The sequence below is a fragment of the Globicephala melas genome, chromosome 14, assembly GCF_963455315.2.
Source record: "Globicephala melas chromosome 14, mGloMel1.2, whole genome shotgun sequence".
In the NCBI taxonomy this organism is placed as follows: domain Eukaryota; kingdom Metazoa; phylum Chordata; class Mammalia; order Artiodactyla; family Delphinidae; genus Globicephala; species Globicephala melas.
Genome location: NC_083327.1, coordinates 25,071,280 through 25,215,458, shown reverse-complemented (window position 1 = coordinate 25,215,458; position 144,179 = coordinate 25,071,280). Strand labels below are relative to the sequence as shown.

General features: G+C 36.3%; 1 long non-coding RNA gene and 1 pseudogene across 1 annotated transcript; both read left to right on the top strand.

The window, feature by feature from the left end:
* The first annotated feature begins 41,396 nt into the window (after positions 1 to 41,396).
* LOC115854716 (lymphocyte antigen 6E pseudogene) lies at positions 41,397 to 114,119 on the top strand (annotated as a pseudogene).
* A 755-nt stretch (positions 114,120 to 114,874) lies between these two features.
* LOC132593360 (uncharacterized) lies at positions 114,875 to 117,821 on the top strand. Its single transcript, XR_009558741.1, has 3 exons — positions 114,875 to 114,962; positions 117,250 to 117,286; positions 117,733 to 117,821. It is a non-coding gene; the product is annotated as an uncharacterized lncRNA (long non-coding RNA).
* Positions 117,822 to 144,179: the final 26,358 nt, after the last annotated feature.

Below are 144,179 nucleotides of genomic sequence, written 5' to 3'. Positions count from 1 at the left end.
TAAATAAATCTGCCAATGATAATAAGCTCTAAATACTAAACTAAAATAAACATAAAAGTAGAAACAAATTAGATGCAGAAAGCAACCCCAGTCTACAGTTGCTCCCAAATTCCACTGCCTCAATTTTGGGGTGATTTGTTGTCTATTCAGATATTCCACAGATGCAGTCTACATCAAGTTGATTGTGGAGATTTAATCCACTGCTCCTGAGGCTGCTGGGAGTAATTTCCCTTTCTCTTCTTTGTTCGCTCGGCTCCTGGGGTTCAGCTTTGGATTTGGACCCGCCTCTGCAGGTAGGTCACCTAAGGGTGTCTGTTCTTCGCCCAAGACGGGTTTAAAATAGCAGCTGATTAGGGGGCTCTGGCTCACTCAGGTCCGAGGGAGGGAGAGGTATGGAATGCGGGGCGAACCTGCAGAGGCAGAGGCTGGCGTGATGTTGCAACAGCCTGAGGCGTGCCTGTGTTCTCCTGGGGAAGTTGTCCCTGGATCACAGGACCCTGGCAGTGGCGGGCTGCACAGGCTCCCAGGAGGAGAGATGTGGATAGTGACCTGTGCTTGCACATAGGCTTCTTGGTGGCTGCAGCAGCAGCCTTAACGTCTCATGCCCGTCTCTGGTGTCTGTGCTGATAGCTGCAGTGCGCCCATCTCTGGAGCTCGTTTAGGCGGTGCTCTGAATCCCCTCTCCTCGCACACCCCGAAACAGTGGTCTCTTGCCTCTTAGGAAGTTCCAGACTTTTTCCTGGACTCCTTCCCCGCTAACTGTGGCACACTCACTCTGTTCAGGCTGTGTTCATGCAGCCAACCCCAGTCCTCTCCCTGGGATCTGACCTCCAAAGCCTGAGCCTCAGCTCCCAGCCCCAATCTGCCCCTGGCGGGCGAGCAGACAAGCCTCTTGGGCTGGTGAGTGCTGGTCAGCACTGATCCTCTGTGCGGGAATCTTTCCACTTTGCTCTCTGCACCCCTGTTACTGAGCTCTCATCCATGACTCCGAAGCTTCCCCCACCCCACCCGCCATCTCCGCCAGTGAAGGGGCTTCGTAGTGTGTGGAAATTTTCCTCCTTCACAGCTCCCTCCCACTGGTGCAGGTCCCGTCCCTATTCTTTTTTCTCTGTTTTTCCTTTTTTCTTTTGCCCTACCCAGGTACGTGGGTAGTTTCTTGCCTTTTGGGAAATCTGAGGTCTTCTGCCAGCATTCAGTAGGTGTTCTGTAGGAGTTGTTCCACATGTAGATGTATTTTTTTTTTAACATCTTTATTGGCGTATAATTGCTTTACAATGGTGTGTTAGTTTCTGCTGTATAAAAAAGTGAATCAGTTTGTAGATGTATTTTTGATGTATTTGTGGGGAGGAAGGTGAGCTCCACGTCTTAATCCTCCACCATCTTGAGGGTCTCCCCTGGTGGAATTTTAAAACTGATTTCTGTTATCATACAAATGGCCACCAGAGAAAAAATATATAAATACTTTCTACATTGGTTAGTCCTGCTATATTCAACACTAAGAATTTTCTATCCATTATTTCATTGTAAAAACTTAAGGGACTTTGCTTTTTCTGATCATTAGTTGCTATGTAAACATAGATATATATTTTTAATTAAGTAATTATTTTTCTCTAAATTTTTCACTGAGCATTATTTCTGTGGATTGCATAAAGAAATTTCTCTAAATAAACTGAAATGACTCTAAAGGATGCCTGCGGCGTGTGTAATCTGCAAACAAAACCAACAGTTATAATGCAAGCATACGGTAGCTATATTGCTTCTCAAATTATGATGTAATTTCATTACTTTCACACCAATTAGAGTGGCACTAAGCAAGTTCAGTGTAAAATGACTATCAAAGACTCACCCATTTACTGACAAGCATGCCTGGAGAAGTACAAAACAATACTGAATACTAGTTTTATGTGCTACTGATATTTATTTATGGAAAGTGGCAGCTATAATTAATGTAGTCAGAGTTCATAACATGTAAATGGGCTGTTAAAACAGTGAAACTAGATATATTTCAAATACTGCTGGCAACTTGCCTCATAGAGGCTGAGCTGTATTGTGCATTCAACTCTAAAATGGCACTCCACGGAGGTTTCAGACTCCTTTTGGAATTACCATTGTTCCTTTGCATTTTCAGGATTGGCAAACTGGAATCCAGAGGTAGTGACACTACTTGCTCTGCCAATAGGTTCAGCCACCATTTAATAGCAAGTGAACTCTAACTTGATTTCTGCAATAAATGTGGATCCAGGTTTCCTAGAGTCTGTTCCCTATACAAGTGAACCAACCTATTTATTTAAAGGACTGTTACCACGCCCTATAGGAGAAGCAGAGGATCGTGGAGTCATTAGAGAATCCACTAAAAATACTAAATAATTCACCAGTTATTTACTGAGATCTCCTTATGTGTGAACCTGAAGAACTTAGAGTGGATTCTATTATGGAAGTTAGAGATTGTGGAAGGTTACACAGAAGCTAGTCTCTGCAGCCAGACAGACTAGGATTCAAATCTTGACTTGTCCATTTGTGAGATGTATAGATGTATACAGCTAAGTCTTTTAGCCTTCCAGATCCCAAGCTTGCTTCTCTGCCCAAAGGACATATCCCTAACAGCAAGATTTTTGCCTGGATTGTATAAGATAATATTTGTAAAGTACATAGCACAGTTCTTGCTATAGAGTGGGTGCTCAAAAAGTGCTGCTTTTGGTGTTGTTACTATTATCCATGCTATTATTATAATCTAATGAGATAAATACTCATGAAGCACATGAACACAATACCAGAAGAAGTGTAAAGGGGGCTCAACCACAAAGAATGAAAAGGATTTTATGCTATGGAAAAGGGTAAAATTGGGAGAGGAGACGGGAATAGGTCAACTAGAATAAGCATAGTCATGAAAACGTGTGATTTTGCACATATTCTGGCTTCCCTACCTAGTTGTGGTTATACAATGTGCTTCGCTGATAGAATGGGAACATAAATTATATGTATCACTTCAGAATAGATGCATGCAAGAGCCAGTTCAAAATGTTCTAAGTTCACCATTCCCCGCTGTTTCCTGCAGGTGTGGTCAGCCTGCATTCCTGAGTGAGGAGGACATGAAGCAGTCCTCTGTCAACTTGTGATAACTGTGAAATAAACCTTTGTTGTTTAAAGTCACTGAGATTAAGGAATTATTTGTTCAGCTCCTACAATTCAACAACAACAAAAAGCAAACAACCCAACTGAAAAATGGGCAGAAGATCTGAACATACGTTTCTCCAAAGAAGTCATACATATGGCCAATAGGCACATAAAAAGATGCTCAACATAGCTAATTATTAGAAAAATACAAATCAAAACTACAATAAGGTACCGCCTCACACCAGTCAGAACAGCCATCATTAAAAAGTTTGCAAATAACAAATGCTGGAGAGGGCATGGAGAAAAGGGAGCCTTCCTACATTGGTGATGGGAATGCAAATTGGTGCAGTCACTATGAAGAACAGTATGGAGGTTCCTTAAAAACTAAAAATAGAGTTACCATATAATCCAGCAATACCACTCCTGGGCATATATCTGGAGAAAAACGTGGTTCGAAAGGATACATGCACTCCAGTGTTCACTGCATCACTGTTTATAATAGCCAAGACATGGAAGCAACCTAAATGTCCATAGACAGATGAATGGATAAGGAAGATGTGGTAAATACATACAGTGGAATACTACTCAGCCATAAAAAAGAATGAAATAGGGCTTCCCTGGTGGCACAATGGTTGAGAATCTGCCTGCCAATGCAGGGGACACGCGTTCAAGCCCTGGGCAGGGAAGATCCCACGTGCTGTGGAGCAACTAAGCCCGTGTACCACAACTACTAAGCTTGCACTCTAGAGCCCATGAGCCACAACCACTGAAGCCCACGCGCCTAGAGCCCATGTGCCTAGAGCCCGTGCTCTGCAACAAGAGAGCCACCACAATGAGAAGCCCACACACTGCAACGAAGAGTAGCCCCCACTTGCCGCAACTAGAGAAAAAGCCCGTGTGCAGCAATGAAGACCCAACAAAGTCAAAAATAAATAAAAAAATAAATTAGTTAATTAATTTAAAAAAAAGAATGAAATAATGCAATTAGCAGCAAAATTAATGGAACTAGAGATTACCAAACTAAGTGAAGTCAGAAAGAGAAAGACAAATACCATATGATATCACTTATATATGAAATCTGAAATGATACAATCTAAATCTATGAAACAGTAACAGACTCACAGACATAGAGAACAGACTTGTGGTTGCCAAGGGGAAGGGGGAGTGGGGGAGGGATGGACTGGGAGTTTGGGATTAGCAGATGCAAACTATTGTATATAGAATGGATAAACAACAAGGTCCTACTGTACAGTACAAGAAACTATATTTAATATCCTGAGATAAACCATAATGGAAAAGAATATAAAAAAGAATGTATATATATGTATAACTGAATCACTTTGCTGTACAGTAGAAATTAACACAACATTGTAAATTAACTATACTTAAATTATAAAAGAAAAAAAAGGGACTAGTTTGTTACTATAGCATATCCTATTTAATCCTGACTGATTGGCCTGATGTAGTAGTATTTGAGGAGTAGGTGTGGTTAGAATATGAGGTAAAGAGATTAGAAAAAATCTGGGAATGAGACTGTCATCAACTATAAAGAACCTAGAACATCATTATGAAGAGTATGGAATGTTTTCTTATAGGCAACATGAAAACTTCAGATGTACTCTGCACTTTTTTCTTTTTTTGGCCTCACTGCCTGGCATGTGGGATCTTAGTTCCCTGACCAGGGATCAAATATGAGCCCCCTGCATTGGTAGCTCGAAGTCTTAACCACTTGACCGCCAGGGAAATCCCATACTCTATGCATTTTTAATAGAGATGCTGACATAATAGATTTATAAGGATGGTATGCGGCAGGTAAAAACTGGAGTCAGGAAGAAGCTTTTGTGGTAGACAGTAATGCAGAAATAGGAACGTAAAGGGAAATAGGATGAGAAGAATTTGGAAGATTTCAAAGTATTGGTGGAATACGTTGGTTAAATTTATAGAAAACAGGAGATCTGAGAAACAAACTAACAAAAAATGTCTATAACTTCTTCCTCTGTTGACCGGGTAGGTGTTAATGACATTAACTGAACGAGGTAACACAGAGGAAAATCATTAACCAAATGCATATGATTTTAAAAGCTTAATCTTTGGAAATTTAGGGATAATTACAAATCATCTTGCATATAGATAATAGGACACCTTTAGGGAAATTATTGGACCTAGTTTAAGAAGTGCATAAACCTCATAAGTATCATAAATTGTCATTCAAAAACTCTGAGTTGTCGATCATTTATGAACTATTTGTATTGAAATAAACAGGAAAGAGAGACCCAAATAGTAGTGAAAGTAATTAAGTATGAAGATTTCGATCATGGGTTCTGTGCCTAATGATTCCTATAATTTCATTTAGAAGCTATTTGCAGTGAGATATTAAATCAAAATTTGTTATATGTATACAGAGCATTGATTTTCTAAAATAATCAAGTGGAAAATAATTTCTCTTCTGGAATATATGTGTTATCATTAGAATGCTTGCATAAACAATTTAAGTAACAATGCATTCTTTATTATAATACTAGTTGGATGGTAACAAAAATATATTTAATCAGAAAAAAATGAAATGTACTTTATGTCTTTAATCGTTAAAGTGTATTGGTTGAATGTATACTGGTCTCTCTTATTAGGTCTTGAACTCACTGATTTCAGGAGCTCTACGGTTGTCCTTCCCTGAAATTTCATCTCATAGTAAGTACTCAATGCTTGTTGGTCACAGGAACTGACTCAGTGATACCTTTTGATGCAAAAGTCCAAAGATGTTTTCATATGCATAGCATAAATCTCCTGAGAAACAATTTCATGGTAATTCAGAGAACATGAAAAGAATGGTAAATAATGAATGCTTCTAGATGCTTCTAGAAATGCTTCTAGAAATGCTTCTAGAAAATGCTTCTAGAAATGCTTCTAGAAATATCCATAGCATCAAACTGTAATTATGCTCCAAAACACTAGTGTAAATACTGTAGCAAAGAGTTTCAAATTGTTGAACTATTGATATGGAGCAATTTTAGTTTTCCTAATAATTGCCACTAAGTGCTTGTGGCTGCCCCCTCTCACTCTGAGTAACAGACTTCATCAATAATAAATATATCAGTCAGACTCTCTAACTTTGCATTCTTTTCTTCTTTGTTTACTAGATCAGTATAATTCCACTTTTATGACTTAGCCCTTAGTCCTTTAAGATCATCAATCTAATACCTGAATCACACTAGAGTTATAGTTTCAACAGCTTGGGTCTGGGGTAGGGCTTCTCCTTTCCTGAGACATATCTTCTTCCCTGTGTTGGCATTATCTGGAATCACTGTCTACTTGTTTGATTTTTTTTTTTTTACTCCAATGTATGTCTCTTGACAAAGGGCTCTCTCCACCACTGGTGGTCCTGTGACTATATTTATGGACTGAAACTCACCTGCGAATATCATACCTGAGGGCTTCACGGGACTGAGATTCCAGGCAAGACTGGAGCCTCCAATCTTACCTGCCTTCCATAGTACCAAAATTCACGTGCAATGGGCACAGTAAAATTTATCTTCCGTATCACTTGGAAACTAAAAAATTAAGGGGGTGGCTCTGTACCTCCTTTTGGTCAACCTCCCCTTCCCCCATCTCATCATCTGTTCTCGAGTCTCCCTTGATCTTTTCTTTTTTTTTGGCGGTACACGGGCCTCTCACCGCTGTGGCCTCTCCCGCTGCGGAGCACAGGCTCCAGACGCACAGGCTCCGCGGCATGTGGGATCTTCCCGGACCGGGGCACGAACCCGTGTCCCCTGCATCGTCAGGCGGACTCCTAACCACTGCGCCACCAGGGAAGACCCTCCCTTGATCTTTGTATTAATCTGTTTTGACTGTCATAACAAAGACTGTAAACTGTGTGCTTTAAACAACAGAAATTTTCTCACAGTTGTGGAGGCTGATGGCCAAGATTTGGGTGCTAGCATGGTTGGGTTCTGGTGAGAACTCTCATCTTGGCTTGCTGAAGGTCACCACCTTTTCTCTGTGTCCTCACATGGCAGAGAGAGAGAAACAGAAAGAGAGAGAGAGAACCATCTTTGGTGTCTCTTCTTAGAAAGGTACTAATTCCATCACGAAGGCCCCACCCGCATGACCTCATGTAAACCTAATTACCTCCCAAAGGCCTGACCTCTAAATCTCATCACACTGGGTGTTAGGACCACAACATATGAATTTGGGAGGACACAAGTCCACAGCACACGGCCAGCCGCAATTTGGGTGCCTTCGCAACATCCACTCAGGCAACAAAGTCAACAGCTTTCGCCATAATTATTTCCTAATTTTAGGAGCAATTCATTTTTCTTAGGGGCTCTGTACCTGACTCTGTTATGGGGAGAAGATGCACCACTTTTCCCTTCTTCAGCAGGGATGTGAGAGGAGAGAACATTCTCTTTTCAAAAACACTACGTTTACTTAAAATGTGATTTTGCTCTCCAGTCTTCTCCTCAGTCCTGTCCTGCACTGCCCAGGGAGAATGGTGAGCTGGGGGCCAGTACTAGTCCCTTGATGGGCCTGGGCTCTCAGCAAAGGCTGGTCACTCTTGGATCCTGGATTCTGGTGTTCCTGCTGCTGCCTGTTCTCAGCTATGATCTCTGAGCAGGATTCTTGAAGAGGGGATCCCATTTAGAATTAAACATGATTCATCTTAAATTTGAACCACACGCAAGTGCTAATATTGGACTTATACAAGTAGCAACGCCATACAGTGTAACCCAATCCATTGGTGCCTATCAGGATTTGTAATCTGCTCATGTTTTGAACTGTGTGGGGACCAGGTAGAGAGAGGAGGTATTCTTAGAACATTTTCTTGTTTGGTGATTGGAATCCATGAAGTACAACATTGTTGCTGTTCATGATAATATGCAGATCACCTCCCTAGACCCTGGTCCCTAACGAAGTGGGGCGCATCAATTTGCCATAGTTTGACTGTAGCAGATGTGCTTGCTACATGTGACAAATGACAAACATACTGGAAACTCTCTATTAGAACAATGCTGCCTCTGTGCTCTGAATTTACATCCTAAGACCATGTCATCATCAATAGGAAGTGGTATAATAACAAAACAACTGCATTCTATCTGTCCATTTAAATTGTCTCAACTTTAACTCAGTTTGAATTAAAGCCTTCTCCATACCAAGAGCACAGCTTACTTTCTAAGCTATTTCCAGATGCCACTTTTAATTTCAAAACAAGTGAATCAAACACTTGCCAGTTTCCATTTGGAGTGTGCTGCTCTCATGCTCTTGGAATGCATCTTCAGGCTGTCTCCCTCACAAGGGGGATAGCAGGCCAGCTTGACTGTTAAAGTAGTTTCCAACTAAAGAATCACTGGGATTCTCTCTCTCTCTAATCATTCATTAATAAATGGATTATTTTTATTTCCAATTTTATTGTAAAAACCTGATCATTTTATTATTTTATATTTCAAGAAAATCATATTTCTGGAACTAGGTTTAAAATATAATAATTTGCTTCTAAAAGAAATCATATTTGGTGGAACATATGAAATAAACCCCATCACACAGTTGCTCTAGATGATGGAGAATTATGAACTCTTGGTAACCATTGAAACAATGACATGACTAATGCTTTCTTTTAACCTTTATTATTCTATTTCTCACTGGCTAAATCATATTCACATTTGGCCCAATTTCATAAAAACTTACAAGTGTGAAAAAAGGGAGAAAATTCTCAGATAGTTTAAAAGTTGTAGTTAAAGCTGCTCTTTGCTATTGTAAAACAAATTATTTTCTTATTTGTGTACAAACACATGCCAAATTTAATAACCACTGAAACTAAAATGCCTGTATTGGTCTTATGCTCTGGACCTCTCTTTCCTCTGACTTTGTAATATAATTTTTTTCTTTACAGATATCTTTAATGAATGTTTTCCATTCTGAGATGATTTCTAAATCATTGTGATATATCTGTTCTGGACCATTCATTTCAGGAACCACACCAACCAATGCTGGTATAATAACAATGCAAAATAATAGCATGATTCTAAACCAGAAAGATAGTTTTCAAAAGTTTAGCCAAAATAAGCCGCAAGAGAGTTCTTGTAAGTCAGCATGAAATGTTAATAGAAATATAAGTAAATGAATGAGTTTAAAACCAGACTTCTGGTGTCTCTCTTCAATAATACTCTGTTAACTGAAGTTTGTAAGATAAGAATAGAAGTAGTTCATTTCTTTCTTATAGAGACAGATAATTCTAGGTATAATAGTTTTCCTCCATTATTGCACATAATATATCAGTATTTTTATGATTATTTTATGTAATAAATTATCTTTAGTTCTAGAACTATTAATATTTATAACATATTAAAATTGAAACTAAGTATTTAAGTGTCCAGGTAAGCAAAGGTTTTTGTCATATTTCAATATACAAGCTTATATAAGCCCAATGTCTATTTTGCTATTCCTTACCTAATTTTTTTCTTATGACCTTTTACTAATGGTTTGGCCCTGTATGATAGGGAATAATTGGTTTTTTAAGGAATAATTAGTTTTATTAAGACTCAATAAAAAGTGTATTGTGATTTACTTGGAGGTCATTGGCAAGAAAATTAAATTATAAAACCTGAAAAATGAAGCATATCTACCTGCATTATGTGAAAAAAAATAAATAACCAGAATTGAATTGATAATCCATAACTGCGTTGAATTTTGAGACAGTAACAGAAATTGCCAAAACTTTTCCAGCTTGTTTCTCCATTCAGCTAGCTGAAGAAACAGATCTGTATCCAGAAATGTATCCAAGAATCAAATATGAGTATGGGATTTGGATTCAGACTCTTGACATTATTGAATATGATTAACTGTAAAATTGCAAGAATTCACTTTATGTTTTCCTCATATAATTGATAATTCTGGAGGTATTCTGAAGTCACAAAATTCTGCCTAATAAATAGACATTCGTCACAAATTGTGCATTTTGACACTGTGCAATTCATTTTAAAGAAAGTAATCTAAAATTTTTCACAGTAGCAAATGACACACTGTTTTTCCACATATATTCACTATATTTGGCCACTGGAAGGTTTCATAACACATGAAAACTCAGAAGCAAATATTCCATGGAAAAAAATTAAAAGAAAAATGTAAAAATGTTATAACTCTTTAAAATATTCTACTCTTTGTTATTCAGGATTAATGTCAATACTGAAGATACATTTGAAATAAACACATTTCAATAAGGTTTAAATACAAAATAATCTAGTCAGTTTCTTTCTAGTCTGACACAAAATTATCACTATTACAAATCTAAAAATAAGAAAAAGGAATGTGGCTATCCCATTCAAAAGTTGGTTTTCCCTTAGATGTTGACAGATATTGGAGGGAAATTTCAATCAATGAAAACAGAGCAATGTAGCCAAACTGTCCCTAATTAGAGACTATCTGGGAACACCTTCTGGAAAAACAGTTCTGCATAAGATTTCTAAAATAAGATATTGTTTCTATTTGCCTTCTAAGTATATTCTTTCCCTACATCAGCTCAGGCCATGATACTTTTATAAATGCAAATATAAAATATGTCTATGAGATTGCCCTGAATAAAGAAGAAAAGATATCATTACCTTGTTTTATCATGGAAAATCCACTAGAAGCCTGAATGATGCTAAACCCTGACATGATCTCAAGTGAGTCAATATGACCTCCTACCCAGGTTTTGGTTTTTGGGTAGTTTGAATGTTAAAAATCTTAATGACGTAACTCTAATTGAAACAAAATGCAGAGTCCTCAGTGTGTAATATCCAGACAGACCAATATTCAAGGAAGACTATATTGTCATATGGAATTACAAGGGCTAGCTTGCTTATGAACATTTGTAAAGGTATATAATTAAATAATTTCTTAAAGATTATGCACACTACTGAACTTTTAAAAATTCATCATATTATATAGGTGAACAAATTTTTAAAATTTCTTGCTTAAACTTATTTTAAAAGCTCTAGGATCTTTCAGTGAAGAACTTCAAATAGTTTCATTCTCTTATAAATTTGCTTATACCTATAAATTATAAATCTTCAAAGGAAGTAAATCTAAGTAGACAAATATCTCATCAGTTTATAAATTACACTTGTAGTTTTTTTTTTTTTTTTTTCGGTACGCGGGCCTCTCACTGTTTTGGCCTCTCCCGTTGCGGAGCACAGGCTCCGGACGCACAGGCTCCGGACGCACAGGCTCAGCAGCCATGGCTCACGGGCGCAGCCGCTCCGCGGCATGTGGGATCTTCCCGGACCGGGGCATGAACCCGCGTCCCCTGCATCGGCAGGCAGACTCTCAACCACTGCGCCACCAGGGAAGCCCCTGTAGTTTTTATTTATAAAATTTATGTGTAGTAAACTTTTACAGTTGTCAATTTAAAAATTACATTTTAGCTACTCAGATGTTATTAGTGTGGAATGTTGTCTTTCCAATGTTTGAAAACTGGCTGGTAAGAAATATAGTTACCATTTGCAATGCAAAGCACAATTTTATTACTATACTTACAGGATAGATATTGAGTTCTTTATTGCAAGTATTTCACACAGTTTTCCTTTCACCCTTCATGATATTCATCTTTGAATAAAAGCTACAATATTTTATTCTTACAATTTCCTAGGGAATAAAAAATGTAGTCAATGTGGTAACCTCTGAATTAAATCAGAGATGCCAAATATATCTTCTAATTTAGGGAACCTGTTGGTATTTGCGATGGGTTATGGCACCTTTAGTTTGTGTGTTGTTCTTTTTTTGCGGTACGCGGGCCTCTCACTGCCGTGGCCTCTCCCGTTGCGGAGCACAGGCTCCGGACCCGCAGCCTCAGTGGCCATGGCTCACGGGCCCAGCCGATCCGCGGCATGTGGGATCTTCCCGGACCGGGGCACGAAGCCCCGTCCCCTGCATCGGCAGGCGGACTCTCAACCACAGCGCCACCAGGGAAGCCCGAAAATAAGTTTTTGTCATTTGAAGGAAATAGTTTATTGTGACTAGTGTTTGTAGCTTATTAAACTTCAATACATGGAATCTGAAGTAAAAAAAAAAAAACAACTGTTGCATTAATTCATCTTGAATAAATCATAAAAATACAGAAAATGGAAATGGGAAAAATGCTGCAACTTATCTAGTCTATCCCCTGAGGCTATAATAAAATTGTCCCACGAAATATATCCACTAGTGTTTTATCTTTCCCATATTAAGCCATTTAATGGCCCCTGTTCAATATATATTCTGAGTAACTGCAACACTCGACAGCACAAAACGCACACACGACAGAGTTGTAATCTTTAGAGCCACTTTTCAGGTGGTTGGTTTATCACATATACAAATACTACAACCAACAAATACCCTTAAACGGGAATTTGCTTTTCAAGAGGTAATTTAAGCATTATGTAGAGCAGGGGTTGGTCAACTATGGCCAGCTGGCCAAATCTGGTCCCCGCTGCCTATTTTTGTAAACAAACCAGTGGTTAAAAGAGGGGCAAGAGAAGAGGGTAGGGGCAAATTAGGGGTACAGGATTAAGAGATACAAACTACTATATATAAAATAGATAAGCAACAAGGATATATTGTACAGCACAGGGAATTATAGCCATTATTTTGTAATAACTTTTAATGGAGTATAAATACTGAATCACTATGCTGTACTGAATCACCTGAAACTAATATAATATTGCAAATAGACTATAATAAAATCAACTTCATTAAAAAAAGAGAAGGATTAAAAAAGGTTTAAAAAAAAGGTTTAATTGAAACAGAGGTACATTCATTTATGTTTACATATTGTCTATGACTGCCTTTGCATTGCAAAGGTAATACTGAGTAGTTGTGACAGAAACTGAATGACCCACAAAGTCAAAAATATATACAGTCTGGTCCTTTACAGAGAAATTCGTTGACTCTTGCTGAAGTGGTCCTAACTGAAGAGAGTCAAGATTGGTTTCCTTCTCTCATCCAAAATATCTCATCTTTGTGTACGTATTGCATCATTTCATCCTCTTTGTTCAAAATATGTGGCCTTATGATACTACTGGTTCCTTTTATTTCACTATATTGACTGGGGTACATTTAGTATGGTGGATTTATTGTTATTTATTGCTTGTAAGTTTAATTAAAATAATTCATGCTCGTCTTTCTCGCTGATTAGGTGATATTCATGTGGAGAACAGCAATGGCCTTAAGCTTTGTCACACTCCCTCCAGTGCCTAACCTTGTGTTTTTGTTTTTTCTTGCGGTACTCGGGCCTCTCACTGTTGTGGCCTCTCCCGTTGCGGAGCACAGGCTCCGACGAGCAGGCTCAGCGGCCATGGCTCATGGGCCCAGCCACTCCGCGGCATGTGGGATCTTCCCGGACTGGGGCACGAACCCGTGTCCCCTGCATCGGCAGGCAGACTCTCAAACACTGCGCCACCAGGGAAGCCCTATCCCTGTGTTTTATACATAACAGGAACTCCATTCATATGTACTGAAGTTATATCATTTACATTTCAAATTGATTTCTCTAATAGATAAAATTCTGGCATATTTTGAAAACGAATGGCTTTATTTCTGTAATTTCATTAGACTTCCATAAACTATCTAGTATTTAAATGACTATTTTAAATGCAAATATCCAACTGAATAAATCCAAGTGGTGAGATAAGAATGTGCTTCTCTAATAAAAACTTTTGGAGGTAATAGGGTAGAGAAGTTCTGTTTTGACCTAGTCTGCAACCCACTATTCATTAATTCTCACAATCCCCTTAGATCACTTAGATCAAGAATACTTAAAAGTAGTCTTTCAAGTACTGCTGAATCCCCAGAGGTTTTACCTATACTGTGATGTTTTATTTTTTTTTTTAAAGAACAACTTTTCCTTTCACTTTCCAGCAAAGTTTAATTCTTTTATTAAAAACACAAGAAAGCCCTCACTGTGGATATTACATGCATATAGACTTTCTAACATTATAAGGTATGAAAGTTCATGCATGATGCTCGCAGTGGGAGAAGTTTGCATCCAGAATTGGAAAAGGAGAGGTCGCTGCTCTAACCCTAGAACATTTTCTATAGGAGTCCCTTTGACATGAAGTTACATCATTTTTACTTCTCATGTGACCATGTAAGCAATTTGGAGAGGTTAGATACAATGTCTAAATGCTAATAGTTTAATCTGTGAGTATTAATACAATTCTGGTGATTTCAAATCAATGATGCAGATGTATTTTTAACTATGCAACTTAAATTTTGCTTATTAAATTACTGTGATTACCTGGACACATATTTTACATTTTCTGCTTATTTGAACAACAGAAGAAACTTGTCCTAGGCAAATGCAATTATTGCCAGTTTCTGATTTTCTCAACGCAGGCTAGAAGACATTTCCTATTACCAGAAGTGTGAAGTTCACGGGGACATCACAAAGCTTCCAGCAATCTAGCTGCCTGAGAGGATTAGATTAGGGGTCTGGGCTTGCTACAGTCTCAACCTACCCAGTTGATGAGAAAGTGTACGTAGTATGTGATCACATTTTCACAAAGCTGAATGGATTATCTATGACGTGGATCGTTTCCCCAGATGTCAGTCCTCAGAAACCACTAACTTTCCAGGTTCCCTCTCCCACCATTAAACAGAGGCAGAAACAGACGCCATCACTCATTTGTATGTTCAATTTTCAGTTTAAAAAATGTGGTTAAAATCTGAAGAATGCTCCTCCAAGTAGTAATTATAGGGACACTTTTATTTTTTAATGAAAAAGACTGACAAAATGTCTAGTAGTAAAGCATAATTGTGGTGGATATCATAGAATAGTGTGCCGTAAGTTCTCAGAACTTCCCCATTTTATTGCCCAATTAGAATATTAAAAACAGGTTTAGGGGGCTTCCCTGGTGGCGCAGTGGTTGAGAGTCCGCCTGCCGATGCAGGGGACACGGGTTCGTGCCCCGGTCTGGGAAGATCCCACGTGCCGCGGAGCGGCTGGGCCCCCGTGGGCCATGGCCGCTGAGCCTGCGCGTCCGGAGCCTGTGCTCCGCAACGGGAGAGGCCACAACAGTGAGAGGCCCGAGTACTGAAAAAAAAAAAAAAAAGATTTAGGAAAGAATTTAAAAAATAAATGGGGGAAAAGTCCAGTCTAAGTTACACTGTTTTTTTTTCAGATTTAATACCCAGGTTTGTTACATTTTGTCCTAAACTCCCAAATTCAAGTACCATCAGAGGAATGAGAAACTAGTTAAGTTTGATGCTAAGTTAAGAGGAGAATGTATTTGCCTTGTCATGCTTTCCTCTCGCTTACTTCAGAGAATGGCCTGACATTCATATTCCAACGATTTATCTTTTCCAAAAAGCTCCCTAAATCTGCGTATAAACGATTCCTGAAGAAAATGACTTTCGGGGGTATTTTCTATCTTATAGCTCTTTTGGGGAATAAAAGAACACATTTAAGGCATTTTTCTCAAATCAGAGGCAGTTATTTGTTGTGAATGATACTTTTAGAATTGCACACTGGATTGCTTAGTATTACAGGACATAGGACATATACAGCATTGGAGCCAAAAGCAACAAAAATAATGAAAAAGAAGCAGAACTGCACGGCCATGCTGAATAGTACTGATACATTTTGGAACCCTGGCAGACTCTGCAGGTAAAGCCATGGAAACAGAATTATTTCCAGAAATGCACAGGCTCTTTAGGAGGCAACAACTGGAAGGTGTTCTGAAAGCAAACACCTTCCTCTTTTAAAGACAATGTTTGTGTGTCAACTTCAGAATGACTCACTAAAGAGAATAGTAACCCCTGACCACAAATTTACAAAATTAAGCATTGTTTTAACAAATTTCATTCACAATTCTCCACAACAGACAAAATATGTTTGCTCACTCTTAAGATTTTTGACTTAGAGACATCGAGCAAAGCAGTGTTTTAAAGCCATGGGTTTCGAACTTTAATATACCTTCAAATGGGGATCTTGATAACATACCAGAGTGATTTTCACTCAGTAGGTCTGAGGGTGGGGCTGAGATCCTGAATTTTTATAAGCACCCAGGTGATGCTAGAGCTGCTGTCTGAGGAATACATTTTTAGTAGCAAGATTTAAAAGGCTTTCTGAAGTCTCAGTGGTTAAAATTAGTTGCTGGTCAACGGGTATAAAGTTTCAGTTAATGCAAGAGGAAAAATTTCCAGAGATCAGCTGTGTGACAATATGCTTATAGTTAACAATACTGTACTGAACGCTTAAAATTTGTTGAAGGTAGATCTCATGTGTGTGTGTTGGTTTGTTTGTTTTAACCACAAGAAAAAAAAATAGTGCCCTGAAGGTCATTTCTCCGTAGCTACAAATACAAATGTCTTGTCTGTTCTTGTAACTCACCTAAGACTGGCAAAGTGAGCTACATCAATTTCTAGAACAAGTCTATGTCCTGTTGACTATTTTCTGGTAGAGTCTGAAAAATCTTCAGGCATAAACAAAAGAAGTCATAAGATATGATAATTTAATCTAAGAAACATTATTGCCCTCCTCTTATCTTGTTTTTTTTTAAGTCACCAGTGTCCCCTGAGGTACACAAACCCTGAACGAGTTGGTCTGTGTGTGTATAGGATATACAGACCATTTGTTGATACAGCTCAGTGTATGTTCACTATTGGGTGTGTAGTACATTTACAGTACCATTTTGTTAGATTGTTTGTTTTAAAGGAAGATTTCCTAGATTTGGCAAAATCTTCCCAAACTACACAGAAAAATGATTCAATCTATCCCCTGCTCTTTATATACTCTTATAATGATACTGATATGTATAGAGTTAATCAGAAAGATTTTTTTGGTTTTGTTTATTTGATTGTTTTTCATTTTTCATGATTTTTATTTAAATGATCTTTAGCTATATGGAGTATTGAATTTACTTTAAAGCTTTTATGCCTGAAACCAAATTCCACTATTCAAATTGTTTTCTCCTATATGTACCCCATTTTCCAGCTTAAACTACAATCAGGAAGTTACTCTTCTTACCAAAATATAGTTTAAAACCCAACTCAATATATTCTGTTATGGTACAAATATTCATCCTGAAAAACCAGCAGGACATAGAACAACAACAAAAAATAGCTACATGTAATCCTTATTTAAAATTAGTTTTAATAAAATAAAGTTTTAAATACCCATATATTCTAAAATAACCATATAATTAATTCATATTGATAATAAAGGAATACGTATCTAGAGGGGAGTTTTATTTTGATGAAGCCAGGTGAAGATTAAAAAAAAGAAAGAAATTCAAATGCTGAATATGCTCAACAAGTAATAAAACATAAAACTTTTATTGTGTAAAATGGTCATCTCTTTTATGAGAGAAAAAGGGCAAAGCTACTTTCAGAGAAAGCAATTGAAAGTTATAAAATTTCACTAAAACTTTGAATAATCACTCAAATATATACTACAAAAGCTGGTTTAAAAAGGAAACACAAAACATGAATATGTATACATGGAGGTTCTAAACAATGTATATTTAGAGGCAGCACTGTATATGTGTCGCACATGATGCTGAGTGGAAAATCATTAAAAAAGAGTTTCATCCAGAATTGTTGTGGCCAAAAGTCTGTTTAATGTTATCACTCAAGTTCCATAGAACTTTAAATGGTTTCCATGATTCTGGCCAATGGGGAAAATCAGTTTTCAATTTGGATGTCAATCACGAAGTCAGTTGCTTCTCAAAATATTATAAAACATAGATCCGGGGCTTCCCTGGTGGTGCAGTGGTTGGGAGTCCGCCTGCCGATGCAGGGGACACGGGTTTGTGCCCCGGTCCGGGAGGATCCCACATGCCGCGGAGCGGCTGGGCCCGTGAGCCATGGCCGCTGAGCCTGCGCGTCTGGAGCCTATGCTCCGCAACGGGAGAGGCCACAACAGTGAGAGGCCCGCGTACCGCAATACAAACAAACAAACAAACAACAACAACAAAAACATAGATCCCTTCTCTGTAGTCTGATCAGAATTGTAGAATAGGAGACATTGCAGGGAAATAGATAGGCAGGAAGCCAATATTCCTCATAAACAGAAACAGAAAAGCACAAACCAGCAGAGATGAAAGCAGTGTGAGACACAGAGAGAAGACAGCAGAACTTGGAAGAAGTGGAGGATTATTCATGGACTATGAATGGAAAGAATATTCCTAGCAATAGTGGCTTACTCTAGTTTTTTAGTGAGTGACTAGGAAACAGATATTGATATTAGGACTTAATTATTTAACAGTTAAATTTTGTTAGGTATATTTATGCTTAAATTAATTGTATTACAACTGGGACAGTCCTTGGGCAAACTGGCAAACTGAAAAATAGGTCTGAGTACTTTGAAACCCTGGGGCCTATTTTTCTAACATAATTTAGCAAGTATGTTATTTTTCCTAATTCTGAGCTATTATTTCATTTGGACCAAAGGAAAAAAGTGGGGCAGCTAATTATTTACTTTGAAGAGATGATGAGAAGGAAGAGAAATATTTAAAACTCCCATCAGAGTGACTCGTTCAGTTTTTGTGTCTCGTGCTGCTGTTTTTGTCGACTATGTTAACTGGTTTGGTTCTGTCAGAACTCAAATCACTACACTTGTTTGTAAGGTTTAATTATCTTTTATCAAAAAGAAGCCCTGCTGTTAGGGCATCTGGCCAGTCTCTCATCTTTATAAAATGAAGGGAATACAGGATTCCAGCCACACGTCTTGGGCCTCGTTGGTTCAGTTATGTGATGTTGCCATTCTGTGTAGCAACTCTGTTGCTTTGTAATTAAAACTCTGGTGAGTTAAGTCGGCTGGGCTCAGTAACTTGGAGATCATGAAAGCAAAAAAAATCAAGAGAAATTTACTTCACCACATGAGTCAAATAGCTAAGAAAGAAAGAGAACAAAGATGTAACCCTGAAAGCACATTTACCTTTCAGTGTTGTTTCTTAGAGTCACATTGATTTATTTGAGCTTGCCAGGATGTTCCTTTTTTAAAAGACCTAATTTACTAACAGTGTGGGATTTTCCAAGTTATTCACTCCCCTCAGATTGCATTTTCATTTGCTCTAGCAATAAAGACCTCTAATATAGAGACATCACAATTGAACTCAGTGTGGGAGTCTCTTCAAGGCGGAGGAACTCCCATATATCTTGTTGTCTTGTATGGAACATTTTCAGAGTCTTTGGGTCCTAAAAATGGAAAGCAATTTGGCACTTGTTGCAATTTATTACTGGTATTTACCTCCTTTGCTATTTTTGTTCAGTTGAGGGAAGTTGTGTCCAACCAATTTTATTTTTTAATAGACCAGGTTAAATAACCATAATAACTCATCAGAAAAAACAAACAAACAAACAAAACCTGTAGCTGGACTTCTGCCTCTGTTTGACTCTAGTCTAGTTCTTAAAAGGGGTGAATTTCATTTCTTTATTTTGAACTTGGGGAACCCTGATGTTTTTATACTGGGTGTGAAAAGATTCAAGCATGGTGGCCCCAACCAAGAGTACGGGTACTATATAATTTGTTATCTAAACCTGGCACTTTTCAGAGGGAAAGGGAGTGTTGTTAATAATTATGCCTGGACACCTGGTGCAAACCAACTCCACCCCAGGCAAACCAGGACTTGTGGTCACACTTAAGAGCCTCTAGAAGTATAACAGTGCTCAGTTCCAAACTGGATTAAAGGGTACCAAGAAAAGATAAGGTCAAGGAATTACTATTCACACTACTTATCAACCTGCTCTTATAGGTCAAAGGGACACTGGGAATTCTATTTCAAAACACTCACAAAAAGAAAAAACAGGGCTTCCCTCGTGGCGCAGTGGTTGATAGTCCGCCTGCTGATGCAGGAGATACGGGTTCGTTCCCCGGTCCGGGAAGATCCCACATGCTGCGGAGCGGCTGCGCCCGTGAGCCATGGCCGCTGAGCCTGCGCGTCCGGAGCCTGTGTTCCGCAACGGGAGAGGCCACAACAGTGAGAGGCCCGCGTGCCACAAAAAAAAGAAAGAAAAAACACATTCATTTAACAAACATTTGTCAGTTACTTATCATGTGCTAGGTATGGGACTAGGTTCTCGAAATATAATGGTGAGCCAAAATACAGATGGTCCTTGATTTACCATGGTTTGACTTATAATTTTTCGCCTTTACATGGTGCTAAAGGAATAAACTTTCAGTAGAAACTGTACTTCAAAATTTGAATTTTGATCTTTACAGGGATGATACTCTCTCATGATGCTGGGCAGTGTCAGTTAAGCCACAGCTCCCAGTCAGCCACAAAAAACTGATACACTTACAACCATTCTGCATCTATGCAACCATTCTGCTTTTCATGTTCAGTACAGTATTCAATAAATTACATGAGATATTCAACAGTTTGTTATAAGTATAGCAAAGTATAACAAAATATAACACTTTGTTAGGCTTTGTGTTAGATGATTTTGCCCAACTGTGGGCTAATGTAAGTGTTCTGAGCATGTTTAAGGTAGGCTAGGTTAAGCTATGATGTTTAGAAGGTTAGGTGTATCAAATGCATTTTTGACTTACAATATATTCAATTTATGATAGGTTTATCGGGACAGAACACCATCGTAAGACACGGAATATCTGTAGAGTCCTTGCCTTCAGAGAGATGATAATTTTGTCAGTAAGCCATGAATTAATGAAATAATCACAAATATAAATGTATGCTTATAAAATGAGATTTAAAAATGTAAATGGGGGGCTTCCCCGGTGGTGCAGTGGTTGAGAGTCCGCCTGCCGATGCAAGGGACACGGGTTTGTGCCCCAGTCCGGGAAGATCCCACATGCAGCAGAGTGGCTGGGCCCGTGAGCCATGGCCGCTGAGCCTGCGTGTCCAGAGCCTGTGCTACGCAACGGGAGAGGCTGCAACAGTGAGAGGCCCGCGGACCGCAGGAAAAAAAAAAATATATATATATATATATATATATATATATATATGGCAGTACACAGTCTTGTGAGAACAATATGGGAAAGCCCAGACCTAAATCTGGTGGTCTCGGAGAGGCTCTTCTGAATTGGAGTTGCATGGTTTGGGGGGTAGGGGTGGGCAGCATAGGCCTTCCTGGCCAGGCTTGGGTTCCTAATTGCTCACTGGGAGTAGCTCCCCTATCAATTGTTCCTCATGGCTCTGGGGTCTGCTCACTAGAAGTTCCTTGGTTTTCAATTTGCCTTCGTGGTTAAATCTGAAGGGAAATTAGAAAAATACGTCTTCCTTGGGGGCTGAGCAGATTTCTCAGCCTGCTTTCAGCCAGTACAGATTGGGATTGCAAAAGTGAGTTAAGTTTCTAGGTCTTTTAGTCTGTTGGTTCTTTTGACATGCAGTTCTCTTAAGAACCTGAGTCAGCTTTTTATCTATTTGGTTACAATCAGCTCTGCTTGTAAATCGCCAAAATCCACATGGTTAATAAAACAAGTCTTTCTCTCTCAATGTATTTTGCAATGATTTGAGTCTATCAATTTTCTTAAGATAGCAATACGTTCAGTTTCTTACTTGAGTCATTTTAACCATTTGAAAGGATTCACTGGGTGCCTAGATTCTCATGAATTCTTTTCTTCCTCTTTCTTTCGCTCTTTTTTTCTTTCTTTCTTTCAGGGAGTTACAAGTATGCCTTGATTTGCTGCATATTTCTAGGGAGACTGAGTTTTAATCAGCCATTGTTTTTCAAAGGCCTTCTTAGTTTATATTTTTTCTTGTTGGATATGATAACCAGTTACATCTCCTACCCTATACTTCCTGGAATTTCAGGACTTTCTCAATCATCTTCCAAATGAATTTGCAATCTGTTCAAGTCTTGTTTGAACTCATTTCATTTTGTCCTGTCAAATGCAAACAACTCAAGCTCTTAATATCCTAATTTCTCGCTTCTGCAACCAAAGCCAAGATGTACATTAGGTACCTTATCTGCTTTCTAAGATATAGCAGAGAATAGTTTTACTGATTGTTTTGCCACTGCAAACATATTTCACCATCTTTCCTGCCTTCATTAATAATTTCCTCACCATCTACTATGTGGCACTTCAAAGACAATGGTTTGCATTTTTCTTTCGTTATAGCAGCATTTCACTTTTGGGTATCATTTTCTGTGCAATCACCTTAGATTACTTAGGCTGTAGCAATAAATGACATCCCAAATCTCAGTGGCTCAACAACAACCATTTATTCCTCACGCATGCTGCTTGTTGATCATGGGTCAGTTTAGCTCTTTACTCCAGAGCCCAAAGTAATGGAGCATCCCTCATCTTGGATACAGGTAAATAGAAGAATGGATTAACCAGTGGTTCTTCAGGTTTCTGCAGAGAAGTATCAGATGCCACATCCAATAGAATGGGATGATTATTTCCTCATCAGGAAGGAGCTTCAAAAAAGAGAAACTTCAACTTTTAGGGAAATGGGGCTATAATGTCACTAACTGTTCTTCCCCACCAGTCCCCTGACCACCATTTCATTCCCTGCTTCCCCTTTGAGAACTGTCCCATTCTCTTTTCTTTGTTCAACAAGGCAGGTTCAAGATATTATAGACAGGTTATAAATTAGTATATTTAATACAAAAAATTCACCCATGTCTGTTTACCAGTAGTTCAATTTCCTGTTAGATGATAAAGGGCTAGAAATGTAAATAAACATAATTAAATGTAAATAAAATTTATATTGAATTTTAATCTTTTTCATAAACTTTATAGACTAAGAGATTAGGTAGATTTATATTTTCAATATATGTTTAGAAAAGGACTAATATGATTCATGCATTTTGATAAGCAAAATGTAAATAAAGGGAGAAAAAGAATATAGTTAAATATAATATGAACCAATATTTCATCAAACTGAGTGAAAATTTATAATTTTATATGTATATTTGTATCAAAACTGTTTAAAATATTTCATCAAACTGAGTGAAAATTTATAATTTTATATGTATATTTGTATCAAAACTGTTTAAAATACTCTTCTGTTTTAGCACTACACTATTTTTCATCAGTCTGACCCTCAGTTTCTCACTATAAAAATTAGGAGTGACAATATTTACTTTATATTTTTAAATTTAGGATAAATAATATATGGAAAGCACACAGTTCCTATATGGTTCATTTTGATTGCTCAATAATTGCTGAAAAGTATTATTTCAGTAAAGTTTCAGTTGTAGGGTACATATGTATAAAAATAAAAGAAATTACAAATATTCAGAGATGGTTAGAAATGCAATAATGCCAGGCCACAGAATGTGTAGGACCCATGAAAGATTCAAACACTGCTATCCTTATGACTCACACACCCTTTATAAAGTTCCCTGATTCTCTACTCTTCCTATTGTTATTGGATACCTTGCTCTCTTTCTTAATTCTGTACAACTTGTGTCTATCTCTGAGCCCCTTCTTACTTAGAACTTCTACATCTTTTTTCATATATGCCCTTATTCCTCATAATTTTGTCATTAAAAGATGCTGGAGAGTCATGGAATAGTTTTCATGCCATCATCAAGCTCACAGATTTTCTATCATTGCTTTGACTTTTGGCATAGTCACTTAAAACTGCTGCATTGACTTCCCAGGTAATATCTTCACCTCAGAGTTCTTTACTCCTCTGCACTGGTAGTGGCCATGACGTATTTTGGGCACATCGAATGTAGCTACAAGATCAAAGCACAGTATCTGGAACATTTTAATGCAACTTTCAGGTGTACAGCATTATAATTTGACATTGGTATACACTACAAAGTTATCACCACCACAAGTCTAGTCACCATCCATCATCATACAGTGAAACTCCTTTACCTATTTCATCCATCCTTCCAGCACCCTTCCTTTCTGTAAGCACTGATCTGATCTCTGTCTATGAGTTCATTTTTATTTTATTTTGTTTGTTCATTTTTTTCGATTCTATATATAAATAAAATTGTACAACATTTGTCTTTCTTCCTCTGACTTATTTCACTTAGTATAATATCTTCAAGTCCATCCACATTGTTACAAATGGCAGGATATCATTCATTTTTTTTATGGCTGAATAGCATTCCATTCTGTATATGTTCCATATCTTCTTTATCGATTCATCCATCAATGGACACTTAGGTTGTTTCCATATTTTTGGCTATTGTAAATAATGCTGCAATGACCATTGGGGTGCATACATCTTTTTGAATTAGTGTTTGCATGTTCTTTGGACAAATATCCTAGAGTGGAATAACTGGGTCACATGATACTTCAGTTCTTAATTTATTTGAGGAATCTATACTGTTTTCCATAGTGGCTGCACCAGTTTACATCCCACCAACAGTGCATGAGGGTTCCCTTTCTCCATACCTTTGTCAACACTTATTTGTTGTCTTTTTGACAATAGTCATTCTGACAGGTGTAAGGTGATATTTTATTGTGGTTTTGATCTTCATCTCCCTATTCAGTCTCTTTACTAGTATTCAGTCTGTTCAGATTTTCTGTTTCTTCATGATTCAGTCTTGGAAAATTGTATGTTTTTAGAAATGTATCCATTTCTTCTAGGTTATTCAATTTGTTGATGTATAATTTTTGTAGTATTCTTATAATCCTTTATGTTTCTATGGTATCAGTTGTAATTTCTCCTTTTCCATTTTCAATTTTGAGTTTCCTCTTTTTTTCTTGGTTAATCTAACTAAAGTTTTGTCAATTTTGTTTACCTTTTCAAAGAGCCAGCTCTTAGCTTTGTTGATATTTTCTATTGTTTCTTTCTTTAGTCTCTGTTTAATTTATTTCCACTCTGATCTTTATTATTTTCTTTCTTCTACTAATTTTGGGCTTCATTTTGTACTCCTTTGTCTAGTTCCTTTAGGTATAGAGTCAGATTTTTTTATTTGGGCTTTTTCTTGTTTCTTGAGGTAGACCTGTATTGCTACAAACTTCCCTCTTAGAACTGCTTTTGTTGCAACCCATAGATTTTGGTATGTCATGTTTCTGTTTTTATTTGTCTCTAGGTATTTTTAATTTCTATTTTGATTTGATGACCTATTTGTTGTTCAGTAGCCTGTTGTTTAATCTCCACTTTTTTGTGATTGATTTCTAGTATAGTATAGTATCTGTTGAATGAAAGACACTTTGGGGGAAAGTTTTCTTTCTTCATGGACAAAAGAAGGAGAGGATGGAGTGAAAAGTGTAAAAAAAAAAAAAAAACCTAAAAATCTCTATCTGGGCTTTACTTACTTCAAACAAGGAAGGATCTGTATAACTGGGCAACATAAGAAAAAAGGGACATTAGAAGACTTCTTTTGGAATTCTAGGGACAGAAGGCTGCAGGAAATAAAGTTTCCAAGTCCTCCAGAGCATGGTCCACAATGCAGAAGCAGGGATTTAGGAATGTGACAAACAAGGAATCCATCAATGTATGCCTCAAAACTTCTGGTGCCAAAACAAAGATGGAAAAAGTTTGACCCAAAGGGATTCCTGGTAAGCATACAGCTGGTCTTTGGTAATGAGGAGAAAGCAAATCAGGGATTTATAGGTTGGGTAACAGCCAGGCTGTGAGTTGTCACTGGGAAAACTGACACTCAAGGAGACTTTTTGTATGTAGTGATGTAAAAATGCCTTCCACTTCTTTTGTGAGAGATGTACCCAGTGGGATAGACAAGTTGGAAACCACACATACAAGATGGAATGGTTCCAGACTTGGCATATTACAGCATCTCTTCTACTCTTTCCCACCATATTCCCTAGAGTAACTCTATATCACAGGAAGGTAAGGCAAATAGGGGAAGCAAAATACAACTTGAACCCTGTGTGGACTGATGAGGGACCTTGTAAATAAAAGCATAAAGTTGCTCAGCAGCCTAATTTTATTTTGTGGAGCTTCAAGTTTGTTTTGAACTCATAAAAGAAAGGATCCTAGGCCATCCTTGACATTGATATTTTTGTTTTCCTAATTTTGTACATGTGAAATGGCTCAATATAGAATTTTGCCAGGAGCTTTAATCAAGCACTTTTTGGCAATTTCCAGAGCACATATGAATGTTTCCAGTCTTCTAGAGTGTCTCCATTCCATAAGCAGTTTATTCACAGATTCTTTAAAGTCCCTGGAAAATAATTTGGGTACAACTGGCACCAAAAAAATATTTAAAGTGTTCAAATCACACCTTTATGGTCTCATTACCTATTTTGTCTTTATATTTTTTCTTTTATGTTGCTCTAATGTCTAGATTATACCTGTATAAACTCATGTCATCTTGTAGTTTCTACATTGACCATTCAGTTAAGAAATCATGTTCAGTTTTCTAAATAAAGCATTCTTTTCTTTTATATAAAATAAATAAATATAGTATATACTATTAATATTTTCACAATTATAAAATAAATAAATATAGTATATACTATTAATACTTTTCACAATTCTCTATGGTCTTCTAAATACGATTTCTCTGCCTATGCCAATCCGTTTAGGTATAATTCATTTCCTATCAGAGAAGAACTTGCTTTGAAGTCATAACACATTGTGCAGTAATGACTGAATTACAAAAAGATGATTAGGTATTTTTTTATTCTTGGGATTATCCTAGACTTTACTCTTCTTCCTTGTGTTAGAATTCTTTCTTATTTTTAGAGGCTAGCTTGTACAAATTAGATCCTTGATGGGTTGGCAAACTCTGAGAACAGTTAGAATTTCCTTTCTAACAATACTTTCTGAACAATATGGGTATCCTGAAGTGGGGAGAGAGTGAACTGGTATGAGGGGGAGGTGATAATTTGTCAAAGAGCAGTTTTCCCTGGAGCTTACATGCTGTTTCCCATCAGTGCTTAAAACCAGCAGGTTGTTAGAACTAGTTACAGTATTACAGATGTTTCAAGCCATTAACATATTGTTTAAATACCATTGTGGTAGGATTTGCTACAGATATATTTTTGTCTTGCAAACTGGAAGTTAAATGTCTTTTCATTAATCTACCAATGTAATATTTATTTGTCCCCAGAAAAACCAAAGATTTAGTTTGCTACACTTTTTTCTCAAACACAAGAGCGGGGACAAGGTTTGACATGTGTCAGTCCTTTCCACACCAAGTATGTGAGAAGATTCCCTAGGAAATTGTTAGCTGGGTACTACATCTATTTGTGAAGTGGGTGATAAACTATTGTTCCTCTCATTTCATGACCACTAGGGAGATGAATGCAATTTGCACAGTGCAGTGGTAATAACTAATGTGACATTTTCAAAGGAATCTAATCATGGATTCTAAATATTCATACCCAGGGCCTCTGCTGAGAGATTTTTTTTCCTTTTAAAAGTGTTCTTTGAGTAGACAAACACATTGCATGCCTTTAGATAGGTAAATATTACACTTTTAAACATATGGTTTGTAGAGCACTATTCCTGCAAGTTGCTTTAGAACATTTACTGCTAGTCATCAAAGCCTTATAATTAGGTGACCACACAATTTATCATGCAACCTTCTGAGAGTAGAAGGCACCATTAATAATTATACAAAAATAAGAATCTCAAACTGATACTGTTCTGGGCAAACCAGGAGATACATTCAGTCAACACGTAATGAAGTTTTAAAATTGCTAACATTTTAAACTAATTATTTAGGGAGGAAATTAAAAAATCACATATTACCAGAAAGCCAAAAATTCATCGTGATCTGATAAACAGAGGTAAAATCTTAATTCTGCAGTTATGGAAATCCCATTAGGACAGGAATCTTTATAATGTAAATATCTGCCTGTGTGCACTAAAGAATTTCATTGATATTTCAGGCTGAAGTTTATATGTTAAGGACCACTGATAGGGTGAGACCTTTCTGCTGTCCTCACCGTCCTTGGTGACTGGTTATCAGTTTGAAAATTTGTGAGAAAATTCTGTCTCAAGGCATTTTATTTCCAGAGACCCGTATGCTAGATTATTCCAAGAAAAGAATTTCAGGAACTAGTTTTGACATGAAGGAAAAGATGATTTCCAACTACTTCTTTCATTATATGTTTCTTTTTTCAATTTATGTTAATATGGGAGATTTTAAATTTTTAATGTGACTTAACCCTAAGAAACGCTGCCTGGGAAATAGCCAGAGGGTGTGTGCTATTATTACAAGTCCTTTAGTATCAAGAAGGGCAGTATGTATATCCTGACCTAGCTCTATTAATTTGCCTTAAGGCCAACCAAGAGAGTGTGCACTTGAAGGAGATAAAACTCTCCTTCCCCAGAGTCATTTTAGATTAAGATAATGTCCAGTTTGGATGATACTAAAGAAATTGTACTATAATCAAGGTACAGAGCAGCTATTGGGTTTGCTAATGCTTAAGAGGAAGAAGAACATGGAAATGTGATGGGAAGACATAGTGGGATAGTGATGATCTACAAATGGGGGAATAGGAGTCCCTGATAATCAAGTATGGAAGTCAGAACCATCAACTGGTTTGATGTAATAGAAGTTAAGAGAATAAGAATGGAGAGAAGCTGGAATAAGCTAAATAAGATGAAACGCTTAGTTCAGGAAAGTGGAGCATGTTGCTAAGAGCCCAAAACAAGAAAGTTAGTTTACAGAGTTCCTTTTGGAACATTTGATAAGATGCTAGTAATTTACAATGCAAGTAGCTACAAGGACGGAAGTTTTGACTTGCAGAGGATAGCTCTGCAATCCAGACAGCAAAGGACTTTTTACTTCTAAGGACAAAAATCATACTAAGGAAATTTGCTAAACTTCAAAATAGAAATTGTCCTTATAATTATTCTTTCATCTTATCTCCAAAGAAAAATGTATTATTTCTAGTCTTCAAAGATAACAGTTATTCAATCTTCGAAGAGGTATTGAGTTAATACAGTATGCCGGGCATTGTGCTTCCCTTCTGTGGTTCATCCATTCCTTCCTCCTGTGTTCCCTGTCTCAGCCTTCTTTATCATCATCTCCTTCTAATGTAATCTTTTTGTCTTTCTTCTAACTTGTGTATATTTTTCACATATTGTGTGATCCTTCAGATGTCCTACTGATTTTTTAAGCAACTTTTATTTCATTTAGCAAATCTCATGTTCATTTAACGAATACTTACTCAGTATATATTGACACTTTGTTCCAGGTACTGGGGATACAGTGGTGAGCAAATAAATGCTGTTTCTGCCCTCATGGAGTTTACAGTGTAATTGGACAACCAGATTAATTAAATAATTACATAAATCAATGCAATACTATAATGGTGCTCATTTCAATCAAGGATTTGTATACTGTGAGCACCTATAAAATGGGAAATAAAAGTTGAGATGAGAGCTGATGGAAGACATGACCTCAATGACTGAAGAAAAGATAAAAGAGATCTATCAGAAAGAACTCTTCAACATATGGACAAATGTGGGCAAGTGTGGAGAATGTAAAGAATGGATAGAAAGCAGATGAGGCTGAAACAGAGAGAGATCACAAAGGCAAGAAGGGATCAGTTCAGTTAAAACATTTTACATTTTTTTTTTTTGGTTAAAATTTTAACATCAGGTTGAAGGAAGCGATTGAAATATTATATGTAGATAAGTGAGTAGATTTGTACTTTGACAAAAAATTCACTGTGATTACAATGGGAAGAATAGATTGGAGTGTGTGGCAGATAGATAAGGCAGAACAATTGGGAGATTCTATGCAACAGTCTAGGTTGAGAGAGGATATTAGCTTGAACCTAGATGGATTTGATAAAGTTGGAGTGAAATGGAAGTAATAGAGAGATATTTAGGAGGCAAAACCCAAAGGGCTTGAGAATGGATTTACATGGGTGGTTATAGCGAGAGAGTTGACAGGGATGCATTCAAGTTTTTGTCTTAATTGCATGATGATGACTATGCTATTTGTTGGGATAAGAACCTCTGGAAGAAAAACACTTTGTGTTGAAGTAAAGCTCAAATTTTAATTATGTTTTTGAAGTTCCTTTATATAATTCCAAAAGAGATATCAAATAAAGAGTTGATATATCTGGAGCTTAGTGTAAAGTTTTGCACCATAGACTTTAGGAAGTTAAATTTAACGGATTAGAAGAGTAGGTTGGACATGTGAAAGAAACAGAAAAATGATCAAAGGAAGAAAAATAAGAGAGTGTTTACCTTGAAAACCAAGAAAAGAGGTTGTATCAAGAAGTCAGTGTTCAAAAGTTGGTAAGATGCTGAAAGGTTGAGATAAACATGGACAAATACATTGGATTAGTGATGTGGAAGTCATTGGATGCTATAGCAAAAGCTTGGTACAGAGGGTTGGTTGTGCAAAAGGCCTTATTGAAGGATCAAGAATGAGATGCAGGGAAAAGGAGAGTAAGTATAGAAAATCTTCTTTTTTATTTTTCTAAATTGATTAATTCATAAAATATTGCTGAGAATATGCTATATGCCAGGAAATGGCTAGGAACTAAGAATTCATAGTGAATAAGACAGTATCTGTTCCCAAGCAACTTATAACCCGGTCAGATGTCATAAGTGAATGAAACTTACTACTACATTCACTTCTTCATTAATTAACTCTCAGATTTCTAGAATCTGACTTCAACTTTCAACAAATCGGTAAAACTCTTTTCTGGTTTCCAAAGACCTTCTAGTTATCATATTCAATGAGATTTCCTCAATGTTCATCTTCATTATCATCTGGGAGTATAATACTGATCACTACATATTCCTAGAAAAGCTCTCTAAGCTATTATATTTTCATTCTTGTCCTCCTCTGTTTCTGTCAATAACTTGTTTGTTTCTTCCTAGCCTCCATCCTTCCCCTTACCACAGGTGTTCCACCACATTTAGTCCTTGATCCTTTGCTGATGTCTCAATCAATACTCTTTCTCAGGGAACACACCGATTTTTACAGTTTTAGTTATGATAGTGGGGAGGTAGGGGAAAGCACAAATGCCTATCAATGGTAAATCTTCTTATTCTTTTTTGATCTTACATCTCTACCAGATGTATAGTTTCTTTTTTGAAGTGTCAGTGCAATCAGTGGGAGTAAAAGAGTGGCTCTTTTATACGTTAATTTTCATTTCCTCGTGATGTTGTACATAATTTTTTATAGGTTCACTGGCTACTCTGTCTTCTATGAATGAATTATTGTGTCCTTTGTAATTTTTATTTCATTAGACCAACAAAAAGAATATCCTAAAGATGACTTTTGCCTCTGGAATAGAAATACATCACTGGCACATGCTAGACTACATGGGAGAGCTCATCTGATAATATATCTCTCATTTGTAATGGAAAATCCTTAGCAATTATATCTTCAAATATTACTACCTGCAATTTGATGTGTGTTGGATTTTTATATCTTTATTTTGCATCCTACTTTCTCTTTCATAACTTTAACTTTTTAAGTTAAAAAGCTTAAAAGCTCAATGAGCTCATAAGCTCATTAACTTTTTGTGCTCCCTTTAACCATAAAGTCTTTAGTCACATTTTTCCAATTCACTGATTCTCTCTGCAGCTTTGTTGAGTTTAGAATTTATTCTATATCTTTGATATTCGGATAATTCTAATGATTAAATTTCTGTTGCTTTTTTCAGGTATAGTAATTCTAACTGGTTCTTTTTTAGGTCCATCCTCCTAATACATATCTATCTGTCTTTAACTACTTTACTTTTTTCTTCTTAATTTTCTAATGAATAATGATCTCATATATTTTCAAACTTATTTTGAGATTATTTTATTGTCTACATTTTATCAGAATTGAATTTATGTTTTGATTGTTAAATTTGAGTGATGTGCTTCCTAATAAAATATTCGTTCTAGTGCTTTGACATATTTGTTCTCACATATTTGTGAGATCATTTGTGGTGACTATTTCTTTCTCCATCAATTTCTTCTTCTTTGGTAATAGTTTTGCTTATCTGCACCTGGCCCCAGGAATCCTGAGGGCAGAATTAGAGGATGGTTTTTCCTAGGTCCTGTCCAAGATGGTTTCTTTACTTCCTTCCCTACAGTAGCATTCAGGGAGATTTTTGGCTTTGTTTTCTTTCTTTTTTTTTTTTTTTTTGCAGTATGCAGGCCTCTCACTGTTGCGGCCTCTCCCATTGCACAGCACAGGCTCTGGACGCGCAGGCCCAGCGGCCATGGCTCACGGGCCCAGCCACTCCGAGGCATGTGGGATCTTCCTGGACCGGGGCACGAACCCGCGTCCCCTGCATCGGCAGGCGGACTCTCAACCACTGCGCCACCAGGGAAGCTCTTTGGCTTTGTTTTACAGGCTCAGTAGGCCCATCTCAGTCCCAGGTTCATGCAGTAAACCTGTCTCTCCTTTCCCTACACACATAAAGTCAAACTTCCAGTTACTTCAATAATGATTCCAGAGTCCTTCATGTTCTTGGCTTGGGCCTCCATAAAATACAGTGTGTGTTTTTATTCTATTCTAGAAATGTTAGCCTCCCTCTTTGAATAAGGTTATATATTATTAATGTTCTAACAATGTTATCCATTATTGGTATGTTTAAAGGTGAGGGAGAAATTCAAAGCCATCCTGACATAAAGTCCTTTGGTATTTCCTTTCTTTTTTTTTTTTTTTTGTGGTGTGCGGGCCTCTCACTGTTGTGGCCTCTCCCATTGCACAGCACAGGCTCCAGACGCGCAGGCTCAGCGGCCATGGCTCATGGGCCCAGCCGCTCCGCGGCATGCGGGATCCTCCTGGACCGGGGGACGAACCCATGTCCCCTGCATCGGCAGGCGGACTCCCAACCACTGCGCCACCAGGGAAGCCCTGGTATTTCTTGAAAAGCAGAATATTTACATTTCTTTTATGATTGTTACTATTATTTGGGAATGACCTTTCATACAATGAAATTTTAATTCTTTAATCTGTGTTGACTATATCTTTTTGCCTTTATGTTGTTAAAAATTTGGTTATATTTTTCCAAAAGCCTCATATATCTGAACACTTAAATCAATATGTATCTCATTAATTAATTAGAAAAATTGCATTAAAAATTCTAAGTAAATATAAGTACTATTCCACTGATCTGCCTAATTATTAGTACATCAGTACCACACTGTTAAATAGTGTTTCTTTACAATTTTTTGCTTGTTTGTTTGTGTGTTGGTAAAAATAATTCCCAGTTTCTTCTCCTTCACAGTCTTTTTTTCAGATATTTATTGGCTTCTCTCACCTGTCCTTCTAAGAAAGAGGAAGAATAATTTCCAAATTCTAAACACATTAGATTGAAATTACATTTAATTGATTACATGAGTTAAATTTTGAAAAGTTAACTTTCTTTTTACCATTAAACTTTCCCAACTGATAAAATGATATACTTCTTTCTGTTTTGTCCTACAGTAAAATTCTGATTTTTAAAAATAAATTTTTTTTCATAACACTAGCAATTTTATATCATTCTTTCTTTGTGACCAAATATTTTTGGTTATATTATCCTAAAGGCATTGTTTTTATGAAGTGACCAATGTTTAGTATTAAAAATTAAGCAGTGCAGGAAAGTGTTAAAAAGTAAAGACAGACACTACTACCTTACCACAAATAATAACCACTCCTAATATTTAGTAAAGCAACATTTCAGCCACTTTCCTCCACAACTTACACACTGAAGTATAGACAGGCAGACATGAAAACCAAATTAATAGCATAAAAATGGGAGTATGTTCTAATGGATTTTAATGAAAATATTATACTTAATTTAATTTGCATTTAAAAGAAAAATACACAGATGTGAAACTGAAAGAACTTAGATGGTGTTTTACCAAGAAAATCTATTGCTGTCTAAAATATTTATCTTAGGGTAAGTGAAAAAAAATATTAAGAACATAAACAGTTTGAGATATTTCTGGTTTTCTTTTCACTGCATGTACCCTTTTTAGCTTTCATTGACCTGTTCACAAACACTGATCTCTAGTTCTCAGATACGTTTTCCCTCTCTCCTTCCTCATTCCAGGTATACATGATTTTTCAAAATGTATCACATCTAGATTTTGTTTTGCAAACACAACATCTGTTGTTTTATTTAAGTTCTATTTTAAAATGGATCTTGGTTTCACACTCAGCTTTTATACCATGGTTTCTTCTTTCCTGAGTCATACACTTTGATTCATCTAATTAACTGACTTATTCTTGCCAAGTGGTTTTTCAGTAGGGACACCTGGGTGGTATTTCCCTGAGTTATTTCATCTTAGAATGTCTGTCTGTTGATTTATACCCTGAGTGACAATTTGACTAAGTGTAATACTCATGGATCAAATTGTCTTCCTCTCAAAACTGGGAGACATTGTTTGATTTTTTTGGCATAGAGTGTTGCTGTGCCAAAGAATAAAGCGTCCTTTATTTTTCCCTTCTTGTAGCTGATCTTTTTTCTTTCTGCTTAGACCTCTAGGTAATTTTCTTTATTCTTGAATCTGAAACAGATACAGGTTATGTCTCCTTATTAATTGTTTTGTATTTTTTTCTTTTCTGTTTGAATGCAAGTTATTCATTATACATTCAAATTTGGCACATTTCCTTCTTTCTCTGTTTAAGAGAAGTGTCACCCTATTATGCCTCTAAACATATTTTCTGTTCAAAATGCTGTTTCCTGTTGATTTTATCATTATATCTCTGTCTCTTTCTCTCCACACTCACATATTTATATATATGCAAATGTTCTTACATATGCACATGAACAATATATATATGAATAGGTGTCAACAATCCTCTGTAAATATTTAAATATTAATATTTTTCTATGATCATTGTGATTATCTCAAGCCTTTTGCCTACCAATATAATTTGATTTTTAACTGTATCTATTCTAGTCCTTGCTGTCTCCAATTATTCATTAGTTTTGTAGTCACAGTGTTGTATTCTAATTTTTCATGTAAATTAGTTGCTTTGTAATCTCCCTGTTATATTGAATTTATATTTTTATTAGACTCTTCTTAGCATGAAGTTTATATAGGCTTACTTTTCTGTTATTTGTATTATACTTCTAAAGATTTTTTTCTTTTTATATACCATATGATATGTTTATAAAACTGCAATATTATGTTTTTCCAAACCCTTATTTTGCTTAATAAGCAGATATGCTAATAGCTTAATTTTTCACAGAAATATTTGTGGATTTTCTTTGACCTACATCACCTAAGAGCAGTATTAAAGTATTGTTTGGGAAAGAACAAAGGTATAAGTATAAATTCACATTCTGTTGCCTTGTAGGGCAAGGTGAAGAGGGGAAGGGACAATGAAAGTTTGCTGGGATTTTCCTTCACCCCATCATTTGTGCATCTCACACCAAGGCCTGCTCCTCTCCACCAAAATTTGACTACAAGGATTTTGTTTTCTTACTTGTGTTTTCACGTTTTGAAGTTGGCATACAGTTGTATCCTTTTTCTTTGTTTTTGTTTGTTTTTTTGCTATTGTGGTGAGTTTTTACCACTTAAGTTAAAATGATTTTATATGTATTAGGGATTCAATGATCTAACTTCTTTCTACTAACACAGTGGATCATTTTTCTAGATTTCCCTATTTATCTTTAATAATTTGTTAAGTTTTCTGTTTTACCATTTCTTTACTACTTCATTTTACTTTGTGATTAAAACAAGAGTACAGATAACCCTTATAAGCAGTGGAAAAAGAATTATGACAGTAAATCTTACATACATTAAAGAGATCATAAAAAGTTATTATAAAGAACTCAATGCTGATGAATTGAAAATATAGATTATATGGTTAAGTAGCTACAATAGTACAACTTACCAAAACTGACATAAGGAAAATAGAAAGTATGACTGGTGTTTTATATACATATACATATATATATATTTATATAATATACAGATTGTATCAATTGCACCTTGTATTAAAATCTTCCCAAAAGTGGAAAAAATAGACCCAGATGGCTCAGAGATGCATTATTATTCAAGATTAGTTTAACATTTAAAACATTAGTCTCATTTTGTACATTAATAGAATAAAGGAGAGAAATCATATGATCATCAGCATAGATGCATTAAAAACATTTGATAAATCTAAAATCCATTAAGGATAAAAACTCTTTGCAAACTAGAAATAGAAGGGATTTTCCTTCAGTCTTATAAATATTATCTACATAAACTTCATGCAAATGTCTTATTTAATGATGAAAATTGAAATCTTTTTTTTCTGAGCTTGGGAATAAAACAGGGACTTCTGCTCTTTCCAACTTCATTTCAACATTTCATAGAGGTTCACACCCAGAGTTTTGCAACTTTAGCACTATTCTGGGGCAGATAATTCTTTGTTGTAGGGGGGGTGTCCCATACATTGTAGGATGTTTAGCAGCACCCCTTGCCTCTACCCAATGGATGCCAATATCATCCTGCCCTTGCCCAGTTTTTACAACCGAAAAAGGTTCCTAGGCATTGCTGGGGCTAGGGGAAAATCACTCCCAGTTGAGAAACACTGCTCTACTCATGCAGTTAAATAAGAAAAAGATGTATGAATTTAAAAAGAAATAATAAAATATCCATTATCTCTTGATGGTATGTGTGTGTATGTAGCAAATCCAAAAGAATCTATAGATAAATTATAGGAATTAATAAGTAAGTCTAAGAAGGTAGCTAGATATGTGGTCAATATATCAATATACAAAAATTTATTGTACTCCACTATAAGAAAGAAAGTAAAATTTTAAATGTTGCCATTTTTAATAATATCAAAAGATTTAAATTTAGGAATAAATCAAAAAAATGGCATGCTCATCCTCTGAGGAGAATGATGAACTATTAAGAGTACTGTTCAAAGACCCAGATAAGTGGGAAGATATATCACGTTCCTGGAATGGAAGACTCAATATTTCAATTCTCTCATATTAGATCTATAGATTCAATGAAATTCCAGTAGAAATGCCAGCAGTTGTGTGTGTGTATAACTTGACATTCTGAATGTAAAATTAATATAAAAATATAAATGAGTTAAGAAGAAAGACCTTTGTAAAAGAAGGACAGGAGAGGGGGAGGATTTGAACAACCAAATATCAAGACATTTATAAAGTTATAATAACTAGAGATGGTATTGGTATAAGAAGAGAGACATTTTTCAGTGGAACAGAAGACAGCTTAGAAATAGATTCACACTAATGTGGACACTTGATTTATGACAATGGTTGTATTGTACATCAATGAGGGAAGAGCAGTCTTTCCAATAAATGGTAGTAGATCTCTTGAATATCCATAATGAGAAAAAATGAAACTCGTCCTCTACCTTATATTATATACAAAAATCAATTTCTGGTGTATTATCAGTCTAAATCTAAAAACAAAACAATAAAATTCCTAGAAGAATATACAGGACAATATTTTTATGACCTTGGGATAGATGTAAATTGTAACATAGAATACAGAAAGACTATTCTTAAAGGAAATGATTGTTGAGTTGTACTACATTAAAATTAAGAACATCTCTTCATGAAAAGTTAAGAGAGTAAAAAGGCAACCTGTGGAACAAGAGAAGATGTTTGTAATGTGTACAAGTGAGGGCTTGTGTACAAATTATATAAAGAATTCCAAAAATCGGTAAGAAAAAGATGGACATTTCACAGAAAAATGGATACAAGGTAGAAACAAGCACTTGATAAAATAAGTATATGAAAGGTATTCAGTCTCATTAGTTGTGAAAGAGCTACAAATGTGAAAAATTAAATGAGATGTATTATGCACCTACAAAGTTAAAAATAAATGAGATGGTATTTTGTTCCTATCAGGCTCAAATAAAAAGACTGACAATATTAAGTGCTGACAAGGATGCGAGCAATGGAGAGATTATACTTTAAAATTTATGAACATTTCAATTGGTACATCCACTTATAAAAAAGTTTGACAGTATTTACTAGAGTTGTATGTATACATGTGGTATAACCCAGCAGTTTCATCTAAGGGTATATATCCTACAGAAATGGGTGGATGTATGTACTCAGAAGCAAGTAAAATAATATCCTAGCAACATTAATAATAATGGCCAAAAATAATGAAATAGTCCATAAACAGTAAAATAAAAATATAAATTTTTATTTATTCATATGGTTTAACCTATATAGAAATACAAAGAATAAACAACAGCTATGAATGTGAATGAATAACTGTTTTATGCAACATGTATACTTCTCATTATATAATGTGTCCCTAAAGAAGCTAGACAAATAAAGAATAGCTAATATATAATTCCATTAACTTAAGTTGAAAAACAAGTAAAATAAATCAATAGTATTAGAAGTCATCATAATAGTTCTCCTTGGGGAGGAAAGGGAAGTAATGACGACAGGGCATCATGAAATGTGCTTCAGGGGTACTGAGAAGCTTCTACTTTTCAGCCTGGCACTGGTGCCATGGATGTCCACTGTGGGATAAGCCACTGAGTTTTACATTCTTTTTGTGAATTTATGAGTTTATACTTCAATTTAAAAATGCTGTGCATATTTTAAATAAGTACTTTTTAAATTTAGGAGCAAAGATTTTATTTTGTAACTATTAAAAATGTCTAATAATGTTATTTTCCAAATCCTGCACATCTTTGATTACTTTTACCACCTTCACCTGCTTAAGACTGAGTTTATTAAAACCCTCTACACTTATTCTACTTCTAATCTTTATTCCATGTTTTCTCCCTCCTGAGAGCTTTTCCTTTATGTCTTCCAGTGCAGTGTTGTTATTTGATACATTCAAGTTGTTTATGATTTTTCCAGTTTGGGTACACATTAGACTTTTTTTCTTGCCTGCTTAATAGTATTTTGTTCAGTAGTAAGTCCTGATTTCTTTTAGTTTGCATTTTCCTAGTGTATTTCTTTTTTTTTTTTTTTGTGGTATGCGGGCCTCTCACTGTTGTGGCCTCTCCCGTTGCGGAGCACAGGCTCCGGACGCGCAGGCTCAGCGGCCATGGCTCACGGGCCCAGCCGCTCCACGGCACGTGGGATCCTCCCGGACTGGGGCACAAACCCGTGTCCCCTGCATCGGCAGGCAGACTCTCAACCACTGTGCCACCAGGGAAGCCCTTTAGTGTAGTTTTTTAATTTTAGCTTTGTATTTTTGATTTCTATTATTTAGTTTTATCTTTTTTTCCTTAATTACTCCTTCTCTTTTTCACTTTTATACTTTCTACTGTTTTGGAAATTCTGGGTCTTATTTTAAATTCTATAAGTGGTTACTTTTATATTTTTCAAATATATTCCATAATTTTCATTTTTTAATTTTTGGAATACATTTTGAAGTAGTATCTTTTCCATCCTTTTTCTTTTCTTTTTTTACATGCTCTTCTAATCTGATTCCTATTCAGTATTAAAATGTAAAACTTGGTTTCAGTGCTCACCATCAGTGAACATATGTTCCTCATTCTTGAACTATTAATTTTACTTTATGTCTTGTTAGCTTAGCTTCTATTTTCAAGAAATTGTTTTCAAGAAGTGTATATGAATAATCTATTTTCTGTGGCCTTAGTTACATGTTATTTTTCCTTTTATGTTTGTTAATATTTGCTTCACTTTATTTTTTCTGTTTATAAATTCTTAGGTGAATAATTTCTGTGTAGGCTTGATACGTGAATCAGGTATGGTATACAATGTATACTTGTCTGGTTTGTTGACTTGGGTGGTTATAAAATATTTTTGGATTAAGAGCTGGAATAGAGTGTGATGTGCACAGCTCTTGGTCTACTCCCAGAGTGCACTGCATTCAAGGCAGCTCCATCCTACTATAAGCCTGCTCTGCTTCCTTTACTGTTGGTCTCCATGAGGTGCATCCTCAGAGGATGTGGTGTGGGACTCCCAGTCAGTATTCCCTCCATCTAACCCTTGGCTGCCTCATACTTCCAGAGACTCTGAGATGATGAGTAAACGTGGGTTTAGATAAAGTTCTACACTTGTTCCAGATTCTGGCATTAGATTTTTCATCCATCTCTTCAGAACATAAATGTTAACATAGTATAAAAGGTATGGATTTTAGCTTTCTTTCTGAGTTCTCAGGGGTTTTTTGTTTTGGGTTTTTTTTTTTTTTTTCATGGAAAATTAGGAGATGCTGTGTTGTACCCTCCTATAAAGATACTATTTAAATATAAGAATACAAGTCTACTTTAAAAGGAAATTCATATTTAATCTTAGAAAAATAGATGTATCCGACCGTAAGAATCCAGAGAAGAGAGAGAGCAGGTGGGGGAGAAATGTCAATGTGGGGGAAGGAATGTTGCAGCTGCTTTTTGGCATTTAGCAGAAAGTAGATAATGCTTGTGACAATAACAGCAACACACACTGGAAATGACAGGGCCATATTTCAAGAATTGTACCTGAAAAAATCTTTAGATAGGAAAAATAAAGTAAATAATTACTAAAAAGAGAAATGAGAGGTAATTAATGAACTGGAAAATAATTATTCATAGGCTTTTGCCTCTGTTTTTTACATACTTGCTCATATTAATTGACTACAATATGCTAAGTACTTATAAGCAATATTTCATTTCCACAATAATATTATGAAATGGCTGTAACTTCTCTGTTCTATAGGTGAGGAACATACAGTTAAAATAATTTGCTTAAGGTCACAGAGCTGCCTTCATTTCCTGTCTATGATCTGAAGCAACGGACTGTGTCCTCTTCCATAGTCAGACTGACTCTTTCCACCTGGTAAAGTTAATTTTGAAAATATTGTTTATTAAATATAAAATGAAGTTATAAAGCATATATTTTATTTAAGTGTAAATGTAAAATGTGTGTTTGACAGGATTATGTTGTATATTTACACTCTTCTCACTCATGTAACCAAAGTAAATATAATTGTCAGGTCCTTCCTGATTATTCTAGAACAAATAATCACCTGTTGCCAGCCCTCCTAGGTGAAGATATACTTGCCTGAGAAACTGAAGAATATCTCTTGGACTTTCTTAGAAACTAGACTAACACTAGATTATTTCACAGCTAGAGGAAGGGTAGAAATATTATTAAGGTAGATATTAACTTTGTAAGGGCAGTAGGTACTAAGTTGTAGTTCAATTGCTACAACAATTGTAGTTGTCAATTGCTCTGATTACTCATATTAGTTTAACATGAGTTTGGCAGCTCTACTTAATTATTAACCTTAATGTGGAGGAGTTGATGATACTACTTTAAGAGTTTTGGCTGGAAAATGACCTTGGCATGCATCAAGAACTCCTTGGCCTGCCAAGAAGTGCAATGTTAACACCCATATAATGAATTATAATAAGCTGGTTATGTGCAACATGCCCATATTTGTCCTTGAAACTCTCTAAACCAAACATAAAATCAAGGCCATTAGGAATACATTGAACATCTTTGGGAGAGTGAAAATCAAACTCTTTTTGTAGTGTAATTTCCACTTCCATACATATGGAATACAATGTGGGACTTCTGGAGCGGGCTGCCGCGGGCTCGGTCTCAGGGGCAGGCTTGACTGCACGGCCGGGGACCTGCGTCCGTCGGCGGGCTAACTTCTTTGGCTTCGTGAGACCCCAGCCAGGACGCCAGTCCCCTCCAGAATGAAGGTCTTCCTGCCGGTGCTGCTGGCTGCCCTCCTGGGTGTGGAGCGAGCCCACTCCCTGGTGTGCTTCTCTTGCGTGAATAAGAACAGCAACTGGTACTGCCTGAAGCCCACCGTCTGCTCCGATACAGACAACTACTGTGTGAGCATCTCTGCATCCGCTGTTATCGGGAACGTGGTGGACTTTGGCTACACCCTGAACAAGGGCTACTCCCCATTCTGCCCCATCCCGAGCGTCAATCTCCGTGTGGCGTCCGTGGACACCCGCTGCTGCCAGAGCTTCCTGTGCAACATCAGTGCGGCCGACCGTGGGCTGCGGGCCAGCGCCGCTGTGCTGGGCCTCGGGCTCCTGCTCAGCCTGCTGTCGGCCCTGCTACGATTTGGCCCCTAACCCCCGGGACCCTCTGCCCGGCCCAGACTCCCAAAGCTCAGGAAAGAAGGAAAGCCCAGCTCCTCCCAGACCCAAGAGGATCTCGAAGCCTCCTCCCCTAGACTCCTCCCCCTGCAGAGCCCACTGTCTAGACCCTGGGTCCCCACAGGCAGGCCTGCCCTCTCCACCCACACACCTGCCGGCTACCCTTACTTCCCGGTCAGCCTTCCAGGGGAACCTGGGAACGGAGCCTGAGGGCCCCAGAGTCAGAACCACGTCCCAGGGACATGCTGGGAGGGGCACCTGATCCCAGGCCTGCCCCCGTCCACACCCTGTCCGCCCGCAGGTGCGGAAGACGTGCTGTGTGGAGAGGCGCTGGTCCGTGTGTCCTGCTAGGCACGGGTGAGTGTGTGGCCAGGTCTCGGCCTGTGTCGGGGGGCGGGGATGGGAGTAAGCGTCAGGATCCCGGCATCCGCAGCCCCTAGAGCCCCAAGCGCCGGCACAGAACCCCTTTCCCCTGGCATCTCTGCACACCTCATTTCACTCACTTCGAGGGCAGCCTTTAGGAAGACATGCCTTCCACTGTCCCCAGGTCTAGGCTGCTGACCCAGGAATCTGCTCCCAGCCCGAAATCCAGCTGCTTTCGGGCCCCCTCCCTCCACCGCCACACTGGAGCCCTCCTGCTGCTTTGCTGCCTCAAATAAACACAGATGTTCCCACCACCCCCCCAAAAAAATGTGGGACTTCTAGCAAATGTGCCCTGTCCGTAACTGGCCAAGTATTATTCAACACTGAGCACCTCTAGGTGTCAGATGACATAAGGGACGCAGTCTTACCATTGGGGTAAGGTTCCTATACCTGAGCAGCAGTGAATCCATTGATAGGGATGGAGCTTTGAATCAGGGATGCAGATTTTAAATTTGTTTTGCTTTCCTCTGTGTTTGATATAGAGGCTCTACCTTCCTAATAGTCTTAAGCGGGAAGGGAGCTCTAGTTATCAGGCTAAGGGCAAAACATTTTTTCTTGAAATTTCTACAGAAAGATATTTCTCTACACACTTTTCTTCCTGTCACCTCTTTCCATGTGAACACCCTGGAAAATAATACAAAGATGATACAAAGAATGATTCAGAGATGCCTTGCTTTTCCTTAACCTTAGTTTAGAAAATATGTTCTGAAGTCTAATGGTCAAACTGGGAAGCCAAATATTAGGCAAAGTGTGCTCTCTTACACAGGTGGTTGTACTTCCCTATCTCATCACATTGACCCTGGATTTAATGAGGAGTGGAGATGGAAAGGAAGAAAGGAAAGAAATCAATGCATTTTCCACACTAGCAGCTGGTGTGCATATTACCTGGACTCATGTCCAAGGATGAGTAAGGTTTTATTTTTTTTAAAATCAGTTCACAAAGGAAGGAAACAGTAGGGAATTAGAAACAGGGAACTATGGAGGGAACCTGGGCACAGGTGAAGTTAATTATAGATCTCTTGCTGCTGTTGTGTTTTGGTAGCAGAGCTTAGGTAGCTGCAAACAAGAGCAATTTATGTTCAGTTCTCCCAGCAGGACCTACCCCGAGACAGACTGTCTGGTCAGCACTCCATTCCAAGAAGAAAAAAGAAAAAACACAGAAAGGAATAGGTAAGACGCCATTTGCTTTCCTGATGTATTATTTTCTCTAAGTTTCTTAGCAGTAAACCTTTAGAATGAAAGCCCAATGGACAAACTAACTTTACCTCATGATGTGACTAATTTAAGAGAAGCTCAAAGCCTTGATCACTGTCATCTATTTCTGGCTCTCTGATTTAGCAGACAGATGAAGTGCACTTATAGCTGACAGATGTGGAAATCCATATATAGCCAGACAAATCTCTAGTGGCTACTGATGCAAAATAATATGAGTTGTTTCCACAAAGGTCAGTTGAAATTTGCATTTGAATTTTTCTTCCTGGGGTGCTTTTAATGATAGGATCAGGTCCTTAGGCTCTTGTAGTAAAATGTGCCCTCCAAATTTGTCAATTATGTTAAGGTAAAATCTGGGTTGAGGAAATGCTGAAGAAAAAAAATGTGCTCTGAATATTTACCACATACATAGAGAGTGGCTGTGAGATAACTGAATGAGAATTGTGACATTAATCTACCCTTGCAATTACTCTGTTAATTGGCTACTCGATTATCAAAATTAGAGTTCATTAAAGGTAAAATGTTTCTTCTGTAAATTTCATCTCCTGTACAAGATAATACAAAATATTATGCTCAGTGGGGAGGCTATTTTATCCCTTTGGTTCTTTTTATGGCTTACATTTCTAAATACTAAATTGTGATTATTTGTTTGATTCATTCTTTTTAAAGAACTCATCATCGCTATTGTGTTTATTTATATAAAGTTAGATTGCTTTCATAAACTATCTAATCCCAGCTCTCTGCACTGTACAGTGTGTGAGTACACTTAATTTAATTCACATATTTCACTTTTTATTGCTCAAGAAAATAAAAAAAAATCCAAGGTTATTAAAAGTCAATTTAGATCTATATACCATTCCATTACTGACCCAATTTAATAATATTTTAATTAGTCATTTCAATAGCTTGACTCTAGAGTTAAAGAAGTGTTGATTGTATAAAAACAAAGGAGTATAATCGATATTATAACTTAGCTTGAGTCAATTTGTTTTGCTTGTAGGGGTACTCATTGTGAAACATCCTGAGATTTTGTACAATAAAGGGTATATGGGGTTTTTTTCTCTTATTTCCATATTTAGGACTGTTTGTTCGAATGCCATAATTTAGAAAACAACAACAAGGAAAAAAGACAAGCTACTTTAATAAACTTCATCTCTCGGTCACTGCCAGAGGTGATACATAAAGAGTATCTCAGGGCAGTAAGTTTGGTTGATAATCTTTTCCTAAAATATAGTGTAGATTACCTTTGTACCTCCAGCAACCATCTCAATGTATAGCATAAAACTCACATTCAATGAATATTTTATGAATGCATTAGTAAACATGTAAAGCAAATTCTGTACTTCCAAGAAATAACTGTAATGATGCTTTGAAAAGCTTGATAGGTAGTTATGGATGGATATCTATAGATGTCTATGCACATACAGTTAAGTTCTTCCTGTAAAGTATGGTACTATTTGTTCAAGCTTATGAATTACGGTTATTAAAAAATACACATTTAGAATCAGAATCAGAACTTAATTCAAATGGAAAATCTGAATTCCTCTTTCTGCTTTGGGGAAGCACTGTACTGTAGTCTGCATTGTCCTCAGAAATTTCTGGGAAAAGGGATTCTCTCTTCTTGCCAAAAAAGCATATTTCAGTTAGAGTTGAAACGTCATTCTAATTTTTTAATCGGAATTTCATCTGCTGCTCTCTTAACCTGCTTCTCCTTGTCTTGTCAGTGCAATCATAATAGTCTTCACTCATAATTGCTCATGACTATGATGACTTCAGATAATTCCTGCATTGTCCTCAGATAGACCATATCAAACTCTGAACAACTGTTATGGTTAATGAAAGTCTTTTTCTCACTTTGTTAAAGAGATTTTAGTGAAGGCTGACATTTTTTTAGAGATATGATTTGTAAAATCTGATATAACAATAAAGGGTAAAATTTTTAATATGTAAAATTTAGACACGCTTGCCATTAATTGTATTGGGACAGTGATCATATTTATTTTTTGGAAAATAAAATCATGCTATAAGGCTATAGAGTCAGTTCCCTGTTTTTCTCAACTCTGAGACTGCTGAATATGAGGGGAAAACTAAACTTTTCTTAAAATTTTTTCTGTATGCTTTATTTAAGTTTGGTGTTTCGGATCAAGCACTACTCTTAGCTATTTTATGTGAGGTGTATCATAGAACACTTTTTTTTATTGAAGTATAGTTGATTTACAATATTATATTAGTTTCAGGTATACAACATAGTCATTCAATATTTTTATAGATTATATTCCATTAAATGTTATTATAAAATAATAGCTATATTCCATGTGCTGTACAATATATCCTTGTTACTTATTTTATAAATAGTAGTTTGTGTCTCAGTATCTTACTGCTGTCTTGACCCCTCCCCCACTTCCCTCTCCCCACTGGTAACCACTAGTTTGTTCTCTATATCTGAGTCTATTTCTGTTTTGTTATAGTCATTCATTTGTTTTATTTTTTAGATTCCACATATAAGTGATAACATATAGTATTTGTCTTTCTTTGTCTAACTTATTTCACTAAGCATAATACCCTTTAGGTCCACCCGTGTTGTTGCAAATGGCAGAATTTCATTCTTTTTATATGAGTAATATTCCATTGTACATATATACCACATCTTCTTTAGTCATTCATCAATTGATGAACACTTAGGTTGCTTCCATATCTTGGCTATTGTAAATAATACTGCTATGAACATTGGTGTGCATGTATCTTTTCTAATTAGTGTTTTTGTTTTCTTTGGATATATACCCAGGAGTGGAATTGCTGGGTCATCCGGTAGCCCTATTTTTAGTTTTTTGAGAAACCTCCATATTGTTTTCCAGAGTGGTTGCACCAATTTACACTCCTACCAACAGTGTAAAGGGTTCCCTTTTCTCCACATTATCTCTAATGTTTGTCATTTCTAGACTTTTTTGATAATAGCCATTCTGACAGGTGTGAGGTGATATCTCACTGTGGTTTTGATTTGCATTTCTCTGATGATTAGCAATGTTGAGCTTCTTTTCATGTGCTTGTTGGCCATCTGTATATCTTCTTGAAAAAATGTCTATTCAGGTCTTCTTCCCATTTTTTAATGGAGTTCTTTGATTTTTTTTTTTTTGATATTGAGTTGTATGAGCTGTTTATATATTTTGGATATTAACTCCTTGTTGGTCATATCATTTGCAAATATTTTCTATCAGTAGGTTGTCTTTCTATTTTGTCAATGGTTTTCTTTGCTGTGCAAAAACATTTAAGTTTAATTAGTTCCCATCTGTTTATTTTTGCTTTTGGTTCTTTTGCCCTATGAGACAGATCCAAAAAAATAATGTTACAATTTATGTCAAAGAGTATTCCGCCTATGTTCTCTTATAGGAGTTTTATGGTTTCAGGTCTTAAATTTAGGTCTTTAATTAATTTTGAATTTATTTTTGTATATGGTGTGAGAAAATGTTCTAATTTCATTCTTTTACATGTAGCTATGCAGCTTTCCCAGCATCACTTATTGAAGAAATTGTCTTTTTTCCATTTTATATTCTTACCTCCTTTGTTATAGATTAATTGACCATAAGTGTGTGGGTTTATTTCTGGGCTCTCTGTTCTGTTCCATTGATTGATGTGTCTGTTTTTGGTGCCAGTACCATGCTGTTTTGATTACAGTAGCTTTGTAGTATAGTCTGAAGTGAGGGAAGCATGGTATTTCCAGCTTTGTTCTTTTTTCTTAAGATTGCTGTGGCAATTTGGGGTAATTTGTTGTTCCATATAAATTTTAGGATTATTTGTTCTAGTTCTGTGAAAAATGTCATGGGTATTTTGAGAGATTTCATTGACTGTAGATTGCTTTGAGTAGTATGGACATTTTAACAATATTAATTCTTCCAGTCCATAAACACGGGATATCTTTCCACTTCTTTGTATCATCTTCACCTTCTTTCATCAGTTTATTAGAGTTTTCGGCATATATGTCTTTCATGTCCTTGGTTAAGTTTATTCCTAGGTATTTTATTGTTTTTCATGTGATTTTAAACAGGACTTTTTTCTTGCTTTTTATTTTGATAGTTCATTAATAGTGTATAGAAAAACAACAGATTTTCTGTATTTTAATCTGGTATCCTGCAACTTTACTGAATTCATTTATTAGTTCTAATAGTTTTTGGTGGAAACTTTAGGATTTTTCATATATAGTATCATATCATCTGCAAATAGTGACAGTTTTACATCTTCCTTTCCAGTTTGGACACCTTTTATTTCTTTTTCTTGTCTGATTGCTGTAGCTAAGGCTTCCAGTAATATGTTATATAGAAGTGGTGAGAATGGGAATCCTTGTCTTGTTCCTGATTTTAGAGGAAAGGTTTTCACCTTTGAGTATGATGTTAGTTGTGGATTGGTCATAAATAGCTTTTATTATCACTACTATGGATTGGTCTGTTTAGATTGTATATTTCTTCCTGATTCAGTCTTGGACAGTTATATGTTTCTAGTAATTTGTCCATTCTTGTAGGTTATCCAGTTTGTTGGCATATGACTGTTCATGGTATTCTCTTATGATTTTTTATATCTCTGTGATATCAGTTGTTAGTTCTGCTCTTTCATTTACTATTTTGTTTATTGGATCCTCTTTATTTTTACCTTGATGAGCCTGGCTAAAGGATTATCAATTTTGTTTATCTTTTCAAAGAAAAAAAGAACAGCTTTTGGCTTTATTGCTCTTTTCTTTTGTCCTTTCTTTTTTTCTTTTGGTCTCTATTTTATTTACTTCTTGACCTTTATTATTTCCCTCCTTCTGCTGACTTTGGGTTTTGTTTGCTCTTCTGTTTTTTAAAATACTTTAGATGGTAGGTTAGGTTGTTTATATGAGATTTTTCTTGTTTCTTGAGGTATGCCTGTATCACTACTAACTTCCCTCTTAGAACTCTTTTGTTGCATCCCATAGATTTTGGAAAGTTGTGTTTACATTTTCACTTGTCTCAAGGTATTTTCTGATTTCCTCTTTGATTTCTTCATTGACCCACTGGTTTATTAGTAGCATGTGTTTTAGTCTCTACTAACATAGGACTCTCAATCAACTGAATATAATACAGGAAAAGTAAGGACTTCTTACTGTGTTTACCTTTCCTTTTTCAAGTGTCTTATCATTTGTTTAATGTTAATTAAGGTCACAATTATTTCTATAAGGCTTTTTTTTTCCTCTATTAGGTGACAAACTCCTAGAGAATGGAACTTGTATACAATTAATTTATATATATTTATATTCCATATCATCAACCACAATGCATTGTACATTCCAGGTGATGAAAAAGTACTTATGGAATAAAACCAGAGCAAATATTTTTATTTGGCTTCTATTTGGCTTCTATTTCTTTATAGGGAAAAGAAACTCACTGAAGATAGTTTAAGTTGGTGGTAATTTATTATAAAGATAAATGTGACAGTAAGAGAGAAGCTAATTAAAATCTTAGATTGCAAAATATATTAGTATGTGGTCTTAGAGATACTGTAAGTAGATGAAAGTTCTAGATCTATGACAGTTCTAGCAATTTCAGCATAGGAATTCATGAATTTTTACTCTAGTCCTTCATTATTTCTGCTTCCCAACAACTTGCCAATGTGTCTGTCTTTTTCACTTTCTATTCTGAATCTCTAGCAAGATATTGTCAAGCTTTTTCCAGCCATGCCCTGAGAATCTTCTTTCACAGACAGTATACCTACACTTCTGCCCATTGAAAACCACTTTTATAATGTATATTCTTTCAATATTTCATTGTTCTAGTTGCCACAGAGTTTCTTTTTATTGATTTTTGACTCATCTTGCCTCTCTGAATGCAGTCTTTGCATTTTAGATTTTATAGCTAGCTACTTGATTCTCTTTGGATTTCTATGTGCAAGAATACAGATTAATTGGCTCAGCTAACTTAGATCAGAACTCTCAAACCAGACCATTTCATAGATAATTAGCCAACAAATGATTAGGCTGTTCTTGGGTCACATGATCTCTGTCCAGGAGTAGGGAGGGGCATTCATATAATCCACATGTGATGCTGCCTCAGCTAACGTTGTGGGTGGAGAACTCTCTCCTAGAAGTGACGTTAAGTATGGCCTTATATCTTAATGGTATGTCAAATACACTTCCTGTGAAATATTACTTAAAGATAAAAAGATCTCAGACAACTTATTTATCTTATATCTGAGTTTCCAATCATAGAATATTTATTTTTAAAACTATAAGCTAGAGTTTAAATTACTCTCTGTGAGGAAGTTGGCTCTCTTAAATGGTTCCACTAATTCTCAAATGCTATATTCTTTATTATTTTTCCAGTATTGGCTCTTATTTTCCAGAAGTATATAAATAAATAATTAGGGTCCAATTTATTACTTCATTTAACCATTTAATATCTAAGGAGATCGAATGTAATATTAAAGGAGTATGTGAGCAAAACCAAAATGAATATTGTGATATAAAGAACAATTGTATATATATGTAGGGAGGGAGAGTTAGAGAGTAATAGCCCAAGATAGAAGACTAGACTATGGTGAAGATACTGTAATTGTATCATGTGAACTGAATTAATTTAAAATATGTCCTTTCTACAAGGATAAATGTATGTATACACATGCATGCACACACACACACACACACACACAGAGTTTGAAGACTTCCCATCAGAGAAGTGGAATGTGAACCAAGGAAGAATATATTTCATCAATAAGGCTTGCAGGAGAGTTAATAGGCTGCAGAAAGTTAATAAGGAAAAAAGGAGCCTGAGATAAGGAAAGTGAAAAAGCATTGAGGAGAAAAGATGAGGTTTTACAATCATATCAGTAAAAAAAGAGATAGAAAATAGGCTCACTAATAAATTAGGGGAGGTATGAAATTAAAGAAATCAGTGATAACCTCAAATGACTGAGGTGCTAAACTACTTTAACAAGAAAAATGGAGAAAAGTAATATGCATAATTAGAACACAATAGAAATCTTGCAAACATAGAAATTTACAAAAGCAGGAAATGCACACTTGAGAAACTTGGCTAAGTTGGGTAAAGCACATTGACATAATCTATTTTGCATCAGTTTCAGGAGAGTAACATAGACTTCACATATGTTAACCTCAGAGTGCTTAAAATACTCCTTTGATTGGATTGAAATATTATCCCTTAATTGCCAATGGAGAATAAAGATGAAATTCCAACTGCTGAAATATCCTTGACAGGAAAGACAATTCTGAGTCCTTAGTCACTAGTACAATTTTATAAAGTTTCCAAATAGGTCCTGTTGTCATAGCTCTGATAAATAAAGGAGGCCGGATATATAATGCAGGAATCAGATAGTATAAAAATTCTGCTGTGGTGATACATATTCCTAATCAAGAAAAGAATAAAGGGAAGAGCAAAGTATGAGCCACTGAGAACTATTTAAATGTTAGTCCTAAAGAGGTTTTATTTAAAACTGAATAAAGCATAACTTTTTTTTTTCTATTCCATAAGCTTGTTTAGTAAACCTGGTTATGGTCACATATGCAGCTTATGTAGACATTATTTAGACATTATTTGACATTATTTGGCTAACTAAACTTGGAAAAACCAAATATTCGATCTTTAGTTTCTTCATCTGAAAACTGGGTTACTGAAGAACAAATATTAAATGATACATACATGATAGTCTTTATTATTAAGAATTTTGGCATTTAATTAATATTTTCCCAATCAAGTAGCAATCCCTGCCTTAAATTCTCTTTATTTTTTCCATACATTTTTGGACTTCTCATTATTTTTCATTACTAATAACATTTTAACAATGTTCTACATAGTTTCTTTTGTCCTTGGTTAAGTTTTTATTGTTGCTGTTTTTAACTATCATTTTAAACCCTGAATTGAATGCAGTCCTCCCTGTAGTCACATGGAGTCACATAGCATATGTTCCACAGATCTTTCAGTGTACAGCCAGAATCATTTTGAATACGACAAAAGCTAGGTATTGAAAAATGAAGTCAAATATTCAAGGTCATTTAAATTACTTCCATAGTCGGTGCTATTAGTGGCAGTTGAAGTTTAGACATGATATCTCTGCGGATACAGTCAATTTGAAATAACTAATATCTTTTGTTAGATCGTTTCACCGGGACTAACAATACTTAATGTACCTTTGCTAGATAATGTTAAAATACTGAACACTTAGTGTTATGTACTTTTGAATTAGACAGAAAAACCATTCATAATGATTTAGCATTTTGATTTCTTAAACTGTTGTTATGATCATTGAATCTTCCATTATAAACTGAATTTATTCTACATTCAATCTAAAATCCTGGAGCTGTGGTAGAACATATAAACTTAGGAAATATATTGATTCTCACAAACACAAGTTACCTATGGCATATGGGCAAATCAGGTGAACCAAGTTTGGAGACTGATGCAGGAAGGGAGGATGATGTTTAAGAAGAACTGTAAACCTAAACAATCCTCTGCAGAATCTTCTGTTCTTAATTTTAAAAGCAGGAGCTCAAGGTAAATGTAAGGCTTTCCAGTATAGCAGTGGTTCACAAAGGATAGTCCTTAGATGGGCAGTATCAACATCACCTGGAAACTGGATAGAAATGCAAATTCTCAGGCGCTGCCCTGGACCTACAGACAGGGCCCAGTAATCTGTGTTTTACAGATTACTGTAATAAGCCCTCCAGGTGATTCTAATGCAGGTTAACATTTGAGAACTACTGTATGACTTTTTAAAAGTGTAACATTTAGGCAGAATTATTACATTTTAAGTTGGACAGAATCTGGGCTGTCATTTGTGTGTGTGTATATATATATATATATATATATATGAGATTTGTTTAATTTTGAAAAAGACATACATGTTTAAACTGAGTACTGATAGTTTATAATAGCATAATTGTTAACACCTGTTTATATGTCTGGCCTTTTGAGTTATTATATTTCTTTTTCACAAGAAGTCACACTCTATGTACATATCAATTTTAGGTTACTTCAAAAAGTATTTTTCTTAACTTTGCGTAGAGGTAGAATAAATTTTAAGTATTCAGAATTTAAATTCTTAGGTAGAAAATTTCCTTGTGATTTAAATAAAAACAAGAAAAATCTCTTAGTACACTGATGTCTTATAACAGATTCATTCACTTATTCATTCATTTCCTCCACAATTCTGTGAGAATCTGTTATGTGTTAGGCCATATTTTCAGTGCTGGGAATAAAATCATACAAAATAAACTTCTCCATAATAATTTATAGTAATATATATTCTTAATTCACCATTTGGAATTAAAATTTACCACATATTAGTTGATCACACTGCTCTCATTTTTCATCTCCTCGATAACATTTTAGTTCTAATTTACTTTCTAGCAAGTTCCCCTTATATTAGCGTTCGGGATGGTTAGGAAAAATCATCCCTAAAGAGCTATATTTGGGTGCCAAATGCACCTCAATATACTAACTGGATGACCTTCAAAAAGTCAGCATTCTGAACCTCATCAATTTCATTTGCATAATGGTAGCGATAACAGCTCTGAACTTAACCCACAAACTATCTGAAGAGCAAACTAGATAATGAACATGTAAATTTACTGTGACTGCTATACAGTTTTACATGTGTTGTGTGTTTTTTAAAATTGTCTATAACAAGCCACCATTTATAAATTAATCAATTTCATACATTTAAATTCTGGCTCTGATACTTACCTGCTCTTTGACCTTGGGTAAATTACTCCATGTCTTTGTACTAGAATTTCCTCAAATTAAAATGGTGGTAACATTATGGGACTCACACAAATTTTTAAAAAACAAATGGTATAACCGGTGTGCTTAGACTACTATTTATTACATTGCTTAGATATATTTAACACTTACTATCCTTGTTATTAAACTATTTTAAAAAAACCTTATCACTAAAACAGTATTCAGGCTAAACTTAAAATACTTAGGACTCTGTATTCCCTTATCTCCTTAAACATGAACATTAAACCTCTTATTGCAAGTTAGGAGTTTCATTTAAACCTCTTTGACATATTTTAGAATATGTTTGTTTTGAAGGAAAAGAATAATGATTTTAGCTACTTCCTTGGCTCTTTCTGATGAAGCAATGTCTAAAAGAAGATGAAGTTATTTGAACTTTTTGGTCTTTTGGATTTCAGAGGAACTTAAAATTTCATTTACTGATATAACTCTAGTGTACTCCAAATTAAACAAAACCCAACTTTTAGCTATTGGAATTAACTAAAACCTTTTCCATAGAGGTCAGTTTGTTTGCTATTTACTTATTTTGCCTATATGTCTCAGTGATATGGATAATGAGGTAGTCATGGTTTCTTACAAGACTGGATCACATACCAAGGCAAGAATATATAGCAGAAAAACTGAAAGGCAAGTGAAAGTATTACTGTTGGAATTAGATTTTTGACCCAATAATATAAACTTAACTAAATGATGGTATTGTTCCCTAGCTGCAGGTAGCCCGCTAAACCAGTTGGACAAAAATTGAGGCTCTTGTGGAGCTGTGAGAAGCTAGTGTGTGTGTGTGTGTGTGTGTGTGTGTGTGTGTGTGTGTGTGTGTGTGTGTGTGTGTGTGTGTGTGTGTGTGTGTGTGTGTGTGTGTGTGTGTGTGTGTGTGTGTGTGTGTGTATGGGTTGGGGATGAGAAGCCGGGATTGAACAGCTATAGCCAGACAGAGAATCATCTCTCCTTTGCAGCTGCCTTCCAAGGCTCATGACCTGGTGAGCTCATGGACCAACTGAGGTGTGCTTTGCTTAGTGAGGAGAATTTTAGATCCAGCCTCTGATGGGGCCCAAATCGCTCCACTAGCCTGACTACCAGCCTTCCCTGGGTAACCTAGGAAACGACTACTCCCTGTCTCATAGAGGCAACTTATCTACCAGGGTAAATAGGGTAGCTCTTTGATGGATAACACATCTGGAAGGGAAGCAGCAGGAACCACACACACCCGGAAACCTGCAGTTTAAATCTCAGAAGGTATACCATGTTTTCTTTTTTATAGTCAATATTTCAGCATCTATGTGAATAGAGTTTTTACCCCCCTTGAAAAGTTTAAGATTTTTGTTTGCATCAAACAAAAATCAAAAATTTAAGATTTTTGTTTCATAGTTCTCCACTAAACCCAGCCTTTGTTTATTTGTTTATTTTACTCAGACATTCCTACAAAGTTCCACATCCTTTTTGGTCACTTTCCATAATGTGCTATCTCATTAGAACGCAGTGAAAATGGCTGCAGGCTGGCTGACGTCAAGCTGAATGGATCCAGCAGAGCACTGATTTTTTTCCTGGCCATCAGCAGATTTCAGCATACTTAGGTGAATTACCTTTGCTCTGAATGAAGTTTTAAATTGATCATGTGCACTCGGTAAACTGGTTGTTTCGAATACACAAAGTGAACATGCAATCTTCTAAAAGTTGAGGTTGTTCTCAAGTATCACAGAAAGGCATCTCTACAATAATCAGCATGTTTTCAAACCTAAATATGGTGAAAGCAGACATGTGCATCTCCATGCAAGCTGGTCAGCAGCAGGCAAAAGCAGCCCCCAAATTCAGGAAAAAATAAACCAAATGGGTACTAATTTTAGTATCACAATTTGGAACTTGCTATTAAAAGTTTAAAAGTAAAAATTTTCTATGCAGCAGTTATACTTGTAGCCCTTTTTTCCTTCAGATGAACACAAGTTTCAGGGGGAAAAAAAGCCTATGTTAATATTAATTGCAGTAATGTTTGTATTGGGGGAAAAATGTAAACCACCCCACTGCCTAACAATAAAAATATGTTAAATAAAGTAATATTAATAATACAGTTTTTGAAAAGAATGAGAAATGCATTCCTGTATTGGTATGGAAAACTGTCTAAGACAGTCTTAGAGAAGAGTATCTTACGGGATGACAGTTGTGAAATTTACCTGTCTATCGATTCATCTACCTACTTACCTCTTCATCTTTCTATATAACCATTCACAAAGATACATAAAATATCAGGAAATATGAACAACAACAAAATATTAACAATGACACTTTCTGAGAAATGAGGTTAGGAGAATTTGTGTGGGGAGAATTTTACCTGTTGTTTTATGCTTTTCTATATGTGCTAGTGGTCCACTGCTGTCTAACAAAGCACCCCAAAGCTTGGTGACTTCATATAACAACCATTTATTTGTTTACAAATCTGTGGCTGGCAGTTTAGACAAGGTTCAACTGGGATAGCTTGTGTTTTTCCTCTGTCATGTCAAGGTTCATTCCTGTGTCTACAGTGAGTTGGTCGGTTAGTTAGGGACTGCTAATCCCTAACGACCTACTCCCATGGCTGGGGCCTGTGCTGGAATGGCTGAGACAGCTAGGCTTCTCTCTCCGTGTGATCTCTTTCTAAGTTTGTTCACAGGCAGTAGTCTTCCAAGAGAACAAACAAACAAACAAACAAACAAAAACCGCAAGCCCTCTTGAAGCCAAGGCTTGGTAGTTACCTAGCTTCACTTTTGCTGTTTTCTATTGGTCAAAGCAAGACCAGCCCAGATTCAAAGACAGGGAAAATCAACTGTGTTTCTTTTTTTCCTTTATTTTTTATGTAGTCAACCCCTTTATTAAACTTTTTTGGTAATATCTGCCACTGACTTGTCCTGTAGAAATCTACCTTAAGATATTTGATTAATAGCTACTTTATTTTTCCTTGTATATTAGTATTTTAAAAGTGAGAAAAATGTTCATGAAATATAAAAGGGAAGGGGAGTATATTAGAACAGAAACATTTCTGATACTTAGCTGCAAACCGCTATTTCTTGATGAGAGGAACAGTAACAAATTTGTGGCCATATTTAATCCAACACATTCTACTACTTGAATGTTTTACAATAAGCATTAATTTTTTTAATAAGAAAAATAAAAACCATTAATATCATGAAGTACTGGTTTGTCTATCTGCCATCTCTGCCTTTGAACTACACAAGAGCCTATTTCTATTTTATCAATAATAACAAAATGTGATTACTGGTTAGTTAGGAATGATTGATCCTGTAACTTATACAAAAAAAAGGTTTGGGTAAGTTTCAGTCTCTGCAAAGAGATCCATTCCAGATGTGAAATTCGAACATGCATGTGAAATGCACATATACTTTTATTTACTAGTAGGCACTAATAACTTGCCCAATCAGTAAATAGCCTTATATGAAATTGCATTATCTTTTGTTGTGTCTGTGGGTAGTTTTAATAGAATTAAAAATCTTTCTTCCTAACAAACATTTATCATTCAGCATTTTAATGACACAATGCTCTCTATGTTATGCAGTAATGTCCTCCTAAAAGGAAATGTAAATAGAAAAGTTATGAATTTATTTTCAATGGTCATTGTAATTATTCCTTAGTTTTCTGCCTAAATGAACCCAGTGATTAATGGTCTTATTAAAGGTAAGCAAGCCCTAATGTTTTAGTATCAACCATAGAAAAGGGTTATCCTTTCCTGCTGCATTGTTAGAATTTACTTGTTCCCTCACAACTCCTGTACTTTTCCCTCTCCTCTGCCTCAAGTTTGAGTTTCCTCAGTTACAGAAATCCTTAGCAATGTAATATGAATTAATTTTGTCATGACAATTGTATCTCTAGCACTTGTCTTGTTTACTCTGTATCTACCTTCGCCTCTTCCCTCTCACTGGCACTCCAGAGCCAGTTTCCTCTCCCAGTCCTTGGCAAAGCAGAAACAAAGAGGCAGAAGCAAAATTTCAAAGGAACCACTAGCCAGTGAGCCGGATGACAAGTCTCAAAGAAACGCTTGCTTGAAGAGCCTAGTTTTTTGTTTGGTTTGCTTGTTTTGTCTCTGAAATTAGATATGATCTGCCGTGGAAAAGAGAAAAGACAAATGGCCCAGTGGTGAAGCTAATGTAAGTGTAAGAGAGGACAAAAGGGTGAGACGTTCTCAAAGCTGAAGCTGAAATTTTCTGTTTCTCAGCAGAAAACAGAACACTCAAATTAGGATAATGTAGGAGGATGATGATAAAATCACTATGTTCAAAGGTAGGGTCTTCCTGTGTAGAGAAGACCCAGGGCTAGTGCAGTACTCTGGGGCTGTTACCACACTAGGCAAAAAGGGGTAAACGAGGAGACTTTGTGATTCATAGGTTAGGGGGCTTGGCCATCTAGAGACGACCAGCGAAGTAAGGATGTGGGGCAATAAATACTCTGAGCTCAGTCGGCTCCCCTCTTTCCACTCCTGGGATGGTTCCCCACTGGCCAGGCCCAAATGAAAGCTAGAGGGCAGGGAAGTCTTTTGATAGAGTCCATTCAGGATCAGTCTCTTGATCCAAGAACAGGGCAGAGAAGAGGATAGATGGGTTCCTAAAAGGCAAAGAGAAGATAGATGGTCCAGAAAGCAAAAAGAGGTACGGTGGGAGTGAGACAAAGAAAGGGAGGGTGTAAGAGCAAGAGAGGTAGGAGTAGCAGAAGGAGAGAATGAATGCCTGAGGCTGTAGCTATTTGTCAAAATTTTTTTTTTTTTTTTTTTTTTTGCTGTACACAGGCCTCTCACTGTTGTGGCCTCTCCCGTTGCGGAGCACAGGCTCCGGACGCGCAGGCTCAGCGGCCGTGGCTCACGGGCCCAGCCGCTCCGCGGCATGTGGGGTCTTCCCGGACCGGGGCACGAACCCGTGTCCCCTGCATCGGCAGGCGGACTCTCAACCACTGCGCCACCAGGGAAGCCCATATCAAGTTTTTAGTTAGGAGCCCTAACAATGGTTTTCAGACAAGAAGTGTGAAAACTGATTTTCATTTGCTATTTATCAACCTTGTAAATGTTTACATACTAGTTCCCTTCCTTGGTTAGATTGTAAGCTACCTGAGGGCAAAGATCCTGCTGATTTATTTACTAAAGTATCCTCATTAAATATTTGTTGAATCACAGTGACTGATAAGTGCTTTTTACTGATTTAAGTGTTTTGAAATATCAAGAATAACTTACATGAAGACTTCTGCAGCTATGTCACTTGGTTCCAGTGATACCACCTTACAATGCACAAGAATGTTAACGTCCCATCAGCTGTCAACATTGTGATTATTAATCTACCACAACTTTTGCTGACAGCAGAGAATCTCTGCTCCTACAACTACAATATTCGTTGGTTTGCCAGAGAAGTTTACCAACAGCTTGAAACTTTCATGATGAAATGACGGGTCAAGTTAGTGTTGATAGTATTTGGCCAGAGCCATCCATCACTAATCCTGGGAAGCAGGACTATCTAATGGTTCCAGTTTTATTCAATCTATTTTATGCAGCCATGCTTGACTATGCAACAAGAGACCTCAGGGTTGATATTAGGATATATTTTGACCTCCTAAAAGGCTTTTCCACTTCAATAACTTGCAATCCTCCTCAAAAGTCCTTGAGGCAATCGCTCATGAACTACTGCTTCCTGATGACAACATACCCAACATGACCTAAAATGGATTACAGAAAACTTTGTAGGCTTTGTGTGAGGAGTTGTCTATAAGCTGGGGCTGCCCAATACATGCTAGATTTCACTAACAAAATCCTAAAACAGTTCAACAACACTAATTCTTTTGAAAAACTGTTGACCATTTTTCCTTTGTCGTTTTACTAATAATCATCAGGAAGATAAGTAAATTCAGGGTGAATACAGTAGATTTGCGGTTACCAGAATCATCAATAATTATCACTTTCTATAATCAGATAAAATAAATTTTGCCTTCCTGAGTGCATAAATTGGGAAGCATTTTTTGATTGACTATACTATACTGAATCTTAGAATTCCCTCCCTGATAGCTGTATAACTGCCAGAAAGTGAAATTAAAATGGGAAGATTCTCTACTCACACAGTATTCAAGCAGGAAGAGATCCAAGAGTTTATTAACCCAAGTCTCTCATCTTGCATATGAAAGGTAATTGACTTGGTCAATATCATACTATTGACTAATTTCAGAAGCTGGATTATGCTCCAAGTACCTTGGCCACCTCAAAGTTATTTTCATTATTCTAATTTGAATGTTGTGGTAGCAAGTTTCCAAAAGGGTCCTCAATGATCCCTACCACCTGGTACTCATCATGCCCTTATGAAATCTCCTACCACACTGTATCACAGTTGGTGTCCGTGACAAATAGATTACAACAGATTACGGCACTTCTGAGCTAGGTCATGAAAGGTACTGTGGCTTCCTCTTCACCCTGATCTTGTTTCTCTTGGGGGGGACCAGCTGTAAAGTCTGGGCAGCCCTATAAAGAGGCCCATGTGATAAGAAACTGAGGACCACAGCCAATAGCCAGCAAGGAACTGAGAGCTCTCGCCATCAGCCATGTAAGTGAAAGCAGATATTCCTGACCCAGTCAAACCTCAGGATGAGTGCAGCATCAGACAATATCTTGCCTCAACCTCATGAGACCCTGAACCAGAATCACTGAGCTCAGCCACTCTAAGACTCCTTACCCTTAGAAATGATGAGAGATATTACATTTTGGTGTTTTTAGCTGCTGACTTTTGGAATAGTTAAGGTTTATGCAGCAATATAACTAGTACAATGTGTTAGTAAAAAACTCCCTCCGTATGTCAGGCAGCTATGAAATGAGGAATCGCGGTAGTTAAATAGGTCTGGAAAGACCATCCAGGCAGTGGTTGTAATCTGTGATCCATGAATTCCTGGGCCCATGAATAGACATTAGGGATACGTGAACCCCCCAAATGACATGTGGAATTATATGGCTATCTGTGCAAATGTGTGCTTTTTTCTCCTAAAAAGGGTCTCATAGTTTTTGTTTGATTTTCAAATATATATATATATGATTTCCTGCGCAGTGAGTCACTGGTCTACGGCCCTACTATAATTATGTCCTGAGCGCACTGAGTACAGTCAATCACCTTCTTTATTGTAACTTTAGAAACTTTCCATAGTGCCTTACATAGTGAGACCTCAAGAGATGGATGTTGGTTGAGGGACTGAGTAGGTTCATATACTTGTGTGCACATATACCTGCTATGGTTGGCGAACTCCATAGCCATACACTCTCAGCTTTTTTTGCAACTCTGATGCATCCCTCATCTCTTGTCACAATTATTAGATATATAAGGGTGTTTAATTCATGACTTTGGAACAATCTGAAGATAAGTGGCTCAACCTGAGATTGCTTCTTTTGTCTTCTTAGCATGGTGCATTCAAAAGCTGGAGAGTGAAGTAGCCATTGAGTATGCATAAAAGAAATTTCTGGACATATTTTTTAACCTTTTTTTCTACGCTTCACACACAAAGAGTTTGCTGTAACAAATGCTGACTTTCTCTTAATGTTTTTCTTTGACTTTCAGCAGTGCAGGAAAACCATTACCTCCTCAATTAAAAAAAAAAAATGTCGTAGAGTCATTTGCTATTTTGACTGCTTATTGCTTCTGTCACAGCTTTAGAGTTGAACCTACCACATTTACTAACATCCTGCCTGTCTTTCGGTAAGTAGTTAATTATAATCTCAGGCAATCTTTCTGGAAACCTATATGCATTAACAAAATTGGTTTTCTTTCAATTGTGCCTATGCATTGATGGATCCCAGTTTCACCTATGTTTTTACTAAGGGGAATGCTGCTCAGGCCCATACAATGGACCCAAGTGTGTTTATTTTAAGAACTTTGTGGAATTATACCCACTTCCATCTTCAAAGTAATGTTTGAAGTTCCTGCTGCAATCTTGATGAGCGCTGTACTCATTCACTACTTACCATTGTGCTGGTATTTCGCAGGCCCCTGGTAACACATTCCTCTTTAATTCAACAAAAATTAGCTTCCATCTGAAAGTTACCTTTATGAACTTTCCCTTTGAAAACCACTATTTTCTCAGTTCTATTGTTTTCAACATATTTACTTACATCTGGGAATGCTTCCAAAAGGAGCTTTAAGAAATTATTGTACACTCACTGGGGGCAGGGGAAATACTTCTATTGGAAGTTCTGAATGCTGCCACATGGAGAACAAATGAGGGCAATTAATCCTGGAAATTTTCAAAGTGAAAATACTTTATAACATGAAAAATATAGATTTAACAAATTGACTTTTCCAGTTGAGATATGTTTTCTCCGTTATCTTGAGGAAATACACATAATTGTATTTTTTGTCAAGATGCTAGTTAATACTTAGGAAATACTTAGGAAAAAAAGAGAGAGGATGAAAGCAGATACATATGTTTAAGCCATATAAATAATTTATAGCCTCACAATAATGCATTATAATATAGGCCAGACTCAGCATGGTAATTGAACTGCTCATTAAGTATCTGTTAATGCACACCCTCATATCTCTAAGTCTTCTAGGCCATTCACACTTCTGCTCGTTAGGCCCAGGGTGAATTACCCACTCTCGAATCCCTTTGGCTCCATTAATTCCTCAAGTTATGCATGTACATAGTCAAAAGATGTTTGTGTTGCCTACTGTATGCTATTTGCTCTGTGCTGGGCTGGAGAAATACAGAAGTAGGGAAAGAGAAAATAATACGAACTTGAAGACTGACCTAAACTCAAACTTTGGTCCAGTTTCTATTTTGTATTAAACATAGAAAAATGGTCCAAAATATATCCAGGAAATTTCTTCTGTGCATTTTGAACGGTTCCTTCACTCTCTATGTAGCACTGCCAGGAACATTTCCCTGCACCATGATAGAAGAATTAACTCAAGTTTTCCAAGTAGCATGTTCTAGAACTTGCATCCATATCCAGTACCTTTGTTCTTAATCATTGAGGTTCAGAGAAGTGAGATGGGTTCCTCTGAGACCCTCTTCATGCGGTGCTTATATTAGCCAAAAATTCATCCCTAAATTATTTGATAGACCACACTGGCTCCTTCTGTTTATAATGCTGTAATTTAATTTGAGGACTATTTACATCACCTACATTTTTAGAATGTTTATGCATTGTGCTGACTTTTAGACATATAAATTTGATAGAATGTGGATAGGGGAGATGGATGAAAGGCATCTGTTTTCTAGATGGTATAAATGGGTAAGCAGTGGTGATCACTGATTTTGATGGTTGCTTAGAAGTTTTGAAGTTGAGCCATATACTATATAGTTTGTTTTCTAAGAATATATTTTAGAGTAATTTTAACCAAGCTAAAATCAAGGTAATCAGTTTCTGAAATCTGAAGCTATAATGAAAGAAACAGAAGTGGGAAGGTGAATAAACATAAGACAGAATCAGGAAGAAGAGAAAACCAATCATTGCCTAGAGAACATCATTACAGCACTCTTGGAAAGAGAAAAGATTGATAAAGCGATCAACTGAGAAGGCATGATTTAGATGTAGAATGCTAAATCTATAGAAGAAGCCCAATCACTGGTTCTGAAATGTTCAGATTCTTAAAAATGAGAAATATAAGCAAGCTGCTTAAAAATCTTCAGTGTTTACATACTTTAAACTGAGTTTGTACCCTTTCACTCACCCTTGAGGAGACTGTACATTTGTATTCGTTTTACTTTTAATTGAACTATGTAATACTTGTAGAAAATCTGAAGTCTACAGCTCATTGAATTTTCAGAAGCTAAAGGCAATTGTTTAACTGCCACCGAGATCAAAAAGCGTTATCAGCACCCCAGGAGCCCCCTTTATGTTCTCTCTAGTCACTAACCCATCCCAAGGGTAACCCTCTCCTGGCTTCTAACAGTATGTGTGGTTTTGCCCATTTTCAGACTTTACATAGAAGTTCTTTACAGTCCAAACTCTTGGCTCAGGCTTCTGTTTTCTGACTGTGAGATTCATCCATATTTTAAAATGTATTTGTAGTTCATTCATTCTCATTGCTACATAGTCTACTATTCTGTGAATATGCCACCTGTGTAATTATCTATTCTACCGCCGATGCACAAAAATGAAGAGCATTTTGGAAGCTACCAGTTTGGGCCTCTTGAGCTCTGTGCTGCTATGTACATTTTCTGGGCCATAAGGCAAGTACATGCTCAGATTTAGTGGCTACTGCCAAAGAGTTTTAAAAAGTGGTTGTAAAGCTTGGGTTTTAAATACAAAGAAGTCAGCACTGCTTGGTAGAAGTCTAATGGCTGAATTTGCAGACTACAGATGAAATTGTGTGAGGGAATTAATGAAACATCAGCCTGTGAATGATTCTTCCCCTTGTAGTCCTATCATATTTTCTCTCCAGAAGCACATCTCTTGAGGAAGAATGTATAGACAACAGCCATTACTTTCCTCACATCCACTTGGCACCAGCACCTCGGAAAGAGGCTCACTGAAAAAGTCAAAATGTTTGCAAGTGCCTCTATGTCAAAATATGCCTGAGGTTGAAGTGTAAGGGGAAAAAAACGTGCACTTCTTTGTAACCTATACCAAGTGGGTAAATTAGTAGAAATATTTTTCAGCAAACAATAAAGTTAGCTGCACACATATTATCTTTAGAGTTGAAATGGGGCAATTGTGAGATGGAATAGGTACACAGGAGATATTTTCAAATGAAAAATAACAACTATCTGGAATTTTAAAAATAGTTATATCTGACCATTATATTACACATTTTCTTAATAAGTTTTAAGTGATGGCTCCCTCACTTAGCTATGGGGTTTGCATTTATGGGAAAAGAGTTTACAATATATAATCCTAGTTACACACTCTGTTGTGCTACGCTAGAAAATAATTTAATGTTTATTTACTTAGTTCTTACAGACATCTCTTGAAGTCGTATTAGGATGAATAAAAGATGCAATGAAATAATTTGGGAGTGTGGTTATCATTTGGGCATCCGGGCTGAAGGTGGGTACTAGAGGACTTTCGTCAAAGCTGAGTCTAGCATCTTAGCCCTGGAATGTATTAGAGGTTTTCTTTCTTCATCCAATACTCTAAATAAAGTTGTTTAGAATCTGACAATACACACAAATAGATCAAATTTCATAAGCACTAATAGTTGCTTCAAAAGAATGATAACAATTAAAAGTAACTTAAAACACACACATTTGCAAGCATGCATACATGAATGATCTTCACATGGTGACTACTCAAACTCGAAAAAACTATCATGGAAATTTTATTGTCTCCAAATGGCAGGAGTCGGGGGAGGAATCACTTAACTAAAACACATAGAGTAAAACTGCTTTTGAAACACTCAAGTAATTTTGAAGTAAAAGTCTCCCTTTGCGGTGGTTGGGAGTCAGCCTGCCTACGCGAGGGACGCAGGTTCGTGCCCCGGTCTGGGAAGATCCCACATGCCGCGGAGTGGCTGGGCCCATGAGCCATGGCCGCTGGGCCTGCACGTCCGGAGCCTGTGCTCCGCAATGGGAGAGGCCACAACAGTGAGAGGCCCGCGTACCGCAAAAAAAAAAAGTCTCCCTTATCCTACTTTAGCTTTGTTAGGTTAGGTTATGTAACCCTTTTTGGTTTGTTTATGCTATGGACTGAACTGTGTCCCCCCATATTTATGCATTGATGTCCTAAGCCCCAGTGTGGCTGTATTGGGACATAGGGTCTTTAGGAGGTAATTAAGATTAAATGAGGTCCCAAGGGTGGGGCCCTGATCTGATATCCTTATAAGATGAGACCCCAGAGTGCTCTCTCTCTCTCCTCCCTCCTTCTGCTGCTGCCATGTGAAGACACAGCAAGAAGGCAGCCATCTATAAGCCAGGAAGCCAGGAAGAGAGCTCCCACCAGGAACTGATACCGCCAGACGATAATCTAGGACTTCTAGCCTCCAGAACTGTGAGAAAATTAATTTCCATGGTTTAAGTCTTATAGTCTGTGGTATTTTGTTATGGCAGTCCAAGCACACTAAGGCAGTTCATTAAAAAGTTGAACTTTTTTTCCCCTTAGTTCACAAGAAAATCCTTACTTTTAGAGAAGTGAGTTCATACTGCATATACCTAAAGAAAATAAGTAAAGTAGCACTTGAAATGTAGTATTAGCCTTTCCCATTTAGCCTCCCAGAGGTCTTAGGAAATGGCCTATACAGATCAGAAATAGAATCTCCTCACTGCGTAGACTGTGTGTTATTTTTCAACTGATCTGCACACATCTAGCACTTTGGTCTCTGAGCACTTCCTTTGGGGGGACTAACTCCTCTGACAGTGACATACAAACATTTGATTTAAATTTTATGCTCTGTAAAACCCACACTATTCATGGTAATAATGCATCTACAGCCTTTATACTCACAAAACTCTTTTTATTCCCTTGACTGTATTCCAACTAAGCATGAACCAGTGCTGTACAAACTGACTTCTTTCCATTCCCATCTGCCGTCCTTCTTCTATCTAGGAATATATCTCATTACAGAAATTCCAGCTTCTGTCTCAGAAGTCCTGATGTTTCAGTCTTTATTTAGCTTGGCTTTTATGCAAAGATATTTTGAAATGGTAATATCACTTGTAAAGAGTCCTTCCTTCTGCTGGGACTAGTAATCGTGTTTTGTATTGTTTCTGAAGTGTAACATGGGAAAGAAGTAATATATCTTTCAAGCTGAATGCTTTCATTGTCACTGGTTTTCATTTTTCACACAGAAGTTGACATATTTCAGTATTGTTGGTGGTGATGCTGTGAAAAGCTAGGAGCCTGGTTCATCAACATCCCTGGCTTCCCCCCCCCCGCTTTCTTTTCATATAAAAATTGTAAAACTTAAGGGATGATGACTAGCTTAACAGTGTCATTCTTTTTCAATTCTTCATGAACCTTGTACTTTGGCTGGTATTGATTTCCTTTGCCATTGTCACTACAGCGTATTGAATCGTTGGTGTGCATTATCCTTCAGAGATCAATATGTAATATTTTCTATACATTTTGGGATAGAATCTAATGATCCAAGATGTGTATGTGAAATTACACCAAAATAGTTATTTGGTGAATGTTTAATAAGTTTAAGAAAAACTATGAAGATAAACATGAAATAGCTTTATAATCTTGTATATCAAAAGGTAGGTTTCTATTTTGACAAACCTAAAAATTTTATACCTGTAAGCATAGTGAAATTTTACATGCAAAGAGTACAATTATCATCTAAGTTTTCGTCTTACCTTAAGAGCAGCTCTCATTTAAAAATGATAAAAAAAACTTTATATCAATGAATGGACAGAATGAAGGAATTATTGTAGCATTATGTGAAACTTTAATAATAGACAATAATCATCATTCTATAATTGCTTTAATTTTAAACAACAAATGTAGAACCCTCTATTGACACTTAATTTTACTATTTCTATTTTTATACTGATTTTTCAAAGGTATTTACAAAAATTAGAGTGATTTTATATTTCATTATTCACATCTTTCATTAGGAAGATTATAGTCTAAGTCTTTAATTTTATATTTATTTTTATAAGTACTTATACATTTTACCTAGGAACATCAGATCTATAATTTTTTTCAGTGGCAAAAGTCAATCCATGTATAATAGCCCATCAAACAATCACAAACAGAAGTGCGAAGTTCTTTTTATATAATCAAATGAGTGGCCTACAATCCAATAAAAGCATATTGCCAGATTATTTGTATTTTCTTGTTATTACCTATGGATGTGGCATGCTTAGGGTTTCTTTAGCCCACATCAGTTTTGTCATGTAAAATATTGTCTTACTTCATGTTTACTTCTGTCACATTGCCCCATTCTATAACTCATGTTGGTTGCTCGGTTCATTTCTTCATTGTTACAAGAAAATGGCAGTTATAATTCTTTAGGTTCGTGATTACTCGAAATGCGAATCTCATAAACAGAATATTTAAAAGATTTGAGCCCAACAAAAAAATTCTCTTAGGCATTCTATTGTAAAAACATATGTTTAATAGCAATTCAGATACACTTTATGTTGATGGTCTGCTTGAAATCAGGGAATATGGGTTTATTTTGAAATTTCAAGTTACTTTCTTTCCAGTATAGGAAATTTGTTCTCTCATAAAGTGATACCTTTTTAAAACTGATGTAAGTTTGTTTTAGTGATAAAAAGAAAGTTCTACCTGTAATTTTAGTTCTGCTATGTCCATTTGAAGAGTCATTAAAAATGCTTTCCACAAATATCTCATTTAGAAGGATGGACATTGAAAAAATGCTCTTCCACAAAAATATCATTTAGAGATTTACGTTTTGACATAAATGCATTGCTGTTCTTTTTTTCTATTGTCAAAGACAGACAGTTCCAACTTAGGATGATTTGACTTAGGATTTTTTGTTTGTTTTTTTTTCTGGCTGCGTTGGGTCTTCGTCGCTGTGCACAGGCTCTCTCTAGTGGCGAGCGGGTACTACTCTTGATTGCGGTGCGTGGGCTTCTCATTGTAGTGGCTTCTCTTGTTGCGGAGCATGGGCTCTAGGTGCACGGGCTTCAGTAGTTGCAGCATGCGGGCTCAGTACTTGTGGCACATGGGCTTAGTTGCTCTGCGGCATGTGGGATCTTCCTGGACCAGGGATCAAACCCGTGTCCCCTGAATTGGCAGGCAGATTCTTAACCTCTGCACCACCAGGGAAGTCCCTGACTTAGGACTTTTTGACTCCATGGTGGTGTGAAAGCCATATACATTCAGTGGAAACTGTAGTTGGCGATTTGAATTTTGATCTTTTCCCACGTTAGTGACATGTGGTACATACTCTCCTGATGCTGGGCAGAGGCAGCAAGCCACAGCTCCCATTCAGCCCTGTGATCAACAGGGTAAACATCTGATACTCTTAAAACCATTCCGTACCCATACAGCCATTCTGTTTTTCACTTTCAGTACGGTATTCAATAAAATGTCTGAGGTAGTCAACACTTTATTATAAAATAGGCTTTGTGTTGGATGACTTTACCCAGCTGTAGGCTAATGTAAATGTTCTGAACTTGTTTAGGATAGGCTATACTAAGCTATGATGTTTGGTAGGCTAGGTGTATTAAATGCACTCTCAACTTATGATATTTTCAACTTGCAATGGGTTTATCCAGACTTAACCCCATTGTAAGTCAAGGAAGATCTGTAAAATAATGGTAATAATGTATGGCTCTTAAATCTATAGAACTGATTACATGGCATGGTATTATAGGACATAGAACTTTAATTTCTTAATTACACAGGTAAGACATCTCCAGATATACTTGGGGAATAGGTGTGTATATATACACACAAATATGGAAATATTTGTATGTATATCCACATATATTTAAAGTATTTGTGTGTGTGTTTGTGTGAGTGTATGTGTGTATATATACTTTTAAACAAAGTTAGGGCAATTATAATTTCAGTTATTACCTTTTGGACAATTTTTTGCATTGTCAAAAATTTTCAAGGACATAATTTTCATGACTTCATAGTATTTTAGCTTATGCATGTACCTTAATTTATTTGTGTACTTTCGATTGTTGGGCATTTATGCAGTTTGGGTTTTTTTCAATACTGTAAATAATGAAATTTTGTCTATTTGTGAAATCCAAATTTGAGATTTATACATTCATAAATCATTTATTCATCCATTGGATGCCTTTGATTTGTCAGGCAATCTTCTAGGGGGTGTGTACACAAGTGTGGAAATAAATTAAAAAATACATAGTAATGTTTTGAAAATAATTTGAGTAAGGATCAAGAAGTTACATGCCACCTCTTTTTAACTGCTATATTTTCTGTATTGTGGAATACCAGAATATTATGATCAACATAGCTCAGAAGCTCAAATAGAAAACAAGCAATATCATGAAACCTTACATGAAGATATTTTCTCCTTCCCATTCAGCAAATCCAATAAAAAGCATATGTCCTTCTTTCCTTACTATGTATGCATTTTATCTACAAATAAAACTCTGAATTTGTTGAGCCCTGGACTCCATGGGTCCCCAAACCAAACAGATTTGTGTTTTACAGTTGTTACTAGTCAGTGGCCCTTTATGTTATACACATGATCCTATAGCCACCACAGTAATTTCCCCTTAGTTTCTTAGAGTCTAATATTTGCCTCTTTAAAGTACCTACGCCTATAGCCCAAGAGTAATAGGTAACCAACTTAAACATAATACAAATTAGTATGATATATATACTTATGGGGAAAAAGACAAATTACATTTATATTCCTTAAGAATTTAGTGCATTGTACATAATCTAATTTCCAGAAAGCCATAGTATATTAATCCACCAAGAAATAACTCTACCCTTTCTTTCTATGAATCTCATTTATTCTTTCAAACCCTATCAAGGAATTCAACCTCAATTTTAAAATGTTAGCTCCTGAAAATCAGGCCTTCTTTTAGCTGTGTTTATTATAGTATCTAATACACTCTGATCTATCAATAAAATGAAAATTTCAAATTCACATCAAATAGTTGAGAAAGCCTTTGGCAAAAAGAGATCGAAGGTCACAAATAGGGCTTTTGCTATTGACATTGCCTCAATTCTTTAGTGTTCAATAGCCAATATATCTTTATTGAACACCTATTATGTTCTAGGTTATGGAGATGTAGAAATCTGTAATTCAAAGTTTATAAACTTAAAACTCAAAGAGTTTAGGTAGTTTAAAGGATGCTCAAACAATCATGTGGGAAAATGCTTACAATCCAATGAGATGAATTTCCTCGGAGAATTAATGCAAAATACTTCTGGAGTACACCAATGTTCATAGTAGCATCATTCACAATAGTCAAAATGTGGAAACAACCCAAATGTCCATCAATGAATGAATGGATAAATACAATGTGATAGACACATTCAATGAAATATTATTCAGCCTTAAAAGAATGAAATTCTGATACATGTTGCCACATGGATTCACTGGGAAAAAATTATGCTAAGTGATATAAGCCAGACACAGAAGTAAAACTATCTTATGATTCCACTTACATGAGGTACCTAGAATAGTCAAACTCATAGAGACATAAAGTAGAATAGTGGTTACCAGGGGCTGAGGGGAGGGGAGCATTGGGAATTATTGTTTAATGGGTACAGAGTTTGGGATGATGAAAAAATTCTGGAGCTGACTGGTGGTGAAAGTTGCACAACAATGTGAATATACTTAATGCCACTGAATTGTACAGTTGCACATTTAGTAGTTAAAATGGTAAATTTAATGCTATGTATATTATATACCATAATAAATTTTAAAAATACGAAAAGAAAATCAAACCTCTGAGCCTTAGGGGAACACTCAGTCTTTGAAAATTCAGGGCAGGCTTATGTAGGACAGCTGATTGCTAAAGCTGAATAGGATTTTGCTGGGTAGACACAAAGAAAAAGGACAATTCATGCAGAACCAACAATTCAATGGCAAGGAGATATGCAAATGCATAACAATATCTTAGAATCTTAAGTAGCTCTCTGTGATAGAAGATACATGGCTGTATATGAAAAATGGAAGGAATTAAACCTGGAAAACGTTCACTGGGGTCAGGTCCTGAACAATATCTGTGGCTGATAGTATTTTTTAAAGACAATAACACTATTTCCTGTCTCACATACTCTTATAGACCCTTATCACTCCTCCACCCAGAAAGGAACTCTAATTCCTTTCCCTTTGAATCTAGGAAGATTTGTGACCTGCTTGTAAATACTGTAATGTGGCAAAAGTAACATGCAGCATATCTACAGGATTAAGCCTTAAAAGGTGAATCAACTTCCACACAGTCCCCCAGAATGATTCCCATAGGAGCCTTCAGCTATACTGTAAGCCATCTGACTGCCCAGTGGCACCATTCTGTGAGGAAGCCCAAACTAACTCATACAGAGTGACCACGTGGAGAAGACCTGACACTAATAAGGAGGGCAGATGTTCAGCCAGCCCTCAGCTTCTCCAGCTCCCCACTTTTCCAGCTCCAGCTACTGCAACTTCATGAGAGACTATGAGCCTATACTGTCAAGCCAAGACCTTCCCCAATTCCTGATCCACAGAAACCATCAAAGACAATAAAATGATTGCTGTTCTACCTACTGTGTACTTTGCTACATAGTACACAGCAATAGCTAACCTAAACAAAGTCAGACGCCAGGCTTCGGAGTTGAACTTGACTACTTACTATTTTATATGCATCCCTTGCTTTTTACCTTTGTTCATGCTCCTTTCTTCACCTGAAATGCTTCCCACTGAGATTTCTGCCTATTAAAAGTCTTCATATACTTTAAGGCTCAGGCACAAATTATGCTTTGATGACCCCTAGCTCTTCTAACTGAAAACCATCGTGTCCTCTTTTGACTAATAGTTTGTTTGTTTTGTTTTTTGTTTTTTACTGTGCAGGTGGCATTTATTGCATCCTACACCATTTCTGGATTATTTATGTTGCAGTTTAACATAATGTGGGAGACTTGAGGCCAGGTGTTGTACTTTACATGTCTTCCTGATCTTTGCAATGTCTGGTACTGTGCTTTAGTTTGAAAATTGTTTGAAAATAGTTACTGAAGGTATAGAAAATACACAGAACACTGAAGAAGTTTTAATTTGTGGAAAGCTATTTTCATTTACCTAGATAATACTACTGACTGTCGTGAATTTATCTTTGTTCCTCATTCACATTTAAACATGTATATATTTTCATGATGTATATTAGATAAAGCAAACTTTCAGAAAAACCAAGGTTATTTTATTTGACTTTTATGTAAGATGGCTAATTTGAACAAGTGGCCAGAATGTACAGAAAGGTCACAGAATTCTTGAGAATTCTTGTCCTAAATGTATAATCAGAACTTTTATGTCTATGTAAACCAGACAGACTTTACTCTTTTTTTTTTGTTTTCAGACTTTACTCTTAATAACAACTCATCTGAATTTTGGAAACAGTTCAGGAAAATACAGGCTGTCCCAACAGCCAAATTTCCCACCAGTTTTCTGGCAGCAGTGAATGCTGAGAAATGAATGCAGGAATTGCTTTTATATTCTAAAGCTTCATGATCCTTTATGCTAAACAAATGACAATCAAGCATGCTTCCAGCAAATACACTTTCCTTGTACTGACCTCCACAAAATCATTCATGAGGCAGCAACAGTACTTTTCTTTTGATTAAAAAGTTCTGCTAGACTTGAGATAAGTAGTAGACTAATAGAGATATCTAGCAATGCAGCCATAAAATAATAAATGTGTCAAAGATCATCGGATTTAAGAAATGCTGATCTGAGTTCTACTAGGAGTTGGGATGTCATGCTTTCAGAGGAATTCTAAGACTTGTTCAGTGCCAGCGCTGGATGAGGGAAGTTTGAGAATTCCCTCCTTTTTTGGACAAAAGGAGGAAAGCAAAGAGAAATGCAAAATCTGGAATTCCTATACCTTTCACTCGCTGCTTTCAAGTTTTATTGCAAGGTCTCAGCTACTAGTCTGTTGTGTCTAGAATTAATCTGTAAGGAGTCTGCTTAGAAAGGTGAGACTTGAGATGAAATCAGTTTAATTTATAATGCAGGCTGGAAGGGAAATGGGAGAAGTACATGGAAGGCCAGTTACATCAGCAACATTTACAGAGGTGAAGCGTGGCTCTTGAGGGAAAACAGCCAATGTCAGACCTTTGCCGTTCAGCCATGACATTACTGTAATGGTAAAACAACCGAGGGACGGGCACAATATTTGGCCTTGCTTTTAATAGACTTCAATTCCTCAGAAGTTTAAAAAGGTAAAAGATGGTAAAACTATTGCAAGGGGGTGACGTTTACTGTCTCAATAAAATATTTCTTTTATATTTTCCCCTTGTCCTCACCTATTTCTCCTACAAGCTAATTTTTTTAAAAATTGTGATATAAAAGTGATCTGATATTAATAATTCTTTGTCAGGAAGATGAACAGTGCCCACCCCGTTCCCCTCCCCGCCCCCCAACTCAAATATGCTTACTCTGTCTACCTATACTGGTTACACATGGTTATATGAGGTTATTTCCCTCTTCCTTGTTCTCTACCTCCCTAAACGTAACACAAATGAAGAAAATTTAAAGAGAGAATTGAATAAAGAACATAAAGTATAAGAGAGGCTCTTCGTGAGAACCTTGGGATGTCATCAATTCAAATTCCATGTGTTCTTTAAAGCAGGTTTGGATAACAAATTTCTGTATCGGTGGCTCCACGTGCCTACTTAGTACTTCTTTAAGAGTTATTCAGTATCTACCTTATAAAAGTATATATAAAGGCAGATTAATAATATGGGGATTATGATGAATGTGCAAAAATATGAAGAAATGCTTACTGAAATGCACTTGAAAACTGAACTGTATTATAGAAGACAGCATTGGAGGTATTAAATTTTAACATTATTAATTATCTTTAAAGACATTGCCTTTTCTACTAAGGCACATTAGAAAATCCTAATGATTATATTTTAAATCCTCTGGGTATGTGTGAATGATTTATTGACTTAACATTTCTAAATAGCACTGTTAATTATTTGACTAAAGATATAATTTAAGGTCTCATTTTTGTTAGATGATTATTAACCGTTTAAAACTAGAAGGAAACAAAGATTATCAGCAGAGATATTCAGAGGCTGGGACAGAAAAGCTGGAGATCAAGTTGGTTGCTCCAATCCCCTTGCCCTTCTTAAATCAGGCTTTGGTGGTGATGTTGCAAACTTGTGTTTTATGAAGAAACTCAAGATTAAATAACTTGGAGAAGGAAAATGAGTTTACTTCTTTTATCTTAGATTCTGTTATGCTTTGTCTCAGTATCTATACCACTGATTATTGTTAAAAGTACATAAAGAGACCTAGCAAGAATGTTCTCAGATCAAATACTGATGTTTATTGTAAAGAAAAAAAAAGTCTGGAAGTGAGTTTTATTCCAGATTTTATTGGTACTCAAAGCAGACACAAAAACTCTCTAATTCTGAAGAGACTTTTTAGAAAGATAAAGTCATTTAAATAACTTTAAACCTATAATGAACCTTCCAATTATGATTCAGGAGGAGGTTTCTCTTGGCCTGGATCTCAGTGTCCTTATTCCCAGGGCATGATTCACTCTGTTCTCTGTCAGTGCTACCTCTGGAGATTAGCAAGATGGCTGGTGGAACTTAGGAGACAGAAATATCCTTATCTTCAAATATCGACATCATTTGGAATTACTGACAATTGCCTTTGTACTTACACAATGGAATTACTGTAAGAAATGTTATCTTGGGAATTTTAATAGAAAGGATTATAACTTTAAGATCTGCATGAAAGTTATTATGCATTATTATGAAATTACTTCTGAATTATCTAGGGAAATTTGAAATTATTTCTGAATTACCCAGGGAAATTTGAAATAGGGCCTATGGGAATTCTCATGTAAATCAGTTTTACTCTTCAGAGGAGGATGGGCTGGGACTGGGGTGGAGAAGAAGAGTTAAAACGGTGATCGAATAAATCATTCCCATGTAAGAAGTAGGTCACTTAACAGTAGTTATCTTTTTAAAAACTAAAAGACGTCTATTGCCATGACAAAATGTTCTATGAATAAAACTCGTATTGGAAAATCACTATGTCTTGATTGCATTCATTTACTCATCAGGGATTTATAACAGATATAAATATTTCATTGAATTTTTAATAAAACCTTAATGTGCATGATATACAGAGAGTACACTACTACTTGAAAGCCCTAATATATGGAAACTCCAGCAGTTTTGAGGTGGATCAATACATTTCATGACTTTGTGTTATGAGGGTTTAGTAACATCTTGTCATTTACCACCCATTTCTCAAAAGAAAATAACTACAATTAGAGTCCTGGACTGTGTTCTTGGTAAGAAACCAAATATCTCTCAGACACATCACTGAGGCTGTCTGGAATATCCAATATGTCTGTTGCCTGACAATTTATTTATTTATTTTTTAATTTCAGTTTTGCTCGGATTAAAATCAGGACAGCGGAATACAGCAAACCCCTTTGGTATGTCATAAAGCAAGACAGTAAGTAGAGCCAGAAAATTACTCTATGAGGAGCTAAAATTTCTGGAGTACATCCAATATGACGCAATGGGTCGGATTTTATGATATCAAGTGGCAAGATCCTACGAACTGCAAACTCCCTTATTAATGGCACATGGGAAGTAAAATCGTAATGCTTCTAATGGTTTCTGTTGGAGAGTTGTCTAAGGCTGAATTTATTCATTTGTAAAATGAGTCTTGAACTGGATTATTTCTAAGTTCTTTTCTTGTTCCAGAATGCATTTCCCCCCTTTTTGTGCATAAGAGGAATGCATGAAATTTAAACTTCAGTAGGCTCTAGTGGAGAGATTTCAAATCCCTTGAAAAAGTCTATTTCATTTTTCACTCTTAGTAGAAAGGCCCTGTAAACAGTAAAAACTCATGGGCCAAGAGAAGAAAGCAAGCTGATATATTACTAAAGCTTTCCTTATAACACTAATGTCTATTTTTTCATTGTCTAAAATTGGAGAGATTTTCTAGAAGTCAGAATCTGGCTGATCTATCAGTAGATTTTTATGTTTTAATGAGATTCCAAACATTTATGTGTGATGCTCTGTGCTCTGTAAATTGGATAACATTGCAAAGTACTTCACTGGAAAATATGAATTATTCATGTACTTCATTTATTTTGACCTAAATTACTCAATGGACTTCGTGTGTTTGCATGGATATTTATTTTCTTTTTTTTGGTAAAATGTCATGTGCTGAAGGGTAGCTAAACACCTAGACTTTCAGTCACATTTTTTGTCCTTTGCATAATAGGTATTAATTCTATAAGGTCATCTTGAATTATATAATACAAAAAAAAAAAAAAACTGCCTTCAGTATGTTGTGAGAAACTCAGTTGGTTTACACACGCTATTGACATCATCTGGAGATTAACCAAAGTTTGACATTGAATTTTGTGTATTTTCTGGGAGCTTAAATGTTGGACTGGCTCTTACTCAGTTTTTTAAAGTGTGTTTCTTAAGACACTTAAAAATTTCTTTCGAATAAGTTTACTTTTGTATCATAAAATCTGGAGAATGAGTGATAGTTGAAGAAGGTACACTGTTCAGTGAAGATTCAAGCAATCACCAGATTTAAATATTTTGATACTATCAATCTTAATCTTAGAGTACTCATTGCATTATATAAAAAAGTCAATATAAACTTTCCTTACTTGGAACTCTATTTCATCTTGATTCCTCCTAATTCTTTGTAAACCTATTTAATGTATGTCAGGAGGTGTTTTTCAGTGCTTTTAGAAAGGAAAGAATAATCTTTTACTTGGAAAATTTCATTTCTAACTTAATATTAATTATTCTCTTGAAGTAAGCTTGAAGTCTCTTTTTAAATGTGTCATATTCAGTTTTCCTTTGGACTTCTTTAAAGTTTAAGTTTCTTTTATGTGTATTGAGACTGTGCTCTCTGGGGCAAGAGAATATGATAGCAAATTTAGGATTGACTGGATAGCCCCAATCAAATGGGGGAACATGATTTTTTAAAATGTCTTCTCAGGCCTCGCACATGGATTGGCCCTTCATAGGTACTCAGAGGTGTTAGGCTATTGAATGAGTGGTTTTCCTCAAGGAGTTTGACTCTCATGGTTCAGGCATGTGGCCCTGTGTTATTATCTGTTTTTATTTTCCTGACCATACTTTGTGAATATCTGACTATAAAGATGGAGCACACATAGACAGTGTTAAAAACTGACTCTTCGACATTAAACATTAACATGGATATGGCTAAAATTTGGAGCTTTCAAATAGTAATTCTCAAAGCTGTATCACAATCATTCCCCATCTTAACGCTGCAATAGCTAAACCAGTATAACTGACGATTGTTTTTGTTATCCTCAGTAATACTTGGAAGGGAAGGAGAGTAAGTATCATTGTTGCAATTTTTCGTCACTGGGAAACAAAGAAATAGACTGTTAGACTAATTAGGAGGTGAGGTAAGGGTAAATGATACCATCCAATAAGAGAAGCAGTAAAGATGACCAAGCCAGGGGAGACGGCTGTATCCAGAAGCACTGAAACTGGCAGTTAGGAAAAGGTTTAATTTTCAGAGTAATGTATGTCAATCATTCTAAATGAATAGGAGTTTAGTTGAGGATGGGAAGAGAAAGGTTCTTTCAGAACTTGAAGGAAGAGACATGGAGGGAAGAGAGATGGAAGAGGAGGTTGGAAAAAGTAACGTAGGCTGAAAGGATGGTAAGTGCTTGGAGGCGAATGCTTATGATCTCGGATGGCCTCGGCCTGCAGCAGCTTGAAGCAGGGTTTCGGTTCCCGGCCAGAAATTAAGGTCGGGCAGTATCAGTGAGAGCACTGAATTCTAGCCATTAGACCAGTGGTCAGTGACAAGGCCCTGGCCCGTCAGCTGTGTAGAAATGAATTTCCACATAGAGACGGAAAGTAGTGAAGCAAGTAAAGTGTTTATTAGGAGGAAAAAGAGTATAGTACGTGTGGCTAGACACACAGGCAGGCTCAGAGAGAGAGAGAGAGAGAGTCAGGCCCTCAAGGCAGTTTGAATCGCTTTTATGGGGCATTTCTTCCGGGTTTCCGTTGACCAATCACCGTGCTTTGCCTTGTTCTGAGTCCATATTTGGTGTATCTCAGGGTCCTCCCCTGTGTGCGTGTGCGTCTCTTAGCCAAGATGGCTTCTAGTGAAGAGGCCTATGGGTAGTGGGCATCACTTACTATGGGGTGGTGCCCCCTCCATTTTTGACCTCCAAGGAGCTTTTCTGCGCCTGTGTGTAGTCAGGAAGGTCTCCTTGACTTCGAGAATGAGGAATACGTGGTCTTCTATCTCTTATCTGAGCAGGGCCCAGCCTCCTCCATCATCCTGCTTTTATGGAGTTTCTGTCCACAGGGGAGAAACAGTTCATTCTGGGGCCCATCTATGTTCTGCCTCAGTTATTTAACTCGTCATTTGGCCTTCACTCCACAACTCCCTTACCTGTCCTGGAGGAGAGAGATGAAGCCATGGGAAGGGACAAACTAAAATGTAAGCACTTGGTGAGGTTACTTTTTATTTCTTTTCTCTACTCTTTTGTCCCATGTTTGCATCTCAAGACTCTCAAGGGCCCAGGCCCTTCTGCCCCAGCTACCAGCCCCTCCTCCTTCTCAAGTCCTCTAATAGGCAGAATCCTAACTTCTTTCTTATTTTTGCAATCAGTTAGGATGTTTAGGGAAATTTCCTCACATTAACTACAGAGAATCAGTTTTCAGAAACTGCTAAGGTAAAGCATTTCAAAACTTATTAAAAAATAAAATAAAAATAAATTCTGACATTAGAAATGAAAGGTGTTCTTCATATAAAGTAAACTACCATTGACCTTGTATTGTCTAGTTATCACCAGCTGTCACCTCTCTTCTTTTTGTTCAACTTGCTTCATTGACCTAAAAATTTCAGGGAGAGTTTCCTATTTTGAGATTAGTTTTAATTTTATTTTTGTTTTACTAAATATTTTTTCAGACATTGTAAATTGACCAGTGTAGGGGACTGTCTGTTTCTTCACCAGCATACACACATGCCCAAGCTAGTGTGGTAAGCGGTAGAGCATGACATTTAAGGTTGCAGGTGCCGGAGCCAGACATGCTGGGTAGACTCTGGCTCTGCCATCTTGTAACCTTGGGTGTCTAATTCACCTCTCTCTGTCTCAGTACAATAAGATACTGAGCATCCCATTAATACTCTAGTACCAAATAGGGATAATAATAGTTCCTACCAGGTAAGGTTGTTGTGAGAGTTAAAGAATTTAAACTTGCAAAGTCCTTAGAAACCTCCCTGGCATGCACTACCTTCATTTTTACTGTTATTATTATTATTGATGGTGGTAAGGGTAGCACTTAATAACTATTTAAGGAAAAGGGGAAAGATCAGGGTTTTCATAGACTTGTAAGAATTGAATAAAATAACACATAACAAAAGGAAAAAAATGTTCATAACTGCCACTGACAGGGATATTCATATTCAGAATTACTGTCAAGAAACTTTGCCCTTCTCTGTTCCTCATAGCGCTGGCAGAAGTATGTGGCTTTGCACACACTTTGCCCTTCTCCTCTAACACATCTAAATATTTCTTCCTGACACATTCTCAAAAATGCCTCAAGAACCATGTCAAAAATCCTTTTCCTAAGACTTCACCCAAGGCATTTCTTCTGCTCCCAATGTGTTGTCCTTATCATGTTATGTTACAGCTTTTATCATGGTAATATGTGGAATGTTCATGTCAGATATTAATAGTGTTTCATTTTTTTAAATTTTCCATTTGTGAATCTGGCAGACGGGACTTGACTCCTGAAATTGCAGGACTTCTTGGAGTCTCCCTAATACTTTAATGTATTTGGAGATTTTTTTTAAAATTAAAATAACAGTAGACATATTTCCCTAATTTACTGCAGCCTGTAACCCTTTCTTATTCTTGAGAGCATCCTTTACTACCTCTTGAAGTAGTGCAAAATGTAAATTATTCCAATAATTTTATTACATGACTTCTGCTCTCCTTATAGGAAAGTAACCTGGTTTGTACATTTTTTTGCCTCTGTTGCCCAACTAATGTATGAATCTCTATGGACACTTTATTCAATAATGATTGAGTGATAACTATATGCTAGACCAAATTCAAGGCTCTGGGAATACAAAGATAAACAAGGTATGACCCACACCCAATTAAACTTATTTTCTAAAACAGTACTTCTCATAAAATCTTTATAAAAATATGTATTGTTGTAATCCTGATTCCTAAAACTACTTCTGAGAGACTTATTCAGTGGCTTGGCAGAAAGCTGCTTGTTCTGGGGTGTTTCTGGTCCACTTCATGAGAATGACACTGATGTATTAATTGGGACATTTTTTGTTACAAGTAAAAAAAAAAAAAACAAAACCTATTCAACTTGCCTTAAGCAAAAACATAACATTTTACCCAACAAGATGGTGAAGTCTAGGCACGGCTAGATCAGGGTCCTAAAATAATATTATAAGGAAATCATCTCTCTCCCTCTGTTGGCTATTTATTTCCTCTTTGTTGGCTTAATTCTCAGGCAGGTTCTTCCATTCTAGAAGCCCTAAACAGCTTTAGGTGTACATTCTCACAGTTGAGCAAAAGGAAAGCAATGGGAACGTTCCTTTAATGAGTGTTTCAATACAAGTCCTGAAATTAACTTTCTCTGACCTGGCTTTGGGCACATGCCTAACTGTGAAGCTATTTGGTAGCATCAACCACATAGATGTAGGATGAAGGAGTGGTGAATTTACAACAAGAATTAGAATGCTAATTTCCAATCCCCCAACTCAAAAGAACAAAAAAAAAAAAGAAAAGAAGAGGCATGAATAAACGCCAAGGTGGCAAATACTACTCAAGACAATATCAGTTGATGATTTAGATAGCCTAACAATTAAACCTAGATATGATAATAAATATTCTTATAGGATTATTTTGTATGTGTATGAGAGAAGAGATAATTTAACCATGTTTTTCAAATAGAGATCTTTTTCATTCCTTATACAATTTCTGTGTTAACGTCAAGACAGTAATGTATAGTTGCTTAAATTTTTGTTTTGTTTACTTCATAAAATATTTCTTTGTGAATTAAAGCATTATAATTTATGACCAAATTTCACAGCTGAATATTTTTTAAGAGAAGAGAAGCTGAGTGACCTAATAAATACTAGTGGTGGCTTGTATTTCTACAATACTTATTCGCCTCTAGGAAAATGGTTATAGACCACTGAGGAAATTATCATTTTTACCTCTCCTGAGAATGATATCAGAAAATAAAGTGGTTCAAATATACATTCCTACATGGGTAGCACATATGGACCGCTAGGCCCTGATCCAACAAATTAAATAAAATCATTCTCTATCCCTTGCTTCATTTGGTTCTGACAACTATCTACTTGTTCATGTGGGGAATGGAAGAGCTTGATGGATTCTGGTTTTTTGAATATCACGTATCTATGGAAGTAGACTTAATGCTATGTTTCTGTGATGTTTAGCCAGCACACATGCCTATGGGAAGACCTGATTCAGGAAACCCACAGTTATTAAAATTTGATTATAATGTTGGGTGAAGAGGAAAATCTAGCTTTAGTTCATGTTTACAATTATAAACTGCTGTCTCTACCAAATTATTACTCACCTACTTCTGAAAGAAAACAACAGCACACAAAATAGTTAAACAGAAGTCTTTCTTCCAGAACTACTGCCAAATTGTGTCCCATTTCTTTCATAAACTTTGCTTGGAAAATGCTACAAATGCCAAGTGCTGAATGTACAGAAAATACTTCTGTTGCTGCTTTCACTGTATTAGTTTACAATTTATATCCCAAAGGGATTTGTTGCTTGAGGGAGGAGTGATTATCAGTACTGGGAAATAATATTAGAAATCAAATGCTTGCACTTAGACATGGAAAGGCATCTGGAAACAAAATTTCCATTTTCAAAATGAAACATTAGTATAGAGTAAGTTGAAATTTGCAAAGGAAATCAAGAGTTATAGTATATTAGGTGGTTGGGGAAAAATAAATCAATCTATCTTTGTAGCTGATACTATTTTGAAAATTCTACCAAATTAAGAAGTATTAATGAACAGAGAAACAGAAAGACAGAGAGAAATGGGAGGGAGAGGGAAGGCTTATAGTGAAATACGCTTTACATTGCAAATAAAAGGATCTCTTCAAGGTCTGGCTGAGATTGCTCCAGCATTTTCCCTATGTTTCAACAACTAATCCCCAGTCTTGCTGGCTTGGGATCTTGTCAAAACCCTAGAGTAGCTGTATTCAGACTGAGTTATAATTAACACATACACACAATTCTGCCAGTACCACAAAATAACAAAAAAAAAACCCCGGAAAGATAGTTTAATAACTTCGATTTAAATATACATATCATACCTGAATATTAAATATCCATCTCTCATCATTCATCCTATGATTCCATGCCTCAACATATAACTGTTTCCTCTTTGATTATTGACGTCCCATTAAAAGCTCTTTCTGACACAATCTCTTCTCTCCTTTCCACTGAGCTAACACTTTACTCATTCATCAGATTACAGTTTAGATGTCATATCATTGAAGGAAATCCCTCACTGCCCAATCTGGTTTATCATCTCTGATTTGTGCTCCTATGATCCCCCTGTTCTTCCATCACAATGATACTTGTTGCACTGAATTACAATTGCCTCTTTAATTATCTCATTCCCATGCTAAATTGGAAGCTCTTTGAGAGCAAGAACTTTGTCCATTATATTCACCATTGTATCTCCAGCAGCTGATGTGGCAACTACAACAAATAATTGTTAAAGGAAGTAGTAAATGCATATAATTAAAGAAAATTCCCAAATGCAGAATGGGCTATTAACTGATTCCGTTAAATTAGAGGTAAAACTAAATGTTTTCTGGACTGTTATAACAACCTGAAATTTGGGTTTGTTCTGTATACTACATACAGATCGATAAGAAACATCATGACCTGCCCATCAATCCTAGTTTTTCAGCAAAGAGAAATATAAGGATTCTAGAATTCTTCAGGAAGCTTTTTCATTAGCATGCTCTTCTCTTTCTCTCCTTTTGATTTCCTGATTTCTTAATAAGGATTTTCCCCAACTCATGATTATTTAAAGGTATCATACCTTGGGTATCTATTTTTCTCAACTCCCTAATTTGAACTCCTACTCTCAGAGAGCAACTGCAATCGGCTCTACACCCTAGCCAGGGCAGGCCTGGAAGAACCAGTCTCCTTAATTTGGGGAAAAAGTTTAGCTCCTTTTATTATTGTAAAGGTAGGTATTTTACCTCGATTACTTTTTTTTTTTTAAGTTTTATTGGAGTATAGTTGTTTTACAATGTTGTGTTAGTTTCTACTGCACAGCAAAGTGAATCAGCTATACGTATACATATATCCCCTCTTTTCTGGATTTCCTTCCCATTTAGGTCACCACAGAGCATTGAGTAGAGTCCCCTGTGCTATACAGTAGGTTCTCATTAGCTATCTATTTTATACATAGTATCAATAGTGTATATATGTCAATCCCAATCTCCCAATTCATCCCACCCCCCCTTTTACCCTTGGTACCCATACGTTCGTTCTCAATGTCTGTGTTTCTATTTCTGCTTTGTAAATAAGATCGTCTATACCAATTTTTTCAGATTCCACATATATGCATTAATATATGATATTTACTTTTCTCTTTCTGACTTACTTCACTCTGTATGACAGTCTCTAGGTCCATCCACGTCTCTACAAATGACCTAATTTCGTTCCGTGTTATGGCTGAGTAATATTCCATTGTATATATATACCACATCTTCCTTATCCATTCTTCTCTTGATGGACATTTAGATTGTTTCCATATACTGGCTATTGTAAACAGTGCTGCAGTGAACATTGGAGTGCATGTGTTTTTGAATTATGGTTTTCTCTGGGTATATGCCCAGTAGTGGGATTGCTGGATCACATGGTAGTTCTATTTTTAGTTTTCTAAGGAACCTCCATACTGTTCTCCATAGTGGCTGTATCAATTTACATTCCCACCAACAGTGTAGGAGGGTTCCCTTTTCTTCACACCCTCTCCAGCATTTATTGTTTGTAGATTTTGTGACAACGGCCAATATAGATCAGTGGAACAGGATAGAAAGCCCAGAGATAAACCCATGAACCTGTGGTCACCTAATCTATGACAAAGGAACCCAGAATATACAATGGAGCAAAGACAGTCTCTTCAATAAGTGGTGCTGGGAAAACTGGACAGTTACATACAAAAGAATGAAATTAGAACACTCTCTAACACCATCTACAAAAATAAACTCAAAATGGATTAAAGACCTAAATGTAAGGCCAGACACTATAAACTCTTAGAAGAAAACATAGGCAGAACACTCTTTGACAAATCTCAGCAAGATCTTTTTTGACCCACCTCCTAGAGTAATGAGAATAAAAACAAAAATAAACAAACAGGACCTAATTAAACTTAAAAGCTTTTGTGCAGCAAAGGAAATCATAAACAAGACAAAAAGACAAGCCTCATAATGGGAGAAAATATTTGCAAAAGAAGCAAGTGACAAAGGATTAATCTCCAAAATATACAAACAGCTCATGCAGCTCAATATCAAAAAAACAAACAACCCAGTCCAAAAATGGGCAGAAGACATAAATAGACATTTCTCCAAAGGAATCATATACATGGCCAACGAACACATGAAAAAATGCTCAACATCACTAATTATTAGAGAAATGCAAATTAAAGCTACACTGAGATATCACCTCACACCAGTTGATTACTTTTAATCCTGCTTTCAAACTGAATCCACAATTTTCAGCATTCACCTGATAGGACAAGACATGGGTATCTTTAAGAAAGAACACCTGTGATTGTGTTTCTGTTTCTATGATTTGAAATGAGGCTCAAGAATTGACAGTTTCACTTTGCATTCTCATTCTTAAGAACAGGAAGTTCGTCCTTTCTCCATTTCATATTTTTCTGAGAAAAAAATACTCCTTCAACATAGACAAGCAGAGTTGATACTTACATTGTAATGCATTGCCTTATTTGCTGCTGGTAAATGAGACACAGCTGTTGAGGAGGCTTGAATTTTGCCCTAAATGTAGAAGAGAAATAAATAAATAAATTAAGTAACATGGATTTTAATTTGTAGATGGGGGGTGTCCCTCTGTCTATGCAGATCATAAAAACATAAGAAGTGGTACAACAGTGATAGCACTTCATAGCCTTTCACCTGTCAAATTTGCATCCTGGCTTGTTAAGAATAGATGTGAAAGAAGGAAACACATTTGATGATTAAAATCACATTGTTTTTAGCTTTTAGAGATCACTTGTGGAATAATAAGTGTGACCTGTAAGGAAGAGCACTCAGATTGTTTGGTTTCTTTAGCAAGTGTGTGTGTACCGGGGAGGAGGTGATGCGGGACTAAAGGCATTAACTCTCTCAGACCACTAGGTTTCCATTTGTTTTAATAAAGGAGGCAATTTAGCAAATGGACACTAGCAGCTCATACAAGATAATGTGCTATCACAGTGAAGAATGACTTTAGTTTTAAAATCAGCTTGATCAAGCCCGTTAAATGATTTGTTGCAGTCAAATTGCTGTCACCTTCTTTTTCCACTGCAAGAGCCTAAAAATTCTATAATTGTTTGAGGTGGAGCAGGGGACAACCAAAGACATGGAAGAGAAAATGATGAAAATTTAACAAGACAACAATACAAGCCTAAAGTTTTCATGTTTAAAAGGGTCAAATTAAATGTAAGTTTCCTCATTTGTTCTAGTTTTCCATCTGGGATATAGCACTGATAATGCTCTACTGGCTTCATGCATTATTAACTAATTAATTAGTTCCTACACTGTGAAAATCTTCGAAATTAAACCTGCCTATGTAAAAGAGCTAAATTTGCAGTTTAAAAGGATAAACCTCTCAGAGCCATTCTTGCATTTGCTTTCATTTTGCTATAATTATAACTTTGACATATTTAATTTTGAAGGCACTTGCACAAGTGCTGCTATGAGAAATGTAAATGGACATTTTAATATGTCCTATTGGGGGAGATATTTTTAAATGAGTAGACTTTAAGTTCTGATATTTTAAACCAGGTCAAGTGGGAAGAATGGAAGTCATATATAGTAAATTACAGCATTTATATGTAGATACATTTACTATACATATTAAATAAGCTGAAGGTGAAAAGAGAACAAATCTTATTTTGATTAGCCATTTAGGGGCAGGTTATAACAAAACAAGGGCAAACCAATGTTGAATGTTGTCATTAAATATACCTTGATCTTTGCATATGAATATATGCAAGTAAATACATATACACCTACAAGCATATCCTCTGGAAATCATTTGAAAACATAACATTAGCGTTTCCTATTTTATGTCTAGACTTGACTAAAGATAAAGTTCTTTCATCCCTCCTACTAGAATTGTAGGACACTATTACCAAGAATTTAATTATCAGGTACAGTTTTTTGTTTGTTTTTTTTGCGGTACGCGGGCCTCTCACTGTTGTGGCCTCTCCCGTTGCGGAGCACAGGCTCCGGACACGCAGGCTCAGCGGCCATGGCTCACGGGACCAGCCGCTCCGCGGCATGTGGGATCCTCCCGGACCGGGGCACAAACCCGTGTCCCCTGCATCGGCAGGCGGACTCTCAACCACTGCGCCACCAGGGAAGCCCAGTTTGTTTTTTCTTTTCAAACAAGTTTCTTTTCTTTTCTTTCCTTTCTAATTTTAATTAATTAATTAATTTATTTTTGGCTGTGTCGCGTCTTCGTTTCTGTGCGAGGGCTTTCTCTAGTTGTGGCAAGCGGGGCCACTCTTCATCGCGGTGCGTGGGGCCTTTCACTGCCGCGGCCTCTCTTGTTTCGGATCACAGGCTGCAGACGCGCAGGCTCAGTAACTGTGGCTCACGGGCCTAGTTGCTCCGCGGCATGTGGGACCTTCCCAAACCAGGGCTCAAACCCGTGTCCCCTGCATTGGCAGGCAGATTCTCAACCACTGCGCCACCAGGGAAGCCCTCATGTACAGTTTTGACTTTAAAAACAAGAGCAATAAATCCTTGCCTTTAGAGTTATGGGAAATATTTTGTTCAGAAAGCCTGTTGTTTATATAAACTGTTCTTCCTAATTAACTAAATAACCACAAGCCACATTAATAAAACCGCAGCAATGCAGTAAAGAAAATCTGTGTTTCCAAGTGCCCTCAGGGTCATCTTCTAGACTTTTCCAAATCACTATAATTAAGAGGCAATTGACAACTCAACTTCTCATTGGCTATTTTTGATTTGCAAAACTTATTGAATCAATTAACAGACCTAACATAAGAGGCAAATTTAAAGAAATCATATAAAAGCAACTCTACCAAATCCCTGTTTAAAAAGCTGGCATTTGTGTTATTAAAATAAGAAAACTTACATTAAATTTTATTACCCTGTGTGTATTTATTGTACAATTATAGCATTTCAAAGGAAATATCCTTTATTCATCACTCATCACATTGTGGTTGTATTAGGTAAACGTTCTCTTTGATTTGTCAATTCTTTATGTTTTATAGTTGTGAGTACTCTGGATTGAAAAAACTTTTCTCTTCTCTATATACTTATGAATTATAAATTTATTATTTTTGCATGTGTAAAATGTATAATATTCAAACATTAATTCATTTATCTGTGGTTTCAACACAAGTTTATTGGGCATCAATTACATGCTAGGTATTAGTGCTATTTCCCAGGGTTACAATGTCAAAAACTGTCCTCAAAGTTGTTAAGGCTTGATTTGAGAATAAGAGAAATATTTGTTTATAATGAAGTGTGATAATTGCTCTATTAGAGTTTTCTATAAACCGTACTGAGGAAAGACCTCAAAATCCAGATAGGTGACCATGGAGACTTGTACTGCATTGCGGGAAATGAGTAGGTATTATTTAATGAAGTCGGGGTGGAGGAGAGAGGACTTCTTTGAGCTTCCAAACAAATAAGTGGCATAAAATAAGGAATTGCTAACTGATGAATGGTACTCTGTGTTAAGCAATGGCATTTCAGTATTGTCCAGAAAGGTGCAGGGAGTCACTGCAGGATTTTAAAATATCTAATAATATGGTCAGATTTGAATGTTCAAAAAGGTCACTCTAGGAGCAGCTTGGAGGATGGACTGTAGTTGGGACTAGGCTGAAAGCAGACAGTAAGGCAGTTGAGAAAAACCCACTTGACAGGTAATGAGTTTTAAACTTAGGTGTTAACAGTTGGGAAAGGGAGAAAAGAGATATGAAAAATCATAGATGGCTAGATGGATAGGTGATTGATAGATGATAGATAGATGATAGATAGATAGATGATAGACACAGATATACAAGTTTAAGGCATAAATAAATTTTGATTCAGAAATATGAACTTTGAGATATCTGCATAATTTTGGAGAAAAGGTATCTGTTGTCATATAGTTACAAGAGGCTGCCCTCAGAGCAAAGGTATGAAGATTTTAAAAGCATCAGCCAAGGAAGTTGCTAGATTCCTGAGGAAACAAATGCATTTAATAGGTGGCTGACATCTCCTTGCAGGAGACTACAAAGTAGACAGGTAGAAAGTAAAGTTGCAGATGCCAATGGAGGAAGCATTTCCACCTAACAGAATTTCTTACAGTAATTAATAAAACCCCAAAGAGGAAATTCCATACATCTTTCCCAGGATACTTAGTCCAAAGTTTTACTTTTTCTACTTCCTGTGATCCCACTAGCAAGGGTCCTAAAGTAGTAAGTATTAAAACTAAGAGAAAAATAGCCTTGAAAACTCCATAACCTGACAAATTATCCCCTAAAAATAGAGATTGACTATAAAATTAGAAGATACTATGGTGAGAAAAAAGTCCCTAAAATATGTCAATCAATTTATTAGAAACCTAGACACATTATGCTAGACTGATTCTAACAAAAATAAATTTATATTAAACATAATATGTTATCTAGGGTAGATTTACCTTCCTGTGTAATTTAAATTAACAATATTTATTGCATTCAGAATTATCTTGACTATACCTAAATTGATGTAAGAATGTTGTTACTGCAAATCTCTCAGGAGGAGATGTCACCCTACATTTTAAATGTGTGGCTTTATTGGTGAGCATTGTGTTGTGAGAACTAGTCCCAAATCTGGAGGCATGCTGAGTCACAGGCCCTTCTGAGCCCAGGTCAGAACTTTCCCCTTTCTGGAAGCAACCCCTAGGCCCCTGATGTATATACCTCCCATGCATACTGACTGGCACCTTCCCCATCCTTGTTTCCCCAAACTACCTGCAAATGAAGCTTTTTTTCCCCCAATTTTTGAAGGGTTTCCTTCTACCATTTACTACAGAGAAACATATGGGTAACCTTAATAATTGCAAACCTAGAGAGATTACAAAGCTTCCAAGAATACACATATTCTTTAAAACAATTACGAATGAGAAAGACATCCTTAGGACCCCTATTTCTCTGCTATTTTTATGCTACATTTTACACATATGAATCTTTTAAGAGGCTGTCTGAACACACCAATGTTTTTTCTCTGGGATATTGTCACTTTCCCGGAGATGCTGTTGGAGAGGTTTGCTCTGCTCTGGGGAACTACAGAACCACACCTTGGGAGAGAAGACAATCCAAAATAAACCAAGTTTCACAAAAACTCAAACTCATGCTTGACCCTCCTCTGTCCTTAAATGCATTAAAGTGATCTGTTGCCTATTAGTGAATAAGGGGAACTCTCTCTGGTGGAAGATAACACCATCAATAGTCTCCACAATTCTCATCAAGCAATCTTTCTCAAAAGAAAATTAGAAAAAAACCAAATCAGTGGGCTTTAATCCAGGAGAGCAAGATTAGATTGAGATTTACAATTCAATCAATGTAATTCACTCAAAAGGAGAAAAAATCACATTTATTTCAATATTTCAACATATGCATGAATATCATTTGATACAATTTAACAACCATTTAGAATAAAAACTCTTAGTAAACAAGCAACAAAAAGGAACGTATTTTACATAATAATGAGTTTTTACAAAGACGCTTTTAGCAAACTTCACACTTAATATTGAAAACTTTTACTCTGAGATCAACAATAAGGCAAGCATATCAACTGTCACTACTTCTATTTAACATACAGGAAGACAGTGAAAAAGAAGTCAAAAGAATCTGAAAGGAAGAATAAAACAATCATCATATTCGGATGGCATTATTGGTAATGTAGAAAATAGCAAAGAATATACTGTTTATATTTAAATTTTTGAGTAGGAAAAATTTTTCTAAACAAAAAGCATGAACCAGAAAGGGAAAAAAATGACTAAATTAAGACCTGTTCAACAAAAAACATCATGAAATAAATGAAAAAGCAAGCAACAGATCAGGAAGAGGTATTTGCAACATGTAAATGATAAAGCTCTCTTATCCAGAATATATAAAAGAACACTAAATATTTTATAGTTCGACCATTCAATAAGAAATAGGCAAGAGGGGGGCTTCCCTGGTGGCGCAGTGGTTAAGAGTCCACCTGCCAATGCAAGGGACACGGGTTCGTGCCCCGGTCCGGGAAGATCCCACATGCCGCGGAGCGGCTGGGCCCATGAGCCATGGCCGCTGAGCCTGCGCGTCCGGAGCCTGTGCTCCGCAACGGGAGAGGCCACAACAGTGAGAGGCCCGCGTACTGCAAAAAAAAAAAAAAAGAAACAAAAAAAGAAATAGGCAAGAGGATTAGATGTACTTAGAGGAATTGGGCACAAAGCATAAGAAATGGTACTTGATCTCATGAACCATCAGGAAAATATAAATTAAAAGCAGGACAATTGGATACCAATACACCCACCTGAAAGGATAAAAGTGTAGGTGGGGGAAACTGATAAGAGCATAGCTACTCATGTTCTATTTCTGTGTATGGAGTGCATACCAAAGTGTGTTCACTTTATGAAAATATAAAGAACTGCATAGTTACGGTTGTGCAATTTTGTGTATATATTATACATCAATAAACATTTTAGGAAAAGTTACAATTGAGAAATCAAGTGGCTAGCATGGCTCTCTCTAGCTGAGAACTGAAATTGAGTATAGGAAATTCATGTTGATAGGAAGGAAGGCACATGAAATTCTAGTCATTCTGCCGAAAGAAGATCTGAGCTTAGATTATAGACAGAGAGAAGAGAGCAAAAGTTGGAGTGTCCTGCAGGGAACCATAACCAGAAATATCCACAGAGTGCCTATGAGGAATGCAGAAACTCAGGACCACTTGTGATGGATGTGGATGTTGTGTGGCATAAGACATTTCAAGGAGGAAAACTTTGTACAGGAAAAAACAACTTACAGGAAAGATGAGCATTTTTTCTTCCTGTCTAGGTTGTAATTTCCAATGGATTCTCATTTTCCTTAATGTCAGTGCTAGGTGCTTACACTTTTCACATGCTTTGGGGATGAGATCCCCCAAAAAATAATCAGGCAAGGGTGAAAAGGAACAATATTTGAATATGTTTGTTCAATTTTCTTCCCCTAAAATAATGCAGACCTCTACTGATCTAGCTTTATGTGGCACATGTCTCCTTTCATTAGCTCTGAAGACATGCTTGCATGTTTCTATATAATCCAAATACATAAAATGAGCTAAATAAATGACTGAGGTAGCTATTTTTTAGAGTGTTGACAGTTTAAAAAAGAAATTCTTAATGGAAACCAGTCATTACTATCCTTTATTAGTAAGACAATTTCTATAAACCACAAGGCAATAATCCAAATCCTCCATTATGAGCAATATACAATTCTTTACAAGGCTGAAATTTGCATGCATCTGCAAAATCGTCCCCAAAGACCTCCTGTTTTCAAATCGTAATCAGACTTCTAAAAAAGCTTCAAGTTTAATAATATTTTACATTAACCTCAAGATTTCATGTGCCTCTTTATTTGTGAGCCCCTTTTACTAATTTTAAAGTATTGGATTTTATCAAGCAATCTAAATAATCTAATTTAAGTACTCTTGTAGCTAACCGTCATTGTAGCTGCTTATTTTATCCTTAAAGTTGTGTTTACATCCCAGGAGAAAATCATTCACTTTATGACCATTTGAAACTGACAAACTGCATTGAAGGTATTCATTCATTCATCAATGATTTATTTATCTACTATAGATAGGTAGATGATAGATGATAGATAATACAAAAATATGTATTATATTACATATTAATATGTATTAAATATGTAATACAAAAATATGTATTGATCAACTGTGTGCTAGGGACTGAGGCTATGACACAGTCCTTGCCCCTGGCAGAATGGCAGTATAGTCATCTGTTGGTTTATTATTATAGCACCTTAACATCTTAACATCTACCATGGATCTGGGCCCCAAACAGAAGTTCAATAAATGTTTATATATTTAAAGAGTCTTAGAAAGAGGGGAGAAATCTAACAAGTTTTATGAATGAGTCAGCCAAAGAAGATTTAAAGAAAGAAAAAGAAAAGAAAATCAACATTGCTTGCTATAGTCTCTAATACCTTTTTAAAAGAAAGTCTTTATTCACATATACCCTCTAGGTATTACCCAAGTTAATTCAGAAATAACATCACATATACTTGATATTTGATTTTTGCATAATTTAATAATATTCCTGAGATTTATGCACAATATGGTTATTAGAAAATTTCAGTTGTGCATTTTGCAAACATTGAGATTTCCATGGAATGGTAAGCTTTGCTTGTAATGACTGGGTAATATGACCGGGTAATATGACCAAGGCATATGCCAAGAACCGGGTATTCCTGGGTCACCAAGGCATGGCTCTGCCAGATGATTTGGCTGCAGAAAATCCAGCCAACCATAAATTATGATGGATCTGACTGTACATTCATCTCAGTCTTTTGTTCTGCTAAGGCTGGCTCAAAATCAAGTGGTAAACAATTAAACAAATGTACCACCTATCAACTTAGCTGTGCAAACTCTTATAATTATACCACTGACCCTAAAGAAGGCAAATCTAAAGACATAATTGCCTTCATGGGATCTGTAGTCTGTCAAGAGAAGGAACACACATGGTCTACAAAGGAAAATAATTTAAACCAAAATGTCATCAGCACTGAAGCCTTTATATATTTTGTGGGTATTTTTTTCACTGAAGCAGGAAGAATATTCAATTTGTAACATATTGGTATGATTATCTTGAGCTGAGTTGATCTTTGCTGAAGAAACCTTATGTTGCTCTTTCTTTGTATGTGAGGATTTCTCTGTTCATATAGGAAAAATCCATTTGAATCCTATTTGTCAAATTTTAGTGTATCCAGGGCAAACTATCCTTATGTAATTGCATACGTTTTACTAATAAAAGAAAAGAAAAGGAATTAGGCTCTAGCATTATTATTAGAAAAGGAAGAGTCAAAGAAAACATCAGCATAAGAATACAGCATTAGTGGAAAAATATAATAATATGTAAAATAGGCAAAATCTTGTAGTTTTTTTGTTTCATTTTGTTTTGTTTCTTGTTTTTGTGTTGTGGAGGAACTCCTTTAATCTTTTTTTTGCTGCAAATGGCTGTATTTCATTCCTTTATTTTAAAAAAAATTTCATTATAGTTGCTTTAAAAGCTTTGTATTTTTGTATGGTGTCTATTTTTTAAAAAAAGATCTATGTTCAATCTTTATAATTAATTACTCCAGATAAGCTATAGCTGTTGGACTTTTGCTTGCAGATTTTTTGAAAAATAGACCATATTTCTAAAAATAGAATGCTTTTTTCTATAATACTCATTTAACACAAAATTTACTCACATCAGTATTTGGAGAAAAATTATTTGTTTTACCACAGTAAGATGTTCTGACAAACACTGACCATCTGTGAGTCTCACTTGAAATGGTCAACTTTTACACTTTGTGTAATGTGAAGGATTTATCTGGTTAACAATCAGTTTTGGTGAGTGTAAAGAAAATGGTAATATAAGTGAGAGACTACTGCTGTGTTTCAGAAAAAAAAGAAAAGCAGAAAGATACCCCAAGTAGTTTGGTTGCCCCACAGTATAAAAACTGGAGTTACAACTACTAACATCAATTCAGATCCAAGCAAGGCTGACTGTTTTTAGTGGAAACCCTTTCAGTAAAATAATCACAGACAGATCAGAGTGAGAGAGACACTTAGAGATCATGCAGATGAAGCCCTTGATTTCACAGGTAAACTCAGCCTTGAGGGAGCTGTGACTGGCCTGAAGCATAGAGCAAAATGAGCCAGAGTTCATGAGAACCCTGGTCTCCTGTCTCCTGGGGTCCTGTGGAATCCTGTCTACGACAATACTTTCCCTTCCTAATTATCAATACGTGCAACTGCATTTTGAGATTTTAAAATATTATTTCTCCTTTTTTCTTAGAATGCTGAAAAATATAAAGCCAAGGAATGAGTCACGATGCTTATAAAGGTTTTCTATTTCAGACCAAGCAAATGTTATTTTGAAATGAACAACTATTCTACTTATTTGTTTCCTTTGTTGACATGCTGGTATGTCAATTGCTTGACAGTAGGCACAGCCCAAGAAAGCCATATACTTAGCTGCCTCGTCTCTACAGGAAAAATTTTGAGTTAGAACCCTCCCTATGGGGAGGGGGGGACCTGCCTTTCCTAAAATGGTTGGACTTCAAGAGGCGACTGAGCTAGAGTAAAAAAGTTTGGAAAAATCTCTAAGCAGGCTTGGAGTCACTAATTATAGATTCTTTAAAAAGATATATTTCAAAGATAATCTTAAAAAATTGCTTCCTGGAGATAGCCACATTGTGCCTTCTTGTATTGATACAAAGCATCAAGAATAGATTTTGATTTTATATTCATATTAGATTCTGGGGCTTCAATACTACTATAATTTAAATTATAATGATGAAAAAGAGTTTGATGTAATATTTGTTTTGATAGTCTCATAGACTATTACTCAGCTATTAACCCAATAAAAATTGAAGACACATTAGAATTAATTCATCAAATGTAAAAGAAATGATATCTTCATTGTGTACAACTTTCCTATAAAGAAAGTGAACCTCCGTAAGAAAAGACATTCTGGGATAGCAAATATGAATTTTGAAATTGAGGCAAAGATTGGGCAAAAATGCCATTATAAAAAATGCTGGGGAATTCCCTGGTGGTCCAGTGGTTAGGATTCCGGGGTTTCACTGCAGGGGGCCAGGGTTTGATCCCTGGTCGGGGACTAAGATCCCGCAAGCCATGCGTGTGGCCAGAAAACAAAAAGTGAAAATCAAAAACTGAAGTGACTTTTAGGACTTAGGAATGTGTCATAACCTGTGTACCATTTCCAAGAGAATAGGTTATATCATGTATTATGAGAACTCCAAGTCCAGTGAAATCAGGATACGTCTATGCAATCCTCCCTGTAGAACTTTAGATCCTAATAATTCCCCACTGAGATGCAAAACACTTTAGTCTTAACTATAGCCATATGTCAAAATAGGTGACTAGAAATCTTAAAAATGTAGAAATGACTTTAGAAAGCATCTTAGAAGATAAAATAGGGCAGGATAATTATTATTGTTTAAACATGATTGCTAAAATACTATCAGAACAGTTATTTCATAGGAAGAAATTTCCTGTAGAATTAGAGCTTGTTTTTCTTTTCATTGATGCAAATATTTAATTTTCATAATTTTGTATCTAGTGATGTAGAACTTCCCTCTCTCTTCTACTCCCCAAATTAATTGTCTTATGTTTTCTCTTTCTGTTTAAAATTTCACAGAATGGTGGTATTTTAAACTCTTCAGATTAAAAATCCTGGCAAATCATTTTTCTCAACTTCAATTTATTTGTTATCTATCTAGTTGCTTCTGCTTATTTTACATGATGATTAAAACACCAACAGACAGGAATCAATAATATATATATATATCAAATATCATGTACTATAAATAAATATTCATCTACATATATATATCACATATAATATCTAGTACATATGTTTGTGTTGAATTATTTATTATTCAAATAGAAACCTATATATTACTTGCATACATTGATTCTATACATAAATAAAAGATAACATATTTTATAGATATATTACTATGAAAATAATACTAATTTCCTACAAACACCTAGTTATTTACGTAAAAAATAATCTTTGAGGTTCTATTATATAGTCATCTTTTGTTCAACACTTTATTTGAAAAATGATGCAATACAGAGTCAACAGAGCAGTAAACATTTGGAGATATGTCAAACAAATTTAGTCTTTGATTTTCATTTATATTAATTATACTCTTGATACTAATTGAGAATTATTTTTTTTCCTGGCATTATTAATTTTTTTAACTTTTGATTTTATATTGGATTAACAATGTTGTGATAGTTTCAGGTGCACAGCAAAGCAACTCAGCCATATATATACATGTATCCATTCTCCTCCAGACTCCCCTCCCATCCAGCCTGCCACATAACATTCAGCAGAGTTCCCTGTGCTATACAGTAGGTCCTTGTTGGTTATCCTTTTTAAATATAGCAGTGTGTACATGTCAATCCCAAGCTCCCTAACTATCCCTTCCCCCCACCCTTCCCCCACGGTAACCATAAGTAATTGAGAATTATTTTTGTTGTTAGAGAACAATGAAGGAAATAATTTAATGGATCTATGAATCAACATATCCTTTACATTAAAATTTCTAAATCTAAACTACAAAAAGCTCTTTCACTTAACCTATAGTATACTAGATATTTTTTTAAAACATAGAAAACTGACCATGTTCTCATCTTCTCAGGACATTAATATCATGTCACCCCTTAGATAAACAATGATAGTGTAGGGGAGGAAAAAAAAAATTCCCTCTACCCTCTCAGGTTTTTTACCTGGGCCCTACAAATTAAACTGACAAAAGACAGATAAACAGAAGAAAAGACATACAAGATTTATTAACATTGTTTTGTTCATGGGAGCATCACAGCAAAGAAATGAAAATCCAAAGAAGCAGTTAGATTTGGGGACTTGTATACCATTTTAACAAAAGTGAATAAATTGTGGAAAAGTGACTAGACAAAGGAAAGGGGACTTTGGGCTCCTAGAGGCAGCTGTGGGAATGTCAATAGCAAATGTATGGTAGATAGGGTTGTTTAGTAAGGTTTGTTATACAGACTCAAGTTGTTCTGGGTAATAAGAGTTCTCTCCAGAGCCATTCTCCTATTCCTGGGATGGGAAAGGGGGACACCTTTACAACTGGAAATTTATATCACCTTTTCAATAGGGAAGTGTATGCTCTGCTTTTAGTCGGAAAGGGGGAGGACAGGTATCTGCTGTTTCTCAGTTGCCTTTAGCCCAAAATAATCCTTATGCCAAAATGGCATATTTGGGGATGACATATTCTAATTCATTTCAACAATAATCTGTCTCATTTGCTTCCTGGCCCAGTTGTATGTATGAACAGGCAGAATAAAGAGGAATGGAAGAAAAAAGAAAGGAATTCACAAAACAAACTATTGATTCCCTTAATACAATTACCAAAAGAAAAATGTCTCTCCTGTTTCTGAGATTTATTATTTATGGGCAATTTTACTAAGCCATTTGTTTAGGAATAAGGATGTCCTGCTAGAATTCTGTTTTCTTTCCTTTACAGCTGATTATTTATTATCACGTATCGATGCCTGTGCTGAACCATCTTCATTCTCTATATTTTATGTAAGTAGTATGATTATCTTCCTTGTTCAATAAATAGAAATTAAAAATGCATAAGCATCCTTTGTACCCATCCTAATCAAAATCAGCTTTAAATTGATCCTTTATCAGTGAACTCTAATATATATGATTCTGTAAATCTTCATTTATTGACATACATTACAAGCTAAAATTAGTCTGGGTAGATTTCCTTAAAAGAAAGAGTCATGCTAATTATTTTTAATCTGTGGATGCTTGCCTGCCTTTATTTGTGTCTGTTTTGCATGTGTTAAATCAGTTCACAAATATTCTTATTTATAAAATATTGATTCTACATATTCAAATTATTTAATAGGAACTTGGAAGAATGCACATTGTTTCTCTCTCTCTCTTTTTTTTTTTTTTCAAGAAAAGAGGATGAAAATGAGTGCCCTTAGAGAGAGGTGCTGTCAGTGCTAGTTTCTGGAAAGTTCATGTCACACAGTATGCCTTTCCTAATAGCTGCTTTCAAGAGTTATGATTGATTAGGGCTTACTAAAAATTCCAGGGTCAGTTGCAGCCTTAAAGGCAACAATTCCTCTGTATTTGTAAGAAAAACAGTCTAACTCTTCAGATCTTGACATTCTTTTCTTTCATCTTGAGGAGAGAGGTAATACTTACTGTCTCTAGCAAAAGCATTGCATGAACTGGCTGTAATTTTTAACCTTAAATTTATTCATATTTCTTTCCACAAATAACTTTATCTTTTCCATTAAAAAAAGTTTCCAAGAAATTAATGAGAATTTAAAGTATCACTGAACTTCGTATCAAGATTTTTTAAATTTTAATCTGAATGTGAAGCTTTTCTGGGGGGGAAGAGAATTTGGTGGGGGTTTTGGGGTTTTTTTGGTGGCTGTTGTTTTGTTTCTTCATTTTTTGTGTTTTATTTGTCAGCCTTCCTAAATCTATTTACTTCATTTTCCTTAAGATAAATGTGGATGAACTATTATTATTATTATTATTAAAGTCAAAATAGACTTTTCTTATGTAAGACAAAACTTACTAATAACGAAGCAAGTTATTTAGCAAAGTACTATGGACTGGCAAATTAATGATTGCTAAAGTATATTAATGAATTTGATCATTAATGACCTGAAAAATAAAAAGTGAAGATGAAAGTTGTTACTGTGATTAAATAGAAACTGCCAATGGGAATCTGTTAAATTTAATTATAGAGTTCGAATTTTTCCAATATGAAAAAAAATCGACCAGTGAGAAAGCTTTGGGGTCAAACATTCAGTAAAGCTATTTCAGTAGGAGACAGAAAACCTGAGAGTAACGAAGCAAACAGCACCATAAAACAATAACACTGCTTTGCTACTGAGGAATTTTGCTCCTTACTATAGAGTGAATAGGAGTGAATATACCACAACTTTAATATTTCAATGATATTATAAACAGTTGATTCTAATGATGATCTCTTGATGGGTTAAGCTATGTTCCTATATTTAGCAGAAAAGTAGAGTTACTGGAGGGCACTGAACTATATATACACTTAATTACCATTTAAAGGTTATTTCATGAGTTAAAGAAAGCAGATTCTGGAGAATTTGGCTAAGGTAAAGTCTTCCTCAGATTACCCAGGGATTAATTCTCATAAGGAAAAAAAAATGATAACAACCAAATGTTAAGCCTCTTCTTCAACAATTATAAATTTAATGTACACATTGTAGATTGCCAAAGTGCAAGAAACTTTATACTTAATAATGTGCTTTTTTCAGGGTTTAGGATGTCTTTGTTAAATGATGCTTTTTGTTTTCTTTTAATGGGGGGGGGGGTGTTTTCTTAATAATAAGGAAAATTGAATCTATCAGAATCCAGGAGCTGAAATGGAGATCTTAACTATTTTTCATGTAGCAAATTTTAATTCCCATTAGGTTAAAAAAAAAAAAATCTTGTTTATGCTGATAATGTAGTTTTACTGCACATGTGAATAGAAACATAAAATTTCATTGAGAAGTATCTAGTATGTTCCTTGCTATCAGCAAATATTTATTAATACTCTTTAAGTCATGTGTGGAACTTACTAATGTTCAAATTTTGCCTTGTTAAGACATAAAACATACTATAAAAAACTTTAGGAAAAAATTCTACAATGGTATTTTAATAAATTACCAACAGTAAGGACGTTTTGAGTGAAATTTATTGAATTTTGTTTCCACATTAATAGAGACACATAGTGAGATAGACACATAGTGAGATAGACAATTATATAAGTGTAAAAAACTTACTTTTGGTACTAGCTGTGCTTTTAGATAAAAAATTGAGTTATTTCTGACTCTTGTTCCTAAAGTTTATTTAACATCAAACATCCAACTCTACAAATATTTTATTTTTTCACATTATTTATTTCACTTATGTTTTATCACTTGAACATCCCTCCCCCCCCCAAAAAAAAGATAAATAGATTCTTGTGGGTTTATTCAGTTGGCAAGGAGAATGTAGTATTTGAACCAGCAAAATAAAATTTTTGCTTTAAATTGTTTACATGGTATTAAATAAAAGATTTAATTAGTGAATATGGTAATAGAACTTGAAAATTCTTTTTCTGTTATCTTTTAAACCTACAAGTCAAAGAGAACTGCCAGAAGACCAAACAAAGACTAAATAAAACTGTTCATAAGTATAAATTGGTTTGTAGAATCACAGAATCTTATAGCAAGAAAATTTCTTAAAGATGAGTAAATTCATTCCACACACCGTGGAGCAAATCATCATATAAATGCTGTAACTGAGTGGCCATTCTTTCTGCATAAACACTTAATCTCACCTTACAGGACAGAGCACTATTTTAGAGGCTAGCTCCATAAACGTTATAAAAACATTTTTTTCTTATGTTTCCTTAAAGAATAATTTCCACTCATTGATTTTAGTTCTACCCTCTGGAAATTTCCAACTTATGCATAATCTCTTTTCTGCTCAACAGTCTTTCATATAGTTTAAGACTATTTTGTATTTTCCCACACTTATTTTTCAGCATAAACAACTTCAGGTCTTTTAATTACTATGTAGGTCTTCAGAAAAAAATCAAGAAAAGTTATACTTAGAGAAAGGAGGCTCATGTATGGAGGTAAAACCTGACAGATCTCCAAGCAACTTGATTGCATCATAAGGCTCATAATAATCATATGTAAATCTGCTTAGATGTACAAAACCAATGTGAATGGCTCCTATTTGTAGAGTGAAACAAACGAGATCTCTTTAAACACACATTACAGTAGTATCCTCCTCCTAGGTGCTCGGTATCTCAATATCAATAAAAATGTCTATCATTCTAGGTATTTACCTATTTGACCTGTCATCTAACATCCCAGACGAATCTCTTTCTGAGATTTATCTTCTCTTTAGCCATATGCCATGCCATGAAGATTGAACTACCAGTCACTGGCAAATTTGAACCGTACCCTCCCATTTCCATTCGCATTCTTGAGAGAGATTGTGCTTGGATTTAATTAAGGCCTCATCTAGCATGTTAATCGTTCCTCCTATTTGGTGTCATCTGAGAATTTAATAATCATGCTTCATATGTCTTTAGCTAAGCCATTAATATAAAAAATGATGGTCTGTAAAGTGAGGCACTCTCATCCCAAGGATTTTACAAGATGATTTGAGCCACTGGGATGGAGAAGATAATATTAAATGACTTTTACTTATATATTTTTTATCTAAACAATTAGACAATATTAATTTTTACAAATAGTTATAATATTAATTGACTCACAATCCAACTAAATTTTGATGTCAGAAAGAATGAGACATAACCTAACATAGAGGTTTTGGTGATGACAGCCTAAAAAGTTGATTCATATTTAGTATATTGCCACATACTGCAGTTTGTGTGTTGTAAGTGGATTTCTTTGTTATTTAAATATACAAGTAGCTTAAAAGATTTCTGCTAAAATACTCCAAATGGAAAAATGTATTATTTTGCAAAGGTAAGCAAAGAAGAAGAAAAGGCAGAGCCGATACTTGTCTTTTACTATAACCTTATAATCAGGCACATTGCACACATCATGAGACTCTTAGCAGCTTGGACAAGAAGTTAGCCCCCAATTTTGTAATTACTGAGATTATTTCAAATACAGTTTTATATCCTAAAACACAGCAATAAATGTATGTTGTGCCTTGGGATATTAATAGTTAAGTGAAAGCATCACAAATAAGACACTTAAAAAGGAAGCATTCAGAATATTATTAATAATATATATTTTGGTTAATGCAATTTTTGCATGTTCGTTCATGAATCAAATGTTAATTTGCTCAGTCTTTATATCATTCTTGTCAATTTCACCATTGTATAGGTTTTATACACAACATAATTTTAGCATTGAAATATATGAATAATTTATATGTGAATAAATATAGATGAATACTCCAAATTGTTTTTTATATTCCTTTCTCTGTTCCAAACAAAAAAGTTTGATGATCACTGCTTTAAGAACGTTCTCTCAACTAAATGATCAAAGTTCTAAAGGGAAATATTGTTCAGACAACTACAAATTTTCACAGCAGTCCGTACTTATTCTTCCTGACAGCAATGACCTATGAGAGACGTGCCAAATATTCAGTCAAAACCCAACAAGGTGGAATTTCCTTATCTGCTAGTTTGTTATCTGAGTGGAAGAGAAATATGCTAATTTAGAACTGTCATGGTTCTTATAGGTCACTCTACTTTAAATATTCACAAATCATCTATTTAGTTTTCAAAGTTAAGATTGTTCTAGGACATATCAAACTCACTGTATAGTTTTTCACATACTACCATTTTCTCCTTCTTGGGATTGGGAGCAGTATTTTCTCATTTTTAGTCTTCTGTTGTTTCTCTTTTCCTTCACAGTACTGAAAGCATATACTAATAACAGTTGTAATACCTGATTCAGGAAATTTGTATTCATTTGAAATTACTAGATGCGTGTTTTAAGTTTTCTTTCTCATCTGTTTTAGGCTTGTACCCTTTTCAATGTTCATTCCATCTTTCAATGAAGAAACATTATAAATGTCGTATAAAGTGTTGAGCTGTTTTGCTTTATGTCTTTTCATTGTAGTGTTTAATGATATGCCTTCCCTATTTCCCTGGTTACAAACTCCTTTGAATACTAGTTTAAAAAACAGACACTATTAAAAATGGAAAAATAAGTTGGGTAGATATATGTAGTAAACAAAGCAATAGATAATGTCCTCCAAATAATGCCAATATGCTTTCAAAATATAAACATAATTTTCTAATAGATAAATGAGCAAAGGATAGGAATTGCAATTTTCCAATGAAGGTTTATAAATAGCTAAAAACATATAAAAATATTAAACATCTCCAAGAGCTAGATGGTTATAGATTAGAACAAGATACTTTTTTAGGCCTTAGATTAGCCAAGATTTTACAAATCTTTGTAATCTATGAGATAGCATTTTAATGTCATTGAACAAAAAGATGTTCAAAATTCTACATAAGTATAGGCTCAATATTGGTTTCTCTAGAAAGTTCTTAAGATGGTATAAAAATAAATAAATAGTATAAATAAGAATGGGAACAAATGAAGAAGTATAACTGAGACTGGGAACATAAAATGAAGCCCAGACTAGGCTCTAAAAATTAATACTATAAAATGTATATTTATTTTCTCTTCCACTTTCAAGCTTCAGTGAAAGTGTCTGATTGGCAGAACCTAAATCACATCCTGAAACTTAGCTGCAAGGACATCTAGGGAATGTAGATTTCAGTTTCCCAGCTTACACAGCACAGGAAGACATACAAGAAGGATGCTGAAATGGATATTTAGTTAGTCTATCTATCATATCTGCTACAATGCAATAGTCAAGCACATTTTTAAGCTGAGGGAAGGGGAAAAAAAGTTTTGTAATAAAAAGTGCTTTGTGTTCCCCTTAGCATTAAGGCAGGACTCTGCTCATTCAGAGCTTGAATCTCATTTATAATCTCTTTTCAACTGGGTGCCATTCTTTTTTATTTGTCAACTCCTTCTTCCATTTTGTTATCCATGTTTTTTAGCAAGCTGGAATTTCAATCAGTTCCCTCTGTGTTCCATTGTAATTTTAGACTGCCTCTTGATGCAACCTCATGGGAATCACTGCGATTGTGCCACTGAGATGTTGTGTATCAGAGGCAAAACTATGAATGTGCAATGGAGAAAAGCCCTTAATGTATGCGTCTTCACAATTTCCCTACTTCCATTACACATTTGCTCCATCAAATCCTGGAGAATGCATTTTTAGAGAATCAGGATAATGGGTGAGGCAAGTGAAACTAAAACAAGCCCAGAGAGGCCAGGTTTACTGACACAGTGCAGAGCTTAAAGTGAGTGGGTCTCTGGAGGCAAGAGAATACTAAACGTGATTGTAGGTTTTTGGTGATGGAAGAGAGAAAATCGATAGAATTAGTGTTCATCTATTGAGTCTCCTGTCAGTGTCCTCTGAGAGAAGAGAGCAAAGATGGGAATTACATTTATTTTTGATTCATACTCTGTAATTCTTTGAATTTAATAATCCCACAGTGTCACTGGTCCAAAGAGGCTACCGACTCACATGTAAATTACATGTGAAGTTTATGCAAAGTAGCATAGACTTTATGATAGAAAAGAATTTTTTTCACCATGCCTACATCAGGGTTCTTCCACCCAATCAAACAGGTTCTGACAGGATATAAAAAATATTTTAAATGACAAACTGTTAAATCAGAGATACAGATTGAATCTTGTCAATTGTCAGCAGTGAAATAAAGCCCACAGTACATTAAAAGACTGCACTGGAAGCCTTGCAGTGTGGATGGAGTATAGGATTAAGTGTGGGAGTGCTGAAAGATGTATCTAGGGAGGAAGGTGTGGCCTTAAGAAGAACCTAATAGGAAGATTTTATTTTATTCAAAAATATTGGGTTTTAAGCAGGTCACGGACAGGATCAAATTTGCATTTCAAAAAGATCACCCTGGCTTTAATGTGGAGAATGGATTAGTGGAAGGGAACAAGAACAGAGAAAGGGAAACTAGTTAGGTCATTATTGCAAGAATCTGGAAGAGAGGTCATGGTTTTACTTAGATCAAGGTGGTAGGAAGAGAGGCAACTGGGCAGAATCTAACGACTACGGCAATGTTTTGTTTCCTATAAGATTTGGTAGGGCTTCCCTGGTGGCGCAGTGGTTGAGAGTCCGCCTGCCGATGTAGGGGACACGGGTTCGTGCCCCGGTCTGGGAGGATCCCACATGCCGCGCGGCGGCTGGGCCGGTGAGCCATGGCCGCTGAGCCTGCGCGTCCGGAGCCTGTGCTCCGCAACGGGAGAGGCCACAACAGTGAGAGGCCTGCGTACCGCAAAAAAAAAAAAAAAAAAAAAAAATTTGGTGATTGCTTGGATGTAGCGGGTAAGAGTGTGTGGCTGAGGATAACCTCTAAGTTTCTGGGCTAGGCAACAGGGAAGATAGTGGGTTTGGTTTAGTGAGATAAGTCATTTATGAGAGGAAGCAGTTTTTCAGGGGAGATAATATATTCATTTTAGGGATATGGTGCATCTGAGGTGCTGGTCCAAGTGAACATTCAAATGTGCAGTTGAGTTTGATACATGAAGTTACCATTTCCTTTGCTGTTTATTATTCATCCTACTCTTCCCCTCTCAGAGATTCTTCCAACTATATCTTTTTTCAAAATTTCCACCACTTTCTAGTATCAAATCACATCATGGCTGAAAGTGGAGCACCTTTTTTATGAGTCACTGTGAGCTGTTCTAAACCTGTGCTTCCTGCGTAGACCTCAGGTAATTGCTCTCCATGAAATCCTATAGGGTTATTCTATTTTCCTAAGCAAAAACCTACTTGAAGAACAGACAGTGAAATGTGCACTGAAAAAGAATTCACTAAACAACTTCTCTCTCCTTATTGTTTCTTTTCTTCTAACTCCTAACGGTTCTCCGAGTTTTTATAACCTGCTCCCAAAAGCAGCTGCTGCATCCTATCAATGTGATCCTATTAGAGAGGAAAGCAGCTTCAAAGCATCAGAAGTTGATGCCCATGAAGTATGGCTTTTCACTGTTTCAGGTTTTTATGTTATTTCTTTTTTTTTATTATTTCTTTTTTATTTCTTATTTATTTTTATTTCTATTTTATCTTTTTAATTTCTATTATTTCTTTTTATTAAAAATTTTGAGGCTGGCATGAATATGAAGCACTGAACACTGCCTATGTGTAAAATGAATAGAAGATCTTATTTCAATGAGGGTTTAGCATCATTTTCATAAACACAAAACACACATAAGCATAACAAACCCTCTTTATAATGTAACAACTAGAATGCAAATTCAAGTAATAATAAAAAATGTAGACAACTTAGAATTAATGAGAGTATCTTGATGATCAATTTTCCTATTAGCCATATTTTGCTTTAAAGTGAAGAAAACTGAGAATCTCAATGGGAGAACCTTATTTATTTCTCTAAATGACTACGGATCCATAGCTGTACACTATGTAGTTGACAAAGTATCTCAACAGTATAACTATTCCTTTGTTCAACAAATATTAAGAAGACAGCGATCATGATGAATTTATCAGCCAAACACGTTTCCTGCCATAGTTTATCTGAATCCCTCCTTAAACCCTATTACTCAATACAAATTGTCTGTGTGATGGAGCTTACTGTGATGTAGGCGATTAGTGATGTCGTAGCTGCTCTCACATTGACTTTATTCCAGAAAAGAAAATAAGTTATACCATGCAAACACACAACTGAGAGCAGAGGCGTTTTTCTTAAGCTTAACTTTGGAGTTGATTTGGTCTATTACATGCCTTATTGAATTTTGTTCAGAATGTTGTATAACTCAGTTTGCTATTATCGCTTCTGTTCTGTCGAGAATATTCAGACAGCATAATTTATCCTTTGGCACCAGCAACAGCGTGAATAATATGCTGTCTAGAATACAATGGGAAGAAAATCATCTTCATTGCTTTCCTGGAGTCTTTCCTTAAGCTAGCTCCATGGTTTTTCAGGCTACCTCCAGAGCATGCTACATGCTGTGGTCCACATGGACTAGCCTTGAGCCTGGAGGGAGGCTCCAGGCTTCTCTGACTGGTCACTGCTTCTCCTGCACTTCTTCCTTCTTCCACTTTCCTCTCTCCTTCTCTGCTGGGACATGACATGCACCAGGAGCAAATGAAAGAAATTCACAATAGTGGGCAAAGTTTGGTGGAAGAAACAAAAAATTATTGGGTTGGCCAAGAAGTTCTTCGGTTTTTAAGTAAAAATAAAAGACACATTTTTCATTTTCACCAAGAACTTTATTGAGCAACGTATTCACCATTTTGTTCCACTACCTTCTGCCATTTTTCCAGCAACTTCATAATTCCATCTTCCCAAAACTTTTTATCTTTTTGAGCAAAGAACTGTTCCGGGTGCCTTTTACAGTCTTCCAGGGAATTGAAATTTTTCCCATTAAGAGAATTTTGTAAAGACCGAAATGAATGGAAATCTGAAGGTGCAATGTCAGGTGAATATGGCGGACGAATCAGAACTTCCCAGCCAAGCTGTAACAGTTTTTGCCTGGTCATCAAAGAAACATGTGGTCTTGTGTTATCCTGATGCAAGATTATACGTTTTCTGTTGACTAATTACAGACACTTTTCGTTGAGTGCTGCTTTCAGCTGGTTTAATTAGGAGCAGTACTTGTTGGAATTAATCATTTGGGTTTCCAGAAGGAGCTCATAATAGAGGACTCCCTTCCAATCCCACCATATATACAACATCACCTTCTTTGGATGAAGACCAGCCTTTGCTTTGGTTGGCTGTAGTTCATTTCGCTTGCCCCACGATCTCTTCCATCCCACATTATTGTACAGTATCCACTTTTCATTTCCCATCACAATTTGTTTTAAAAATGCAACATTTTTGTTATGTTTCAGTAGAGAATCGCATGCGGAAATACAGTCAAGAAGGTTTTTTTTTTTTGCTTAACTTATGTGGAACCCAACATCAAAGCGATGAACATAACCAAGCTGGTGCAAATGATTTCCAATGCTTGATTTGGATATTTTGAGTATGTCGGCTACCTCCCGTGTGGTATAATGTTGATTATTCTCAATTAATGTCTCCATTTGATCGCTATCAACTTCAGCTGGTCTACCCGACTGTGGAGCATCGTCCAGCAAGAAATCTCGAGCACAAAACTTCGCAAACCAGTTTTGACACATTCGATCAGTCACAACACCTTCTCCGTACACTGCACAAATCTTTTTTTTTTGTTTCAGTTGCTTTTTTACCTTTCTTAAAATAATGAAGCATAATATGCGGAAAATGTTGCTTTTTTTCTTCCATCTTCAATATTAAAATGGCTACACAAAAATTCATCAATTTTGATAAGTTTTTTTTAAATGCACACTGGTATGATAGCTGTCACAATACAATCTAACAAAATTGTTTTGAATGAAGTTAAAGACAACCAAGCACTACTAGAGACATCTTATGGAAAAAAACGAACAAACCCTTCGGCAAACGCAATATATAGAATACGACAGGACAAATGTAAGGTATAGAAACTATTCTTCCTTATGGTCACTTCTTTTCCTCTACTGGTTTCCAGCTCATGAGGATAAAGGGGCAGCATGGGAATAGAGTTACTTCCTGCTTGGGATGCCCCCCCTAACATTAGGAGAATAAGACAAGGTAAAGGTAGGAGGTGGTGTAGGCCATCTTTGCTTTGGGTTTTAAGGGAGGAGGTCTCTTTTTTGGTCTCTTTCTTCTTATACTGGAACGATTAAAAACCAGAGGAACAAATAAGAACAGGTGGTATTCTTTCTTAGGCCTGCTTCTACTCTAAGTCTTTGAAGAAATGAGGAGAACAAGCCTCACCACTCATGTTGTCCAGGTCACTAGGGTAGAGAGAGATCAAGCTGGTAAAACAGAGTGATTGCCAGTCTTGAAACAACAGGAAGACAGGGACTGATGTCTTTGTTATTGTATTCTAGTACTAAGCATACACAGAACCTAGAACAGTGCAGGAACTCAGTATGTATTTATTTAATTAATCATATTATTTGGTTGTGGGTTCATAAATTAAATGATTAGTTGTCTTGAATTAAACCTGGTTGAGAAGGAGGCTATTAGATGAATGAATATAAATCATGGGAACACTGGTATTTCTGGCTGTATCTGTCACAACTAAAGCATCCCAAAATTAAATGTTAGCTAAACTGGTCATAGAGGATACAGTGATGACTCTGGCAACATGTTGATCCTTCTCCAACCAAAGATGAACAGTTTTCCAATCAGAAAATTATGTTTTGCCTGCTCTTGTTGGTTATGATAAAAGTAGGTCCTACTTTGTAAAAATAAAGTAGGACCTGTAACCTTTGGCCAAAACATCACATATACCTAAGCAGAAAATGTTATCACTTACATGGTGTGAAAAAGATACTGGCAAAAATATCCATCCCCAAATATTTTTCCTGACAGCTCTCAACACGCTTGTAATTCCACAACTACAGATGTTTCACTTTAGGTAGTGAGTGCTTTGGTTTTCAAATGTCTTCTTTTATTATGATATCTCAAATTGTTATTAGACAAACTTTTATTTGGAGCATGGCCTCTTAGGAGTGGTTAACACTGAGAACATATCTGATTCTTTGAGACCATCTGTTTCCATTTTTGCAGTGGCCATTAGGTGGCCAGTGAGGTTCTGATGATTCCATCCATGTTTTTTAGGCATGTTTTATATTTATTTTTTTGGAGTATGTTAGATAATTGTGCAGTCCAGTCCTTTTTTAAAATCCCTAAATAATAGGAAAGTGTTAAAACATCAAAATGTTTAGAGAAATAAGAAGCTATTTGTGATCATAGCGTTATAGATGTTAAGAAGTAGAAGGTAACATAGTTTGTCATACAATCATTGCTTCTTGGGCTTTTGATGAAATTCAAGTGTAATATCTACTCTATGTGCTTTATTTTACAATGAGCAAATTAACGTATATACAGATTAAGTCACTGCTTTAATAGATAGAGGCTGAACCCAGGGCAAAACTAGATCAAGAATTGACAGAGGAGGAAGCTTTCTTCTGATTCTCCCAGTTTCAGTTTCACTTCCACAATTTTCTCTCATTAAAGATTGATAACTATCATATGCTAGGGTAACCATTCTCTTCTTATTCCTGCTCTATCCACTAGAGTTGTTTGCATTAGTGAGGGGCCACATAGATACCCCTCTGTTGTCAACACACAGTAGCTATTTTTCCTGGCTGCTTGATTTTCTGTTTGGAGGCCAAAGATTGCCCCCCACCCCGCCCATCAAAAAAAAAAAAGGGAATAAGGTATGCAGCTTTGGATGCATAGCACTTTCAATTAACTAGATTACAAGAATTCAATTCATAAAACATTAGAAAAGAGAATGAAAGGGGAAGCAGACCTGGATTTTAGGTCTGAGTTAACCAGTAGCTATAGTATGCACCATAACTTGAATCATGTCATTTCACCTCCCTTTTTTTTTTTTTTTTTTACATTTTGGCCGTGCCTAGAGGCATGTTGGATATTAGTTCCCCAACCAAGGATGGAACCCGTGCCCCCTGTGGTGGAAGTGGGAAGTCAACCACGGGACCGCCAGGGAAGCCCCTCACCTCACTTTTATCCCTATTTGAAAGATGTAAACTTGGACCAAGTGATCTTTAGTTTTTCTTTTATCTCTCAAATATCACAGCTCTTACTAAATGTGACCATTTGCACAGAGGCCAATATTGACGATAGATTTCCCCTCTTTCTACCTAATTCAATATAATATTAACTAAATTTAGAGGCATGTTTCAGTCTGTCAGTATCAGAGTATATTTTGTCCAATTAGAGTTAACTTAAAAACAGATTATTGTACAATGAATTGGAAAATGTCTTTATTTCTCAGTTTTCATGTGTTTCTGATCAAGTAATTTTCAACCTGTTCTCCTAAAGACTCTGAGGTCAGGAAATCCTGACTTTATCCTGGGGAAAGAAAGGAGGTATTTAGGAATGCAGCCTTCAGAAGGTAAAATCATAAAATTTGTCTCAAGGCTCTGTTCTATTCTTTAAAAATCATGTAAATAGCACATCTGATGTGGTGACATCACTTTTGAAAATGAAAAATAATGTTTAAAATGATTGCTACCAAGTAAAGTCCATGTTTCTGGAAGGAGTAAGGTATTTATCCTGTGGCTTTTAGCGCCCACACTGGCTCACGCCCAGCCCACTGCTGTCCCGTGGGCCTATTTAGACCTCATTTTGAGAAGTGTGATATGGACTCCTCTCCTTGCCCTCTGGGACTCTATATTCCCTGCAGGTCAGTCAGAGACTGGACCATATAAAGTTTATTTTATTTTTTAATCTCAACCCCTTGCCGAAAAGAAAAGTAATGATAACTGGATTTTGAAGAAAGTTATTACTTTCTAAAATGGCTGATTTTTTGGGAACAGCTTAATTGGATTGAACGTTAAATAAATGGAACAGAATATATCAGGAAAGTTTTCAATGTTTTATCCAGAAAGATTAGTTAACAGTGGCCTAAGAGCAAGGGTATATTAACATAAAAAGAGCTGGGGTTTTAGGAGAATTTCTGGACACCCTGAGAAGAGGGAAGCTGAAAAGGAAGGGGAGGTATGCCCACCTCTCTTCTTTCACAATTCTGCCAAGGCCAAGAGCAAATCTGGCTTCTATGTACTAGTGAAAATCAAATACATTACACACTCTATGCAGACAAGTTGGAGAGCTATTTTGAAAACCTCTTTCAAGCACTCTAGATAATTCAAGCACTCTAGCGTTGACCAAGGAACATTTAATATTTTACAGAGCGAGAAATACACTGTCCTGGTTATGAGCACAGGTTCTCAAGTTCAACTAACTCACTTCAAAGCCTGGTTCAGCCAATTATGGCTCTGTAACCTTTGCCAGTTTTCCTGTTCTCCAGGGGCCTTAGTTCCTCATTTTACAAATGAGGACAGTAAAGAGACCTCTCTCCTACAGAGCTGCAAGCAAGGTTACATGAGATCAGCAAGTAAAGCATTTATATAGAATCATACCTGGAGCCTGACACATAGTTACTAGCATTAGCTGTTCTTACACACTGCCTAAAACCCCCAGAAATGTGATATAAAAACATACATCCATTTGTTTGAAAGATCATGTCATGTTGTTCATGAAATTAACATATGCATTTACACAATTTTCCATATTATACGTGGAAAAAATATATTTATTGTGAAAACTAATTTTATTAAGGCTTTGAATTGACATAAGAATACTTCTAGGCTTCCTGGAAAACCTTAACTTCATTAGCATGAGATGTAGTTTATGGGCCTTCTAAGGGATGAATACGAAAGAGGAATCTCTTGATCATAAAGAACAGGACTTAATATTAATTAAACAGTGAGTAACTCTATTACAGCAAGTCAGAGTACACATACATTTTTAAGGATGCATATGGATTCCTGCATAACAATTCTTTGCTCAGTGTTATAAATTCCCAAACTTACAAATAAAGCATGTATTTATTTGTAAGAGATGTAGAACATTGTCTGAGGGCCATATTTTAAAAAAAAAAGGTTTAAAATTAAATGGTTAATGATCCAAGTCTCACTGGTGTATTTAGTACTTTGAATTTCTGCTATGGAAAATTTAATGGACACTATTAATTCTGATTCAAGCCTTATACTAGTGTCTAATATCAATGCCTCTAAGAACAGTGTATCTTTGTCATAAAGCATCTTGGAAGAAAATTTTCATAGCATTCCTCTGAAATTGGTTTTACTTAGATATTCTAAAGTTGAAATGTTTATCAAAACTGATTTTTTGGGAACAGACTTCAGACTTTCTTTTTCTGTTGGGGGAAAAAATTTGATTTATGATTTTAGAGTTGAACATTTGCTTTGAAAATAGAAACAATATGAAAGTGTATTCCCTTTTTATATGATGGGAGTGTAAGCTCTAATCTTACTGTCTTTCTGTATCACTCATGAATGCAATCTGAAATATACTGATTGCATTAAATTGATTACAATTTACCCAAGTTGATACGATTATTTTTGTAATAAATTTATAGGGTTAGTATGCTATTTTCCAAAGGTTGAATCTTCTAAAACTCGCATATTATAATATTTTAATTTTATCTCCTTGTAGATAAAAATGGGATCCTAGTTTTCCTTTTTAAATGTAGCTGACTAGTGTAAAATTTAAGAAAGTGAAATGGGAATTCTGTTCATATTTCTAATTCTCACTTCTTTCAATGATATTATCTTTCTATAACATTCATGATAACCTGATAAACATGTAAGCTTCCCCATGGTTCTTGAATCTTGACCTGTGTTTCATTCCATACTGTTAAATGTGGCATATTTGAGAGTAATTTGCTTAGAACTCTTAGAATATTCATTTTTCCTGATTACTTTCCTTGATTATATAGGTAGACCACAGATGTTTGAAGTTATATACATATATATATTTAGAAATTTACTCTATTTTTGAAAATATGATTTTTAATCATTTAAAAAATAATGATAGTCTGTGTTTTATAAAGTGTCTTTTTCTGAAGCACTTACTTTATATTTCCTGACATTTGTGAAGTGGAAAGTATGGGACTATGCCATTAATTTTACTTTTACCCAAAATGGATTGAGATTTGTCCAAGCTGACATGACCATAGATTCCAGTGTGCCTCACAGTTTTTATTCAAAAGTTTACTCTTTTAAACAATTTTAGGTACCAGTTTATTTGGTTGTATCAGACACTGTGCTGTTGATATATGTCATATATTGGGACACCACACTGAGTTTTAGCACCAGCCTAGGATGATGGTGAACCAATTGCCTTATCTAAGAACTGAAAGATATGAGCAAAAATAGGAAGACTAATTTATTGATATTTATTTGAGCAAACTTAATGTCTTTAATGCACTCATTTCTGAAAGAAAAAAATAACATGTAAATAATTTAACTGTGATTATTATAAAGGATGGGAAGACAATAATGAGTATTTGAGACGCTCCAATAGCATTAGTTGATCACAGTGAAGTGTTTCCTTTCATGAAGGCATGTAGAATTTGCCAGAATAATTTACATTAATATGGGACTCTCGGTCATCGTTTATAGATGAGAATGTGATTATTATTCTGTTTGCATCATACATTTTAGCAGTTAATAGTCAGTGAACTATTATAACCCTCCTCCCCCAAGTAAATACCAAACACCAGTCGAGGTGACAAGAACTAACTTCTAATTTGGTAATAGTAGTAATAGCACTAGAATAAACAAGAGAAGTAGACCAATGATTAAGATGCTTCAATCGAATTACAGATGCTATACGAAGTTACAGTTAGACAAATGGTGTCAGATCAGTTACACATTCTACCTATGCCTGTTCTATATGCCTTTTCTTTTCTTTTCTTTTCTTTTTTTTTTGTGGTACGCTGTCCTCTCACTGTTGTGGCCTCTCCTGTTGCAGAGCACAGGCTCCGGACGCGCAGGCTCAGCGGCCATGGCTCACGGGCTTAGCCGCTCCGCGGCATGTGGGATCTTCCCGGACCGGGACACGAACCCGTGTCCCCTGAATCGGCAGGCGGACTCTCAACCACTGCGCCACCAGGGAAGCCCCTCTTTTCATTTTTGATTAAATTTTTATCTCAACCCATAAATAAAATAAAGCCCAAATGAAAAGCACTGGCGTAATACTATCATTTTATTCAAGAAACGTAAAGTACATATTTACAATTAGGTTGGCCTTATTTCTGAAAGTTCTGGTGAGAATTTTACCTTATCATTTAAATGGTATTACTTATCAAAAAGAAACTTGTCATGGCAAGAAGCATAGATAGTTTACATAGATGGACAGAAGAAGAGGTTTTAACTAATTCCAAAGAGCTCCTGAAGTAGGAGAAGTGATAGAACAAACTATTTTCAATATTTCATAAGAAGTGCATGTGGTCTCATTGGAGAGATGTTACAAAACTCACCTAAAGGTAGTAGCTGACAATGACAGATGTTGCTTTCAGTGCTATATTTAATAAAATGTAAAACAGCTAAGTAAATTATTGAAAAGACCATAAGAAGTCTATATACATAGTTCGGATTCATCTTCCTATCTCTCCACAGCCCTCGTACAGTGGCTCGTGAGAGCTGAAGACATCACTATTCCTCAGAAGGTAAGGGAAAGAAATTAAGAAATGAAGGGAAGGGAGGAAGTGAAGGAAAACAGGAGGGAAGGAAAGACAGAAAGGAGAGGAAGTATTCACACATGCAACTTGTTTCTTAAATGTAAAGAGTATTCTGAAGAAAATAATTTCAAACACATTATTAGGCGGCCAAATGCCATTTTATTTCATGAATCTATATTTCTTATGCGTAGACAATGGATTCTAAAAACAAGCTAACTTGTGGCTAATTTTAATACCCAGCTGATTTTTTGATGCAGACCCCATGTGACCTTTCAGTCACATGAATGCTCAGCACCTGCATTGGAATCCATTTGAACACTTGGAAATATCTTAGAGTTTATAGGTATGTATTTCAGTTTTATCTAATATACAGTTTAACAAAGTGAAGACCAAAGATATAATGGCCAATATGAATGTCATTGTTCATCATTAAAATGCCTCTCTTCAAAAATTCAGAAAGAGAAAATAATTTGAGGTAAATATTTGACAGAAATTCCTCAAGTGGTTCATATTATACTTTTCCCCAGGTGGAAGGCTTCTGGGATTGTGTGTGATGTGCTTACCTAGCAACTATCCTGACTTTGTTATATTTTTTTATAGCATAAGAATATAAGATTGTTTTTACATTTACATGAGAGAATCTTTTTCTCTTTTCTTGTTCTGCTCCTGGCGTGTGTATCCAGTGATGGTTGTTATCATTTCTAAGTACTGAGAATTAATACCCCTGGGGTCCCAGAATTTAACTCTCAGGTCTAAGCTTACATCACAAGACTTAAAAATTTATCCCAGAGAATTGTTACTCAGAAAGATAAGACTGTAAAGTAGATATAACTTTATTGTTTCTTCTGTAAGCTCAGAAAAAAGCTATTTATCTAAACAATAAAGTGTTCAACCAACCCCTTTCCCAAGACAATAGATCACTCAACTGGTCAAACCCACGTGTATATCAAACAACTGTTTATACACCAAGATTCACTCCCTTCCTCCCTGTGTCTTCCAATCTGTAACTATTATATTGAGAACTCTGACTAATAACCCCAGTTCAATCCCACATTGAAACATATGCCTTAAACTACTGGCAAGGGAATCCCAGAACTTAAAAATATCAGCCTTAAACCTCCCTTCCAAGATACAACTAAACCTGTCAAGATCATGTTCTCTCGGCTACAGTCAGGAAAAAATGTCATTCTGGAGTTCTCTTTGGGGAGTAGACACTGCTTTTATTACTTATAATAAAGAAGTATTGAAATTTAGAGCGAGCTCCCTCGGAGGATATGCTCAGAATCTAGACTTAGTCTATGAACAGTATCTAGTATTTAGTCTATGAACAGTATCTAGTATTAGTCAATAAACTATATGTATTAGTGTAATCGTTAATTACAAATGTGTATTAATATAAAATATAATCATTATTTTGATAATGAAAAGATGGCTAAAGAAAATATGAGAGAAGTCTTTGGAATTTATTTACTCTACTTAATATTCTCCTAATTTGGCTACGAACATAACTGTTATTAATATTTTAAATGCCAATTTTCTTTTAACAAACCTGAAATATCATGTTCATTCGTGTTATAGAGAGAGAAAATGTTGTAAACAATTTTTCATTTAATTAAAGGTTTTAAAGAAATTAATTTATAATTCTATTTTATGTAGCTGTAAACAGACTTCCAGTTATAAGAAAAATTTATTTTCATGAAACTGCTTGTTCTTAAGCATTAGTTTTAAAGACCTTTGTTTATGTTTCCGTGAATCTACAGTATGTAATACTTTCTTCTTGAACACATTTAGATGGCTTTCTAAGCATTGGGGCTCAAAGGAGGAGAAATGTTATTAAATGTTATAAAATATAAGGTGCAATTTAAGATCATGGGACTTTTAGAAGACCTGAAGTTCAACAGTATTTTTTCAAACAGCTATTTTACAGTATCTATAAAACCTACGATAACTGAATGTGGCTTGCAGTGTGAACTGCTATGATTTTGTGAACTTTTCCCCAAACAAAGAGTCTTGGTTTTGAGCTGAAGTTAAAGGAATATGCCACTTCTTTAATTGATTTTGCATTTCTAAAGAAGATAAGTAATAAATGCTTATTTCCTAAAAAAAATTGAACTGGAGGCATGCTACTTTTAAGCTGAACCTAAATGTTCATTTATGTGAACAAGACATTCTTGTTCATGTAATCTTTTGAAAATTGAGATTTTAAATAAAATAACATTATTAGGACCATGTTTATAACATCACAGGATAAATGTGTTTGGGCTTGCAAAGTTTCCCCTTCCATAAAGCTCTACTTATTTACCAAGGAAGTTTGATTATAGTCAAGGTTATTGAACTATTCTCCACTTCACATATTAAAAATAGTGAAGTCTTTTTTTATAAAATTATGTTTCTAATAAATACAATCATTACTCAAATTATTTATAGAATACTTAAATTAATATCTCAATAATGTTTTGTATTAGAATTCAATACCTGTGTAAAAAGTGGACATTTCTTTTTACGCTAAAATAAAAATATTCATTAAAGTTCTGAAATTACCTACCCAAAGATAATCACATCAGTTATAGCTGGTATTTTATGTATTTTGTAATGTCAGCATTTTTCAAATTATTTTCTTTTCTTAACAGGAACCCTAATTTGCACTGGTTTTTAAAAATGTACAAAGTAAGTTGAACAAGTTTTTTGCTTTTTTTTTTAAGCAGCATTGATTTAAACAAGAAACAAAATGCAAAACCTGGTTAAACAATAACCGTTACAATTACCACGGGGGTAGTGGGGAGGATTGAGATAGACCCTTGCTATAGGCAAGGCATATTGTATGCCAGTTCTCACACTAAGTTCAGAGGTATACTTTTCTTTTAAATTGTCATATCAAATAAGAAAATTGAACATAAGAAATAATTTATATTATTCAAGCTAAAATTAGCAATGGAATAGCAGTATGTTATTGCTTAGGATGGCATGTAGCAAATGGAAACTCTGGTAATGGATGTATCTTGAGTGTCACTCCTAGTCTAAATTCAGTTTACTAAATAATCACAATAATAATTCCCTTTTTGTTTCTCACTACCAGCTTCTTCTTATTATGCTTTATTTTTGCTTTGTTTCAGAATTATTGCTTCTATTTATAAAAATCTCAAATGTCATATTTCCATGCAACCTAGAAGAAGGAGCAGACTTCATCTCTCCAAGAGAAAGGTAATTATCTATGATATGTTTCCAGCCTTTTCTTGACGAGATGTTGTATCTAATGTTCACTTCTCTAGGGCGGGTATGCACAGCAGAAAGGCAAGGGAGGCAAAACGGAGTTACAGCTCTTGTTGATTGTTTCAAGGGAGGGGAAAAGGGGCAAGCCTTTGTAAGAGCTTGTTCTGAATATTCAAAGTAAGACGTCCAAACATTTAGGGCTCCCATTTGCTTTTCTTAGCAGGGCTAAGTCTTTTTAAATTATGTAAAACTAGAAATTAAAACATTGTTCTTTTTTGTTGTGATTTATAATGTATTGGTAAATTTAAAACTTTGAATGTTTACTTGTCAATACTGATCAAGAGATAAAATTAGGGGAAGAAGATTATATGCTTTGTCTTAAAAATAGAATAAATCTTAGAATTGTGGTTAGAAATCAACTAGTCGGTATCCAGTTTGGGGATAAAAATTTTCTGCCTCAGCTGGATAAGATCTATTTTACCTAAAGAGTAATCACTCTTTATTGTTTAATTTTTTCCATTAAAAGTATCATTATCTTCATATATGTCTTAATTTCAGTGTCAGATACATGGATGAAGTGTAAAGTTTGTTGGGTACATATTTATGTGTCAGATGCTGTTGAGTCCTTATTTAATTTTACAACATCTATCAGGGCAGATAGTGTTAATTCCATTATACAGCAGAAGACACTGAAGCTCAGAGAATTCAAGTAAACTGTCTCTAAATATAGCTAATGCATGTTGGAGACAAAATTTGAACTAAGGTTTACTTAATTCTAACAACAATTCTCAATACAGCAGACCTTCTCCCAGGAATTTTATCTGTTAAATTACTGCTTACTTTTGCCTTGATTCTATATTTATTTATTTATTTTACTTTGTCAGTAGACTTTACTCAAATATCTAAATGACAGAATCACTCAGTAAAAGAATAGTGTACTTATATTTTTATTGTTCTTTATTTCTATGGCCTGCCTTAGAAGCCATTAAAATCCTAGAATTTGTTTAAGAGGACTTTTCTCTTGATTGAAAATAACTAAATGATACTTTTATAACTCGTGACTCTTTTGTTTATATAGGTTTATATTTAATAAATTTATGTATTTATATAATTTGTATTTAAATTTTTATTTTAGTTTATTTTTAAATTGTTATATATTTGTGTATTCTATTTATTATTTTTATATTATATTCCACTTTTAGTTTATATTTTAATTTTTTCAGGCAACATGGATTTGTATCAGTTTTGTGCATGAATAGTGATGAATCCTATATAGCAGCAATGTTCTTGGTGTGAGAGTTACACCGTCACCATTGTCCCTGCCCTCCAAAATCTCTCAGGTCCAGGAGAGGAGATAGCTATGAAAATAGTTAATCATGGTGTAACGGATGATGATTATCAGAGGTCCTGATGAAAAAACAGCACACATGAACTTGACCATTCAGGTCATGGGGGTGAGGTATCAAGAGTATCACAGGGCAGAAAGGAAGAGCAACACTCATCGATCTAGTCAATTGATTTTTACTGAGCACCTTCTACATGCCAAACACACTTTGGTGCTGGGGATAGACTAGTGCAATAGCTATTGCAAGCTTTTAGATCAGAGGAGATTAAGTATAGCTTTGTACAGGCAGGTCATAGAGCAATAAAAAAAATAGGGTATTTTCAAAAATGTATGAGTAGATGGATATTCCTGGAGTACTGAGTGAATGCATGTGAAAGGCCAAAGAGTCTAGAGAGTTTGGCATAGGTAGGACGTTTTGTACTTGAGTGCTGGACTAAGGTGTTTGTGGGCTTCATACTGAAGGAAAGAAATGGGAAAGTATTCAGTGATTTTAAGGAATAATGTTTTTGCTCTATCTCTGGTCACTTAAAAGCAGCAGTTCATATTCATGCCTTGGGCAGAGGCCCCTATATATAGTCTTCTATGCAGAACATCCAGGCCTCTGGCATTTGTTTTGAATTGCTGGCTTGCTTGCCTACAAAACACATGGTTGTATTTCTGTGGCCTTTGGGTGGCATGGCTTGGTGCTCTCAGTATTGAGAAGTGCCTCCAGACCTCCTCTATGTCCAGGCTCCTTTGCCTGGTTTAGTGACCTTGACACATTTGCTCAGCTCCACATTATATATTCCCCTACATCTAGTGGCTTCTGCCATCTGTGAAACCCTGACTGACTGAGGAGGTTCCATAAGTTTTCTGGAAAAGAACATCAGCCTTTTACCCAGAGGTCCTGATTCTCAGGATGCTTTGCCAATGATCAGAGCTTGGAAAGTGGCTGAAGTGGCATCCATTTCTAGTGATCTGCTAGGCAAGACAGTAACATTAAATAAGAACACAAAACCATATATTTAGCTGCATTTACAACTCAGCATATGTAAGGACAGAATTGATTAATTTATATTTGCCCATACCCTAGGAGAACATGGGACTTGAACCAGTGCTGCTTTGACCTCTTTGGATAGTCAAGGGAGATTCCAGGCCAACCTGGAGAGAGGGGTGGTGGTAACCTCTTCCCCCTTCTCCAGGTTAGGGTCTTTTTAGGCTGAGGTAATAGAAGAGGGATTTTTGTAATATGACATGGGTTCAGAAAAGAGACACCATTTAAATAATGCTCAAAGATAAGCTAGCAGGAAATTAAACCTGGCAATATGACATGGCCATTCTTTTAGGTTTTTCTTTTCATTTTTTAATATATTTTTACCTTGGTCTAGACTACCTCTCCTAACATTTCTCCATTCCTCTTTCATCAGTTAAAAAAAAAAAAAAAAGCATAGGTCAGAGGGGCTGTGATTGAAGGGGACAGATGAAAGGGTGAGACGCATGAGGAAGAAAGTCCAGGAGGAATTTTGTCTGCTGAGGAGCTGAGGGTGTGGGTCTCTCAGAGGTGCATGCATGGGGTGCTCTCCTGATGTCGGCTTGATTCTGAATTGAGACCTGATTTTATACTCTTTGTAGCTGTGTGTGTGTGTGTGTGTGTGTGTGTGTGTGTGTGTGTGCACGCATGTATGTGTATCAGGTGCACTGATGAAGACAGAACCTAAACTTTTCCCTCTGATCTCCAATTATTGCAAATGTCTTCATGGTTGGACAGGGTGACCCTAAACCCCAGTTTTCCCAGGATGGCCCTAAGTAATACATGTTGTTCCAGTGTGTTTAGTAGCATACCTATCACTCAAAAGTGTCATAATGGCCAATAACTTAAAAGGTCACCTTAGTATTAAATAAAAGTAGAAAGTTCTACGTGGAATCAATGACTGGTTGCCACTGAAGTCTGATTCTTTCTTAGTTTTCAGTCACTCTCCCTATCTGGATAAATGGCATTGAGTCAGTTACTCAGAGTCTCCTTTGCCTTCTGTTTATCAGGGAAATGTGAGTGGTTACCTCCCTCTTATAAATAGCTAATTTACCTGGATATGGCATTTGTGTATGCTATTCATCTCTGCTGCTTAAGGAAACATGTTTGACAGTCAGGGGCAGGGGCCACACATTATCTGTCTTTGTGTCACCAGAGCCTACCATTGGATGCCAGGAAAGCATATAATATTTATGGGAAATGCCTTGATTTTGCTATTCCATCAGGAGACCAGTGTTGTGGCCCCAAATGTCACAATGTGCTACTGAACCTGCCTCCTTGTTCAGTAACTGGGGTGGAAACGTGAGCATCACAAGTGCAAGTCTAGGAACAAGTGGATCAGAAGGTGGGTGAGGGCTGAGAACAGGGGCCACTCTCATTCAACAAGTCAGGGAGAGGACATGTTCATTCAAGTTAGGGAGGAAGAATCTCTTGTCAAAGGAAAATTGCACCAGATGAAATTAACTGGCCGGGAAGACTTTATTAAGGACTATTGCAATAGGGGAGAGAGACTGAATTCAAGTCAGTGAAACTATAGGTGAGAAGGTTTTTAAAAGCTGAGGTGAGCTAATAGAAAAAGTACCTGGAAGACTTTAGGAGGGACCTTGGTCAACAAGAGTAGACCATCTGTGTTTGCTAATTATTAGGAAAGTTAGGCTTCTGCCTTCCCACAATGACTGAGAGATAAGGGCACTCTCTTTCTTGATGATCACAGTTCAAAGGGATGGTCCCCAGGTCCTTGCGAACAAAATCCTTAGGTTGTAAAAGATTCTCATCTCTAAGGGGCAGAGGGAGAATTTACAATTTCACATTTTTCTAGTGTAAATACTCTAAGACAAGGGCGTTTAGGGGTCTACAGTCTGGCAGAAGCCTGTCTAAAGTTTGGTCCAACTGAGGGGAACGTTGAGGCCATCTTGGTCACTCCCCACTCTCTGAACAAATACATCCCTGTTTTAAGCTTCAGGACAAGAAGAGATGAGTCTCTGCAGACACCAAGGTTTAAGATGCAGGTGAAGGCAAAGGAGACCATGAAACTTAAGGGGAACAGAATAGGCCACCGCAAAATATGTCACTTTGGCACACGGATTAGTTTGAGCTAAAGGAAATCAAGGCCCAGCAGACTCAGGAAGAGAGTTTTACTTCCCCCTTAACTGCCTAAAAGAATTTATATAGGGGGCCTGTACCAAGACAGGAGCTATTACCAGAGATAACTTTTTGTATCAGGAAAACATCTGCATGGCAGGGCAAACATTTGTTTACCAACCATTTGCTCTTCTCATCTTCCTGTGAATTATCATCCTCCTCTTTAGAACCCCAGACTCCTATCCCCTTCTCCTTAGCTTAGGATTATACAGAAGTCACAACTGCCTGACCACCTTTGAATTTCATGTCTTTGTGGGAGTCCCATATATAGGTAATTAAATTTGTTTTTCTCCTGTTTATCTGTCTTATGTCCATTTTATTATTAGGCCAGCCAGCCTTCTTACCAAGAAGGAAAGAATGTAAAAATGTTCCATCCCTACAGAACTATCTGACATTGAGCAGTCCAGGGGAGAAGAGAGCTGCTGGAGTTCTCTCTCTGCTTCAGAGATGATTCTGGCCTCATATTCTGCATATTCTTTGTTGAGCAAGGAAGCATCCTCATAGGTGAGGGGAAAAGGGCTGAAAAGGCTGTAGACGAGAGTGGACCATGTGGGTAGAAAGGCATAGGGCCCAGCAAAGGCTTGGCATGGGTAAGGGGGATTGTCAATTTGTATCGTTAGATCCTTTAGATGAGATTTGCTTCTCAGCCTTTCTTCTTTGCAAATGACCCAAAGAATAAAAACTTGTTTTCCTTTTCTAGAACCAGTAGCATCAGCAGCTCCTGGAAACTTATGAGAAGTACATATTCTCTGACCCCACCCTGGACTTGCTGAATCAGAAACTGTGAAGCCCAGCAATCTGTTTTAACAAGCCCTCCAAGTGATTCTGATGCACTTCCATGTTTGAAAGACTACATATTAGATGACAAGTGTAATGATATGAGGTCCTTTTGTATTGTTTGATATATTTTGATAATTGATTATGGGGAAGAATAGAACAAGAACTCATTTTAGGCCTGGAGCTGTCACTGGAACTGACTGCTGTATATGGAGAACTCCAAGTGAGCAGCCTTTGACAACGGGATTGATAACAATTAACTTTAAGCACCCGTGATTAACCTTAAGTAGCCTAGGCTGCTCCCCCAGGAGCCACAATTTACTCAGTCTAAAGAGAAGTTGTAGCTCTTTAGCATGTAGATTGGTCCAGGCACAAACATTTTTCTATTTCTAAGATTCTATTATTGTGGTTTCTGTCAATTGCTATGGCTTTTTCTTTTTTAGTGTAAGAACAAAGTTGAGAGGAAGTGTTAGGGGAACCATTGACAGAAACTGCCCACCCTGGCCAGGCCGGATAGTAACCACTTGCAAGTTACCTTACACCAGGAGGTCCTGGTAAGGAATGAGGAACTAACATGCTACCACCAACCAGAAGAATTCAGGTAAGGTCAAAAGGAGAGAGGAGACCCCAGTCCATATGTCCTACCAACCTCCCAGAATCCTTCTCACTGGAATCCATCTTGGGTGAGCAATGCATGCGCCACCAAAAAGCACCCTGAGCCAGAATGATTGGCCAGAGACAACCCAGAAACTAACCCCATTACCATAAAACCCGAGACCGCAAGCCACATGGCAGAGCAGTTCTCCTGGGTTCCCTTACCCTGCTGCTCTCTGCCTGGGCGCCCCTTCCCAATAAAGTCTCTCGCTTTGTCAGAATGCGTATCTCCTCGGATAATTCATTTCCGAGTGTTAGATAAGAGTCTACTCTTGGGCCCTGGAGGGGTCCCCCTTCCTGCAACAGAAGGACACTGGAAAATCAACTGTAATGATTCCCTACTATGTGTTTGGCACGTACCTAATTTCACAGAAGAGGTAGTTGACTCTCAAAATGGTTCAGTCATGAGCCCCAGATAAACCAGCACAGACAGAAAACTTTGTTGAACGTCAAAGCTCATGTCAACTATCGGCAGGATAGAATAGGATTAAAACTCTCTCCATCTCACAGCAAAATAATAATTTCATGTAACACCATAAGGAGCCTTAGTCAAATCACTGACCCTGTAGTATCTCCCAACTCCTTTTTCTGACTTAAATATAAAAAAATGATAAAAATATTACTTGACAATTATTGAGTGCTTTCTGTCAGGCACAGTGCTAAATATTTGACATGTATAAAATCTCAATAAATCTTTACAACACACGTAGAAGGTAAATTCCGCCACTATCACTCTCATTGCAGTAAGTGATAAAATGACATCCTCAGTCATTCAGCAAACTATTTTGGGAACTGGGATGTGAATCCAGACATCCTGCCTCCTCAGTGCTCTTAATATTGGTGACACCTCACTCCTGAATTCTTCTCCTACTCACATAACCTAATATTGGAGGGACTTTCCTCAAGCAACAATGCCCAGGGCTCCCTGGAGAGCTAATTTTTTGGGGTCTGTCTCTTTCAAGTGAATCCATGGCACATCCCCAAGAAATGATTCTCTTCTTTTCCTTTCACAGGATGGTGCTGCTTGTGACCTTTGGATGCCAAAGAAATCTCTCTCTTTGTCCCAACTTCCTCTCTATAATCTGGGTGTCACCATGCTGTGATGCACCTAGTCTCCCCCAGGACAAGCATCATCCACACAAAACTCTTGTACACACTTGCCTTGCTCCCCTTTCAGGATATACTCCTTCTTTTCCTAGAAAAGGATAAATCGGTGGTCCTCATTATGGAATGGCTGAGAATGATTTAGTCTAGGGACAGCAGTCTGATCCAAAACATCTGATCCTTTTCCCCTTCACATCTTAATCCCTAGTGAGAAAAGGCGCATGAAGATCCTGTCTCACCAGGTGTTCAAAGGGAGACAAGTGTGGGTCAGCAGCTCCCACCCTGGGGAGAAAGGACGCGGATGTTTCCCTCATTATTTCCGGGAGGCCTAATCTCGCTTTGTCTGCAAGCCTGTCCATTTATCATGATTAGCTCCTTCTTTCACCCAGAGATAAAACATTCTTTGGGGAGGAAAATAAGACAGATATTCTTGGCTGGGATGATAAGGAGAATTGGGATTGGATAGGTTTGGCCATAGCTCTGGGAGGTTATGGCAATATGGGAATACTGGAATATTGGCCATCAGAACAAATTCCCCTCGAATCCATGGAGGGGGGGTGGGCAGGGATACAGTGGGGGAGAGAAAAGCACTCAAAATCATAGAATTTAGTCATAGTATTTTCAAGGAAAATGTCATTTTGATATTAATAGTAATGTAAAAGAGTGCAGAATAGGAATTAAGGCTTGCTTATAAATTATTGTGACTGGTTAAAAAGTCACCTACTATTACTTAGTTCGACAGTGCTTTAAAATAAATGTTCTATGTTTGCTCATAGCCAACTCTCTTGACTTTATAATTATATATGAAAAGTATTTCTGTCACTTGACATTCTGAGGAATATTTAGGCGTGTGGGATTTAATGCTAGTTGCATGAAGGTACTGTAACCTGAGCTCAAGTCAATAGCTAAGTATACTCATTTGGTATAATGCTCAAATGTGTGTGTGTGTGTGTGTGTGTGTGTGTGTGTGTCTGAGTGTGTGTACTTTTGACTTCAGTTTTAATATGTGTCCGTTTTAACCATATCTCTACATAAATAAATAATGTGGCAGTGGCATATAGAATCTTAGCTTCAAATATTATCATATTGACATATTGAAATAGGAATTATTCAAAATTAATTTATTTTTGATAAAGTTTTAATTATGCCCACAGAGACATACAGTCTTTAAGACTATAGGATCAAAGGATGCAGAGATTCTTAAGAATTTAAGCAGATTATGATAGCAAGTTAGACAACAGCATAAGAGTTTTAGTCTCATTAAAACTAATTTGGCCATTTTATAAAATTTCACATTTAAGTTAAAATAACCTGAAATTTTAGCATAATGATCAAAATTATTTTTTTATTTTTAATGTTATATTTAATTTTTTTTAATTTGAAAAATATACTTTCAAAAATTGAATGCTTCAACAGATCAAATCAAGGTCCATTTCATGATTTTGCCCAGTGTCTGTGACCTATAGATCCAAGACTAGATCCTATCGACCACTGTATTTCCTTCGAAAACTCATTGTTTGAGAAAACTGCATCCTTGTTGCCCTGGGCTCCATCACGGTTCAGATGAAAACTTTCTCAGCTGGCAACTTACTCTGTCATTGCCAGGTATAAAGTTTGTAAGACTTGTTGGGTGTGTCTTATCAAAAGTACCAAATGGAGTCTTTTTATATTTAAAAAGGTAGAGGGTCAAATTTGAAATCTCATTTCTGAGGATGTTTGTACACAGCTGATCATACAATTGCATCTTTGTTCTACTGTGGTTCCCACTGCTTGTCAATAAATGGAGCTTCTGGGATACCCACTGTCACCTAAAAATTAATTCATATTAAGTACAATTTTAAGGTATTATCATGCACATGATGATAAACATAAGCACTACTAACCCAATAATCCAACCACCAGGGATCAATTTATCTTTAAACAGATGGTATAGTGACAAATTAGCCAAAACGTAGGAACCATGGCAAGATTCTGGGAAATGCAAACAGATGTTTACAGCACAATGATTGTGATCACATTCACTTGCACATTCATAGAGTGCTGGTGCCTTCTGCTGCAAAGGGATTTTTATTTTGTAAAAGGAGTTTTAATGTCTACATGAGTGTAATCAACAGTTCCCTCAACATTAGAAACACTCACCTGATGCCAGTGTAAGCATCTACACACTGTAAAAGTGGGTCTATGGGAGAGAGAGTAGCAAGTATTCAGTGCCCAGCCCTTACTCATAGGTGTCATGTAATTTGGGTTTTGCATTTCTTCAGTTGAATTTCTTATTAGCCTAACAAGAGAGTAGCATCATTACATATATCATTTTGTATATATACCTGCATACATATATGTTTACACATACATATATTAATTAAACCTAAAGAAAACAAAAGTAATATGACTCTAATGTTTAATTTGTATATTAGTTTCCTGGGGCCCCCATAACAAATTATTACAAACTGGGAGGTTTAAAACAACAGAAATGTACTTTCTCACATTTCAGGAGGTCAGAAGTCTGAAATCAAGGTGTCAGCAGGGCAATGCTCCCTTGTAAAGTTCTAGGAGAGAATTTGTTTCTTGCCTCTTCAGCTTCTGGTGGCTACAGGCATTCCTTGGCTTGTGGGCACATCACTCCAATCTCTGTCTCTGAGGTCACATTGCTTTTTCATCTTCTCTCTTCTCCTGTGGGTTTCTGTCTCAAAACTCCTTCTAATGAGAATGCATGTGATTGCATTCACACCCCACCTGGATACACCAAGGTAAGCTTCTCTTCACTTAGTTATATCTTTTGTCATACAAGGTAATACTCACATTTTTGTCATATAAGGTAAAATTCACAAGTTCCAAGGATTAGGACTTGAATGTATCTTTCTAGGGACCACCATTTTACCCACAACATCTTGTTAATTCAATTATCCTGATAGAAAAGTCATAGATTTCGTTCGGCTGAAGATTGCAGTCCTTATCACACTAAAATAGTTTCCACACAGCCATTTTTTACATCCATCATTTAATTTAAATCCAGTCTGCTTATTAAAACTTACGCCATGAATGTTACTTTTCATCTTTAAATCTTTTTTCTTTCTCCTCTGATTCTAGAAGGACTATTCCTAATTCTAAGTTGGCGAATGGGAAGCATCAGAGAGGGATAGCCACATGTGTTCTGAGTGGCCACGCAGAACTGACCTTAAAGAGAATTAAGGCAGCAGCAAAGTCACATAAAAATATAGAAGCTGGCACTTCAAAATCAGAGTTTAAAAGGGAGAAAGAGAGAGACTCAGGTAAAGAATATCCTAGGGAAAAGCACATGTTTAAACACACAGCTTTCCTCTGGAGACTGCATAGCACTGTACCGCTTGAAACTGCTCGCCCAGATTGCTTCCTTCTCAGCTTTGCACAGACTCACTTGGCAGCACGTGTGTCTCATACTGGGTTCCATGCCTCATTGGTGTTTCCCAGGGCTGTGATATCAGTAATTGCTATTGCTTCCCCATTGCAAACTGGAGGAAGGAAATTTTCTTTCATTTATGACTACATCGCAAAACGGCGGGTGATATTTCAACTTGCCCAACTGGTATATTTTTCCTTTGTAACCACGATACACGGGGAGCCAGAAGCATATTCCGAGCTTTGAAGACCTCCCGAAGGCAACCAGACTTACAAAACGCTTCAATCCACATGTTGTGACCTTCTATCAGAAGTGTGGAAGAGGAGGCATCCAGAAAAGGACTACCAAAGGATCCCAAGCACATGAAATATGACGCACGAAACAACAGAAATTCATCTAGAGCACATTCTTGCACACAAAACTATGAGGAAGTGCAAATTAAACAGGGCCAAATCCTACATCTTGAAACAATCTCTTGGCCCTGTCTTTTTCCTCAGCACCCTTTCTGTTTATCTCATTTAATTTGCTGAGAAACCTCTGGAAGAAGTTGTTTACTCACGCTGATGACATTTTCTATTTACTCACACTTTATCTAACTTCAAGGAATCTGGTTCTCATCCCAAATTCCACTGAAACTGTTTTATCAACCATGCATTTATTCATTCAACAAATATCTTGTGCCAGACACTCTGCTGAGTGCTGGTATACGGCGATGAGCAAAACAAAAGATCTCCACACTCACGGAGCTTACAGTCTATTGCAGCCACTCAAAGGTTAGGGGTTCAAATTTTGAGGACCCCAAAGAGCTTTTGTTATATGGATTATACCCATCAATATTTACTAAATTAGAAGTTAAAACATATATTTTAAAATATGATGTCGCTTGGATTAAAGTAATGCTAGTAGAAATAGAAGAGTTCTAAAATATATCTTGAATGTAGAATCCATATGAGTGATGGATTGGGTGTGTTGATGTTGACCTCTGGATGACACTGATAACAAAGTAATTAAGAGTTGTTTTATACTGAGATATAAATGAAGGGTTCTAGTTTCCGTATATACTTATTGGAATGCTACTTTTGTTGTGTACTTCACATGTATTTTGCTTTACACTAGGAAAAAATAATCATTTAAAATTCTTTTAAAAGTAAAAGTCACTTTTACTTCTCTTTTCTTGTCTTTGTTAACATTGTTAATGCCTGGCAACAGATCATACCCCAAACTCTAGCCTGTTAACATAAGCTCAAAAGTTATTTCTTTTCCTCTCAAAGACACTGATTGGATCTCTAAAGGAGGATTTTCCATTCTTTAGTTTCCTAGTCCTTACGGCTTGTGTACACTACATCTAACAGTTTTAGTAGCATTTGGCTAATCTTTCCAATTCTTTAGCCAAGAATGATTATCAGGTTAAATTTATGTGTTTTAGCCAAATTCCCCATCTTTTGGCAGATCCTGAAAATTGTTCTGAAGTATGTCACCTTTTTGGCCCAGTTGGAATACTTGTATAAAAAATCCTTAAGGATTTTCATAAAAAATACAGATTCTTAGTTTTTTGAAACCCAACTGTGTTGGTACTATTATCATAGGCTTATCACTGATGTTTTAAATTATATATAAAGCTGGTTTTTAAAATTTACTTTAACTCTCCTAAATATGTAATAAGTATATACTTGGTCACTCCTATCATTCAATGATCATGCCGTTGCCTCAATACTTCTATGCTTGAAATGATTGAAATCATTCTCCAATGATTTTTCCATTGCCTGATGACTAATTTCTGAAATTCATCTTTGCTTTCATAGGTCTTTGTGATTTCATTATGTCCTGCTTCCTCGTTTATGTCTTTGGTATTGCATATCATTGGGCTAGGTGACCACAGTGGTATCTTTCTAATGCTAAAGTGATATTCCATCTCCCTAGAATAGAATTAAGGATCAGGATTGATGGCAAAATGATAATTGAATTTTTAGCTACTTGATATAACTTCAATCTTACTATATATGAAAGGTTCCATCTAAGGTGCCTAGAAACTTATACTGATAATATTGAGCTACTGTCTCAATCCTCTGAGGGACATTGGAACCCTGGTGTGTTACTGGAAAACTGTACACCCTTAATTGCTCATAATTTCAAAAAAGGAGAGTTTATGTTAATCTCTGGTATACTCATAACTGGATGTTTTGGGAATATTTTGTAAAATAGAAATACCACCAGAGGTCTTCAGAGTTTCAACATGAACAAGTATATTACATATGTCAGATTACACCTCATTCTGTTTTTCCATTTGTTAAAATTATGTGCTTGATAGAGATGTCTAATTTTTCTGAAGATAATCACACATACCTTCATTTATTACAAAATTCTTTTCTAAATTTTAATCTGGATATGGTCATATTGCTCTTAATGATAAAGTTGGAGTTAGAATCTGTTTAGACTCCTGGCTCAGTGATCTTTCCTTAATCTCACGCTTGTCATTGCCCCTGAATACTGTGGTGGTTTTCACAGATGTCTACAACTTCTTTGAAACTCCTCCCATCAAAAGGTGAAAAATGTACCCAAGTAATTGGATCATCCAACTGAGGAGATTTCCAGGTAGGGTGCTTGGGGTGCTGCCCAGCTTCTTCTAATTGCTTAATAGTAAAATATGTGCAAGGGAGAGAAAAGTTAAAGAAAGCATTGTTAAATATAAAGGGGCCTGGGCTTGCTGGGTTCAAAAATAAAATGGATTCTTATTCCCAGACTCTCCAGATTGCAAAAGATGCTATAATTAAATAACAGCTTCCAGGGAAAGATCAAATCTAGGGCACTCTCAGAAAAACATGGTCTAAAGATAAAACCAAAGATGTAACTGTAAAACCCTTTGTTAAGACCTCAGAAAGATTTAAGGTGGTGTCATATAGATGCTTTCAAATAGACAAAAGGCCCTTTAAGAATCTTGAGAGAACTGTCTCCAGGGTAGCATTCCAGGGAACCCTAAAGTAGAGCAGAACTCATCTTGAAGAGATTTTTTGAGGGGGTGGGTGGCTTTTGTCTAGGAATTTTTTTTTTAATTGTATCAGCTTGAACTATAAAAGAAAAATACATTACAAAGTTAAAAGAGTCCTTTGGGCTCCAGAACTATTATGGGCAGTAAGAAGACTAAGGAAAATAATCAGCTACAAACAGCCAGCCATGTTTCATGTAAAAGGAAGGAAGACTTAAAGGGCGGAGCCAGGAACCAAGAGGGCAGCTCTAAGACCTTTGAGAACTCTTCCAAGAAATTAGGACTAGCAGTGTGTGCCTGGCTAGAATTAGGCATTGCTATGGGTCAGTGACTGCTTTATACCTCCTGTTCTTCTATTTTTTTTGAATGGGTTTGTCTTTAATGATTATTCTATGTCTGTGCCACCATTGTATGAGGTGCCATCTGTCTGGGTATCAGATAACTTTTATTTAATTCAAGGTCTTTAAATTGAGAGAACCTACTCAAGGAGCTGTAGTCAAGTGACACACCCAAGAGTCTCATGTCACCCTGACCTGATATAAATGAGGAAATCCTGGACCTCAACCTTGAGCCCAGTGCTGTAGGGCTTTTAGGGAGGTCTTATGAGGAGACGAGATATTTTTCATGTTGAAGACATGTAAGTAATTTGTGGCTCACACAGAAAGGACTATGGTAGTTTTAAACATGTCCACACTCCTCCCATTAGAAAGAGGGAGATTGTTTCCTCTCCCCTGCAATGTGGGCTCTTACTTTCTTCCAAAGAATGGAAGATGGCACCATTGACACCTCATGACTACGAAGCTCGGTTAGAAAAGGACCACAGTTTCTCTCAAGCTCTCTCTTGAGATGCTTGTCCTTGAAATCAGTCTCTGTGTCATGTGTCATGGGACAGGTGAGACCACATGGAGAGGTCACACTTAGGCATTCTGCCCAACGGTCCCAGCCAAAGACCCCGTCGACAGCCAGACGATCCCCAGACTTGTGACTGAATAGGCCTTCATTTGACTCCAGTCTTCCAGCTGTTCCAGCTGCCATCAAAAGGGGCAGAGGCAGAGGCTTATCCAAATTACAGATTCAGGAACAAAATATATGCTGTTTCAATCAAAGTTTTAGGATGTTTGTAACATAGCATCAGATAACTACAATAGACATGGAAAGTTAAGTTTAATAGTAAAATATAGAGAAGTCTTTATATAGTAGTTCATGTAAAAAAACATATGGGCATTACATTAGTGCCAAGCACATTAGGAATAATTATGTACTGTAATCTTATTCACAGTTTTCTTGCTTCTCCAAAGGTTAGATCCTTGAGGGCATAGCTATGGTCTTATTCACCACAGATCCTCTGGCACCAAATCATTCCTAGAACATCACAGCTGCTAGACCAAAGAACTCTACTTTCAAGAGCTTACTTACATTCTACTGTGAGAGAAAGAACAAAAGAAAGAATGAAAGAATGAAAAAAAAAGAAAGGAGGGAGGGAGAGAGGAAGGAAGGAAGGAAGGAGGGAAGGAAGGAAGGAAGGAAGGGAGGAAGGGAGGAAGGAAGATCTACCTAATGATAAGTGCCATGAAAGCAATTACAAATGTTGACTTGATGAAGAATGGCTGGTTGTATTAACATCACTGGTTCTTCCAATGGTCTTCTCTAAAGCTCAAATTAAATAAAAAAGAAAAGTATGTGTAATGAAAGATCACTGATAGTTATTAATTCTACCCTTGGACCAATAGCCACAGAACAATAGCAGATATCTTTGAGCTAAATCTCCAGGGAGTTCATGATTTCCAGAGGATGGGAATGGCACTCCTTCTATTTCAGCAAATCCCTCCTGTCCCTATGGTCAGTTTGAACACAGCCCCACTGTAGATTAATCTCAGCTCTGACTTACTCCACATATCCTTTCCAGCTCACAGGAAAATGAGGAAACCACCAAAACTAGGAATCATCTAAAATTTGAAGCAGAGGGGCTTCCTTGGTGGCGCAGTGATTAAGAATCTGCCTGCCAATGCAGGGAACACGGGTTTGCGCCCTAGTCCAGGAAGATCCCACACGCCATGGAGCAACTAAGCCCCTGTGCCACAACTACTGAGCCTGTGCTCTGGAGCCCGCGAGCCACAACTTCTGAAGCCTGTGTGCTTAGACCCCGTGCTCTGCAACAAGAGAAGCCACTGCAATGAGAAGCCTGCGCACTGCGACGAAGAGTAGGCCCTGTTCGCTGTAACCAGAGAAAGCCCACGCGCAGCAACGAAGACCCAACACAGCCAAAAATAAACAAACAAATAAATAAATTTATTTTTAAAAATAAATAAAATTTGAAGCAGAGAAGGCACAGCCTGGACTAGACATTTGGTGGTAAGGAGCTAGTCCATGAGGCACTGAGCAGTTGCATCTGTTTTTCTAGAACTTCAAGCACACACAGCCTTTACTAATCTTGTACAGGGCACAACTGGCAAAAGTCAGATTCACAGAGAGGAGGAGTAGCAGCCTCCACAGCAGTCCATCTACTCAAGGTGCAGAGAGGAGGCTTCATCTGAAGCATGAATCGACAGAGGAATGTGGCTGTCATGAATAGTTAATTCAGTCATAGAATTTGTGAGTAAACTACAGTGTCAGAAAAAAATGGAGTCAATAAACCCACTTTATTGCTTGTCTGACCATCCTGAGAGGGATTTATTAAACTATGAGGGCCATAGTCTAACAAATATATGGATACATCGCTGAACATCATAGAAGTATGATTCAAAATCCTGTCATATCAAGAGTAGTCAAAGACCTGGTCATGTTTAGACTTGGAGAAGAGGATTTTGGAGAAAGTTTGAAGGATAAAAATGTGCCTTAAAATAAGTTAAATATACTTATGAGCTATAGCAAGGGTCAGCAAACTATGGCCCTTGGGCCAAAACTGGCCTGCCATGTTTGTGTAAATAAAGTTTTATTGGAACAAAGCCACGTTCATTCATGTTGTGTATTGTCTATGGCTACTTCTGCCCTATAACAGCAGAGTTGAGTACTGCAGAGTTAGTCCCCTACATACAGAGTTAATATGTAGACTAACAGCAGAGTTAGTCCCCTACATACAAACCTTCAAGTTGCAAACTTTCAAGGATTCGAACATGCATTCGCGTGTCCAATCATGTAAGTTAGTTCACGTGTCTGAAGTACATTGTCACGTGCATGCCTTCTCTACAAGTGGTTGTGCTTTTGTGTACTTTACTGTACAGTACTATATAAAGTAGGGTAGTACAGTACCTTTATTTCAAGACCAGGATGTCTGGAAGCAAGTGTAAAAGCAGCGGTGATGTAGCTGGTACTGCTAAGAAGCACCAAGTGATACCAATGGAAACAAGTGAAAATACTTGAGAGAGCAGAGCGAGGCAAAAGATGGTAGACGTTGCTTGTTCTTATAACATGAATCGTTCAACCACTGGCACGATTCTAAAAATAAGGTCAAGATCATGGAACGTGAAGTCTGTTGTGCCGACGATTCGACAATAATATTGAAGAAGGGTGGAAAAGTGATGGAGGAAATGGAGAGAGAAACTTCTCAGTGTGTGGATGCAGGATCAGCATGTGTCGAGGTGCTCAGTTTAAAGCTGATTCAAGAGAAAGCTAAGAGGCTTTATGAAAGCTTGAAGAAGAAACACGGCAAAGAATCAGAGGGCGCATCGTTTAATGCCAGCCATGGCTGGTTTCATCGGTTCAAGGCTAGAGCCAACAACCTTCACAATGTAAAAAGTAAGTGGCGAGGCAGTGAGTGCAGATACAGTAGCTGCCTGGGAATTTCCTGAAACGCTTCGAGAAATTATTGATGAAGGTGCGTATTTACCCAAGCAGGTTTTTAATGTGGATGAGACAGGACCGTACTGGAAGAGGATGCCAGACCGAAGTTACATCAGTAAGGAGGAAAAGATGCCAGGCTATAACGCAGCCAAGGATAGGCTAACTCTGTTATTTGGTGGCAATGCTTCTGGCAAGGTGAAGCTGAAACCTCTCTTAGTTCATCATTCAGAGAACCCAAGAGCTCTTAAAAACATAGCCAATGGCTCTCCTCCTGTTGTATGAAAGAGTAACCCCAAAGCCTGGGTTACACAGGCCATTTTCCAAGACAGGGTTTTCCACCACTTTATCCCGGAGATAGAGAAATATTGCTTGAAGAAGGACATCCCATTCAACATTCTTTTGCTGCTCAACAATGCTCTGGGCCACCCGCCATCCATGGATGACTTTCATCCCAACATCAAAGTAGTGCATCTGCCACTGAATACCAAGTCACTCATCCAGGGACCAGGGAGTTACAGCGACTTTCAAGAAATATTATTTATGTCACACCGTTCGTCAGGCAGTAAAGGCAAGTGATGAATCAGGAACAACCTTTCGACAACTTTAGAAGGAGTATACCATCTACAAGGCCATAAAAAACGTTGACTTTGCTTGGTGTGAGGTTACAGCTGTCACCATGAATGGAGTTTGGAAGAACCTTTGCCCACAGTTTGTTCACGATTTTTGTGGATTTGAGAAGGTGGATGAGGAGTCCAAAGAGGTCTTCAGGAACTTAGTGACCCTCAGTGAAAAGCTGGAGGTAGATCTGCAAGAGGAGGACTTCACTGAACTCCTATTAGAGTACAGTACTATACAGCCGATTGCGTTAGTTGGGTACCTAGGCTAACTTTGTTGTACTTACGAACAATTTGGACTTAATGAACGTGCTCTCAGAATGGAATTCGTTCACATGTAGGGGACTTACTGCAAGGCCTAAAATATTTACTATCTGACCCTTTAGAGGGGAAAAAAAATCATCTGTGAGCTAGAGAGATTTAAGTGTAAACCTAGAACAAATGGATGAAAAATATCTTACGGTGAAATTTTTGCCAAATAAAACAAGCTTTCTAGTAATTAGGGCCACCTTAATATGAAATGAGCTGCCACATATAAAAGGGAGTTTTACATAACAAAATGTATTTAAGACTCAGCTAGATGAGGTGTAGAGTATTCATATGCTGACAGATCTATATCACCTTCAAATTCTTCTCCGTCTCTTCCTATAGTCAGTTATTTACCAAGTCTTTTAATGATTCTCTTCAAAGTTCTTGCACATCCGTTTCTTTCTACCTCCACACTTGATCTTACTTACCAGGTGTTTCTCCACCTCACCCAACAATTTCTATTCTAATCCGTTTCCTTGCCTCTGATGTCTCCCATTTGACTCTCTCCTACAAATTATGTTTTAGTCTAATTTTCCTATGTGTACTTTGCTTTTGAAACCCCTCTACATCCTTAAGAATCATCCTTGGTTTTGCCTTTTGCCTGTAGGTTAATATGCAAAATTCTTAGACTGCTATTCAATTCTGTTCAACGTTTGGCTCTTACCGGTTTCTGAACTTTGTCACCTACACTCTTCTCCATGGATACTGAGAGCAAGTGAAATGAAGAAATTAATTGTTCCCAAATATTTTGTACGTGTTTATGCCTTGAGCTTTTAGATATTTTTACAGCAGTTTGATTTCAAACTTCTCCACAAATTACCTCTGAATCCTTATAGTTCTTTCTTCAGCATAAATTTGGCCCTTAGCATATATATTTGTGTGGTCCTTTACTTTGGATGTGCTCACCTCAGATGGAATTTCTTAGTCCTATTTTTAGAATGGAGGTTCTTGGTCCTACACTTGGAATGAAACTTCTTGATTCGGCACATGAAATAGAGGTTCATTAGCATGTGCTATTTCATGTTCCCTGTGTCTCGAGTGGTCCCTATCCATAGAAGCTACATGGTACATGTTCATAGATGATGACAGAGTACTTTTTTTAAAAAAAAAGGCACCAAATTTAAAATATTTTTTGTGGGGTTTTGTCCCTTCTCCAACCCTATGGAAAACTTTACTAGATAAGGTAGTTAAGAATTAGACTCCCCCCTTATTTTCCCAGCTGCAACATTCATTAATTGCATGACTGTGGGCAACTAGTTTAGCCTCTTCACGCCTGTGTTTTGCCATTTGTAAAACAGAAACAATAATACGTAGCTTATAGGGATATTGTGAAGCACAATTAATGTTTGTAAAGTGCTTTTTAGCAACTTCAGTGTCATAGAAATGTAAAATAGCCTTAATTTAAAATTTTAAAATATGTATGCATAATGATTCATTTGATAAACACAGAAAGAACTGTTTATATGAATTTACATGTATGAATCTGGATTGCAATATTAACAATTTGTTTTAACTTGGAAATAGACTTTGCTCATTTCTGACATTTTGTATTTGCATTTTGATATCTCCTCCTAACAGTGAATACTTATGTGATTCATGTGGGTCAGTGGTTCTCCACCATGGCTGCACATTAGTGTGTGCTGATGACCAGACTTCACTGAATTAAATAAACTGTCTGGGGATGGGTAGCCTAGGTATGGGTAGTTTTAAAAAAATCTCAGGTGATTCTAATATGCAGCCAAGATTGAGAATGGCTAATGTCTGTCTCAATGTGTATGTACATTATCATAAGACTGCTTGATGAAAATATTCATCTATAATGTATTTAAATATATTTTGATTGACATTTTGAACTGCATGATGAATTTGTACTGAAAGAGCTCAAAATTACCTTTTGGCAATAATATTCAAGGAATCTCTGATGCCCTTTTTGAATTTGTCAGATGGAATAGCATAGACCCACACGAGTAATCCTCAACTATTACTTATTGAAGGAATGGGGTGGTTACTCTTGCTTTCACATACTTATATTTGTCTGATTGTACACAGATATATGCTGGAGCAGAATGTGTATGTAAAATCATATGTCATAAGGCATACAATACACCTCACAATTACACTGGTTTTACATGAAAATTATTTTATAAATCACCTTTTGCATTTCTTAAATGCAAATTGATTTTTAGTCACCACTAGGTTAATTGCTCTACATCTTCTTTCAGTGCTGTCAGTATATGATGAAGGAATGCATTTTCTTTTAAAAGAAGGTTTTGAAAATATAATTAGACAGGTAAAACTTATAAATAATTATATTTATGTATGACAAATCTACTATTTTATTGTTAGGTCTGATATTTCATTTTCAAGTAGATTTTAGAAAGTTGGCTTTAGGCTTTATTTTTACATGAACTTAAGTAGAGAGATATAGGTATAGGTGTATGCACATGTGTCTGTTTGTAAATAAAATAGACCTTTGAAAGTCTGTGACTTTTTCCAGTTAATGAAGTCTAAGAATTCTTCTCACAATTCTTTAAGGCATAAAGAGGTCAAGAATCCAACTAGAATACGGCCATGTTTAAATCAGCTACTAGCTTTTCAAATTACTTTTCAAAGTGGAGAGAAATTTGAATTCTGCTTATGAAAAATGCAGCCCTTGTTCATCCTGGGGTAAGTACATTGATTTTGAGTGCTTCAGTTGCCCTTTTGCTCCAAAGGAAGGAAAACTTAACTTTCTACTTTTGATGGCACAATATTATCTCTTTTCTTTAGTATTTTTTCTTAATAGATGATTTAAAACTTCAAAGTTTCTAGCCAGAAGTGTACAGTATTTTAATAAAATACTTTCTGAATGATCTCAGATCATGCTCACAGTTCCTAATTATTCATGGTGACATTTAAAACCAATCCACTTGCAGTTGATAGGGGTAGCATGATATTGTGATGTTCAGATATGCTAGAGACGACATTTTTCTCCCTTTGTTACATTCTGTTAACAACCTGTCCAGTACAGCATAATTTTTGCTTTGATACCAATTAAGCAAATTGCAATACAGCCATAATCCAATTGCTGATGAATGATGTGAAACCATAGTTTATCATAATACAGTGATATAAAACACAACAAAAAAGAACAAATGGGCTGCGACGGTATGGATAATATTTGCTGAACTATTTACATGATTAATGCTCTTATAATGTTTGCATTCTCATTGTCATATATCATCTGTATGTTTTTAGTTTTATTTTTTTTCTGAACAAGACAACTTTGATATTGTAAAATGAAAAGCAGAGTATTGCAAAGAAAAATTACGCTGGAATCATAAAACCGTATCTGAGTATTGCCTACGTAACAAGCATATCACTCCTAAAATATTTTAATTCTAACTTAATTTAGGTCCAGTGACACTGTTAATAGTGGTGGAATTTTCTTTCTTTGGAATAACCGAAACTCACTTTATATTTTCTTTCACTAAATAACTGGACTTATTTCAAATATAACCAGTAATACTATGTTATACTAATACTAATGAAATAGTTCATTAAATATTACTAACAATGGTATCCTTAATTAAAAAACTAATTATATCTTCTTAACTGTGTTTTATTATTAAAAATAAAAAAGGAACTTTTTGAAACAATCACAAATAGGAGTTTGATTCATTAAGCTACGGGTGTGAGCTGACTTTTTTTTTTTTAAACTCCTGATCAGCCTCAACAGAAAGCCGTCAATGGTCTGTTTTGTCCCTACAACTGTTCAGGAGTTTATTGTGATCTAGCGTTCTTGGAAAGTTAACTCAAGTTACAAATTTTCTCTGTGACAGTTACTCACTTAGAATTTACTGTCAGGAATTAATAATGGGTGAAGTAGGTTCTAAGACCTCTAATGTGCCTGTTGTAGGCTACTGAATTTATATATTTTTTATTGTATTACTTATAATTTTGTTCATCTCTCTATCACATTGCAGGTAGTTCTTGAATCCCATGTTATGCAAAACCATATACGTTTCTGAATGTCATAACATTTTGCAGAGGTGAATTGGCGACATATTTATGCACAAAAGCAGGTATTATTTTTTTAATTGATCTCAAATATAGCAAATGTCATATATATTTGCTGTGGCTAAAGCTTTCAGTCCCAATGTGTTTTGAGACTCAGAACTGTTTCTGGACTTATCAGCATCTTTTTTCCCTCTTTTTCTTTCTTGCTATTCTTGCTGATTTTTGATACCCTTGGAACAAGAAATCTGTTTAGTGTTAGAATGTAAATCCCTTTCCAAACAACACTCGGAAAGAAGGCAAAATTTGCTCCCTGGAAAGTAAGCATTACTCACTTCGGGCCAAGGAAATGACAGTTATGGAAAAGGCAGGCTGGAAACAACATAGATTTGGCTATATTTCATCCCCACAAATGCAGTGCTTCATAAATACAGAGGACTGACAATGTCGAGAAACCCCTCATGTTATAGGATGCTACATGGCTTTGGCCTGCTGAGAGACAATAGCAGCAGGAACAATCTGGCATTGAGCAACCAGAAATGAGTGGTTCTTTATGAGCAAAGGCATTGACCATGATTCAAAAATGCAGAGATGCAGACTGTGCCAGGTTCCTCAGAGAGTAGCTATGGCTCTGAACCCAAGGATAATATTTCCCTGTGCACTACATGGAATGGACCATTGGACCCTTCAGCCAGGCCTCAAGCATACCTATGATCAATTCTTTTAAAAAGGGAATTGTTAACTGTTAATATTGGGAACTAAACCCACAATTACAGAGTCTTGGCATGTTCGAGATTGACACTGGCAGATCAAGATTAGAACTCAGGCATGCTTAACTTAGAAATGTTTTTTTAAATGCATGTCAGTCATGCAATGCTATAAACACTCAGAGGTTTCTTTATGTGACATGTACTTGTGATTTTTTTAACATAGAATAAAGACAACATTATCCTTGAACAATAACTCAACAAATAGTTATTGCGTACATACTATGTACCAAGAATTAAATACTTCCTGGATTTGGGGAATGAACAACAAGTAACCTAGTTTTTAGATACTATCCTATTACTTTTCCCAAATCTACTTCAAATCTACTTTTTTCTTTTGGGGTTTCTGGTTCCTGCACGACACAATGAGATAGTTAAACTAGACGGTTTCTAAGGGAAATTTTCAGGTAAAAATTCTGTAGTTCTATTCTGTTTAGAACTATTCACTGTATAACGATGTCCTTATTTATATTGTGTGTAATTTTAGGTTTTCCAGGTGTCAGGTTTGCTTGAAATATATAAAATCTCCCTTTTAAAGGATTGATTGTAGCAATCTTTGGTGAGATTGTGGGCAGTAGAATATAAACATTTGGTGTGCATTTGGAGAGACATTAGATTCTTATATGTCAGTCTGTCTCTAACTATATCCTCTATAGGAGATTAAATTGTAGCTTGTCAGATTTCCAAGGTCAGGTGTTGAAAACATAACAGGAAGAATTCCAAATTGTCAGTCTTATCCAAAATGGACTTGTCTGCAATATCTACACACACACACAAAAGGAAACTTTTTTTGGTAATATTTAGTTACAACATTAACTATGCACATCATTAAAATATTTAATGTTTTAGGTTTTATATAATAAACAACAAATATACAGAGATGGATAGAACTAGAATAAGTGTTAGTGATAAATTAACAAAGAATAAAGGAGAAGATAAGAATATTATTTAGCAACATCAGCATGATTACTGAGCACATGGACTAAATATTTATTCAATTTGGTTGGGACTTTTCAAATTATACATGAGTTTGAGGTTGTTTTGTGTTCATACTGGATTGGCCAAAAGTTCATTCAGGTTTTCTGTAGCATCGTACAGAAAAACCCGAACAAACGTTTTGGCCAACTGATATTATATGTTCAGTATGCTTGTATTTAGTAAATGCTAATTGCAATAAATTAAGACAAATAAAAACGGTCAATTTATAAATTGTAAATGCTCTATGAGCCCACCTAGCATCTCTATCTAGATATGATGAAATGATAACCTTCCAAAGGATATAACTAACCTTGGCACATCACTGAGAATCCTAATTTAATGGGTAAAGAGCAGAAATAAGAAGGCACTCTTCATTTATTCAGTAACAGTCATTGGGGCTTCCCTGGTGGTGCAGTGGTTGAGAGTCCGCCTGCCGATGCAGGGAACACGGGTTCGTGCCCTGGTCCGGGAAGATCCCACATGCCACAGAGCGGCTGGGCCCGTGAGCCATGGCCGCTGAGCCTGCGCGTCCGGAGCCTGTGCTCCGCAACGGGAGAGGCCACAACAGTGAGAGGCCCACGTACAGAAAAAAAAAAAAAAAAAACCGTCATTGAGCCCTTTGTATATGTTAAGCACTATTCTAGGCCTGGAGGTAGAGCAGTGTACCAGGTTCCTGCCCTTGTGGAGCTTACACTCTAATTAGTGGAGGAAGGGAAGCAGGTGATAATTAGACCAAAACCAGGACGTAAAGAAGAAAATATATTTTATCGATGAGTGTTATACAGAGAAATAAAATAAGGCGATGAACTGGATTGAAAAAGAGGCCTACTTAAGATCAAGGGGTCAGGGAAATTCTTTACAAGGAAATGAAGATTAAACTGAGATCTAATGAAAAGAAGAGGCTGAAGAAAGGGCATTCAGGGGATGCAAAAATCAGGATGTAGAGTATCTCAGGGAAAAAAAAACAACTAGTAAATAAACCCCAGGGTAGAAACAAGCTTTTCATATTCCAAGAACAGAAGTGCCTGGGGTTTAAGAGACAAGGGCATAGGGGTGTGAGATGAAGACAGAGGAACATGGGCATAGCTTATACTGGGATTGAACGATTGGTAAAAAAAATTCATTATTCTAATGACCACTGTTACCAAGAAAGGGTTTAATGCAGGGGGAACTAGAAAAGCCTGTTATATGAAGATAATTGGCTCTCGGGTGTGGGTTTGGGGATGATGTGGGGTGTGGGCTACTTCAGGAAGCCAGAGTGGAAGAAAGGTGCCAGGAGATGATGGTGATTTACACACAGATCTTTTAGAGGAAGGAATTGAAGAGTGGGATTTGGGATACGATTTGGAGATAAGTACCAGTCTTGACCTTCCTCATTGATTGAATGAGTGGAGTGAGGTCAAGAGGAACCAAAGAAAGCTAAGCTGTGTCTTAAACTATATGGTTTTCCATGCTCTCTACAAACAGCTTTTGTCGGTCACACCATTTCTGTTATAGCTCATAAATATGTTCACTTCATCTATTCACTTACTCTATTTTTCTTTCTGAACTCAACCTTGTAATGCTTGTTGACATTTGAACTATGGCTATATACCCTGTCAAAACGTTCTCTATTATGTTCCTACTGAGCTCTGCATAGGGAATGAGCCCATTTACTTCCCTAAGGAAACACACTATTTTGGAGGGAAAGCACTGATTTATTGACTGAATTAAAACAGGAAGGCCATTATCCTAGGAAACAGCATTTTAATCTATACCTCCTGAATTTCTCCCTTTTAGTTATCTCTAGGGGAAATAAAAGTAAAAACTCAAACCTAGGATAAAGAGAATAGCAGAAAAGGTCATTTTTGCTCACTATGGTATATTACAAAATACATTGTGGACAAAATGGGAAACAAATGAAAATGTAAATGCTGTATATATTTTATGAAACATACTGTGTAATGAATTGATCGTTTATGTTAAACTATAGAATTGGAAAGGGAAATAAAGAGCAACCATGTGCAATATCTCTCAGGTAGAAAGAATGCGTTTACAGGCAAGATTTCTGAATAATATTCAGTGCTTCATATAAGCATAAAGAGGTGACATTATTTTTCAACCATTGACACTAATGGAGTAATTTTCATGATTCCTGCTCATGGCTAGAACATTGAATATGAGAGGCAAGAACTGCTCTCTTTTACCACATGCAACTTAAGTCATTATGTTAGAGGCTCTCTGCCTTCAGATATCACATTTATTAGCTAGCTCATTTCAGAGTGTCTTTGAATATTAGAGGTGACTAGAGAAATTTAATTAGTGGCACCCATCTGTATTAAAAATAATTTATAAGTATTCCATGTAAAGTATTTATATACTTGATTGTTTAAAAGAAACTAGATAGCAAAGAAAGTAAGCTAAAGTGACAGAAGATAACTAAAATGATAGGAAAAAAACTATATCTGATATTATAATGGAAATCAATGTGGAAATTTCTACCTTTTTCAAAGACCTTTCCACATGTCAATTTTTAA